This window comes from Bos indicus, chromosome 16 (genome assembly GCF_029378745.1).
Source record: "Bos indicus isolate NIAB-ARS_2022 breed Sahiwal x Tharparkar chromosome 16, NIAB-ARS_B.indTharparkar_mat_pri_1.0, whole genome shotgun sequence".
Classification (NCBI taxonomy): domain Eukaryota; kingdom Metazoa; phylum Chordata; class Mammalia; order Artiodactyla; family Bovidae; genus Bos; species Bos indicus.
In genome coordinates this window covers 42,769,209-42,908,294 of record NC_091775.1, presented here as the reverse complement: position 1 = coordinate 42,908,294, position 139,086 = coordinate 42,769,209, and the positions used below count along the sequence as shown (strand labels likewise).

Below are 139,086 nucleotides of genomic sequence, written 5' to 3'. Positions count from 1 at the left end.
GAAACTCTGGGCTCAGCATCCCTACATGCCCTGCAAAAAGCCTATTTGCATGGGAGTAGCCCCATGCTAGCCCCAATCCCCCTTCCCACAAGGTAATCCCATGCCTCTTGCCTCAGTGGTTGGTTTATTAATAGATAAACCAGGTCTGAGTCAAGCCATTCCTGTCATTCCTCTGGCCATAGGTATTGGCTCTGAAGTTGAGTCACCCAGCCCACTTGGCTGAGGACTTTGGCTGGATTTCTGGATAGAAGTCTCTCTCCTTCTGTACTAGGTGTGGCTAGAACTGTGCAGCCCTTCAGCCCCCACAAAGGAAGCCATACTCCAGTTAAAACTAATACCAAGAATGGAAAAGAGTGCAGAGTTGGGAGAAAAATTGGGCATCTGGTGAGACTTTTGAGCTTCTGAGTCAAACAACCCTAGAGGCTGACTTGCCAGTGGAGACCCAGAGAAGAGATGACACTGCAGCTCAAACCTGGAGGACTCCACCATAAGACTCCCCCTTGTTTGAGGGAAGTCATTCTTTTGTTCTATGCAGGCCTTCAGCTGATTGGATGAGGCCCACCCACATTATGAAGGGCAATCTGCTTTATTTAAGTTTACTCATTTAAATATTAATCTCATCCAAAAACACCCTCCCAGAAACATCCAGAATAATGTTTCACCACATATCTGGACACCACAGCCCAGCCAAACTGACACATAAAGCAAACCGTCAGAGCATTATTTCCAGATGCCTCTTTCTCACATACAGACAAGAAACAAGCCCTCCAGATATAGACAAGAAATAGAGGTCCAGAGAGGCCCAGAGGTCTGTCCAAAGTCACAGAGCAATGCAGCAGTGGAGCCTGGCTGCCTCCATCCTGACTCCCAGGCCAGTGCACTCCAGACAATCCCCTCACCCTGCCAATCCCCTCACTCCTGCCATGGCTCCTGGGAACCCAGGGATAAGATGAGAGCAGGAACCACAAGCAGGCCAACCACACTGTCATCCTGACGCACCTGAGTAATAGGCCCCAAGAAGAAATGCTAACTGGCATGGAATTTGCTTATCATTTGCATGCTGTTCCCTGAACTTCAAAACACACAGATATTCATCAGATCTTACTTGTCTCCCTACAGCCTCTTATCTTCAACCACACCCTCACAGAAGGACCTCAGAGAGCAATGCTTCTGCTGGTTGGTCACCTTTTATTCCTCGCATGTCTACTGACCCCCATCCTAGGGCCACATGGGCCATGGGTCTAGAAGCCCAGGTTTCCTGTCAGGTAGGTTTATTATTATTATTATTTTTTTTTTTTTGGTGTCTCTGGGTCTTCACTGCTACCTGCGGGCTTTCTCTAGTGGGGGCAAGTGGGGTGTACTCTGTTGCAGTACACAGGCTTCTTGTTGCGGTGACTTCTCTTGTTGTGGCTCACAGACTCTAGGGCAAATGGGCTTCAGTGGTTGCCATATGTGGGCTCAGTAATTGTGGCACACAGACTTAGTTGATCCGAGCATGCGAAATCTTCCCAGACCAGGGATTGAACCTGTGTCCCTGGAATTGGCAGGTGGATTCCAATCCACTCTACCACCAGGAAAGTCCCTGCCAAGTAGCTAATACACCCCTCCCCATGTGAAATTCACTTTAGGTGGTACCAAATGGACATTTAAAAATTTTAATATTCATGCATTCATTTTTGTGTTGCTTTGAATTTATGACTAGGGGATGCTGGTTTCCCATTTATGGTGATGATATAAAGTTTCCCTTTAAACTAAATTTAAGTGTGTTTTTTTTTAAGTGAGTCAATGGAAATAGAGTGAGTAAATAATATAACAGGCAGTATGTCCCTATGGCCCAAATAGAGATGAAATGACTGAGATTTTAGAAACACTGGACTGATAGAAATGTCTCCTGCCACCATGCTGATCTACCCCTACTTGACCTGTTCTCAGCAGAGATGAAGGCCAAGGGGACACAGTCCTGTGTGTTGGAAAGACATGTTCATTCCCCAACCTGAGTCTGTCTTGGAGACATCTGGCCTTGGAACCATGTCATGTCCAGACACCTGGCCCCAGAACCCGGGGAAAAGGTCCCAGAACAATTCTTGGGACCCAGTATCTACCCAGGACTCACTTCCTCTCATGCCTCTTAGAAGGGGAGACATTTTTTTCCCATCTAGACCACTCACCATCATGGAAATAAGTCATTTCCACAGAAAAATGCCTGCAAGGTAATTAATATCGCAGCCATTTAACTCAGCAGTAATACCCTCACCGTTAATAAGCTAGCTAAGAGTTCTGCTTGAAATTAATAACTTGCAAATGACCCAAGAGCCCTGGTTCCCTACCTTCTTTTTTTAAACCAAAAAAAACACACAGAGAATTTCAATAGAAAAGCAATTTTCATTTATGAGCCAGTATCATTATTCATAACTGGAGAATTTGGAGAATTGTATGGAGTAAAAGCCTTTTCCACTTAATTAGAATCTTGAACATCACAGGAAAAGGGGAGAGACCACATCTAGTACAGGAGACAAGGAGGCAGGAAATATGAATCAAAAGGAAGAAAATCTCTCCTGTGTAACTGCAGGTTCGCACAGCCAGGTGAGGAACAGGACTCAGCGTCTGCATCTATTGCAGCAAGAAAATCCAGGACTTGCTGTCACATCCAGGGCCAAGGCTGGCATGTCACAGCCATGTCCTCAAGACCCAAGCACTAAAGTCTAATCTTAAAAGCTACAAGGGAGGAACTTACCTGGTGGTCCAGTGGTTAAAACTCAGTGCTGCCAATGCAGGGGGCGTGGGTTTCATCTCTGGTTAGGGAAGTAAGATTCCACATGCTATGTGGCCAAAAAGATTAAAATATATATATATACAAGTGAAGCCGGAAGGGAGTGCACAGAGGCAGTGAATGGAGAAGAAGAGGTGAGAGTAGAGGTTTGGGGAGAGAGGCTTGGAGGCAGGAGGGGTGGAAGAGGAGAAAACTGTCCCGTCCTTCCCCCAAGACTGAGGTCCAGCCTGTGGCTCATCCCTCATGGCCACGTCATCTATGTTGCTGTGCACAGGCTTCCTCTAATTGCAGCGAGCAGGGGCTACTGTTGGTTGCGGTGTGTGCAGGTTTCTCGCTGCGGTGGTTTCTCTTGTTGCAGAGCACAGGCTCTAGGGACCACAGGCTTCAGTAGTTGTGGCACACAAGCTTTAGTTGCTCTGTGAATACTGCATATTTTTGTACAGGTGAGGAGGTGAGGCTCAGTGAGGTGAAGGGACCTGCTTCAGGGTCACCAAGCCAGCGAGTGGCTGGGCTGCAAAGAAAGTCAAGTCCCTTTGATTGCATGCAAGGCTGAGTCACCACGGTCAATGGCCCCTTCATTTGCACAGCAGTCCTGCTGGGTTCATCCTCCCCTCCACTCTCTCTAAAACCTCCCAGCCTGCTGATAAAGCAGGCATCATCATCACACTTCACAAATTTGGAAACGGAGGTTCAGACAAGCTGAGGGCAAGCCTGGCTGAGGCTAGGATTTCAATCCAGATCTTGGATTCAAACATCAGGAACGATGCTAGTTGAATCCAAACACATCAATTTCAACTGAACCCCTGGGAGCAGCGTCTGGGCCTTCAGCTGCCTGGAGGTCTCGGTCTCACCTCCACTCCATCCCCTAGAGCTTGGAGAAAACAAGTCAGAAATATCATTAACATAATCAACTCAGTCCAACTGGGTTCATGGCGCCAGCAATGAGTTGCTCTTTTTAGAGTGTTTCCATGAACTGTACTCTGCTCTAAAGCCTTCACCTCAGTTAACCCACTCTAGTGAGTAGACACCATTCTCCTCCCTTTAGAAGGAGGGAAATTGAGGCATGGAGAGGTCAGGCAACAAAGTCACATGGCCAGTCAGTGGCTCAACCTCCAGAGGCCTGGTCATAACCACTAGGGGACACTACCCTTGCACTGATATTAACACCAGTGAGGCCAACAATAGCTAAATGCTCATTTGTTGTTGTTTAGTCACTAAGTTGTGTCCAACTCTTCTGCAACTCCATGGACTATAGTCCGCCATGGTCCTCTGTCCACGGGATTTCCTAGGCAAAAATACTGGAGTGGGTTGCCATTTCCTTCTCCAGGGGATCTTCCTGACCCAGGAATCAAACTCATGACTCCTGCATCGGCAGGCACATTCTTCACCATTGAGACAGCAGGGAAGCCCAAATGCTCATTTAGCACTGTTCTAAGTGACCAGTCCTCATAAAGATCCCTAAGGAAGGTGCTATGGCCATCTCTCACTGTATCAGTAAGAAAATGAGGGCACAGAGAGGTAGAATGGCTTCCCCAATGTCACGCAGCTGGGAGGAGGCTGAATTGGGATTTGAACCCAGAAAGTAAAGTTCTGAGATCTGTGTTTTTAGCTCCCTCCCTCCTGTGACAGTGACAAGGGAACCCTGGAGTCATCCTGTAGCTTCACCCAGGCTGCCCATCATTTCTGGCCTCATCACCCCCTCCCTCCCCTCTGAGCTCTAGCTCCCCTGCCCCCACCCTGCCCAATGGGCTGGGGGACACAGCACCCATAGGATCCCACAGACGAGCCCTCCTCCTGCTCCCACAGGAGCCCCTTTGGCCACCACCCTCCCACTAACTGCCCTTGCTGTCCCATCTCCCAGTTTGAGCCCTAAGGGCTAGATTAGACTTGGAATGTCCCACCTCTAAAGATCTGGAAAGCCATCTCATCCACTCTTATACCCATTCTACAGGTGGGGAGACCAAGACGCCACAGGGGATGACCTGACATATTCAAGATCACAGGCACCTCCCTCCCTGCTGGACTCAGGCAGCCTGATTCATGGGCCTCTAGTGCCCACCCCAAGAGCCAGCACCCTCCTTTCATCTCCAGGCACTGGCTTAGAGTGACATGTCCTGATGAAGCTCCAGGAACAGCTCTCAGCTCCAAGATGCTCCATCAGCTGGTAGGCCCGGGTCCCTGTAGGGGTCACATACCACCCGTGGACGCAGGACAATCACCATAGCAGGCTGAGATGTGGCCTGGGCTTAGCAACTGCTGTCACTTCTGATTGCGTGTGAGACATGTCCCTCTGTCCCTCCAGTTATCAGGGGAGCAAACGGGGGTGCTGCAAACAGGAATCAGCTCCTTGTCCCTTTTTTAAAAAAAATTTTATTGGAGTATAATTGCTTTACAATGGTGTGTTATTTTCTGCTGTATAGCAAAGTGAATCAGCCATATGTTAATACATATCCCTCATTTTTTGTATTTCCTTGTCCCTTCTGAGGAACGATTTCTTAGGCAGTGGTTCCCAAATGTCAGCTTATGAATCAGCTACATCAGAATCACATCTCAAAAATAGAGCTTCTCAGGCCCCACTCACACATCAAGGAGAAGCCCCAGGAATTGGGATTTGAAAAGCCTCCTGTTCCCACTCAGCCTACTCTGGCCAGTGAGCTTGGGAACCACTGTTCAGGACACTTCATTCACAAAGGGTCTAACATGGGGGCATCTTAAGGACCCTCTAGTCCAGCCCACCCATTGTACAAATGGGAAAACTGAGGCTCACGGAGCTTGTCCTGAGTCACAGAGTGACTCAGTGATGGTGCTCTGACTCAGACCCAGGTGTCCTGCCTCCCAGACTGGGATGCTTGCCCTTCTAGGCTAGCTGCAGAAATAGCAGAAAAGTCCTTCTAGCTCAGGGCTGGAGGCCATGCTTGGTACGGAGCAAAACTGTCATAGAGAATTGTTGGATGGAAATTGAAGAGCGTTGAACTGGAGACAGACAGTGCCTGATTTTGCTCATCTGTCTCCCTTCTATGTGGTCCTGATGAAACTTATTCACAATGCTCTGTGAAGCACAAACACACATCACACACCACACACACACACATCACACCACACATGCACATCACACCACACACACACTGGAGGGTGTGTGACTGGACCAGGCTGCCCAGAGTTCTTATCCCCCTGGTCTCTGTGCCCCCTTCTCTTGGATCTGTGAGTAACAAACGATGTTTTCAATGGCAAATACCTCATGATCTCTTGGTCTCACCACACCTAAATAATGATACAACTATACTTTTAAAGGAAATCAACCTTGAATATTCATTGGAAGGACTGATGCTGAAGCTGAAGCGCCAGTACTTTGGCCACCTGATGTGAAGAGCTGGTTCACTGAAAAAGACCCTGATGCTGGGAAGGATTGAGGGCAGGAGGAGAAGGGGGCGACAGAGGATGAGATGGTTGGATGGCATCACTGACTCAGTGGACATGGCTTTGAGCAAATTCTGGGAGATGATGACGGACTGGGAAGCCTGGCATGCTGTAGTCTAATTTCCATCCAAAAATTCTCCATGGGGTCACAAAGAGTCAGACATGACTTAGCGACTGAATGACAAAATACTTTCAAATACTCTCTGAACCTCAGCTTCCCTGTTTATAAGCTGGGAATGCATCCATCCACCCTGCCTCACAGGATCTCAGCAGGAACCAGATGTGATAATGCTGTCAAGAGCCTGGAAACTATAGAGGGCTCAGCAGACAAGAGGAGGCAGATCCAAACCCAGAGACAGTCCTTTGAGGATGTACCAACAGCTTGTCTCTGCATGATACCTCTTTGAAACAGTTTGGGCCAGAATGATCAGCCCCCTCTCTGGATAGGTACACAGAGGCACCACAAGGTCAAGGACTCACCCAAGGACAGGCTGCTGGTTCTTCAAAGATTCAAGACTTGAAATTGAGAAAGGAGAGGAAGAGTAATCCAGGCCAGCTGGAGTTAACCAAGGAGAGGGTCTTGAAGGAGGTGGAGCATCATGTAAAGAGACACATGGTGCCCATGTGCACACGCATACACACACACAAGTATGCACACACATGTTCACACCTGCTCTTGCTGCCAGCCCAGGCAGAATTAAGAATGTAAGCAGTCTCTGTATGTGGACTTTAGAAAAATGGTACAGATGAACCTATTTGCAGGGCAGGAATAGAGACACAGATGTAAAGAATGAATGTGAAGACACAGTGGGGAAAGGGGAGGGTGGAACGAACTGGGAGATTAGGATTGACATATATATACTCCCATGTGTAAAAGAGACAGCAAGTGGAAACTTGCTATATAGCACAGGGAGCTCAGTTCAGCACTCTGTGATGACCTAGATGGGTGGAATTCAGAAGCTGGAGGGGGATCCAAGAGGGAGGGGATATATGTGCGCATAACTTTGGGCTTCCCGGGTAGAGCTAGGGGTAAAGAACACACCTACCAATGCAGGAGATGTAAGAGATGCAAGTTCAATCCCTGGGTTGGAAAGATCCCCTGGAGGAGGAAATGGCAACCCACTCGTGTTCTTGCCTGGAGAATCTCATGGACAGAGAAGCCTGGTGGGCTTCAGTCCATAGGGTTGAAAAGAGTTGGACATGAGTGAAGCGACTTAACACACATAGCTGATCCACTTCACTGTACAACAGAAACTAAGACAGCATTGTAAAGCAATTATACTTAGAAAAAAAAAAAAGAGAGAGAGAGAGTGTATACTTGAGGACTAGCTAGACAATTATCCTGTCAATCCCACTTCTAATGTCTTCCTCCTTGTCCTTGGACAAAACTAGAAATCTCTTTTATTTTTTATTTTTTGGGGAATCTCTTTTAGGTTCACAATTCAGCCCCCTCTCCAGCTGGCACTGTTTCCATGCCTCCTACATGGCCCCTCCTCACCCCACGAGTTTCCATCACGGCCCTCTCAGCCCAGTGAAGCCTGACAAATCCTTCTTGCAAACATGTATGTCTCAGGCTCAGCATAACCTCCCAAAATAAAATAAAAACAAGTTTGAAGTGCCTCCGGATAACTCAAAGTATTCCGCTCATAGCAGCGTTAACAGCATCTGCTTTCTCCCCAACAGTGCAAACATTTCTTGTCTGCAGTAACCATTCAGGCCAAGTCCAAGGACAGCCAGAGAAGCCTGTTGCCCCAAACACCCCAGATAACTGGACCACAATGAACAGATTCCCCCTACCTTCCCACCCAGAGAGTGTTGGGAGTCAGAAGAAGGAAGACAGCTGGTCTCTTGTGCAGACAGAGCATGATAAGAACAATCATAGGAATTGTCAGTGTCACTTACTATGGCCCAGGCACTGTTCTAAGCGCTTTGCCTACATTAGCTCATTTAGTCCTCATTCCAACTCTGTGACACAGATATTATTATTGTGCCATTTTACAGATGGGGACATTTGCAGAAACAGACCATCTAACAACCCAGGATCAGCATCCTCTCATGGCAATCATCGCTGGAGCATAAAAATGGCTGCCCCTCAAGGTGGGCGTGCACACTCCACTTTGCCACAATCCTCACCACCCCCTGTTGTATCACACTTTGTCTGCCTGGCTCATTTAAGTTACTTGCTCCACCCCTGCACGTGTCTGGGTTTCAACTCCGACACCGTACTGTCTCCTCCCCTGTGCTTCCTCCACCCTCATCCAAAGAGTCAGGATCTGAGACCTGAAAATCTGAAATAAGTTCCACCCTTCCCCTTCCTTTAGACTGACTCCTCCAGGAAACCTTCTTTGTTTAATCATCAATTCTGCAGGTACCTGAGGTGAAAGGATTCCTGCAGGTCATCTTTTCGCTTCTCTGGTGGCTCCATGGTAAATTATCCATCTGCCAATGCAGGAGACATGGGTTCAATCCCTGGGTCAGGGAGATCCCCTGGAGGAGGGCATGGAAACTCACTTCGGTATTCTTACCTGGGAAATCCCCTGGACAGAGGAGTCTGGTGGCCACAGTCCATGGGGTCACAAAGAGTCGGACACGACTTAGCAACTAAACAATGACAACCCATCAGTTATATGTGAGAGACTGGGTAGAAAAGAGCCATGAAACGCTGCTCCCTGCCTGTCCCATCACCCATCCCCAACCCACTAACATGGTCTCAACTCTCATTCCTCCCCATGGCAGGGGAAAAGGGCTGGTGCTGTTCACAGGCTTATTTTATAAATGAAGGAACTGAGGCAAGACTCTGAGTCCCTCTTTGCAACATATGAGGCAGCTCTCAGGTCCCAGGTCTCTCTTGCCACCCAGCAAAGGCTGTTTTTCCCCTCATTACTCTTCCCTTCTGACTCTTCTGTTAGTTCCTCAGCTCTAGGACCAAGTTTGGGTCCCCCTGGCATTCTCCTGGCTACAGGCCTCCAGGGGCCCAAGCCTGGAGCTCCCACTGAGCCTCCTCCCCTGATACTCAGGCCATCTATTCTGCCTCCCCCATTTACAGTCACCCCAGCCCCTCTTTTCCCATGTTCTCCTCTCCCCTTTGCACAGTCCTCCACAGGAGCCAAGGAGGGACTCTGGGACATCGCTGCAATCATTCCCCTGGCTGGCCCTCCCTCCCAGGGCCCCAACCACTTGAGAGACACCCCTTTTCTGGGGTTGGTGGTGGAGTCTCAGGCCCATCCAGGATCATCATTTCTTCAGAGCCTTTGAAGCACAAGCCCTGGCAGATCACTGATCTCCTGCTCTCTCTTCCTCCCCTGGATAGTGCCTGTCTCTGGAGCCCCCCAGCATCTCCCAGACAGCTGTGCAGGTTGCACACAGCACCCTCTGCCCCGAGCAGCCACATGCTGCAGTCCTAATTGTCACTCACTAGGCATCACGGCACGTCCCTCGCGTCCTGCCCTGTGCAGCTGCCAACTGGAGAGAGTGCCGCCGTGGTCTGTCACTCCTGCAGATGGGGGGGCGGGGCGGGGCGCGGTATGGGGGCCTCTCCCCACCCCCACTGAGCACCCCCACCACCATCACCAGGCCTCTAAATGCCCTCAAGCAACTGGGGGTGGACCTCAGGGACTGGGAGAAAAGGTCCCCCCAGCTGGGGAAATCTCACTTGGCTGTAATTAAACTCTGCCACCATGCTGGCAGCAGACAAAAAGGAACCCATAATGGGATTAGAATTGTCATAAATTAAAATCATAAATTCAATAAATGCCTTATCGGCCTCCCTCTGGAAACAGCTGGCCTACAGCGGCCGGCTCTGATAGGCATAATGGAGACGCTTCGGGAAGACGGGTCAGTGCAACCAGGCGGGCAGCAGGCGGGGAAAACTCTGGCCCAGCTGCCAGCCCAAGCTGATGGGGCCTGGCCAGGGGCCCTTCTCCAGAGAACCTCCCATGAGGGTAGGTCACAGCACCTGGTAGTGCTTCAGAACCAGCCGTGGCTCCCTTTTACCCCCACAACTTAATGCAGCCTGGCTCTTCACCAACTTCCCACTTTAAAATCTGCTGACACATGCTTCTGCCACCCACTGCATGGGCATCCATAAAATGACCTCTGGCCTCAAATGTGTGATGTGATAGAAGGACATGCTTTTTATGCTTTTTTACTGTGGTAAAAAGTTACCTAATGCAAAACATAGTATTTTAACCATATTTAACTGTGCAGTTCAGTAGCACTAAGAACACTCACAGTGTTGTGCAACTCTCACCATGGTCAACTCCTGAATTTTTCACCTTCCTAAACTGAAACTGTCCCCATTAAACACTAACCCCCATACCCCCAACCCCAGTCCCTGGCATCCACCAGTTCTCTTTCTGATTCTATGAATCTGACTATTAAAAGGGCATGCTTTGACACAGTCGAAGGACTTCCCTGGTGGCTCAGGGGTAAAGCGTCTGTCTACAATGCAGGAGACCTGGGTCTGATCCCTGGGTTGGGAAGATCCCCTGGAGAAGGAAATGACAATCCACTCCAGTACTATTGCCTGGAAAATCCCATGGACAGAGGAGCCTGGTAGGCTACAATCCATGGGGTCGCAAAGAGTCGGACACGACTGAGCGACTTCACTTGACACAGTCAAGTTCTGGGTTCTGAATCCCAGCTCCAGCACAGGCCAGTGGCATGCTCTCTGAAAGATATCTGCATTCAGGATCATCTAGCTGCAGGTAATTACAGAGTTCTGAATGAGCGCCAGCTTCTGTGCTCACCGATGGGGGAAACAGCAGTGAGCAAGACACACAGGTCACGGAGCTGGCATTCTAGTGGGAAAGACAGACACATGCAGGTTTCACGTGTGTTGATCATCAATTCTGCAGGTGCCTGAGGTGAAAGGATTCTGACATTACTATGATTGTCCTTGTCAACAATTTCAGGAATTGTTGTTTTGTCACTAAGTCGTGTCTGATTCTTTGACATCCCATGGACCTTAGCCCACCAGGCTCCTCTGTCCATGAGATTTCCAGGCAAGAATACTGGAGCGGGTTGCCATTTCCTTCTCCAGGGAATCTTCCCAACCCAAGGATCAAACCATGTCTCCTGCATTGCAGGCAGATTCTTTACCAACTAAGCTAGGAGGACCACCAAGGGGAAACCAAGGAGACCCAACCAAGTTGAGAAAGGGGACGTGCAGGGAGAGAAGGTCTTTGTGAAGAACTAAAGCTGGAGCTGAGATCTGAAGGATACCTCAAGGTGGGGGTTAATGTTAGTCACTCAGTTATGTCTGACTCTTGGCAAACCCATAGACTGTAGCCCACCAGGCTCCTCTGTCCATGGAATTCTCCAGGCAAGAATACTGGAGTGTATTGCCATTCCCTTCTTCAGAGGATCCTCCTGACCCAGGGATCAAACCCAGGTCTCCTGCACTGTAGGCAGATTCTTTACCATCTGAGCCACCAAGACTGCTAAGATGATGGGAAAGAGCTCTCAGTGCAAGGAAGAGTGTGTGCAGAGTAGCAGGGAATCCTAAATTTTCAGGATATGAAGTTTATACAACTTGGGTGGGAGGTGGGGAATTTTTACAAAATAATGCAAAATAACACTCTTCATTCAAAAGAATGCAAAATCAGGTGTGAAAGTTAATGTTTATTTAGAAAGAAATATAATGAAATAAAGTTAATGTTTATTTAGAATGAAAAAGTATAACTTACATGTTTTTAAAGCTGACACATACCACAAACATTCCAAAATCCAGGCGGGGGAATGTTTTTTTGTTAACTGCCTAGCACCTCTGTAACAGTTTCTTACATTTTGGCTACATACTGTTGGATTCCCCCTTCACATGTCAAGACTTTGGAATCTCATTTTCAAGAGAGAAGACAGAAAGATAATTCCTTCAGCATGGTTGAATAAAATGCACACACATGTATATATTAATCTATACACAGAAGAGAGTTTGTTCATATGGAATGCATAAAACACAAGCTTCACACACAGACACACTCATTGTCTGTAGAGCTGATACAGTTTATGTCCTACTGTTATCTACAAAAAACGTTTCCCCCAAAGATGTCTATGCCCTAATCCCCACAACCAATGAACGTTTGGTTACATGGAAATGGGAGCTAAGGTTGCAGATGGAATTAAGGTTGCTGATCAGCTGACCTAAAATAGGGAGACTGTCCTGTATTAACCAGATGGGCCCAATGTAATCCCAAGGGTCTTAGAGGTGGAAGAGGGAAACCGATGAGAGAACCAGAGAGATGGCAGCATGAGAAGAACTCGGCCCAGTGTAGCTGGAGGAAGGGGTCACAAGCTAAGGGATGCAGGCATTCCCTAGGAGCTGGAAAAGCAAGGAAACAGATGTTTCTCTGAAGCCATAAAGGAATGCAGCCCTACCCATACCTGGATTTTAGCCCTTGATTCAATCCCTGGTCCAGGAACTAAGATCCCATATGCTGCGTGGTGTAGCAAAAAAAAAAAGAATCCCAGGAAGAGGACATGGAGGCTGGGGAGTGGGGGAGGATGGGGAGGATGCTATATAAGTAGGACAGATTGAAGGTGGGGCTTGAGGAAGGGGCAATGTTAGGGAGACACCAAGCTTCTGGATCAAAGACTGGACGATTCAAAGAAGCAGTGGCGGGTGTGGGGGCTCCAGGAGAGAGATCCTGTGTGCCCACCTCCCCATCTCATACCCCCCCCCGCTCATAGGAGAGAGAAGGGAAATCACTCCTGACTTCCCCTGCAGCCCCCCAAACCCCACATTCAAGAGACTGAGAACTTCCCTCTGCATTAACGCTACCAAGCGACCCAGTGCCTCAGCCCAGGAGGCAGAGCAAAAGTCTTGCAGAAAGAGAAACGCAGCTCTCTCCTCATGAACGATGCAGCTTCTCAGGCTCACTCAGGAGCCCACCCATTCCTAAGCCCAGTGCTCACCCCCACCTCTCATGCCCCCGCCCCCTAACCCTCTTGGGGTCTCCATTCCCCAAACTCAACTCTCAAACCAAGCCCAGAGTCATTGCTAGTGCTTATTAAGCCACTAATTAATTGAATTTTTCCCCCTCATTGCATGCTGTTAATTAGTTTCTTGTAGTAACAGAGACTATTATTCTTGGAAGTAATAACTTGGTTCAGGAGGCAGTTTTAATGTTACTTATAATTGCTGGAGGGGGTGGGGTCTTGGGCCCAGGTGGGTGGGACTAATTCAGGAAAGGAAGGGAGTAAAGCAGACACAATTCTCTTGCCTAAAAGATGACTTTTTCATTTGTCTTAATAGTGTCCTGCCTTTTCCAGTTTTCTCCAAAGAAACACATTATTTTTATATCAAAAGAAAAAAACTTAAGGCAAGGAAGGCCTTAGAGTGTCTAGAAAAATCGTGCCTGGGAGAACGAAGCCACAGAGTGCTGGACTGGGGGCCCAGGGGGCAGTGGGCTCCCTTTGCTCCCACAGCTTCTGTTCCAGGCTGTCTTTTCTGTCCCCTCCCCATGAGCCCGCAGTGAGTCAGCCCCAAAACCAGGGTGCAAATTCACGGCTCTGCCTCGGAGCCCAAGGACCTAACACTGATTCAAGCTGAGCTACAAAGAGAAAATCAGTGGGAGCCATGTGTGCCCCAGATCAGGAATCATGAGGCCACAGTGAGGAGATGACAAATAAAAACAACCAAGAGGACTTCTCTGGTGGTCCAGGGGTTAAGGCTTTGCCTTCCAATGCAGGGGCCATGGGTTCAATCCCTGGTTGGGAACCAAGATCCCACATGCCACAGGGCAACTAAGCCTGTGCACCACAATAAGAGAAGTCTGAGCTTCTAGATAAAGATAACTAGATAAAGAAGCCCACGCGGCATAATGAAAAGCCTGCATGTGCTGCAGTGAAGACCCAGTGTAGCCAATTTTTTTAATAAAAAATTAAATAAATAAAAGCATCCAAAATTGCAAAGTCCCTCCATCTTCATGGAGCTTGCATTTTAGCAAAAGAAACAAAGAAAGAAGAAAAACAGAAAATAAAAGAGATCACGGGTGCAGAGAAACATACTGGAGATAGGATGGCCGGGGTCTCCTAGAGGAGATGCCATTTAAGCTGCAAACAGAAGGATGAGGTGGGGGGAAACCCAAACATAAAAAAAAAGGTTTTCTAGAGGACGAGTCTGTGTTTATCCCTGAGGAGGGGCCTCAGTGCACTCCCCCCACCACCAGATTCCTGCTTGTCCGCAGAGCCCTGCAAAAAGCTATCACTCACACCAATAAAAGCACCCGTTAACCTTGAGTCAGCCCTCAATTAGCCACAAGGTCTTAACTCCATCATTAGCCTGGAGGTTAGAGGGGAGGGCAGTGGGAACCGCATCTGATTTCCGAAATGACCTGTGATGTTGCGAAGCGGCCAAATAGAGGCTGACAACTCCTCACTCCTCAACAGGAATTCATTTTGCTCTTCCTCAGTTCTCCCAGGATGAAGAGGCCACTTACTGGCAGGAGGAACATCCTTGGCAGCTCCAATATGATGCCCATCCTTTGCTACTGCGGCAGGGGACAGTATTGGGCAAGGTGCCTAGGGGCACTGGTGTGCAGATAAATGCTTAACAACCAGCTCTCCAAAGGGGAAAAGCCCTGATTTGCAGCATCTGTCAATTTCCATGTTGTCAATACCCTAGCCAATTTCAAACTACCAAGCTGACGTCACTGAACAGAGATGGAGACTGGGGTGAGTCTGCCTGGCACACCACTGCCTTAGGCATGACCCCTCTGCAAGTCTCCCCATCTGCAAAATGAAGATTAAATGAGATCATGGTAAATAACCATCACCCTTGAGAAGCGTCAACAGAGGTTGGTGCTGATAAAGCAGGGGTTCCCTTCTTCCACCTAAGGAAAGCAGAAGACTCCTGGCACAAATTTGAGAAATATCACCTGAGCATTTAGGGATTGAATATCTTGTTGAACCATCTGGGTAGTGATGAGGTGGGGTAGGTTTGCAGGGGACGGGGCAGGAAAGAGAACATAGAATCAATTCCTACCCCCTGCCAAGCTCAGTGCAGAGTTTCACCAGCTGGGTGGTAGCAGAGGGAAGGAAAATGTAGCACAACTTAGGGTCCCCAGAACGGGGACCAGGCTTGGCTGGTTTATGCTCTATGCCCAGTCCCCAGCCCAGGGCATAGCAGGCAACACGGCTGTTCAATAAATGTTTGCCAGATGAGCTAATGAATGAATCCCAGCATTCTCTCCAAGTGGGGGATGGGAGCCTTTCCCCCCTCTCTCTCAGTCCACACACATGCACAGGAGGCAGCCTGAATTGTGGCTTGGGCTCTGGATCACCAGGCAAGCCCTCCACCCCTACCCAGGACCCTGAGGTCTGTGGATGGGCCTGTGGTGCTGCATGAGAGCAGGTTAGAGACAGCCTGTGATTCATTGCAGCAAATGCCCAGAAAATAAATATCACACTGCCCTAGCCCTTCCCATTGCAGCCTCTAATATCGTTTCCGCGGGAAGAGGCCTTATTATTCAGTGCCTGTGGTGACAGCCAACGAGTAAATCAGTGACCTGGAGATTGCTCCCTGGGGAAATTGGATGTGGCTTCTGGTGATGGCCGCTCTGCAGGTGCTGCGTGGGAGGAGGAGGGATCATTTCGGGGCAGGAGTCAGGGCGGGGTTTTCACATGGAGAGAAACTCCCTGCCCATCTTCCTGCTTCCCACGAAGCTCACCTGATTGGGAACTCCACCCCACCCTGTGAGGTCACTCCCCAGGTTCTCACTGGATTGGGAGTACCCCCACCACACCCCCATGGTGTCACTTGCCTTCCTGGGACAGAATCAGCTCACAGACAGAGGCACAACTCAAAGGCAACATCCTGTGGTCTTCTGGGCACTAGTCCTTCCCAGAGCCTGTCCCCCAAGCCCTAAACCCTATACCAGTATCCACTCTTCCAGGCTGGAGTGGGCGGGAACCCAATCCACCAGTTACAATGATGAGAGATCATATCTGTTTCCCCAGTGTTGACACCTAATTCTTTACTGTTTGCCTGGCACATAATAGCCCCTCAGTAAATATTTGTTGAATGAAGAGATGAATAAATGAAGGCCTAAAGAAATGGTTACAGAACAGAACAAGCATGTGTGTGCATTTTTCATCTATTTCTCTGCCTTGTTATGTTCCTAATCTTTTCAAGGACGCACCACCACTTTTCATCATAGCAGCTGTGTCTCTGGCTTTAAATTCTTCTTAGTTTTTCTTTCTTTCCTCCAACTATCATAATGATACTACTCTGCAGTCCTCTTCCCCCATCCAGATGGTGGGCATCATGAGCATGGGCCCTGTGTCCACTGACCTCCTCCAGCATCATGTCTTCCTACATCCCAGCAGGCCCCCACGGGACAGACTTCATGGTCAGTCAGATGCTAAGCTAGTCAAGGAACTACTTTGGGGGCAGAGGGCTTTCCTGTTGCCTTGACATTTCAGCGAAGTAAAAGTTCTCGGCACAGTACCCACAGAGCCACAAACTTGGTGAAGATTAAAGGCCCAGTTCCAAGCTCTCCCCAAGGTCAGCAGGATACAACAGCACCAGCTCCACTACCTGCTACTCTGGCAAATCTTTCTCCTAATTATACCTGAATTATGCAAATCAATACCAATGTCGATATAGGATTTCCTCTAACAAGTCAAGAACATGCAAGAAGTAAAGACGCAGGGAGACGGAAATCCATCTAATTAGGAGTGAGTTTCTCTCTTTCTCTTGGCTGTGCTAATAAATGGTTGCATGATAACCCCAGAGAAGCGGTCAGCGGGTAGAGCAAAGCAGGGCAGAGGGCAGACAGAATGTGAAGATGGGGTGTGAGCCAGAGGGGAGAAGACTGGAGACTGTGGTCACACTGAGAGCACGTTGGATGTAGCATCAGTCACAAACAAAAATGGGATTTTGGAGTCTCTCTTTCCATCAAGCAGTTTAAAATCTGCCAAAGCTGGAAGTTGGGGGCCCAGGAACACAGAGAAGGCATAGTCTCTTACCTCTGGAGACATGGACTAAGAAAGAAAGAAAGAGAGAGACAGAGGGAGGAAAGAAGGAGGCGGGGGAAAAGAAAGAAAGAGGGAGGGAGGGTTTTCATACAGTGAACTTTTGCTGTGTGCCTCTGAGAAGCATTGTACCTCCAGGCTCTCATTTAACCCTCAACACTTTGAGTTAGGTACTGTTATGACCCCATTTCAAAGATGCAGACACTGTGAGCTCAGAGAGGTGAAATGTCATGCCAAGTTTCCATGGCTGTAAGCAGAGTAATGAGTTTAAGTGCTCAGTTGTGTCCAACTCTGCGCAACCCCATGGACTGTAGCCCATCAGGCTCCTCTGTCTATGGGATTTTCCAGGCAAGAATACTAGAGTGGGTTGCTATTTCCTCCTCCAGGGGATCTTCCTGACCCAGAGATCGAACCCATGTCTCCTGCATTGCAGGTGGATTCTTTACCTGCTGAGACATTGGGGAAGCCTGTAAGCAAAAGGCTGGAGCATCAATTCTTCTAGTCCCATCACACTTATTGCTTCATTATATGCAACTGGGGCTCAAAGGCAGAATGTGGGCAGGTGGAGAGCTGCCTTTGGAGGGGTGGAAGAGAGGACAAGCACACCTACCTTGAAGCCGTAGGAGCCTTAGGCCTAGGTACCCCCTCCAGCAGACCCCTCTGGCAAGGAAGAAGCAACAGGGCCTGAGTTTATCATGAGGGCTGGCTTAACTCCCTTTGCACTTTATGCTCAATCCTTTTATTATAGCTTGTCTCCTCCAGGTAGACTGGAACACACCTGACAAGTAATTTATATACTCCATGATCAAACATCCTCCAAGCTGATGGCCCAGCATGAGGCACCATAGTATAGTGGCTAAGATCTTGGCCTCTGGAAGCAGACTGTGTCTATCCACTGGCTTATAACAAGTGACTCTCCATACCTCAGTTTTTCCACCTCTAAAGTGGGGCTGATGACAGTGCTTGATACATACTAGAAACTATGTTAGCTGTTGTTATTGCTCAAGGCAGGGCACAGGTCTCAAGATGATTGAGGCACCATCTCTATCCTTGAGGAGCTCATAATATAAGAAGAACAAGGAAAAGACAGTGCTGTGGTAAGTCAATTACAGCGGTAAACAAAGGGGCCGTGGGAGACCAGGAAGGAAGCCCTTAACTCTGCCTTTAGGGAGGCATGCTATAGTCAGGGAAGGCCTCCTGGGAGTGGTGACAGTAGGTGATGGTGGTTTAGTCACTACTTGCAACCAGTTTAGTCCAATTCTTACAACCCCATGGGTTGTAGCCTGCCAGTCTCCTCTGTCCATAGGATTTTCCAGGCAGGAATACTGGAGTGAGCTGCCATTTCCTTCTCCAGGGGATCTTCCCAACCCAGGGATCGAACCTGGGTCTGTTGCATTGCAGGTGGATTCTTTACTGACTGAGCTATGGTGTTTGCAAGCAGAGGGCTCAGCCTGTCCAAAGGCCTGGAGGCATTCAGAAAGTCTGCAGCAGGCAGCAGCAGGAGCTGAAGCTAGAGAAATGGGCAGGACCTTGCCTCCCAGAGATCATGACCACCCATCTAAGAGGTTGAGATTTCATCCCAAAGTGCCAGGGAGACCCTGAAGAGAGGCAGGATGAGCCTTGAACTTTGAAACTGTTGCTGTGCATTTGAGTGAAGGCTGGAGAAGAGGTGTAGAGGAGGCAAGGCAGGAAGCTGAATCCTAGCACCCAAGCCCCCAGCTCCTAGCTCCCAGCCAGACTTCCCTCTGGGGGGGCCCCTGTGGGAGCCTGAGCTCAGCGGGACTGGGAAGTTATTAATCGTTCCACGACGCCGCAGGCCATGGTCCATTTGCTGCTTTTCTCGGTCTGTTTTGAAACTGTGAAATGAGCCCCAGTCTTCAAGGCGGCCGTAATAACCATCCCGATTCTGACATTTAAATTACAGATGGCATTTTCAATTAAACAGGCGCTCTCAGCAGGTTTAATTTAGCTATCAGTTCTGGTCTGTTCTTTAAGTGCTTAAAAAAAAAAAAAAAAAAAAGCCAGCAGTGAATTCTAGGTCTCTTTCCAGGAGGAGGGAGGGTCTCTGAAATGTGACATAACTCTCATCTTCTGGCTCTCATGGGGACTCGTGAAGCCTCCTGTAAACAGTCACACTCCACTGAATTCACCCTTGTGCACTCCCAGAGGCACTCACAAAACTACACACACACACACAGACTCCCAGCTACAAATCCAGTGGCTTTGAGGGCATCGTTGAAACAATGAAAACAATAGGAGGGGCTTGTGGCCTCTCCTATCTGATTAAAAAAAAAAAAAAAGCAAGAGATTCAGGAACCAGACAAACTTGGACTGAGATCTTTGCTCTACCACTAATTTGCTGTGTGACCTGGAGCAACTTACTTAACTTTGCTGAGTCTCTATTTTCTCAGTTGTAAAACGAGAATAAAGATGAGACCAAGTTGGAATAAGTATTAAAGTGTCCAGCACTGGTGCTGGCTGATATAAGTGCCAATAATCCTTGTGCCTCTCCTTTCTTCTTCCCTTAGTTAGACTGTCACCCATAACTTGGAGCTCTCCCATTTAAGATTTCCATTCCTCGGGTCTTGGGTCCTAGATGGTGGCAGGTCACTGTCCGTGGTGCTGAACCACACCTATAGCTTACTTTCAGTTCCTCATGAGTTGTCTTCTCCCTCCTGCCTGGTTGGTCTGCTCTGAGAATCTCCCTCAACCCAGGTTGCTACTGCACGTGAGTTGGGAGGCAAAGGCCCAAATTTTCTCCTAAGGTTTTGCCTCCCCATATTTCAAAGTCACTAAAATCCAGGCTAGGGAGCAGTGGAACTCAAAGAAACAACATGCCTGGACCCTGTCCTCCAACCCTTATTGACACAGAAAATCCTCAGTTTCAGTCAAGAAACCACCAGCTGCTGGGCTCCATCAGGTCGTATCTGAGGTTTCTGTTGTCCTAGGTTGATCCCTGCTCTATTTTGGGGTTCTGAACAGGATGTAGACAGGCTGCCTTCTCTGGCCACAGCATGTGCTGGTTCAAGTACCAGGGAGAAGCTGGTTCTGGAGAAGCTGTAAGTGGCCAATTATAGCATATTTGCATGCACTGCCTGTCCCCTCACCCTAGAACACTTGTAATCAAGTGGAATTAGGGCTGAGGGAAGGACAAGACAGAGATTATCACCCTTACTTTACAGACCAGCTAACAAAGACCCAGAGAAAACCAGAAATCTACCCAGTGTGGGAGAAGGCAATGGCACCCCACTCCAGTACTCTTGCCTGGAAAATCCCATGGATGGAGGAGCCTGGTAGGCTGCAGTCCATGGGGTTGCTAGGAGTCGGACACTACTGAAGCGACTTAGCAGCAGTAGCAGCAGCTACCCAGTGTATCAGGTCAGATCTAATTTCCCAGTCAAGCCCAGTCAGCAGACCAAGTGAAGTTTCACCCAAAGAATTATAAATTGGGGGGTCAGGAGGCTGCAGCCCAGAATCTGGTTAAAACAGTGTTCCCATGGCTGTGTGTTTGGGGCATGGCTGGCTCTCCAAGGGAGAGTTTTATATGAGAGAAAGTTCTTTGGCTCTGGTAGAAACTTATTTGCAGTTCAGAAAGCACTATCTCAACCACTCACCTCCTTGGCTCTGGCAGCAGGCCTGTGCCCTAAGTACTGTTATCCCATTTCAAAGGGAAGGAAGCTGAGGTTCCCAGAAGTGAAGTAACTTGTCCAAGGCCATCCTGAGAGAAAGCAACAACATGTGGACTTGAACTCTGGACATGGGAAGCTCCATTCTCCTTGTTCTAATGCCCCAGGCCACTTTACTCAGAAGGGAAGGGGAAGTGGCAGGAGCCAGTGGGGCCAGATGCCCTCTTAGGGAAAAAATATGGGGACCTGAGATTGAAAGTACAGGTATTCAAACCAGACTCAAGAAGGTACACGGGTGCATATGTACCCATATGCTGCTCTCTTCCAGAGGCCTGGAGTTGCCTATATGTCTTAGGGGAAAAAAATAATAAAATCTGATATTTGTTTTGAGTACCAACTGTGCCCAGAGTTGCACTGAATGCTTTATGTACAGCATCCAATTTCATTCTTACGACTGCCCAACAAGCTGACCCAATATTTCTTCCTATCTGACAGATAAGTTCAGAGAGGGCCCAGCACCACACAGCCAAGAAGAGATGAGCTGGTCACTCTGCAGCAGGACCTGAGCTGGGAACCTTGTGCTCTGCCGTGTCTCAGAACCTGACACCAAGTCCATTGCTGTGCTTATCATCACCTACCTTCTGACGCCTGAGATCCCTTGTCCCTGGTGGACAGGGGCCAGGAAGTCAAATCAGGTACTTGAGGACCTCTAAAACCCAGGTCTCCGCCAGCTCTGCCCACTGTCCTCCTCATTTCCTTCCTGACTCCAGAACCTTCCCAATGTTTCCACACTTCCTCCCCAGCCTAGGTCCTCCTCCTCCAAGCCCTTCCTCTCCACCCAAAGGAAACCAGGGCAGGGATGCTGACCTCCCTCCCCACACCTGTGCACACAGCTGATCCCAGAACCAAGATCCGGAGTTGGCAGAATCAGACTGACCCTCAAGAGATGCACATCTATCCCCTCCCCCAACATGGCCTCAGTTTCCTCACCTGTTACTGGAAAGGTGTGGGGTCAGGGCCAGGGAGTGACTTGAGTGCATATCCCTTAGACAGAAAGAGCCAGCACTCAGGCAGGTGTGAAACAGGACTCTCCTCTCCATCCTCTTCCTCCTCCTCCTTCCTTGATCCCTGGGGGCAGCTGTTTGATTGACAGGGTAGATCTTTCTGGATGTGGTTGGGAGTGGGTAGTATAATATAAAAAGGCAGCTGCAATATTAAAACACGACTTTACATTGGGGGAAAATAAAACAGATACTCAGTGTTCTCACAATGCAGGATAGAGATAATCCAACTTGACAAAATTGTCTTGTCTGATCTTGGTGGATCAGACTGTGGTGGGGCAAGAAGTGGGCAGGATTAACTGAGAAGTCGGCAGAAATACTGTGGGGTGAGAGCCCCCATCGCCCCCCTCCCCAGATTCCCGCTCCTCTCTCCTTAGTCAGGCCTCCAACCCCTCGGGAACCCCAGCCTGGATGGGATATGCCCCCTCCTTCTCCCAGCAGCTCCCTTGGCCCCAGCTCATTAGCCCTGAAAAACCTGCTCAAATCCAGGGGGAGGGTTTTTCAGCTAAAATATCTCCATCTCAGGCTAGGTTTTTTCTCTCTTCCCCACATCATTAGTGAAAGTGCAGTCTCTGCAGCTCCTAGGCTGTGTGGTGAAGAATGCCCCCACCGACTGCTCCCTGGGGACCCCTGGCCAGACAGAGGGCTACATGCTGGGATCTGGCCTGGGGGTGGGCTGGGGGAGCAGATGGCTCTGGAGACCAAAAGGAAGGCAGAGGGAGTCCTGGCAGAGCCCCTTATATCCTGCCCAAGAGGATGCCGAGTCCCCAGAAAACTGGAAGCAACCCCAGAAAACTGGAAGCAACTGCTGTCAGCAGGGTGGTGGCCAACTGAATGCTTGTCCTGCACCAAACACTGAGCCAAACACCCATTCGTCCCTGCCTGAGGCTGTGTGGGGTGGGACTCTACGTTAAACTTCCATTGCACTGCCCAGCCTCCTCCTCTCAGCCCTGTGGTTCTCAGTGACTCCATTCCAAGCCTTTCCCATTAGAATGCCACTCCTCTCACCATGATAATTAGCTCAGAAGTGGGCGTATGAACCCCCTGGACTTGATGCCAGAAATACATGGGTCTGGGGGTGCTCAAGTCCCTTCTGGGTGGGTCTGCCTGGGATGAAGCCACACAGAACTGAGAGACAAAGAGAAAAACCCAAGCTCTGAATATACTGTTGGAGTTCCTGGATCCAGCTTTACCTGAAAGAGAGCTATACTGGACTTTTCTGTTATGAGAGCCCCCAAATCTACTTTTTACTTAAACCACTTTGAATTGCATTTCTGTCATTCATAGCTGACAGACTCGCAACCAACACAAGTGTTTTAGCACACCTCGATTTTTCCATCAGGAAACTGAGGCCCAGAGAGGTTACACTACTTGCCCCAGGTCACACAGCTATCAATCTGTGTGTATCGAGCCAGTGATCCAGAGCTGGAGCCGGGGAGAGGGGGAACTCCCAACTGGAACTTGTTCCCCCTGAGGTTCTGAGAGGAAGAGGGAAGGGGGCTGGGGGAGGCTCTGAAGCCATTTTCAGCAGGACAAGGGACAAAAAGGTAACAGGTTGCCATGGTTACCAGCTCACTGTGTGGTTCCAGACAAGCAACCTCACCTCTCTGAACCTCAGGCTGGCAACAAAATGTCTCACCCTGCAGAGTGCAGGTGGCCCTCAGGCAGGTGGGATGACTGCTCTTGTCCCCCACCTCAGAGGTCTGTGAGCAGGTGGCTTCCCCAGCCAGGCAACGGAGGTTCCCCCCACCCTGAGGTCAGGCACTCCCAACCATACACACACTCCACCTGGTTTTAAATGTCTCTCAAATACCAAATTCAATTTTGTATAACTCCACCAGCTCTGCAGTGCAGAATTCATCGGATGAGGAGCCTGCTTTTCGGGGAATAATTCATTTTTCCGGTGTTGGAGAGGAGAGTAATTGATCCAGGGGGCTGACGCCTCCCTCCCTTTCTCCCTCCTCGGGACCATCTGATTCCAAATGCAGCTCTGAGACTGCTAGGTCAGAGTCAGGGGGCTTCTGCTTTAATATATTGGATTATTCCACTCGGCGGTGACGAAAAACAAGATTTAATTCCCCGAGAAACGCCAGCAGAGAAAATCATCTCCCTGCCTGCTTCTGCCTCCTTTTTTTATTCTTTTTATTTTTTTTCAGAGACATCTTTGTCTTTGTGCAGGCTTTACAGCCTTGCTACAACCCTACACCACCAGAGACTTCCTGAACCTGCCTATCCCATCTAGAGTCCTCTTTCCCTGTCTTGAAGAAGATTCAAAACCCTCCCTGCCCACCCCTCCTCAATCAAGGGTCCCTGAGGACAGATGTTTCTATTCAAATTTGGATGACATTATGGTGCTTGTTCAGTCCATGTTGTTCAGTCTCTAAGCCATGTCCGACTCTTCGCGACTTCATGGACTGCAGCACGCCAAGCTCCCCTGTCCTTCACTGTGTCCCAGAGTTTGCTCAGATTTCTGTCCGTTGACATGATGCTTAGCACATTGATAAATTACAACAAGCCCAGGGAAAAGACCACTTAGTACCACAGCTCTGACTGATGGGACAGGAAGCTAAAAGCTGGCCAAGGAAGTAATTTACTTTCCTACCACCTCTCAGATCAAGAGTCCACTCACTGCCTCCTCCAGGAAGCCTCCCCTGATTAAGGTCCAAGTTAGCTATCCACCTTGGGGCTCCCAAAATACAACAGGCTCCCCACTCACAGCCCTTTTACTATCTAATGGTACTTGCCAGACTTTTATGTATGTAACAAACTAGTCATAGCACTTGCTATGTGCAGGCCCAGATCCACATGCTTTCCAAATATTAATTCATTTGAATCCTCCTAATAACCAGGAACTATGATCAGCCCCATTTTACACACAAGGAAACTAAAGCACCGACTGGTTATGTGACTTGGCCAAGGTCACACAGGTAGGGATGGCGAGAACTGGAAATCCAGGTGTGTCCTCCTTTAGTCTGTGAGCTCCCAAGGGACAGGGACCCTGTCAGTTCGTGAAACACAGAGGCCCCCATCCTCCAACAATCCCACCACTTACAGGACAGAAAACCCCGTAAAAGTTGCATGGGAAAGCCCCTTGATGTGGAGCAAATTCCAGCTCTGGAGTGAGACAGTCATCAGCTAGATTCCAACTGTGCGTCCTTGGGTGGGACTGTGCTGCTCTGAGCCTTAATTCCGTCACAGTCTCTCAAACAGGAATGAAAATGGCACACAGGCGCACTAGGAGGATGAGATAAAGCCATGCACCAATGGGCTTCAAACACACCTGGCATGTAGTGAGCACTCAGTAGGTGTGAAAGATCGTGGACTCGAAAATGGAGGCTTTGGGGATACACTTGACACACTCAGAAAAATAACAAAACCTTATCAATCCAAGTCAATGAAGCAAGCTCTGAAATCTGAGTGGAAGGGTGGATTTTTCTTAATAGTGGTAGTAAGATGGGTGAGTTGCCAAGAACTACCAAAAAGAATTTTGCAAAGCACATGCAATCTATTTACTTCTGGGAGTTACTGAGATGTGGGAGAGTCTGAAACAGGGGCTCACTGGACCAGAAACAGCACCTGATGGGTGTTTCAGTCATTCAGCAAGTGTGTATCCAGTGCCTTGGAGTCATGTGGAGGTGAGAGGGGCATGAGCGTTGGGGGCCCTTTGGACCCAGCTAGCTCTGTTGCTGACTGCTTTGTGACCTTGACCGTGAGACCCATCCCCAGAACCGCAGCTTCCTCGGCCATAAATTGGGATGATAAAATGAAGCCTCCCCAGGGACTGCTGTGGGGGGCCAATCATGTAACCAGGGTAGCAGATCGAGAGGGAGTCATTCCTTCCCATTTCTCAATAACAGCAGCAGCAGTCAGCCCAATCCCATCAACCTCCCATCTTGTGCAGAAAACCTCAGAGGCACTGGGAGCTGGACCTGGAACCTGACTCCTTGGAGCAGCAAAGCACGTGGGCAGGTGGGGTCACAGGTCCCATTTTATAAATAAGGGGCAAAGGGCTTCCCACGTGGCACTAGTGGTAAAGAACCCGCCTACCATTGCAGGAGACATAAGAGATGCAGGCTTGATTCCTGGGTCAGGAAGATACCTTGGAGGAGGGCATGGCAACCCACTCCAGTATTCTTGCCTGGAGAATCCCCATGGACATAGGAGCTTGGCGGGTTCCAGTCCTTGGGGTTGCAAAAAGTTGGACATGACTGAAGCAATTGAGCATGCACGCATGTATAAGGGGCAAAGCCAAGTGAAATCCAAGTGTTTCTGTCTCCAAATCCATGCACTTGACCCTGGACAAGCAGCCTCCCTGATTCCTGGGAGAAGAAGGGAAGAGGGAGACCAGGGCTGGGAGGAGGCTGGGGACCCCTGTGTACAGGTTCATTTATCAAAGGTGACCCCAGAATGGAGTCCATGAGGCTGAGACAGGTCACAGAGATATCCCCTATAGGAGGAAAAGTAGAGGAGGGTGCCAGGTGGCCTGGGATGGAGATGGGTGAGTGACCAGAGAGCACTGGAGTCTAAGAGAGAAAATGCCTGGTGGGTGCAGGGGTCCCTGGATTCCCATGGAGACTCCCTCTGTGTCTTACAAACATCACCTGGGTGGCTGAGTCCATGCTCTTCATCTCCCTTCTTTGGCTCCAGCCCCTCCCCTAATCCAGGCAGTTCTTCCTTATATCTAACTGAAACCTTTCATGCTACATCACCAACAGACCCTCGCTGAAGCACCAGAAGATGTCCCCAGCCCTGCCTATGCCATCTGCGAGCTGGTGGCACTCCTGGCTCAGGGCGGTTATCTTGCTGACAATTAATAGGCTTTTGTTAGAGGAGAATGAATACCATCTCATCTTAATCTTCCTCATTATTCTCCTTGTTCAGCAGAGTCAACACAAGATTAGGTTTAATTTATGGGGGAAAAAATAGCAAAGTCATTACTCACCAGGAGATCAGGATTGGATCTGCCTGGGTATTCTGTGTTCATTGTAAGCGAGGGGCCACAAGGAAGGCCTGGAGTTCTGCTGAGGCAGGGACAGGCTGGGAGGACCTTGGCCCCCAGATCCGTTTGGGGCTGGATCCCTGGAGACCATCAGCCCTTTCCAGTCTTACAGGACTCAGGCCTCAGAGGACCCAGCCTCCTACATGTTTCTCAGGAGCCTTTGCCATAAGACCAGTTCCAACGGAGATGAGGGAGCTCAGCCTCTGAGGACCCAGATTCAATCCGAGTCCACGGAAAGAAATCAGGATTTGGATTCAGATTCTGACTTCGAAGACCACTTCCTCTGCAGATAACTGGCCAGAACCGACCCCGCCTGGGGACTCCCTTGACAATGCTGACACCTAGCGGTGCTTAGAGGAACTGGCGCTTCCTTCCATCCTCCCTCTACATCCCCAAGCAAACCCATACCACGTACAAAAAAAAAAAAAAAAAAAATCCAGATTTACAAAGTAAATCAGAAAGGGAAAGAGGGACTTTTAGCCATTTCAAAATGGTTAAATAGATTTCCACCAAGAAGTCTAAAAGAAAATTCATCTTATCTTCCCTGACCCCTTAACCAAAATGGCCCAGGCCCCTTAGTACCCCCTCTTTCTGCCTGGGGCGATAATAAGCAGAGAAGCCCAGAGGCCTCACAGTCCTTGTCATTTCCAACTCTTTCCACTTCCCCTTCCCCAACTCTGTCCTCTGGCACATACTCATCTTGGACCCTGTACCACAGTGGAGTAGCTAGGACCAGCTCAACTACTTACTCGTCATATGACCCTAGGCTAGTTACCCAACATATGAGTCTTATCTCTTTCATTAATAAAATGGGAGTGCCTGTATCTACCAGAGAGGGCCATTGAGCAGATTAAACAAGGCTGTGTGCTTAGCACAGGAACTGGCAGCAGAAAGTCCTCAGCAAATGCCTATAACCCTCACCACCATCATCACTATCATCCTCTTCATCCTGTTTCTCTGAAAATTTGGTTTCATCCACTAGACTGTAAATTTCTAAAGGTGGCTCAGTGGTAAATAATTCCCCTGACAGTGCAGGAGATACAGGTTCAATCCCTAGGTTGGGAAGATCCCCTGGAGGAGGAAATGGCAACCCACTCCAGTATTCTGGCCTGGGAAATCCCCTGGACAGAGGAGCCTGGCAGGCTACAGTCCATGGGGTCATCAAAGAGTTGGACACAACTGAGCACACATGCTCACACCTCTAACTCCTCATCCCCAGCTCCTGCTAGACAGAAGAGATTTTTTCCCTTAAAGGACACTGATAGTATCTCTGCTTCTTGCAGCATTTATAGCTTTTTAGACAGATCACGCGGTAGATGCTCTGGAAACTCTCAGGATCATCTGCCAACGTCTCCAACTTCATGTCAAACCACTTCCCCACTTGTTCACTCAGCTCCAGTCACGCTGGTTGCCTTTCTAATCTGTGAGTAAGTTCATTCCCAACCCTGGGGCTTTGAATTTACAACTCCTGCAATGTTCTTCCCCCAGATATCTGGTTTCTCATCACCATTCGAATATCACTTTCTCAGAGACATCCTCCCTGATCACCTTGACCGTGCACAGCAGCACTCCCATGCTCACTCTCGACTTTGTTCACTATGCTATAGAGGTCAAGTGCCTAAGTGGCTGGGTAGAACTCCAGTTCTACCGCTTACTAGCTGTGTGGCTCAGACAACTTGCTTTACCTCTCTGTGCTTCAGTTCTCATATGTAAAAATGGAAATATTAATAATAATGGTTCCTACTTCATAAAGTTATTATGATGAATCAATATATGTAAATCTCTTGTAGTAGTGCCTGTTGTCTCTAAGTGTTATATCACGTTTGTAATTATCCTATTTATTTAACTGCATGTGTTTATGTTTCTCCATCTAGACTAGCAGAGAGCAAGTGCTTAAAAATATCAGTTGATTAGACAGAAATCTTAGGGCCAGGCAGGCCTCTCCTTAATCACGTTCAGGTGCCTTTGAGCTAAGTGGCCAACCAGTCCACTATCTCTGGCTTTCACACTCTCAGGGCCCTCGGGCTCCCCCTGCTGGACAGCGAGTAGGTTTTGTTTTCTTGCCTTGAGGCTGATCGCAGCCTGCGGTAGCGGTCAAATTTCCACGCCCGCGTAGGGGACAATAAACCTGGCTCTTTGGAGTCAGACGCACCTGGATCAGAACTTATGCTTCTCCAGTTATTCTTCACGTCATACGGCAGGAAAGTCTCTCATTCGAGCCTCCTTATGGGCAGAAGGGGGGTAATGATGCCCTTGCCCCCTCCCCCACATCTAACTGGGTTTTAGGCAGTGTGGTGTGAGGGTACCCCGTACACAGGGAGACCTGCAGGCCCCCATACCCCCATTGTCAGCCCTTGGATGATGCACGAGAAGCCGTCTTTTCTTCCAAAGGTAACCACCACCAGGTATCCGCTGTTCCTCCAGGGACAGACACGCAGGGACAGTCTGGAGCACCCCATTATCTGAGCCCCTTGGGTCTCCTCTGTGGGCCCTGTGCCCTGGGGAAAGAATCTGGCCTCTGTCCCTCTGGCTCCTTCCTCTGAGAGCTGGCAGTTGGCTGGAGAGGGCCTTCCTGAGCTTGCATTCTCCTATTCACTTGACCCCCACCTCCCTGGCTGCTGTCTCCCCCATCGTGGCCTCAGAGGCCAAGGGTTCCCTGCCTCATTCCACACTTGTTTCCAGATCTCACAGTGCCCTTGGCTTTGGCTGAAGACCACAGACACTGCAACTCCTGTATCTCCAGCCCAGACTCCTTATGGCCCTCTTTCCCGAACACCCCCTGTAGGTAGGGGAGTTCTCCCTACCTACAGCACCTTTCATGCCTCCCATACTCATGCCCTAACACCGAGTCCTTGTGGACCCCTGGACTCAGATTCCTGGCCTCTCGTACCCACTGCAACTCTCTGTCTAATCTCTTCCCAAACCCCCAGGTGGTCTCTGGTCCTGACTCATCCCCATCTGGCTCCCCATGTGCCCATCCTATTCCCTCACTCCCAAAGTATCACCTTGCCCTTTACTCTTTTACTTAAAGCTGGGAGCTCAAGGGGCTACCCTCTTCCTTCATGGCTCCTCAGCAAACTGGGCCGCCAAGGTAAGGTATTGCTTACCCTGTCTGATTGACAACTCAGGTACGTGTGAGCAACACCTTTCCCACTGGACTGTGAAATCCTCTAGAAAGGGCCAAGGGTGCTCATGGGACAGAGGGCTACGGCTGCACCTTCAGACTCGGAGTTTTCAGGGATGTGTCTTCCCTGACTGAGGATGCTCCCAGAGCAGGGAGCATATCTCCACCATTAGACAGGATATAGCCCTTCCCCATATGCCCATCCTCGATGTGGCCAGGAAGTTGACTTTTCCAGGGACAAGGACTGTCTTTCTCCACCTTGTAACCTTAGGACCCTGCACTAGGCCTGGCCCCAGGTTGGGACTTTAGGAATCATGGGTGAATAAATGAACCAAAGAACAAATGCAGGCAGGCTGCTGTTTAAACTCTGCAAGCCCACTGGCCAGCAGGTGGCATCAAGGAAAGCTGGAGGGGCAAGGAGATTTTATTGGTCATCCTTTTGGAGAGAACAGATTTCTCAAGACCCTCAACCACCCCCAAGACCAGCAGCTGAGAGTCCTGGGGAGGAGGCTGGGTTTGAGAGCTACTGGGGAGGCCAGAAAAAGAGTTCCTGTCCCAGAGCCTGGTACACATCCTTCCCTCCACCTCTCCCTTTGAACTAGTGCCAGGGGCTGGCCTTGGGCAGGGCTTGGAAAATGACCCATGAGACTAGATGCTAATGACTCCTGTTCAATCCGATACTAGGCCAAGGAAGACAGCATGAAGTGGGTATGAACTGAAGAGAGACACCAAGCTGACTTTTCTTGTGCCTCCCACCTGGTCACCCTCCCCCCAGTCTCCCACCTTGAGCCACTAGCACTAATCGTGGGCCCAAGAGAACTGGTACCGTAGACTAGGTGCTGCCTCACTCACCATCCTGCCTTCAGAAAGGAACAGGGCAGGGGATCAAGACAGGCCAGGAAGGGAGCCCCCACACACGCCCTGTTCTGGCTTCTGGGCAGTTTGGGTGTCAGTCAGGCGCCAGGCTCAGCTCCCCATCCTTGGCCTCACAATCCCAGCCTTTGTCCCGCAGGTCCAGGCCCGGCTGGCTCTGCACCCGCCCAAGGGCCCCTGGAAACCAGAGCAGCTGGAACCCCACCAAGTATTTTTCCAGCCTGGGCCAGAGGCCCTCAAGAGATAGAGACTAAGCAAAGGGAGGGCGGTTCATTCATCCATTTGTTCATTCATTCCTTCCTCCGACAAATAATATTTATTGAACGCCCACAGTGGCAGGCACTGTGCTAGAGGACAAGTGCTAGGGGATTTAGTGGTCCGCCCAGTGCAGACCCACACCCTCACCCATCTGATTTTCTGGATGCAAATATATACCAGCAAAACCTCTCTCTTCCTGTGTGGGGGCTGGGCTTAGAGTATGGGACAGAGAGGAGTGCGAGGGGGTGGGGAGGGTGAGGATGCTACTAAGGCCTATCTAATCCCGGGCCTCTGCCCTTCCAAGGCAGCTGGGAGAGGCTAGAGGACAGGTCACTCAGGGCTCCACCCACACGCTGCTGTTGGTCACCCGGGCCCCAAACCAGCCCTTCCAGTAGACGCAGTCCTGTCCCCCGTGCTCGAAGCGGACGAAGCGGACGCCGGGCCCATAGTCGGTGAAGGTGTGGGAGATCTGGGGATGGGGAGTTAGGAGAGGGTCAGACTCAGAGCCCTGGGGCCTCCCCCAGCCACCCCTACCCCGGCGCCCTGACTCTCCTCTAGTCCCCTGGACTTTTCAGCGCAGCATCCCTGCTCCGGGTCTCTCCTACTGTCAAGGCTAGCCCCGCCCACAAGCCCCGCCCCTCGCCTCCAGGCCCCGCCCGCCACCCTCCGGACTCCGAGCTCACCTCAATCCAGCCACCGTCGTCGCTATCCGCCGGCACTGCCACCTGCCCGCTGTTGAACTCGGCCAGCACGTCCTCGTGCTCCGACAGCAGCTTCACGGTGAGCTCGTACAGGCAGCCGGCGTCTCTGCGACCAGAGTACCTACCCCGAGGGAGAGAGCGAGCGCCCCGGGCAGGCTTCAGCCCTGCAGAGCAGGTACTCTGGGGCCAGCTCTTAACGGAAATTAATCCTGCCGGCCGGTACTACCAATGACCCCATTTTACAGATAAGGCAACCGAGGACGGAGAGAGAAAATGACTCGCTCAAGGTCCGAACCCAATAACTAAATCCCAGACGGGCCAGACCGAACTTTGGGACCAAAACCAAACCTGCCGAGAAACTTCTTGTTTGGATCGCAGATGGATATTGAAAAACAAAACCAAAAAAGCTTGTCAACCTTTAAAACTCAAGAGGGGAGGCAGATTTCCACCTTCTCCTGAAAACCCGTGGCCCATGTTGTCGCAGCCTCTAGAGTTGGGAGGCAGGGGTCCCTGAAGCGGGGTAGCCGGTTCCAGTTGGCCCTCGACCCCACTCCCCTAGCCCCCCGGCCGCTCACCAGTCCTTCACCACGATCGCCGGCTGAGTGGTGTCCAGTAGCTCCTCCCAGTAGCCCTCAGCCTGCAGATCAATTATCTGCGCTTTGCGACACCACCTGGGAGACTGGGGGTTAGGATGGAGTGGAGGCTCCTCCCCTCCCCTTCCCATCCGTCCCCCTTCTTACTCGAAGGAGGAGGCGAAGTACTTCTTGACGCTCTCATCATGGATGAATTCCACCCCACAGTCTCCCGGCAGCTCCTCCACCCTCCAGCCGTCCCCACCGTGCTCCACGTCGCACCAGCCCTCCAGGTCCTCTGTAGGAACACGACAGCCCCATGCTGGCCACCCAGTCCCTGCGAGGGTGTGGGGAGACTGGCTCTTGCCCCCATCGTGGAGGGAGGGCAAATGTGGTCCTTGAACGTTGGGCAGAGGGAGGTGGGAACGGTGAGCACTTCTGGTTTTCCCCCGGATTTTCTCACGCTCTCGGGAGGGTCTTCCGCGGAACCTGTCTTGCCCCAGGTCCCCGGGGATGGAAGGATCCCCAAGGAAAGAGGACCCCCCCAAACCTAACCCAGGGAGCAAGACAGAAAGATAATACTACAGTATGTATTGGGGATACTCTGTGCTGGGCACAGCGCCAAGCACTTTATCTCATCTACCGCTCAAAGCAAGCTGGCCTTGTTACGGCCCATTGTATAGAAGGGGAAGCTGAGCTCCCAAGGCCAGGGTGACAGGGCGCGACCCCTCACCTTCCCCACACGGGTTGCGCAGCAGGTTGCGCCGCCTCTTGCTGAGGAAGTAGAACTGCTGCCAGTGGTCGCGCTCGTCCTCGGGGCCGTCCTGGGGCACTAGACCCTCCTGCTGGCATTTGAGCAGCCACAGGGGGGCGCCGTCCACCAGCTCCTTCCAGCGCAGGCACACCAAGCGGCAGGCCTGCACCAGCTGGGCAGCCGGCAACTCGGCCAGCACACGCAGCAGCAGCGGCTCGGGCAGCTCGTCCAGGTATGCCGCCTCTTCCTCACCGTCGTCCTCGGGTCGCTCCTCCCCGCCGTTCGCCTCCTCCGCGCACGCCTCCTCCTGCTGCTCTTCCGGGCTTGCCTCCTCCGGCTGGCCCACGCTCTCTGAGGGTGGGCGGGGCGGGGGTGCGGCTGAGACTCCCCACGACTGTCCCCCGCCGGGCCCCACAACCTCTATGTGAAGGGCATCGCCTCCACCCACGCTCCGACAGTCCGCAACTGGGGCCGGATTCCGTGACCCGAGAGTAGGGCCTTGTGGAGGAAGCCCAGGGGACCAGGGCCACCGACCAGCCCCAGGTCTGAAGAGTGGCCTCAGAGGACTGTTTCCCTTGCAGGGCCAGTACACCACATACATACCTGAGCCGAGAGCAATAACTGATGATATTTCTGACACATGGAAGTCCCTTATCCCTCCGAACAGCTCTCTGAGATCTCTGCTCCAGTCACCTCCTCAAAGGAGCCCTCCTGGACCTCCCCTATTACAAAGTCCTCTCACCTCACCGTTGGAAGTTCCGCCCTTCCTAGCTTTTATCTAACCCCTCCTGGGTTAGGAAGATCCCCTGGAGAAAGGAATGGCTACCTATTCCAGTATTCTTGCTTGGAGAATTCCATGGACTGAGGAGCCTTGAGGGCCTACAGTCCATGGGGTTGCAGAGTTGGACGTGACTGAGCGACTAACACTACCAACAGTTAGGCCCTATTTCATTCTAAGCATTTAAATTGCATTTACTCTTTAAATCATCACAGCATCTCTTCAAGGTTGTCGGTATTATCGTCCCATTCCATTGATGAGGAAACTGAGGCACTGAAAGGTGAAACCACCCAGGATCACACAGCAAATGAGTGACTGGAACCTGAATTTGAACCCAGGCAATGGGGCTTCCAAGGTGATGCTAGTGGTAAAGAACCCGCCTGCCAATGCAGGAGATACAAGAGATGTGAGTTCCATCCGTGGGTCAGGAAGATCCCCTGGAGAAGGGCATGGCAACCCACTCCAGTATTCTTGCCTGAAGAATCCCATGGACAGAGGAGCCTGGTCACATGGGGTCAAAAAGAATCAGACATCACTGAGGCAACTGAGCACATCGTCAGGCTCCAGCGCTACCTTTAACCACCAGAGCCTTGAGAAAATGATTCGTGGAGGTGGGAGTTATAATTTTGATTTCACAGGTGAAAATGCTCAGGCTCAGAGGTGTGGAATGACTTGTCAAAGGTCACAATGCTGGTATTCAGGCAGGGGACACAGGGACCTGAGGCCTGAAGGGAAGAAGAAACAGGGGCTTGGGGATGGGGGAGAGAGGCTCCTTAAAAGACAGTGTGTGTGTCAAACAGGGAGATGTAATACGTACTTGGGAAGGAGGGTTTCTTCACTCCTTTTCCTATCCCTGGTCCTCAGCTCCCTTGTCTATAAAATAGGAATAATCCCTGTGCCAAGGCATTCAGATGGTACTGATGATCACCTCCACTGAGGAGTGGGCAAGGGCATTCTAAATTATGATAGGGACCCATGTCAGGAGCTGTGGGCTGAACTGTCTCTTGGATCCTGGCTGGCCTCAGCTGGGCCATTCACGCCTTGAATAAGCAGATACTGTGTGCCCAGTGTCCCTGGAGACGGTGGGGAGGAGATGGAGCCACTCTGAGTGATAGGGGAGGCCATTGCTCCAGACGTAGGAAGGGGTGGGGAGGGTTCCTTAAGGGCTGGGCCCTGGAAAGCCAGGGCAGTGGTGAAAACAGGCCAGGCACCATGGGAGGAACAGGTAGGGCCCAGACCCAAGGCTAGGGGTTGCCAGGACCTGGCCAGGTCCTTCACCTCCTCACATGCAGCATTCCCCACCCCTAAACCCCAGTCAGACCCCTGAGAGCCGAATCAGGGATTACCTCTTCAGAGCCCAGAGTACACAGAGAGTCCTCAGTATATCTTATTCAGTGGATCTTATTAGTTAGCACAGTTCCCTTCATTATTAGCTTTTTTTTTTTTCTTTTTTGCCACATCTTTATGATATGGTGCTTTACCCACCCCTCTGGCCAGGAGGAAACTGAGGCCCAGAGAGGCTTACTGGCCTCTCCCAAGTCACACCATAGAACTGTGGGGATGGCGGAGAGGAAAATGCCTGCCCTGAAGCCATGTCACCTGCCTGCCCTGCTGCCCATGGCTCTCCAGGGAGCTGGGCCCAGTGTCCTCACCTCTCTACCCCTCCCCCTGCCCTGCCCTGCCCTGGCCCTGGTGGACACCTGATGCTCCCCAGAAAGGTGCACCTCGCCCAGTCCCCTCTCCTGGCCCCAGGCCTGGCACTCAAGGCCTCAGATCTGATTACAGGCCCCCCACCCCCTCTGGAGCAAATACAACTCCCCACATTGTTGCCTTCGGAAAGTTATCTGGGTCCTGGAAACTGCCTCCGAGGCTTATTCACTCACTTGGATTGGGCCCTTGAGTCCGGGGAATAGCTGGGCCCTGGGAAAAAGCAGGAACCCATTCTGGGTCCTATGAAAGGTGTGGCAAGGGGGCCATGGATTGGGAGCAAGAGCTGAAGGAGGTAGGATTTTCAGGGCTAGAGGCAACTCAGGCTAGAGGCTAGGGGGCAGGGCAACTCAGCCAGCCTAGTGAGCATCACTGTTACCCATTGTCTCCCCCAAGCAATGGCCTCTCAGATGGGCCTGATGACAAAGGGGTGAGGGAATCTGGGAATGGGCAGGTCTTGTTTCTACCCTGACTCAGCAAGCACCCCCTCCAGGCCCAGCGGGAAGTCCTAGAGATGAGGAGGGGGTCTTTGGTGCCAGACAAGATGACTGGGCAGTCTCAAAGGACTCTAAGCATCAGCTAGAGCTGATGCCTGAACTCTCTCACCACTGGCCTGGTGCCCACTGGGCATCCAGCCAACCAAATGAGGATAGCCCCTCCAGACAAGGGATCCCAGGAGGAAGGCTTGGATAAGGTAGGGAGAGGCCAGTAACCCCAAGAAATTCGTGGGGATTCAGACAACTCACGGCCCAGAGTTGGCAAATGCAAAAAGCTGATGGAATAAAAAGGCTTGTGGCCTCTTCCATGGCAGATGGGTCCCAGACCCCGGTCCAATTAGACCCTCAAGAAACCAGGAGGAGGAAGGAACATGGATCACTCCTATGATATCTGCGGATTAAATGGGACCCAGGAGTCCTCCCTTTGCCTGTCATCTCTCAAGGCCTCTGTACATCAAGATATCAGACAGAAGGCTGTGCTCCTTAGAGACTGTCTCAAGGGCTCCGCTTGGGTGAAAGTTTGCCGCTCTGGGTCTGGGGGGCCCCCTCGCTCTCTGATGCCCCCTCTCCGTAGCATTCGCCCGCCTGCCCCGGTCACCCCTCCTGGACTGAGAGAGTGGATCCAGTGGCGGCGGCTACCTGGGTCACCGTCTCCGTCCATCGTTGCGGAGGGCGTTCGCGAGAGGAGGAGGACCCGGAGCGCTGCGGGGCTGTCCGAGTCCCGCGGCGGCGGCGAGTCAAGGCGCTGCCCGCGTCTGAGTCCGGTCCCGGCGGACTGAGCCTTTTAAAGGCCCCCGCCTCCGCCCCCGCCCAGCGTTTGGCCCCGCGCCGGGACGCCCTGCAGTCCGGAGCGATCGGCTAGAGGCCGGAGGCTCTCGGTTCCTTGGCGGACCCAGGAGGCCTGGAAAGGTCGGGTTTTGTTTTTGTTTTTTAATGTAGGAGGAGGGGGAGCCCATTCCGGGCGTCTCCCAGCGCCCTCCTGGGGTGACTGCTCGGAGGAGGCGGTGCGGGGGCGGGTAGAGTCTGGCTCACGCGGAGGGTGCGGGGTGCGCGGCCCAGGCGGAGGAAGAGAACAGAAGCTCCTCCTGGCACCGCCCGCCCCCCCCGCCGACCAGCGCCACCCCAGGTAATTTTCCTACATCGGTGAGGGGCGCGTCCCAAGCCTGACGCTCCCCAAGCGGCAGGGCCCGGAGCGGGCTGCGGGGGCGGGGCCAGGGCGGGGCTTGGTCGGCCGCGGAGGCGAGGCCGCACCAACCGCTACTGCAGGTCCAGGCAGGCTCAGCCCCGGCGGCCAAGCGGGATCGCACAGCGGCGGCCGAGCGCAGGTGACCGGTGGGAGTTGGCGCGGGGAGCGCCGGGGCGAGGATGCGGGTTCCGGGAGCCGGGGACCTCGGCGGTTCCGAGCCCCGCCTCAGTGTGCCGAGAGAGGCCCAGCGCGAACAAGGCCCAGGCGGCTGGGTTGCGCGGCGCGGCCTCGAGCGGCGGCGCGGGCGAAAGCCCCAAGTGGGGTCGCCATCGATGCGCAGGGGTCCAAGCCTAGACTTTGAAAGCCACAAGGAGAGATGGGAAGTCGAAGACGCGCGAGGGCACCTGGGCCTGGAGCCCAGCCACGGGTATGGGGGTGGGGGTATAGGAAAGGCGGCTCGCCCTCGCCTACCGCTTCTTCAGTCTCACCCAGGCAGGTCATTTCCTCCGTGGTCTCGGAAAAGTGGCTTGAGCCCTTTGGACGTCGGTCGAAGACAATGACAATTATGCTTTCCCCTCCTCTGTTTTGCCAGACAGGCTGCGGGGCTTTGCGTTCATATTTCCAGGCGAAAGACTGGCCTATTGAAAAAGGCTGGCTCTAGACTCAGAAAGGGCTCAGGCTCCTTTCCGCTGCTCCTGTCCGTTTGGCCTCGGGCAGACACCACCTCTTCTGCCTCCTTCGCCTCCCCTAGGGGCTATTGTGAGGTGACAGTTAAAAAAAAAAACAAACAAACAAACCAGAGCTCACCTTTTACTGAGCTTCTCCTGAGAGGGGTCCTTGAACCCTTTCCAGGAGGTAAGTACTGTTCCTAGCCCCATTTTACAGAGCAGGAAACTGAGGCTCAGAGAAGCCCGGTGACTTTCCTGAGACAATCAGTGGCAGAGCTGGGAGGAGAACCTCCACCACAGGGTGCTGCGAGTACCTGGTTTCGGGAGGAGGCCAGGTCTGCAGTGTAGCTTGTCAACGCCCACAGGAGAGCTATGGCGGTGGGGAACATCAACGAGCTGCCTGAGAATATCCTGCTCGAGTTGTTCACACACGTGCCCGCCCGCCAGCTGCTCCTGCGCTGCCGCCTGGTCTGCAGCCTCTGGCGCGACCTCATCGACCTCGTGACCCTCTGGAAGCGCAAGTGCCTGCGCGAGGGCTTCATCACTGAGGACTGGGACCAGCCCGTGGCCGACTGGAAGGTCTTCTACTTCCTCCGCAGCCTCCGCAGGAACCTCCTGCATAATCCATGTGCCGAAGGTGGTATGCTGACTGGCTCTGACATGCCCCCAAACACACACACTGTTGTGATGTCAGCTAACATTCATTAAGCACTTACTATGAGCCAGCCAGGCACTTTAGGGGGCTTAATGCCTTTCATCCTCTCACCGTAATCCTAAGAGGTAGGTGCTGTTAGGCACCCATCTTTCAGATGGGAAAACTGAGGCCAACAGTGGCATTTCCTATTCCACTCTATTACTCAGTGACCTTTCTGAGGAGAAGGAATGTTGGCCAGTTGGAACTAATTGTGCCCAGGACACAAGACCCAGAAGTCAGAACCATATTTTCTTGGCCTGGTTCCCAGACTCCAGGATTAAGCCTACTAGGAGTGTCCCAGAGGACAAAGGGGACTTTGCTCATGAAAGAGGGAGAGATCCAATCTTCTTTCCAACACATTCCAACCGCAGGCGAAACATGACTTCTGTGGTCATCCAGAGGCCCCCCTTTCTGTTGCTGTGTTGTAACTGATTAATTAGACACTGGGATGGGATGAGAACCTCATTCTCCATTATGTGGTCAAATTCTGGAGTGAAATAATAAAACCACCCAAAGCTGTCCAGAACTTTCAGATGCCTCCTCACTTGACTCCCCAACAGCTATGTTCTTGACCAGCAGTTGACATACCATGGTCCATAGGCCAAATCTGGCCCAGGAGCTAAGAAGAATTTCTAAGGTTTTATGTGATAGTCAATATGTAGCCCACAAAACCTGACACTTTGTGGAAAGACTTTTCCAGTCTCTGACCTGACCCCAGTTTACAGAGGATGAAACCAAGGCTCAGAGAAAGCAGCTTGCAGAAGGTCATAGAATCCAGTATTGGTAGAGCTGGGACTAGATCCAGATCTGCCTGGCGTCAGAGCATTCCCTAACAGAAGTCATCTGGTCATTCCCACTGTCAGGATTCCCAGTAGAAGTCAGTCATGGTGGCGCCTGGCACACTGGATATGCAGGGTTCCCCAGCTGTGGGCTTGAGGGCAGCTGCTGAAATCCAGGGAGAAATGCTGGAAGCAAGGGGCCCTTGGGCGCTGACCACTAGGGGGCCTCCCTTTGATGTGAACTCTGCTTTTACGCCAGAGGGGTTTGAATTCTGGAGCCTGGACGTGAATGGAGGTGACGAGTGGAAGGTGGAAGATCTCTCCAAAGACCAGAGGAAGGAATTCCCCAATGACCAGGTCAAGAAATACTTCGTGACTTCTTATTAGTAAGATCCATGGGGTCTCGGGGAGGCGGGGGAAGCCCAAGTCACTGCACCTTGAGGACTCCTGCTCTGGGAAGGGCAGGCCTAGCCCTAGAGGGCCCTGGTAGCGAGCCCCAGCCCCTCCCACCCCTCCACCCACCCCCAGCACCTGCCTCAAGTCCCAGGTGGTGGATCTCAAGGCCGAAGGGTACTGGGAGGAGCTGATGGACACCACACGGCCAGATATCGAGGTCAAAGACTGGTGAGTGCCTGGGGCGGGGCCTTGGGCGGGGAGCCTGCCACTCAGGTGCCCCACCCCCACCCTGCCCTCCATTTCCAAGGCCCTAATGGGGCCTCCCTCTGCCTGCAGGTTCGCAGCCAGGCCAGACTGCGGGTCCAAGTACCAGCTGTGTGTTCAGCTCCTGTCGTCAGCACACGCACCTCTGGGGACCTTCCAGCCAGACCCAGCAATGATCCAGCAGAAGAGCGATGCCAAGTGGAGGGAGGTGTGTGAGTCGGGAAGGGGACAGGAGCACACTGTCCAAGGCTGAGACCGCAGTCACACAGGCCTGGGTTCAGATCCCAGTTCCACTGCTTCTGACCTAGGCTTTGGCTGCTCTGACCTTTAAAAGACTTCAATGAAATGATGCTGGTAAAGATATGTTCAAAAAGGTTGACTACTACTAATTACTACCAGTTATAACTATTATCTAGGTCAGGGTTCAGTGATCTTTTTCTTAAAAGGCCAGATACAAATAGTTTAAGCTTTGCAGGCTGTATTGTCTCTGTCTCAACTACTCAGCTCATCAGCTCTGCCATTGTCATGAAAGCAGCTTTAGCAAATGGGCATGGCTGTGTTCCAATAAAACTTTATTTATAAAACCAGGTAGTGGGCCCCTAGACCAGTTTCCTAACTCCTGATCTAGACCAGTGATCTCCAGTAGAACTTTCTGCAGTGACAGAAACGGTCTGTCTGCCCTGTCCAGTTTGATAGCCCAGAGCCACACGCAACAACTTAAAGCTTAGTAAGAGCCAGTTTGTAGTGTAGCTGAGGAACTGAATTTTTAATTTTATCTAACACTAATTAATTTTAACTTAAATAGCCACATGTGCTCAGTGATGACTGGACATCTTTTGGCAGCTTGCAAAGTTTCCTTCAGTTCCTTTGAGCTGCACTTACATAATCCCATGGAGTGGATCTGGCAAGATTCTGCTTCATTTTACAGATGAGGAAATTGAGACATAGACAAGGGAGGCAGTCTGCCCAAAATCAGAGTAAGGACTCAAATTCCATTCTCCTGACTCTGGGTCAAGCACTAAGCCCTCAGCCCATCCTGGCCCCATCATCCCCTCAGGCAGTACCACCCTCGGGGTCAACTCTCCTGACCACTCTCCTTACCTCCCCTGCCGCCCCCCTCACCAGGTCTCCCACACTTTCTCCAACTATCCGCCTGGCGTCCGCTATATCTGGTTTCAGCACGGCGGCGTGGACACTCACTACTGGGCCGGCTGGTACGGCCCGAGGGTCACCAACAGCAGCATCACCATTGGGCCCCCACTGCCATGACACCCCCGAGCCCCCAGCCACCTAATCCCAACTGAAAAACTGCTGTCAGAGAAGGGCTGGGCTTGGGAAAGGGAGGTGGAGGCCAGGCTCCCCCAGACTTCCTAGTTTATCTTTGCCCCCAACTCCCCAGTTGCCACTTTGTGGAGCCTCTTTGTGCAGCCTTCATATGTTATGGGTAGCTAGTTCTCTGCCAGGGGTCTCAGTCTGAATGATGGGGCCCCTGAAGTTAGGGAGGTACAGGTCATTCCCCCAGGCTCCTCCCCCTGTCACCTCTGAGGGAGGGTCTCCAAGCTCTGCTGGTAACCCAGATCTGTGTGTCTACCTTCTCTCCCTGGGCCATTTTCTCACTATCTTCTTTGAGAGCCCTCAGAGCAGGGTCAGGATTTCCAGAAAGCCTGTGACTGCCCTATGTAGTACAGATGCTGGGAGGTGACCGTGTAGCTCAGACAGGTCTAGGAGTGGAAAGAGGGTTCTGCTGGCCCATCCTCTGCCCCCTTCTCTACCACCCTCAAACTCTCTCACTCTGTGCCCCTACTCAGGGAGGTGGCTTTGGCCCAGAGGCTCAGGCCTGGTCTGAGATAGTCAGGCCCAGTGGGGTGGGGTCCTGGCCAGGTCTAGATAGTCTTCACTGTCAGGGAAGCCCCAGAAGCCACATAGGTATTAAGTGGGGGCAGGGCTCTCCAAAAGACCCCCCTGGAATTCTGTGCAGGGTAAGCCAGGGCAGGGGGGTGGTGGGTGCCAGGACTGGTCCCTGAGAACTGGGATATGTGAACCCTGAATGAGTAGGATAGGGGTTTTCCAGAACCACCTGTCCACCTCCATGCCTAGACCATGCTTTCTGTAGCTTGGAGAGCATTCCAGGCCCCCACCCTACCCTCAGAACTACCATTCCCAGGACCTCCCCACCCTGTCTGCCCACATTCCCACCTCTCCCTCATGCTGGAAAGAGAGCTGTGCTCTGGTCTTACCCCTGCTGCATGTGGCCAAATAAAAGGTATTCCCAGCCCAACATGTGCCCTGTGTTTTCTGGGGGAAAATGGCAAACTTCATGGGAGGTCCTGCCTCTGACCTGCAGAAGGTACAACTTGTATGGCTCTGTCCAAGGTACAGAGAGGGGTTGACATTTCAGGAGCCAGACTTCGAAGAATGAGGGTCCTTGGACAGACCGTTGGAAGAGCTGCTGACCCCCACACTCCAGCAGCCCTCCAGTACTACTGGCTTCTTCTGGAGGCCTGGCCACCAGCTGGGGAGTGAGGCATGCAGGTTTCTTGGGCAGCTCTTGCCTACACCTCTTGCTGGGTCAGCAGTGCCACCACAGGCAGTACTTACTGCTGTTTTTCCCACTGCCCAGAGCTTTACTGACATTGGATAAAGCCTAAGAATTTATAGTGGCTCAGCTGGTCAAGAATCCGCCTGCAATGCAAAAGACCTGGGTTCGAACCCTGGGTTGGGAAGATTGCCTTGGAGAATCGAAAGTCTACCCACTCCAGTATTCTGGCCTGGAGAATTCCACGGACTGTATAGTCCATGGGGTCGCAGAGTCAGACACGACTGAGTGACTTTCACTTTCAAGAATTTATAAGGGTGCCTGGCACACAGTAGATGCTCAATAAGTACTGTTAGGTTGCATTATCTTCACTCAACAGTTAGCTAAATTAGGGCCTCAACCAGGGCAGGGACTGTTACTGACCAGGGTTTTCACTCTCCTTATCAACAGAAATTGATAAGATGCCAGATAAGAAGTTCAAATAAGCCTTTATTGGGACCTCCACTAGAGTTGGAGGGAAAGAAATCAAATAACAGGTTTCCTTGCTCCCTGGCTAGCTCCAGGAGTGCAGGGGTGGGAGCAGGTGTGGGGGTGGGGGGACTCAGCTCGGTGAGCTGGTTCCTTACATAGGGTGACGGTAGGGTTGTTAGGGGTGTGTCCAGGGCTTGGGCTGGAGGGGTGGCCTAGGTAGTTTGCCCACCCCTTCGGTGATGTGTGCGAGGGGGCATCTGTAGTATTTGCTTTTGCTCCCAGCTTTTCAGAAGTGACAACTGGATTTTTGGTCTTTTGTATCTAGTCCATAATTTCCCCGAACTTAGTGTGCAGGCAGTTATTTTCAGTGTCTTATAGTTTCTTTGTATTTTGTTGCTCAAGGGGACTTCTGAGCAGGTGCAAGCCCTGCAGCAAAGAGTCCCTGGTCCCACCCAGCCTGTCTCAGAACCACCACCCACTTAACTGTAGGGCAAGTCAGCAAAGGACACTCTGTCTTGGAGGAGACACAGCCCTGAGTTAACAGCCTAGCCTGGATCAGGCACCCCTGGGCAGTGCGGGCCTTTATGACCCTTTGTGATTGCCTGAAGTGTTGTTCTTCAGTTGCTCAGTCATGTCCGACTCTTGAGACCCTATGCACTGCAGCCCCTGGGCTCCTCTGTCCATGGGATTTCCCAGGCAAGAATACTGGAGTGGGCTGCCATGCCCTCCTTCAGGGGATCTTCCCAACCCAGGGATTTAACCCAGGTCTCCAGTTCGGCAGGAGGATTCCTTACCACTGAGCCACATGGGAAGCCCCTGAAGTAGGTGCTAATTATTTATTGAATAGAGAAAGTGAAAGTTGCTCAGTCGTGACCGACTCTTTGCGACCCCATGAACTATACAGTCCATGGAATTCTCTAGACCAGAATACTGGAGTGGCTAGCCTTTCCCTTCTCCAGGGGATCTTCCCAACCCAGGGATCAAACCCAGGTCTCCCACATTACAGGCGGATTCTTTACCAGCTGAGCCACAAGGGAAGCCCTGAATAGAGAAAAGAATTAACTTAATCTTAACAAAAAAACACAGAGTGGATTACCTTTGAGTTAATTGAGGGCTACCCGAGAGATGGTAGGAGCCAAGCTCAAGGCCAGAGTTTCAGCAGTCTCCCTCCAGACCCACTTCGCTCCCGGAGTCCAGGGATCCCGGGTAGTTGTCTAAGGAGTGGCCCCAGAGGGGAGGAGCTGGGTCAGGAGGCTTCCCCGGAAGGAGGAGAGAAGGTCAGTCCCCGCCGCTGAGCCGCCCGCCGCCTAGAAGGGAACGCTTGAGGCCTGGAGCTCCCCTGACGCGGCCCCAGACTCCCTGGCACACGGTGGGTGAAGGGGTTCCGGCGCTGGGTTGACGAGGTCTAGGAGCGGCCCAGAGGGAGGCGGCCGGAGCGCGGCGCGGTGACGCAGGCGCGGGGCGGGGCGAGGGCGCACGGCACCTAGGAGGCCGCAGGCTCCAGGCCGATACCGAGCTCCGGTCCCGCGGAGCGCTCCTTCCCGTGCCCAGGTCTCAGCCCAGCCGGGGGACGGGTAGGGGGGCGACAGGCGCGGGATGGGGCTTGGATGTCAGGCGCTGCGGGTCTCTGGTTCTCCCAATGTTGACCGAACCCGAGAACAACGTCACTTGCGGGCCGACACCCGCGGCAGGCGGAGAGAGACGGAGGGAGCCACTTCCGGGCGTGGCGGGGGCGGAGCCAATCGCCGGGGTCTGGTCGCCGTGGCGCGTAATCCCTCGCCTCCCCACCTGGCTGTCCCGGAGCATCCTAGGCTTCCGGGGCCATTGCCGCCTCACCTCCAGAGCAGCACCCTGGCCAGGAGACAGTCTAGGGACTCTGGTCACCGTCACGCCCGCGGGGCCTGGGACGAGGCCAAACTTACCCAAGCCTCAGCTTCCGCTCTCCGAAATGGACTTAGTAACAGGGTCTGAAGGGGTTCTGGGGAGAGTCAATGGAGAAAAGGCTAGTGCGTGGCTTCTGGACTGGTACGCAGGAAGCCCAGTAGGTGCGAGAGGCTGCCTCCTAGCGCTGATGTAGACGTTTCCACTTAAAGAGTGCCCCAGGATGACCTTCACCCACCCCCCACCCCACCCCCGCTACCCCCTCTGCAGTCAGGCTTTGGGAATGGGGTTCAGTAATAACATGGGTTGCCATGCCCTCCCTCAGGGGATCTTCTCGACCCAGGGATCGAACCCGCGTCTTTTATGTCTCCTGCTTTGGCAGGCAGGTTCTTTACCGCTAATGCCACCTGATGTTAGTCGCTCAGTCATGTCCAACTCTTTGCAACGCCACGGACTGTAGCCCACCAGTCTCCTCTGTCCATGGGATTCTCCAGGCAAGAATACTGGAGTGGGTTGCCATTTCCTTCTTCAGGGATCTTCCTGACCCAGGAATGAAACCTGGGTCTCCTACATTGCAGGCAGATTCTTTACTGTCTGAGCCACCTGGGAAGCCCAATATCATGGGACCAGACTTTGGACAACAGGTTAAGACACTTCTAACTTGGAGATACAACCAGTCCATCCTAAAGGAGATCAGTCCTGGATGTTCATTGGAAGGACTGATGTTGAAGCTGAAACTCCAATACTTTGGCCACCTGATGCGAAGAGCTGACTGATTTGAAAAGACCCTGATGCTGGGAAAGATTGAGGGCGGGAGCAGAAGGGGACAACAGAGGATGAGATGGTTGGATGGCATCACTGACTCAATGGACATGAGTCTGAGTAAACTCCAGGAATTGGTGATGGACAGGGAGGCCTGGCATGCTGTGGTTCATGGGGTTGCAAAGAGTCGGACACGACTGAGCGACTGAACTGAACTTTAAGCCCAGGGACTTTTATTTGGCCTAGACAATGCTTTTAGAAGTTACCAACTTTTAAAAATCGACAGATTTCATGTTTAAAAAAAAAATGTTTAAAATTTCTCCTGAAAAATGGGAAGACCTGGCCACAAGGAGTATTTTTCCATCATTGCCCAAAGGACCAGGGGACCATAGGAGCCAGGCTCGAGGCCAGAGTCTCAACAGGAAACTAGGGTAGAGGTCTAGGGAGTGGCCCCGCAGGACAGGGGCTAGGTCAGGAGGACTCTTTGCCTTCCCAGAGGGAGGAGGAAGCAGAGAGAAGGTGAGTCCTTGCAGGAGCTACATGTACCTTGTGGTGGTGGTGGTGGTGGTGGTTTAGTCACTAAGTTATGTCCACCTCTTTGCGACCCCATGGACTATAGCCCACCAGGCTCCTGTCCATGGGATTTACCAAGCAAGAATACTGGAGTGGGTTGCCATTTCCTACTCCAGGGGATCTTCTCGACCCGGGGAAAAGTACTTTATTTATCTGTTTATTTTTTTCTCTGCTGCTGCTAAGTCCCTCTAGTTGTGTCCGACTGTGCAACCCCATAGACGGCAGCCCACCAGGCTCCCCTGTCCCTGGGATTCTCCAGGCAAGAACACTGGAGTGGGTTGCCATTTCCTTCTCCAATGCATGAAAGTGAAAAGTGAAAGTGAAGTCGATCAGCCATGTCCGACTCTCAGGGACCCCATGGACTGTAGCCCACCAGGCTCCTCCGCCCATGGGATTTTCCAGCCAAGAGTACTGGAGTGGGGTGCCATCACCTTTTCCGATTTTTTTTTTTTCCTCTAAGATTAGTAAAATGCTTCTTCCTGGGCAGGTGCCAGTGTGCCCACCCTCGTTTTTTATGGGATGAATGTGTTGAGAAGACTGTGAACAGTGTGAAAATTAATAAAGGGAAACTGATAGTACAATCCCAGCATCAAGAGGCATACTGGGCATTTCTGGCAGAAAGTGACAATACTGCTGCAAACAGAAAGCAAAAAAGATCTTCTCCTTGTTTGGCAACAGCTCAGCCAGTGAGAGACTAACAACTCAACCAATGGCAAGCCATTATGCTTCCAACTCCTAGTATCTTCCAGTGAATTTTTTTGTTTATAACAGCCCCACCCAACTTTCCCTTCTCCTCTATAAAAAGAGTCCCTTCTCCTTTACCGGAGTACGACTTGTAAATAGCTTGCTGAAGTTGCATAGCCTGAATTGCAGTTCTTTGCTGCTCCAAAATAAACCGGTTTTGCTAGTAAAAAAAGTGACCATTTTACTGTTTTAGGTTAACTTACACGGAGGTTTCACGGAGATCCAGAGAAGATCTTCCAACAACTCCAAGGCTGGTGAGCAAACAAGTGCCGCAACTCAAGGAACCCACTGGGCTCACTACTTTCTTGCCAGCCTGGCAGTTTGAGGGTAAGTTTTCCTCCTGGATCCGAGCTCCGCTCTTTCTGCAGCTCTCCAGGCTTTATTTGGGGGCTTCCCTAGTAGTTTCAGACGGTAAAGCATCCGCCTGTAATGCAGGATCCCCGGGTTCGATCCCCAGGTCAGGAAGACCCCCTGGAGAAGAAAATGGCAACCCACTCCAGTATTCTTGCCTGGAAAATCCCTATGGACAGAGGAGTGTGGCGGGCTACAGTCCATGCGGTAGCAGAGTTGGACACAACTGAGCGACTAACACACAGGCTTTATTTGGAATCAGTTTGAAGGCGCCATCCTTTTTTATTAAGGCCTTGTTTGTCTGTGCATACTTAGTTAGCCCTTAGGCCTCACTCCATGTTGAAATCAGACTGTTCCTAACTGTGCTAGCTTCCAGTCCAACTACTTTTAGAACCAGGCTTTTCCTATTGAAACTGTGCTGATATTTGGCCTGGGGGCTGTTTAAGAATGATTCTTTTGCTCCAGAGAAAAAGCCCTGAAAAATGGGATCCTAGTTATACAAAAATGTTTTGACGGTGCTCCCATTTTCAGGGACCTGAGGCAATTTTATGTTAAAAGAAAAAAAAAACCTACTGTCTCTCCTTGTAAGCATTTTTAACTAAATGGACCAACTGAAACAGATGTAATTTAGAACATCAGTGACCAACGTAGGAAACTTTTGAACTCCCCAGATTTCCTTTCTTAAAATTGTTCAAAGTAACTGAGGCAAACATTAAAGACAAAACAGTTTCTGAGGCCTTTTTTCCCCTGCCCTCTCTTCTTCGTCTGTGGATGCTGGCTCCCCAATGCTCCCTTGCTCTGAACCTATCGGAACATGCTCCTTAAAGTCAATCTTCTGAGGATTGAAATAAATCCCAGATTACCTATGTTCCCTGGACCAATTGTGAGCCATAGTTAAAGCGTTTCCTAAAGTAACTGAGGATCCCCCATAGGTTTGCTGGAGATTTTAATACAGTTTTTCAAACCTGCCAGTCTGGTTGCTCAGATTGATATCAATCCATGTGCTTGTTGGTGAGTGTCAAGTAAGCACTGGATGAAAGTAGCCCCATGGGAACATTCTGGAAGGGTTTTAGTAGAGCAAAACCCTACCTTTTGGCAAGAGGCTAGAACACTCATTGAAAACCTCCACTGAGCAATGACAGTAGCTTTTCCTAAGCCTGTTGACTGGAACGAGATGCAGCCTTACACACAAAAATCTGATGATTATTCTGTTCATGATTAGTCTAACCGACTTAAGGTTAATTTTTAAAAATATATGTATTTTATTGACATATAGTTGACTTACAGTGTTTCAGGTGCACAACAAGGTTGTTCAGTGATACAAATACACATATTATTTTTGAAATTATTTTCCATCATGTGTTATTACAAGATATTGACTATAGTTCACTATGCTACATAGTAAACCTTTGTTGCATATCTATTTTTTAATTAAAAATCTAGCATTCTATTCATACTAAGTCAAACAAGTGGAATCAAAATGTCATAAATTTTTCAGTTAGGCAAAAATGTGTAAGTTTTCTAAAGTATATATAATACATATTTGTATATGTATACAAAAGCTTTTCTACTACACTTGATAAAGGCTTGAGAAAGAACGTCAAAAAAAAAGAGATGGAGATATTGGAGAACATAAACTAGATGAAATGGGAACACTGAATATGAAATAGAAAAAGTGAAACAAACTAGATACAAGTAAAAGATCATCATATAGCCCAGTTGTTTTTAAACAGTGACTGCCCATTAGAAGCATTTCTGGTGCTCTGGAGGGAAAAAGCAATCTCTGAGCATTTGTATGATTTCAGGTTATTTTTAAAGAAATATTCAACTTCCTTCGGATGTTGAGTCCCCTTGGGTAACTGTTACTTCCATGTTTATTAATGGACTGGACTGGGATCTTTTTATTTTAGTTAAAAGCATGAGAATGGAATGGGAAACTGTGTCCACTCTTAGATTCATTTGGTAAATCAGATTACTTGCTTCCTAAATGAGCCACCAGAAAGAAAGGCCTCTAAAATTCTTAATCTTCAGCTCCAGCAAGTGAAGGTCCCTAAACAGATCCAAAACCTTCTAGTTTCTGGTATTGCAGAGAATCAGGGTATCAGAAAAAAGATTTTTACCCATTTAAGCATTTCAGGAGCTTTCAGTCTTCTCATCACGTCTCTCATCAGCCTTTCCAGTATCCTTCTAATGCCCAGTGAGAGGGCTCCAAGAACTACAGGGGCTTTTCCCAATCCTCCCTGTTGATCAGCTCGACAATCCCACTGCTGGGCATACACACCGAGGAAACCAGAATTGAAAGAGACACGTGTACCCCAATGTTCATCACAGCACTGTTTATAATAGCCAGGACATGGAAGCAACCTAGATGTCCATCAGCAGATGAATGGATAAGAAAGCTGTGGTACATATACACAATGGAGTATTACTCAGCCATTAAAAAGAATACATTTGAATCAGTTCTAATGAATCAGTTCTAATGAGGTGGATGAAACTGGAGCCTATTATACAGAGTGAAGTAAGCCAGAAAGAAAAACACCAATACAGTATGCTAACACATATATATGGAATTTAGAAAGATGGTAACGATAACCCTGTATGCGAGACAGCAAAATGCGAGACACAGATGTATAGAACAGTCTTTTGGACTCTGTGGGAGAGGGAGAGGGTGGGTTGATTTGGGAGAATGGCATTGAAACATGTATAATATCATATAAGAAACGAATCGCCAGTCCAGGTTCAATGCAGGATACAGGATGCTTGGGGCTGGTGCACTGGGATGACCCAGAGGGATGGTATGGGGAGGGAGGTGGGAGTGGGGTTCAGGATTGGGAACACATGTACACCCGTGGCGGATTCATGTTGATGTATGGCAAAACCAATACAATATTGTAAAGTAATTAGCCTCCAATTAAATAAATCTAAATTAAAAAAAAAAAAAAGAAAGAAACATCTCTCCAGATTAGGAAGGAATTTCTGTCCTTACTGAGAGCAGAGCCACACTCTTGGAGCTCAGCCCCACTGCAGAGAACTAATACAGTTCAGATAGGGGATCTCTAATAACCTTCATCAGGCTCCTGTCTCCAAGCCTTCTCCCTTTTGTTTGGGCCTTTTGAGAGATACACACCCATTCTCTTAGCTCCTCCAACTCCATTCATTATTAGGTTAAGGCTTCTTGGAAGAGTATTATACCAGAATTTCTTCCTCCCAAAAGGTGGAAATAATTCTAGAATTTGACACTAGCCATCAAAATAGCCAGCCAGGTAAATGAAAAGACCTTTTGACATCTTTTATTTGTTCTGTGTCTAACACTACAGGGGCTGATTCTGGAAATACCAATTGTTTGTCCCTGATCAATCAACTACCACCCTCCTTAAGGGCCAAATCTCAAACTGATACTGGCAAAATTCACAGTGTACCTCCATTAAGATTCAAATAGATCCCTCTAAACTCTCCAGAATTAATCAATAGTCTATAAGTAAAAAAGCCCTTCAAGGTGTAAAGCCCATAATAGAAGATTTCAAGGCTCATGGTCTCATTATCCATTGCAATAGTCCCTGTAATACCCCTATTTTACCCGAGGGGTAAAACCCAGGTGCTGAAGATGGCTTGTCCAGGACCTCCAAGCATCAAACACTGCTATCTCTCAACACCCAGTTATTCCTAACCCCCACATGCTACTGACGTCTGTTCCCTGTGGAAGCAAGTTTTTCACTGCGATTGATCTATGCATGTATTTTTCAGTACTCCAGTTGATAAAACTAACCAGTAATCTTTTTGCCTTCACCTGGAATGGACAACAGTACACCTGTACAGTGATGCCCCAGGGTTTCACAGAAAGTCCTTACTTTTCACATTTCTTCAAAGCTGATTTAGATGATATAAAGTTTTCTACAGATTCTCCTTTGTTAAAATACATAGATGACTTGCTCTTGTGCTCTCCTTCTCAAACCTCCTCACAGGAAGACAGCATTCACTTGCTAAAACTTTGAAACATAAAGTCTCCAAAGAAAAACTGCACTTTGCTCAATTTCAGCTTTGATATCTAGATCACTTGATCTCAGAACAGGGACTATGTTTAGATCCAGAAAGGCTCCATAATGGCTTCCTAGGTGGCACTGCTGATAAAGAACCCACCTGCAAATGCAGGAGATGGAAGAGATGTGAAGTTCCATCCCTGGGTTGAGAAGGTCCCCTGGAGGAGGGCATGGCAACCCACTCCAGTATTCTTCCCATGGACAGAGGACCTTGGCAGGCTACAGCCCATAGAGTTGCGAAGAGTCAAACAAGACTGAAGTGACTTACACTTGCACAACAGGCTCCATGACATCCTAAACTTCCCCAAATCAAAAACTAAGCACCAGTTATGAGGCTTTCTCAGCTCTCTAGTTACTATTGAAATCAGATTCCAAATTTCTCTCTATGGCTCAGCCCTTACGTGATTTATTAAAAACCGGTAAAGTTGACTCCGTTAATTGGACAGGTCAAGATGATACAGCTTTTGAAGACTTAAAGAAAATCTTAATGAGACCACCTGCACTTGAACATCCTAATCACCAGCTTCCCATTTTCCTCTTTGTGTATGAGAAGGCAGGGACTGTCCTCAGACCACTCACCCAAAAACATGGGGACCATCATCGACCTGCAGGGTTTTGTAGCCAACAGCTGGACCCTGCGGTGCAGGAATACCTCCCCCCGACCTCCACCCATGTCTCAGCCATTCCTGCCACTGCCCTCTGCTTAAGGCCACTGAAGAGATAACCATGGGATTCCATTCAACCACGTTTGTACCCCAGGTAGTGGAAGCCCTCTTGAATTCTCATCCACTCAACACTTTTCAGTCAGTTGCCTCACCTCGTATGAAATCCTTTTGCTGACTGCTCCCCACATAACCCTTTCACATTTACTAACTTCAGCCCAGCTGCTCTTCTCCCCTCCTTCACCACGAAACCCCTGCACTACCTGACCCTCACAGGTCACTCTTTGACTCCACATAATCATTTAGAGGAGATACCTCTAATCACTGCACATTTTTCATGGTTTACTGATGGTCCTTATTTAAAGGGAGAAAATGGTAAATACTGTGCTGTATATGCTATTACAACTCCTTTTGATATTGTTGAAGCAACACCTTTGTTCATTGTTCACTGGCTAAATCCTGTCTGACTTTTTGTCACCCCATGGACTACAGTATGCCAGGCTTCCCTGTCTTTCACTGTCTCCCAGAGTTTGCTCAAACACATGTCCATTGAGTCAGTGATGCGATCCAACCATCTCATCCTCTCTTGCCCTCTTCTCCTCCTGCCCCCAATCTTTCCCAGCAACAGGGTCTTTGCATTAGGTGGCCAAAGTACTGGAGCTTCAGCATCAGTCCTTCCAGGGAATATTCAGGGTTGATTTCCTTTAGGATTGACTGGTTTGATCCCCTTGGAACATCTTTACCTATGGCTTAATTACCCTACAGGTTGAACTATATGTTCTCATGGAGGCTTCAAAGTTTAGCCAAGGCAAAACTGCTTACATTTATACTGACAGTATGCCTTTGGAGCAGCCTATGACTTTGAGATAACATGTGACCCCCTGGAGTATAGCCTGCCAGGTTCTCCTGTCCTTAGGATTTTCCAGGCAAGAATCCTGGAGTGGGTTGCCATTCCCTCCTCCAGGGGATCTTCCCAACCCAGGGATCAATCCTCCATCTCCCATTTACCACTGAGTCACTGCGCAAGTCCCCACAGCTGATAAAAAGAGATATATTTTAATATTGTGTGTGTTAGTCACTCAGTTGTGTCCGACTCTTTGCAACCCCATCAACTACAGCTCGATAGGCTCCTCTGTCCATGGGATTCTCCAGGCAAGAATACTAGAGTGGGTTGCCATTTCCTTCTCCAGGGGATCTTCCCGACCCAAGGATCAAATGCAGGTCTCCTGCACTGAAGGCAGATTCTTTACCATTTGAGCTGCCCGAGGAGCTCAGAAAAACAAAAATCTAAGTACATCAGCTACTGGAATACTGGAGTGGGTTGCCATGCCTTCATTGAGGGGATCTTCCCAACTCAGGGATCAAACCCAGGTCCCCTGCACTGCAGGCAGATTCTTTAGCAGCTGAGCCACCAGGGAATCCCAAGAATACTGGAGTGGGTAGCCTATCCCTTCTTCAGGGGATCTTCTCAACCCAGGAATCAAACCAGGGTCTCCTGCATTGCCTGCAGATTCTTTACCAGCTGAGCTACTATGAAGAACATTGCTCTACCAGAGCATTGTTATTTTTAATGGAAGCAATTAAGCCTTTATTATAAAATCTTCTTCATAGTGTGCTCTTGGGAGATGAAGACCTTAAGTATCACACCTTTCAACCTAGAGATTTCATCTATTGGAAAAGACACCTCAAGAAGGACTCTCTTCAGCCTCCCTGGAAAGGCCCCAGCTGCTGCTAACCTCCCCTTGTGCTGCCAGACTCCAGAGAAGAGACTCTTGGATTCATGTGACGCATCTAAAGAAAGCACCAGACCCTGACTGGACCTGCACACCATCTGGTGACCTGAAGGTAAAGATTTCCTGGAATTGAAGCAGATGACATGCAATGAGGCGGCTTGCCCCAGATGTCTAGACAAGGCCTGTTAGAAGGTTCAATATTCACAGATGTGACTGTCTTTCATCTAGACTATAAAACTGACCCTGGATTCTTAGCCAGTTGAGTCTCTACATTTGCAACCTATAATCTGTACCACTGATGAAACATCTGATTCCAAAGATTTTCTTGGAGATAACAATACTGTCTAATTACTCCATGTTTATTCCTACACTGTGTCATTCCAAAGTTCTTGTTAATTCCTTCAGTTTTGAGCATAACTTTGCTTCCCAGTTGGCACTAGTGATAAAGAACTCACCTGCCAATGCAGGAGACAAAAGAGATTCGGGTTCAGTCCCTGGGTGGGGAGGATCCCCTGGAGGAGGGCAGGGCAACCCACTCTAGTATTCTTGCCAGGAGAATCCCATGATCAGAGGAGCCTTGTGGGCTACAGTCCATAGGATCACAAGAGTTGGACACAACTGAAGTGACATAGCAACAAATTGCTATATTCACTCTTATAAGATACAGACTTTTAGATAGGAAATTCCTGAGAGGTCTCCTCCTGGCCACCCATCCCCCTTGATACTTAAATGTGACCACAGTGGGTATCCAATATGTGCACTTTCCCTCTGACATAGGACAAGACACTCAGGAAAGGTCCTTCCTGGCATCCAGGGACAAAAGGTGATTGAATGCTAGTTAAAAAAACAAAAAACCCTGAGTCTTGATCAGGGATGCTCTTGGAGAAAGATCTTGATCAAAAGGGAGAAATGTGAAAATTAATCAAGGGAAACCTTATTAAAATGGACTGGGGAGGACAGAAAGGGGAGTACTTGACAGTCAATACACATCCCAACAGGAAGAATCAATACAGATCTCCAGCAGGAAGTAACGCTACTAGCGCCAGCAGAGGGAAGAAAATTTTTCTCCTTTCCTGGCAACAGCTTAGCCGATGGGAGACTGTCACAACTCAGCCATTGAAAAGTCACCATATTTGGAACTCCCAGTTTCCTCCAGCAAGCTTTATAACTGTCCCTCCTGACTTCCATGTCTCTTCTATAAAAGAATTCCCTCTTCTTTGCTTGGGCTTCCCTTGTGGCTCAGCTGGTAAAGAATCTGCCTGCAATGCAGGAGATCTGGGTTCTGGGTTGGGACGATGCCCTGGAGAAGGGAATGGCTATCCACTCCAGTATTCTGGCCTGGAGAATTCCATGGACTGTATAGTCCATGAGGTCACAGTCTGACACGACTGAGGGACTTTCACTTCACTTTCTCCTTTGCTTAAGAAAATTTACAAGTGTTTCACCAGTTGTATGTCCCAAATTGCAATTCTTTGCCAGTGTTAGTGTTAGTCTCTCAGTTGTGTCTGACTCTTTGTGACTCCATGGACTGTACCCCACCAGGCTCCTCTGTCCATGGACTGTTCCAGGCAAGAATACTGGAGTGGGTTGCCATGCCCTCCTCCAGAGGATCTTCCCGACCAAGGGATCGAACTTGGGTCTCCCACATTGCAGGCAAATTGTTTACTGTCCAAGCCACCAGAGAAGCAGTTCCTTGCCACTCCCAAATAAATCTCTTCTGCTGGTAAAATATCCGGCTGTTTTATTGTTTTACGTTAACAACTGCTTTTTTGGCCAAAGTCACAGTGGAAAATGAGAAGTCTCCCCAGTGTCCCTACATGTGGGAGGAGACTATTCCCTCCCCCCACCGTAAGCAGATAAGGCCTGAGTGATAGTGGCTACAGGCCCACCCCACCCCACACTCTGAGGGAATCCCCTTAGACAGCTGGATAACCACGACCCCCCCAGGCAAGATTCAGGCCAAGGTGGTGACACCACTCTAATTTTCCCAAACCCCTGTGCAATTCAGGGCTTCCTTGGTGACTCATTGGTAAAGAATCTGCAATGCAGGAGATCTGGGTTCGATTCTTGGGTCGGAAAGATCCTCTGGAGAAGGAAATGGCTACCCACTCCAATATTCTTGAGTGGAGAATCCCATGGACAGAACCTGGCAGGCTATAGTCCACGGGGTCACAAAGGAGAGTCAGACATGACTAAGCAACTAAACTAGAACAAAAGGGCTAATGATGCTGTGGAGCACTTCTCGACCAGCCTTGTGCTCAATGCTTTACTTGTGCCCACTCAGTCCTCCCAGCCCTTTTGAGGTCAGGACAGCTACTACCTCCATTTGGGGCAGTGAGAGGGATTACTTTCCCAGGACAGGGAAGCCTGGTGCGCTGCAGTCCATGGGGTCACAAAGAGTTGGACATGACTTAGCAATTAGACAACAATCTTCCCAGATAATCATTGAAGACCACAACTAAAACACAAGCAATCTTATATCTTCACCCTCAATCTGCTTTTCAGTTTCTGGGCATTTCAGAGTGATCTGAAGCCCAAGCCAGAACTGTCTGGGGGTGGGGGTGGGGTGGGGAACCTCCTTAAGGGGATATTTATCACATTCGTTTTCCAGGCTAAAGTGAACAATTTGGGGAGAGGAAGTTTGTTATCTCGGGACTAGCCCATTACTTAAGTTGTGAGCTAGTCTGTGGATGCAATAAAGATTTTATATTCTAACGGTGAATTCACAGCATTAAAATATCACTGAAACCTTTTGCAGAGCTTACAGACAACAGCATGGTCTTGGCAAAATCTTACAGTTCATCAGGCCCACCAACTAAAAATTAAGCCATTAATTTTTAATGGGGGGATGGAGCCTCTTAAAAAATTAGTCCCTGAAGACTTTATCAATATTTTTGCACTCTTTCAAATGTGCATAACATGTGACCACTTTATTGTGAGGGTCTACCGTATACTAATGTGTGTGCTGCTAAGTCATTTCCGTGGTATCCGACTCTGTGCGACCCCATAGACGGCAGCCCACCAGGCTCCCCCATCCCTGGGATTCTCCAGGCAAGAACGCTGGAGTGGGTTGCCATTTCCTTCTCCAATGCATGAAAGTGAAAAAATAAAGTGAAGTTGCTCAGTCGTGTCCGACTCCTAGCGACCCCATGGACTGCAGCCCACCAGGCCCCTCCGTCCATGGGATTTTCCAGGCAAGAGTACTGGAGTGGGTTGCCATTGCCTTCTCCGCTAATGTGTGTACTCAATCGCTAAGTCGTGTCCGTTTGCAACCCCATAGACTGTAGCCCGTCAGACTCCTCTGTCCCTGGGATTTCCCAGGCAAGAATATTGGAGTGGGTTGCCATTTCCTTCTCTGGGGGATCTTCCTGACCCAAATCCATGTCTCCTGCGTTTCCTGCATTGGCAGGTGGATTCTTTACCACTGAGCCACCTGGGAAGCCCACCGTGTACTAGAAGGGGGCTCAGATGTTTCCTGGCCTGGGTTCCTGGGGATCTGTGGGGTCCACCTTCCTGGTCAGAGCTCATGACCAGTGTTGCTCCCCACAGGCCTGTGTGTGCACCTCACCCCCCGCAACCATGGCCCTGGTCAGCATCAACCAGCTGCCCGAGAACATCCTGCTGGAGGTGTTCATGCACGTGCCCGCCCGCCAGCTGCTGCGGAACTGCCGCCCCGTATGCTGCCTCTGGCGTGACCTCATTGACCTCGTGTCCCTCTGGAAGCGCAAGTGCCTGCGGGAGGGCTACGTCACCGAGGACTGGGACCAGCCTGTGTCCGACTGGAAGGTCTTCTACTTTCTGTGCAGTCTCCGCAGGAACCTGCTGCGCAACCCGTGTGCCGAAGGTGAGCAGGGGCTGCTTCCCTCCCTTTCCTGAACCTCAGGACCTTTGCACTTGCTGTTCCCACACTACCTGGACTGTTCCCTCACCCCCCTGCCCCAACACTCACGCTCCCTTGGTCCTTCTCATCCATCAGATCTCAGTTCAGAGATGTGCCCTGATCCTGCATCTGAAAACAGTGTCCCCCACCTCTGTCACATCGCCCCATTTCCTTCCTTCATTGCACTGATCATAACCTAGAATTAACTCAATCTCTCGTTTTTTTTTTTCCCCTCTGCTACAAATTTCAAGTTCCTGGGGCCTGACAGATCTTGCCACTTGGCACCCTGTGCCCACATAGCAAGTGCTCAGGACACATTGGTTGAATGAATGAGCATACACCCGGCCCCCCTTCCCATCTAGTTCAGTCTTTGCTGCCTAAGGGCTATGTGCAAGCTGGCTATGTACCTGGTCTGAGTCATTATCTTCCTGTCACCTCATGATACAGAGGACGAATTTTGAGAGGTGACTACGATCACGTGGTTTGAGGCTCCAGTTTTGCTTATGTTCTCTTATATTTGCCAGGGTTTGTTTATTTTTTTCCCCTTTGTTAGCACCTTCATTTCATATCAGGCATCATGCTTCCTGCTGGGATATAGCAGCAACTGATTAAGAGGCCTAGTCTGTATGCTTAGAACCCTTTTCATGCTTGTTTTCTCTCTCTGTTCTCACGAGCATCATGTAGGTTAGCCAAAGAAAAAAGGCAGGGTCCATTTTATAGATGGGGAGTATGAGGCCCCCCCAAGATGAGTGTCTTGCCCAAAGATCTAGAACTGCCCAGCTTCTGGAGTCTGGTCCTGACTACTAAAGTTCCTCAGCCCCATAGACAGCGCCCCACTCAGTCTCCTGGCCTGCCCCCAATTCTGCTCAGAAGCTGCCCAGCAGGTCCAGGCCACCAGCTTGGCTCATCCAGCCCTGCAGAGCTGGCCACCCAGCCTTGCTCAGCTCTCCCAGTGGGCCTGCCCTGGGTAGTAGCCCAGCTCCTGGATTTCTGAATTCTTCCGGTTCTCTGCCGGGGGGCCCCCAGGGAACCTGGGGAATAGATGTGGGCTCCTAGTAGAGGGAGTAGTGTAGTAGTGTTAGTCGCTCAGTCGTGTCCAACTCTTTGCGACCCTGTGGACTATAGCTCCCCAGGCTCCTCTGTCCATGGGATTCTCCAGGCAAGAATACTGGAGTGGGTTGCCATTCCCTTCTCCAGAGAATCTTCCTGACCCAGGGATTGAACCCAGGTCTCCTGCACTGTAGGCAGATTCTTTACCATATGAGCTCCAGGGAAGTCCTAGTAGAGGGAACAAAGGAATAATTTGGAAAAGCTCCCCTGGTGATTGTTCTGGAAAGCCTGGAGAGGAATCACTGTTTCGGGGGAGACAGAAAGGACAGCCTTATGCCTCCAAACCTACTCTGCCAACCTGGTGGGGAACCTGTCCACAAATACACAGTTACTACACAGCACCAACCCAGAGGATGCCCGGACCCCGAGTCCTCCGTCCTGCCCAGGGCAGCAGGTTCCCACCACCCACCAGCAAACCCCCCTTGGATCTCAGTTCCGTAGTTGACCTCCCAGACGTTGACTTCAGGGGGACTGCCAGAAAGTGGTCTGAGGTGGGATGAACTCACCTCTAACCGTTCAGAACAGAATTACCCTCACGGGCCCTGCGTCATTCAGTGGTTTGAGAACTGAAACTTGGGTATTTCCCAGAGCCCCGCCGGCAATATGGAAGTGAGGAAAGTTTGGTTTAGAATTTCTGCTTATACTGTTTTTTTATTTTTTGCCACCAGCTTCACGTCAGGAATTTAGCCGGTCAGAAACAAAATGGGAAAGTGGGAGGGGAGGGTCCCAGATCAGAGCTGATGTGATGAGCACAGGTCGGAATGTGGAGCAGTGGGGGGTGGGTCTTTGCAGGGTGGCTTCAAAGTGGCGTGGGGGGCATGCCTTGAGATCTGAGCCTCCCCAACTCCTGCCCCGCCTCCCAAGACCAAGTGGAGAGGGCCAGACTGAGCATTCACACAAGGGATCTCCCTGGGGCTTCTGTTTTTTCCTAGAGGATATGAAATCCTGGAAAATCGACTCCAATGGAGGGGACCAGTGGAAGGTGGAGAGCCTCCCCGGAGCACACGGCACAGGCTTTCCTGACTCCAAAGTCAAGAAGTACTTTGTCACGTCCTATGAGTAAGACAGAATGAGTCGAGAAGCTGTGTGGAAGGAGGAGGGTCCAGACACCTGCCAAATCCCAAGGCCTAAGTGAGGGCCTGCCCATGAAGCTCCAGGGAGAGGGTTCCCAAAACCAGCTCAGGGTCTACTGCTGCCTAGAGCAGGAGTCAACTCAGCAGCCACGTTAAGAGACAGCAGGGGTGGAGAGCAGATTGAGGAGGCAGGGAGCCTGTTTTGGTGGTGAGGCTAAGTCAAGGGAGATACAGGCTGTCCCCAGTCTAGGGACCTGAGTTTACAGGTGCCCTCCTTAGGGTGCTGGGAGACTGGGCCTAAGGACTGGGATGGATGCAGCCCAACACAAGTGGGTCAGGCTCCCCGCATGTTCCCCACGGGGCTGCCAGGAAGCAGGAGCCAGAGTCCACAGCAGCAGTGACTGGCCCGCAGTGATCGAGCGGGGACTGCTGGGTCCCTTGAACTACCCCCCTGGGTCCAGGCCATGCCTGCAAACACATGCCTTTCCCTTTGCTCCCCAGCATGTGTCTCAAGTCCCAGATAATAGACCTCAAAGCTGAGGGCTACTGGGAGGAGCTACTGGACAAGTTCCGGCCGGACATCGTGGTTAAGGACTGGTGAGTGGGGGCCCCCACCTGAGTCCCACACTCCGCAGCCCTCCCTCTTTTCTTCCTGAGATCCCCTGTAGGGAGTGCCTGCTGAACCCGGCAGTGTCCTGGGGCACGGGCTGCCCTCCTTCCTGCTGACAGAGCCAGCACTTACTCATTCAACACCTGCCTCCCACCACCACCACTGCCCTGCACCAGTAGATTTTAACCCCAGTTTACAGATGGGGAGACTGAGGCCTACAGATGTGTTGTCACAAACAGGCATGGGAGCAAAAGATACCAGAACCCAGCCTCCTTGGACCTCACAGATACTTACATGCCTCCTTGCCTGTCTGCTACCCCTGCCCCTTTAACCGTTCATCCCACGACTCTATCCCAAGCTCCTGTTCTGTGCCCAGTGCTTTGCAACACTCTGGCCTGGCTCAGGGCAGAAGCTGAGCCCCAGTGCCAACCAGGCCCACCACTCTGAGGGTAGAGGGTGGGGTTTGAGGTGTGCAGAGCTACAGAGGTTTCGGAGGATACAGTGGGGCTGACCAGAGGCTGAGCTCTGTGTCAGCCCCATCACACAAGCCCTCCCTCCCAAACCTCCATTAAAATGTACAGGTGACACACATCTGACAGCCCAGGCCTTTATCTCTGTAGAGAGCCTGTTGCTTTTTAGGTTGAAAAAAAAAAGATTACATTGAAATCTCCACTGGAACACCCAAGAAGGTTGTTGCCCCTTTTCTCAGATGGGCTCATTGAGGCCCAGAGCAGACTGTACTCCAACGGGCACAGTGGGGCACAGGGAGCACTGCAGCCACCTGGGCCTCATGGGCAGAGCAGGGCAATGAAACTCGGGGCCCCAGTTAATGGGCCTGCTGGTTGCCTACTTCCAGGGCCGCCTGTCTTGGGGTCCCTAGTCCTGAGCCCCGCCCTCCCACAGGTTCGCCCCTAGAGCAGATTGTGGCTGCACCTACCAGATCCGAGTACAATTGGCCTCGGCCGACTACCTCGTCCTGGCCTCCTTCGAGCCCCCGCCCGTGACCATCCACCAGTGGAACGATGCCAAGTGGACAGAGGTGAGGCCTCACCTGCTTGCCCCTCGCCACCTGCTTCTCCCAAGGCCAGGATGGCAGGAAATCAGGGGCAGCCCCAGGGCCCAGAATGCCCCAGTCCACTGCCTGGAGTTCCTGCCTTCTGGCCGGGAGGCTCTCCCTTGCAGGACCTGGCTCCACCCTTCCCTTCCTCAGCTCAGCCATCATCACTTCTCCAGTCCTAGTGATTGCTCTCTCTCCCCTCCCCCCAGGTTTCCCACACCTTCTCGGATTACCCTCCAGGAGTCCGCCACATCTTCTTTCAGCACGGGGGCAAGGACACCCAGTTCTGGGCAGGCTGGTATGGGCCCCGTGTCACCAACAGCAGCGTTGTCATCAGCCACAGGGTGACCAGGAACCCGCCCCACGCCATGGCGCAGCCCTAGACCTTGCCGGGGCCAGAGGAGGCACCCCACCTTCCCTCCACACTCCATCTCCATAAGCCATCTCTGACTGTCCTCTGACAGCCATCCATCCGTCCTCTGCCTGGGCTAGCCGAGTGCCAAAGGTCCCTTGCAGGCAAGAGCTGAGCCTGTAGGGGGCAGCCCCAGCCCTGACCTGGGCTTACTGTCACATAGCTCTGACTTTTTGTTGTAATAAACGTTTTCAGCAGAACTCGCCTGGGACTGGGGCCAGGGGTGGGGCTACAAGGTCCTTGGCACTTGGGCAGAGAAGCAGCCCCTTCCCTCCAGATAGTGACAGTGCAGCTCAGCCCTGGGAGCGCTTTATTGAAACAACTCACAGCACAGTGTTTGAGACAGACAGCATTGGCCGGCCAAATCCCAGAAGGCTGAGAAACTGAGGTCCCAGCATTCTTCCCTGCCCTCCTGGCGGAGAAGGGAGCGATTCCTCCACGAAGGCAACCAGGCCTGAGCAGCCCAGGGCTGGAGGCAGGGGTGGTCCATACACAGAGACAATAAGAGCACTTGGAATCAGGGTGGCCCTGCAGCACGGCCCAAGGCTGGGCCCCCAAAGTCCGACAGTCGTGGCTTTCCTGGGGGGTACTGGGGAGGGCAGGTGCACCCTCAGCTGCTTTTATGCGCCCGCTCTTCTACGTAGAGCTGCATCTGATAGACAGGAATAGACACCATAGTCAGACAGACAACCAGGGCACCTCCTTTGGGGAACCCATGGGGTCTCTGTCCAGGGTGGGGCTGTGTGGCCACTGCCAGGGGTTAAGAGAAGAAAGGATTGGGAGCCTTATGCCAGGCATGCCCTGTCGTTTCCCCTGAGCCTTTGTCCACAAGCCATCTGGTGAGGCCTCAGCACAGGGGCCCCAAGCGGCTCACCTTTAAGATGTCTGATGTCATGGTCTTTAGAGGTATCAGTCGGGGGTCGTGCATGTGGACATCCTGCTCGTCTGCCAGGATCCAGGGGAAGTCCTGGGGAGGGGACCAAGGGAAGGGTAGCAGGGGGCTGGCTCATTGCCCATCTTCACTTTGCTCCCCACTCCCCTTCCAGAACTGGCATCCTCAGACATCAGGAAGCATCAGAGCCACCAGAGAATTGCTGTGGTGCAGAGTCCCAGGTTCCCCCACCAGAAAGGCCTAGTCTGTAGATCTGAGCTGGCCTGGGAGCCCCAGTGACTCAACATGCCCCAAACACCAGTTTGGAAACTGGATCAAGGCTCCCCTCCTCTCAGCGCTGAGTGCCCAGGTGGGGCACTGACAAGGTGGTGACCACAGAGCTGATGCAGGAGAGCTACTGATGCCGGGCGCTGCCATAAGCAGTGTGATGAGTACCCGGCCAAGGCAACACCCCTTCTCACACAGAACTCTGATTCTCAGCGCCTCCCGACTGTCTCCTGCCCACCATCCTACACCAGTCCCATCTCTCACCTTGATGACCTGGATCTTCTCCATGTTGCGAGTGGCGGCTTCTCTCGTGTGCACTAAGACAGTGAAGGTACAGCCTAAAAAGGCCAGAGTTCGGTCAAGCCTCGGCCACCCCATGCCTGCCACTGGACACAGCCTTTTCCCACACAGCCTAACTGGCACGGCAGCCCCACAGAGTGTGAACCCAGTGCTCAGACAAGACACTCAACAGGGAGACTTAACCCCAGGTGGAGTCAATCAGGGAGGCCTCCTCAAGTAGGAGGGTTCTTAAGAGGCGTTCTACAAGGCAGGAAGGAAGAGAGGAGGCTTGGTGCAGCCAAGCAGGGACCCAAGGACACAGGCCAACACGGAGCCATGGAAATGCCCAGGGAAGGGGTGGGGACGAGCACACCTGGGGGGTTGTGGTCCAGAACAGCATCACACACACTGATCTTCAGGATGAAGGCTCGGAGCAGCTGTTCCACGTGAGACAGCAGGGAGTCGGAGCTGGGAAGGAGAGAGGAGGAGGTTCTCCCAGCACATGGGCATCCCCCCTCCCTCTGGCAGGCAATCAACCCTGGAAGCAGCCCTGGGGGTAGAGGGCCTGGCGCTTCTGAGGGCCTGCCTACTTGATTCCACATGGTTAAAATCCTCTGGGGAGTTTAAAACCAAAGCCTTGTCCCATCCCAGGCTAATTAAGTCAGAACCGGTTGGTGGTGAGCATAAGGAACCCTAGTAGGTGGTTCTAATGTGCAACCCAGTCTAAGAACCAGGACACCAGGCCAGGAAGGGACAGGGCTTGCTTGAGGCCACACAGCAAGTAGGGACAGATTCTAGTGCCCTGACTTTACCACAGGAAGCTGGCAGCTGACCAGCCCAACACAGCCACCCAAGGTCAACTTCTAGTTGACTATGGACTGGATGCTTGACTGGGAAGTCAGGAAACTGGGTCTGTGTCCTGGCTCTGGGTGACCAGGTCAAGATCATCTGAGAACCAGGACACAGTTGATTGATTTCTGCATCTATAAAATGAGGTTGGGACCAGCCATTTGCCAATGCCGTGATTTTCCAGGTGTGATACAGGAGGGATTTCTGTGTAACCTGTGTGACGTCCACAGAGACTGCTGGGTGGCCAGCTGTGCCTCGGCCACTAACAGGCCTCATTAGGGTGGCACACCTCACCACGTGTCCTCGTGGGCCTTTAGCAAGGCATTCAGGGGTTGCCTTAAAGGGGTTAGAGTAGGGGTATTGCTAGGGAGCCTGTGGATGGGGAGCAAGGCAGCGCACCTGATGGACAGCAGCGGGGGCTGGGTGATTTCAAAGACGAATTTCTCCACTGGGCGGTGCTCCTTGTCCAAAATTACTACCACCACTTTCTCCACGTCATTCTGCAAGGACAAGAACCCCCTCCTCCAGAGCTGGGTCCCTGCCTCCCCTTTCCCCCGCCCACTCCACTCCCTGCCACCTGCTCCCTGCCCAGGGAAGGTTGGGAAAGACACTCTCAGTCCTGCTCAGCTTCCAGGCCCAGAGTCCCTGGGATCCCAGAAAGAGGTTTGAGAAGTTGAGCAGGCACCCCAGTGGTACCCACGGAGAGGAAAGGATGCTGGGTCCCATTGTGATGCTAGGATGTCTCAGGGAGCAGAACAGATAGAGGGAGGAATCCCTGAAGGGCCAAGCCCAGACAGAACTTGGGGCAGAGGGAGAGAAAGGAACTTGGGAGAACGACCCAAAACCCTCAAGGCAGGTCCCACTCAGCGAATTCCAGGAACCAAGGCTCCAGGCCCAGCATGCCTTGAACATACCCACATGCCCTGGGGCCTGTCCCTGGGCAAGGGTGGTCTCCAGAGAGCAGGGAATAGGCTTCTGGGTGTTATTAGTCATATGGACCCGAAAGTGTCCCAGCATTGCCCCATCCTGGAGCATGGAGGGGCACTGGAGGCAGGGTAGGCTGGGGGCCTGGTGTTCTCACCTTCTCCAGGAGTGGCTTGACGCAGTGCAATGTGTCCTGGATATACTGGTTCAGCTCCGGGTGACAGGACATCTACACACAACCCCCACGATGGCTGGTGAGGTTGCAGCACTGATGGGGGGACCCCTGACACCCTCTCCAGCTGCCCAAGGCCCTGCCTGCCTTTGGAGAAAGGCCCAGCTCTTCCCTAGGGCTCCCCGCTAAGAAACAGACTACCCAGCATGAGGCTAAGAACTGAACTATCCACAGAGGAGAAGAAGTTAGAAGATCCTAAGAATTCAGTCCCAACATCAGCATTTAATACAGCATTAGGAGTTCCTAATGTGAGGCCACTGAGCTCCTCCAGAGTCTAAGATGTCTCTAAATTGTGGAGGTTTGGGTATACGGGCATTTTTCCAGAGAAGGGATTCAGGAATTTAATCCATTTCAAACATTAAGAATCTGGAACTAAGGACCTGAGTGGCCTCAGGCTTAACTCCTCTTTGCTTACTTCATCTGTGGAAGATCTCATTTAAAAAGAAAAAGGGAGGATTAAGTGAGACAAGTACCTAGTATACAGTGTTGTTTAGTTGTTAAGTTGGGTCTGACTCTTGCAACCCCATGGGCTGGAGCCCACCAGGATCCTCTATCCATGCACTTCTCCAAGCAAGAATATTGGAGTGGGTTCCCATTTCCTTCTCCGGGGATTTTCTGGACCCAGGGATTGAACCCCGATCTCCTGCATTGGCAGGTGGATTCTTTACCACTGAGCCACCAGGGAAGCATGCTACGCAGTGGGTACTCAGTCAGTGCTGATTCTTGTTTTTCATTCTCCCTATATATCTTTTTGTTGTTTTTTGTTCCCCACCCCCACCCATATCTTTTAAGCTTCCACCACCTTCCAGTGTTCAGTCACTGCTACTGCTGCTGCTAAGTCGCTTCAGTCGTGTCCGACTCTGTGCGACCCCATAGACGGCAGCCCACCAGGCTTCCCCGTCCCTGGGATTCTCCAGGCAAGAACACTGGAGTGGGTTGCCATTTCCCTCTTCAATGCATGAAAGTGAAAAGTGAAAGTGAAGTCGCTCAGTTGTGTCCGACTCTAGCGACCCCATGGACTGCAGCCTACCAGGCTCCTCCGTCCGTGGGATTTTCTAGGCAAAAGTACTGGAGTTGGGTGCCATTGCCATCTCAGAGTGTTCAGTCATTTGTTCTAATATTTACTGAGTGCTTTCTAAGGGGCAAGAACTTCTAGAGGCTGATGATATAGTCACATGTATTTACTGCTTCCTGTGCCTTTTAACCTAAAACAAACTGTTACAATTAGGGTAAACGAGAGGAGAGAGAAGGTGCCTGAGTTTATAGGAATCCCCTCCAAACTAACCATTCATCAGCTTCAGGAGACCTTTAAAAATCAAAGATGGCGGGGCAGGGGGACTCTAATCAGAGGAGCTGGTCCCTAACTTCTGGCAAGGGGAATTCCCAGTTCAGAGAGGAGGGAAGGAGATGCCATGGCAGTGAGGGATGGGAGGTTGTGGAGCTATTAGCTGCTTCTGTGAACTAGAAGGCAAGGTCAGGCCGCTGAGGAATGAGGGCGCTGAGCCTGAAGGTGGAAGAGAGTTAAAAATCCCCTCTCCATCCGCTCTGTGATTCGGCGGTGACCCAGTGCACCCAACCTGGCTGTGGGGGCTCACCTGGACAGGCACGTTGTACTTCTTACGCTTCTGGAAGATGCCCACCGGGTAGACCTCACGCACGTAGAGGATCAGGTGCACCGCCACCTCCAGGAACTCGCAGAGCACATCGGCCACCACTGAGAGGGGGACAGAACCCGGTGCGCTCGTGGAGGGCGGGGGAGCCCGCTAGCCCTGGCCCTCCCTCGCCCCCTGCCCCAGGTCCAGCCTCCCTACCTTGACCAAAGTTGAGGTCCTGTCGCGTGAGCGTGGTCATCCTTCCAGACACCTGGGGGGTGGGGCAGGAGCTAGTTCCAGAGGCCCAGGCAGCCGCAGGGCCCGCCCACTCCCACGACCCCTCCCCTCGACCTGGGAGGGAAACCCGGTAGGGCTGCCCGTCCCTTCTCATAGAACCAGAGCAGCTGGGAAAGCGCCCCCCACCACCCCCGCCCCACGCAGGTGTTAGAGCTGGGAGGCAGCCTAACGCCTGCGATCAGCCTCTGTGCACTGGCCGCTTCGGCCTGCAGTCTTGTGGCGCTAGGAAAGGCCAGAGTTGTGCCCGCATAAAAGGGCACGGCAGCGGCCTCAGAGGGAACAACTGGATGCGCAGGGCCGGGAACGTAGAACTGGACACGCGGAAAGCGAAACTAGGCTGGAATTAGGACTTCACCCTCTGCGAGGCTAGATTCCTCCCCTGCGAGAATCCCGCCCCTCCCCTCTCTCCCCGTACCGGCTCCGGCCTCGATTCCCGGCTAGGGGCCCGGCCCCCAGCGAGGGAGACCACCGATCGGGTTAATTCCGCGCGCCTCCCGCTCAACCCGCGGCCAGGGCGCCGCTCCGTGACGTCCGCGGCGCCCCGCCGGGTCCTAACGCCGGCTTCTAGCCACGCCCACTCCCCGCTCAGCCAACCACGGGTGCGGGAGGGAGGGGCTGTCACAGGGGTGGGCCCTGTCCGGGCGCCAAAATGATCCCAAGTCTGCTGATGCTGCGCCACGCCGCTTCCTTTCAATTAAAGGTGAGCGCAAAAAAAACCCACACAACTTTGGTCTCCACTTCGGATCGCAACATATTTTCCTCCTCAGGGCATTTCTCTCGCTTTAGGACGTAAAGGACGAGGGCGGGTAGGTGTTGCTGGTGAGAGCCACTGTAGGTCACAGACGGGCACTCTGGACAGCGACATCTACCGCTAGCTCCAAAGTCACCATCCCCGGAATCTCAGCTGCCCAACCGAAAGTGAATCCGCCGGCTCCGGGGCGGGGATAGGGGAGGGCCGGCGAGCACCTGGGACGTCCCCGTTCCCACCGTCATCTGGAGCCTAAATGCAGCCAGTCTTTACCTCCCAAGAAGAAAAAACCTCCCGGGATATGCATCGTAACAACAGCTGACATTTATAGAGCCGTTTCCCAGGTGGCTCAGCGGTAAAGAATCCGCCTGCCTGTGCTGGAGACGCAGGAGACAGGGGTTCCATCCCTGGGTGAGAAAGATCCACTGCAGGAGGAAATGGCAACTCACTCCAATGTTCTTGCCTGGATAAGCCCATGGACAGAGGAGCCTGGCAGGCTACAATCCATGGGATGGGGTCTCAAAGAGTCGAACACGACTGAGCATGTACACAAAGCACAAGAACAAGCCAAGTGCCAGAGACTGAGCTAAGTGTGTCCGTGAACCAGCTCACTAAATTCTCAAAACAATTCCACTGCAACAGTTGCTATTATTGTCCCCGTTTTACAGATGAGCCAAACAAGGGTCAGAGGGGTGAAGTAACCCGCCCGAGTTACACAGCTACTGGCGGAGGGTGTGGACACAGATGTCTTCTGCCACTTCAATTTATAGCCCGAATGTTCCCCAGAGGCATGGACTCTGGAAGGGCTGAGAGGATCCTGAGAAATAATATTAATATTAAAAATAATTCCTAACATGAACACCCACTATGTTTCAAGTATTGATTTCTTTAATTTTTTCATTAACAATAACAGCCAAGCCTCCATTTTACAGTCCTACTTCATAGATGGTAAAACTGACTCAGAGATGTTTCCTAATTTGCCCAAATCACACAGCTGGAATACAAACCCAGTTCTGACTTCTATTCTAACTCCAGGGCTTCAACTTATTTTCAACTCCTTTATTTTACAGGTGGAAAAACTAAGGTCAGGGTAGTGGCTGTGGAGTATAGACAACAGACCAGGGACAGAAATCTGGGGATCTTGTCTCTGACCTCCAGGGACACAAAAGCTTGTTAGAAATCATGCCCATCTGTTGGTACACAGATCTAGCCAAGAAAGTTTACTGTTTACTGCTTAGTATCAGCAACCTGCACCCCTTTCACCCCAGATGCTTTCAAACCTGCATTCACACACTTCATATGGCAGTGGTGATGGGGGAGAGAATAAGTAACCTGGCCCATTAAGCCAAAAATGCCAACAGAGCATTTCTCAGAAGCAGTCCCAGGAAATCTGCATCAAAATCCCCGGGGAGCCCGTTAAACACTTGGAACCTGGGCTTCCCAGACCTATGAGATCAGTCGGGGTGCACAATAGGGCACTGGCCCTTTAACAAGCTCCCAGGGGGCTGATGCCAAAGAAAGTATGGGAATTGCAACCACCCTAATTGCTTAGGGAAAGTCTGCATTTCATAAAATTGCAATGTTTAACCCAATAGAATGAAGGATTTAATTTAGAAATGGATGTGCCTGGCAGCACAGCAATCCTTCCCAAGATCTGGAGACCCTGCCCACATCACATAGGAGAGGACCATTTCCACATGGAGCCAGCTGAGCAGCTCACTTGTTTGTAGGCAGGTGTCCCCTGGCTCCTTGAGACTTAATCACTGTGGATGCTTGGGAAACTGGGGGAAATGAGTGTCCCTCTTTGCCCCTCCCTGGAGGTTGCTCATGCAGCATTTTCATTGGTAACAGAAAGTGGCAGTCTTAAGGGGGCAATTCCTTGTGAAAAGTCCCTTAGGATGGAGCTCTAGGTAGCAGAAGCTCAGAGCCCAGTTACTGTTTCGGAGTAGCCTCCAAGGCACAATGCAAGTGACCTGGGGACTCATGCCAGTGTTCCTTCCATTGACCCTAAGCTCCAGCCCCCTGCCCTAAGAAGACATAGTGCAAGCCACTCAGAGGTCTCCTGCCACACACAGCTGAAGAACTTCAGAGAAACCTTGGTAGACAAACACCCCAAAACTCACATTTTTCCAGTGAGGACACTGAGGTCCAAACAGCTTTGTCTGACCCTGGGGTACCTACCTTGTCAACTAGAAACTGGATAAAAATACCTGTTTGGGGCTTTGGATTCAGAGCTAGCGATTAACAGAGGACGGGGGGCTAGGAGACAGATGAGGAGGGATCAAACTAATCTGACTCCACCCCCCAAAAGGCCTCCATCTCATTTGTGAAATGAACAGGCTGGACAGATGTTCCCTAAACCTCTGATGACCTTGGGTTCCAAAGGGGCCAAGAAGCTGGGGATAGGCAGGGGCAGGGGGCTGAATCAGCATGGGACCATGAGAGAGTTCTGTGAGAGTCATCTGTCACTTCTGTCCACACGGCATCTGATTTTTCGTATCGTAATCACATCAGCATGATGGATGGTCATGGGACCTAGATTACATTATGGAGTTAATTTATTACATTTTTGAATACCCATTTGCTGGGAGTCTGTTTTTCAAAGTTATTTGCATATTCTTCACCATAACAACAATATGTAGGAGGGTACCTGGGAAGGAAGGGTAGATGTTTAGGAGGAGAAAGAGCTTATTTGCTAACTGCAGCAGGTTCCTGAGGGTCTTCAATAGGAACAGAAAGAAACTCAGTCCCTAGAGACATTTAAATTGAAACTGAGAGAAGATGAGATGTAAGAATTTTGCCAAGACTGCACAGACAAAGGAAGATTCCTGGGGTTCACTGAACAACACACAATGAATGAACAGGGTGTAACAACAAGAAATGAAGTGTCCAGACCCCTAAGATATTTCCTTTTGTTCCCAGGATGATCACAGGACATAGCATCCATCCCATCCCTGCCTAAGGTTCCCAGGACACCAGACACAGGAAGGCGGGAGGAGCCACAAGAAAGTCAGCCAAGTTTAGCCTGGTGACAATCCCACTGTCACCAGTGGACAGTGCTGACAGTGGGATTCACCGCAATGCTCAGGAACCCAGCCAGCTGGGACACCCCCTGAGCAGAGGCCCAGCCTCATTCATTCTCTGGGTTCAGCACCTCCCCAATGCCTGGCCAGATCCAGGTTCTAAATGAATGTGTGTCCAATGAGCGAATGAAAGAATCTGAAGGAATGAAATGATGGTGGATAGTGACTCACTGACACTTGCCTGACATGAGTCCTTATTGAGTCTGGATGAAGAGCAAAGACCTCTTTGCTTTTCAGTGGGCGGGCTCTAGGTGGTGGTGTGCAGAGAAGAGCTGCTTTCACAAACAAGCAAGAGCTGCAGAATGCACTCCCCACGGTGCCCTTCACACCCTGCTGTGAGAGGCTGCTGCTTCTCTCCCTACCACTGCCCCTTAACCAGATGAATCTCAATGTCTTCATCTGTAAAATGGGATCGTGGTAGCACCAATTGCATAGAGTTGAGCAAGGAATACGTGTGATAATGTTTGTAAAGACACAAAGTATACAATGTCTGGCATGTAAATACCCAATTAATGGCTGTGATGATGATGATATTAAGGTTGACACACACACACACCACCTAAGCCCCTAGAGCAAACACTCTGGACCAGCTATCACACCTTTCAAAACCCCATCCAAAACATTCATAGCTGTGCCCCTCTTGCTATTTCCATTTCCCCAGGCAGCAGGAAACCCCCCCCCCAAATGCCCTGAAGGGGAACGTACATCCTCATGGCCCAATATGCCTAAAGATAAGGGGCTACAGCTGAAATCAGCACCTCTCCCTGCTCATCTGGCCTTCTGATGTGAGGCCGGACCTATACAGCTGCCCCAGATCCTGGGGTCCACTGCTGGCCTCAGACTCAGGTCACAGCCCTGGCCTTACTACCCCAGTAACACTGGACAGCCTCCAATATATCATCAACGAGGGCAGAGCCCCCATGCCATTTCCTCCCCAAGGTTCTGCTGACTTTCTAGTGTCATTGACCCCCTTGTTGGTCAGGGGGACCTTACAGATCATTTCTTCTTGAACTTTGAAACTTTATCCACAGAAGTGCACAGAAACACTAACTGTTATTCACATTTTAGGGGTTGCCGGGCCCTCTGAAGTCATCCTGGACCACAGGGTAAGAGACCTTGATCCAGCTCAACTGCCAATTTTTAAAAATAACTGCTTTACTGAGATATAATTAAATAAATAATAAATATAATTCAATAAAGAATCCTTTTTAAAGCATGCAATTCGGTGGTTTTTAATATAGTCACAAAATTGTGCATCCATTGCCAATATCTAATTCTAGAACATTTTCTTTGCTCCAAAAAGAAAAACCCACACACATATTGGCAGCCACTTTCCTACTCTCGCCTTCTCCCAACCCCTGGCAACCATCCCCTAGAAAACTTTCTGTCTCTATGGATTTGCCTATTCTGAACATTTTATGTAAATCACACAATACACAGCCTTTTATGTCTGGTTTGTTTCACATAGCATACTGTATTCAAGGTTCATCCAGAATGTGGCATGTATTGGTACTTCATTCCTTTCTGTGGTCAATATTCCACCACATGCATATACCACATTTTGTTTATTCACTCATCAGGCTATGGGTATTTGAGTTGTTTCCGCTTTGGCCATTCAAACATGGAGAAACTGAGGCCCAGAGTCACCAAAACCTGGATGGGACAGGATTCCAGACTTCTCCTAACATCTACTTTTCTCCACAGCATCACTCTGGGAGGCCCCAGAGAACAGAATCCAAAAGATCACCCTACCGATGAATATCCATCACAACAGCATTGGAACCAGAGGAGCCAATAATTCACTTCTGGTTCAGTAAATGCTGGGCCACAGCTTCATCCTGGACAGGGGGAATCATGCCCACTGTCGTCCTCCCAGGCCCAAGCTACCACTGCCTCTTTTCTGCCGCAGTTTCCAGCTGGTCTCCCTGCTTTTGTCCTTGCCAAATGCAGTCTATTCTTAACTTTGGGAATCAGAGCCCGTTAGTTAAAACCTGAATCAAATCATGCAGGGTTTCCTTGGTGGCTCAGCGGTAAAGAATCCGCCTACCAATGCAGATTGAATTCGGGTTCAATCCCAGGGTCAGGAAGATTCCCCTGGAGAAGGAAATGGCAACCTGCTCCAGTATTCTTGCCTGGGAAATCCCATGGACAGAGGAGCCTGGCAGGCTATACAGTCCATGGGGTCACAAAAGAGTAGAATATGACTTACCAACTAAACAACAAATCAGATCATGTCTCTGCTCAGCTCATAACCCAATCCATACTGGAGCCCCACAGGCTGATAATATTCCTATTACAATAACAATAGTTGATAATTTTTCTAGATCATATGCTGTGGGGCCAGGACCTGAGGAACATTATCTCCTTACACAGCCGTTGCACTTAATCCTTGATGCCTGAGAGTTAGGGCTAGCGGTGAGCTCAGAGAGGTTAGGCCACTTGAAGGAGAAGGGGAATGGCATCAGAAAAGGAGACCAGGCATCTAGCCTGACTACAGAGCGGAGCTCTTAAACCTCTGAGCCATAATTTGCCACCCTCTGGAGAAAGAAGACAGTCGAAATGGAAGCCGCTGGGACAGCTCTGGGGGCCAGGCAAGACTGATGCTTCGCGCAAACCCGGCCCGCCCCACCGCTCTTTGATCTTTGCTGTGCTGGTGGCCCCACTGACCCCGCCGTGAGTTATGGGGGCCGCGGGACCCATACATAGCATTCCTGGACTCCCAGGGTCGGCACTCTGCGAGTGATGAATGAGCCGGCCCCGAGCGCTGGCTTTGTCCTGCCTGGACCGGGTTTTGGAGCGTCAGACCTATTTTGGACGGGGCGTGGCGAGAAGCGGACTGTGTGTGTGTGTGTGTGTGTGTGTGTGTGTGTTAGGTAGGGGGACTGTCTTTTTCCCCTTCCCTCAGGCGGACTGTGTGTGTGTGTGTGTGTGTGTTAGGTAGGGGGACTGTCTTTTTCCCCTTCCCTCCCAGGGTGTGAGAGTGGGGAGGGGGCTCTAGTGCAGCCGTCAGTGCGCCCGAGTCTCACCTGATAGAGCTTTAAAGACCCCCTAGAATCCCACATGGAAGAGCGACCCCTCCCAGAACCTCGCCCCCAACTCCGCTCACTTTCCGAAGCTGCAAAAGCCCCGCGGTGCGCGGTCCCGCCTTCCTCGTACCGGGCGTTTCTTCCGTCCCATTTGACAGCCTAGGCGGAATAATCCTTTTGGAGAACCGCCGGCCCCTGCTCGGCCAGACTAGCCGCAGCTAAGCGCTCAGCCCCGATCCATTGTTGGGGTCCGCCAGGGACCCCCTGCCGCGGCCCTTTGTCGCCCGCTCCCGAACGGGCCGCTCTAGAGGCGCCACCGCTGCCCGCGCCCCGCCCGTCCCACGCGCTCCAGGCCGCGCCGAGGCGGCTCTTGCACCGGGAGGAGTGGGCCCGCCTCTCCCGGTGCCCGCAAGGCCGCCCGGCTGCGCCCGCCTTTGTCTACCTTCTTTGTCTGCCCCGCGCCCTCGCGGCGGCGGCGGCGGCTAGGCCTCTGGGGAGCCGGACCGGAACGCCGAGCGCAGCTGGCAAGGGCGCGCTGGCCGGGAGCGCGCTGGGCCCGGCTCGGCCCAGGGCTGCCCCTCGGCTGGGGGCAGCGGAGCCCTCTCCCCGCCACCCCTCCCTCTCCCCTCCCGGTGTTCCCGCCCCCTTCCCTCCCGCCCGTCCCCCTCCCCCTTCCCTCCAGCCCCGCTCAGCCTCGGCACATCCTCCTGCCGCCCGCGCACCTCTCCGCGAGGTCCTGGCTTCGAGGCTCTGCCCTCTGCTGCGCTCGGCTCCCGCAGGCGCTCGGCCCCGAGCCCCTCGGCCCCCGCCCCGCCGGTCAGACAGGTAAGGCATGGCCTTGGCCCGCCCCCGGCCCCGCCCTCCTGCCTCACCTGGTTGCGCGCCCGGACAAAGGTGGGCTACCTGGAGCGCTCAGGAGCCAGGCGCGCTGGGGACCGAGGCTGGAAGTGAGGATGCTGCTTTCTTCCCTGTCCTCCCGGCCCTCGGACACGTCGGTCGGTGGGTCCGCCGCCTCCCCTCCTCGACGCGTCTCCCCTCAGCTCCTGGCTCTGCTCCTGGGCTCCTCGTCTGCCCACCTTCCTCCGGGCACCGACTTTTCCACGTTCTGACACTGCCTCGCGTGCGTCCTCGCCTCGCTCTCCCGGACTCATTTCTCGCCCACTCTCCTCCTCCGCACTAGCCTTCTCCCTGTGGAATCCTGTCTCTTTGTCTCTCTGTCTCTGAGTCTCCGGGTGGTCTCTCGGGCTGAGGATCCCAGTCTGACGTCGTTTGAAGAAGCTCGAAAGACTCCCCGAGCCCCGGGCAGAGCTGGCAGGAGTGTCCTCGGCTTTTAGCGAGGCTACCTACCGGGCTGGAGTGTGTACAGGGAGAGGGAGGCTCTAGGTGCGCCCCCACCCCGGCCAGCACTGCGGGTGGTCCCGCGCCTTCCCATCCTGACCCGGACCAGTTCCGCGCCCTAGTGATCCCGACGGCTCTGGGCTAGCTCTTCTGGCCCCGGTTCAGGCCCTCTCCCGGCCCACTGCCTGCTTTTCTCCAACCGCGCACCGGGGTCTCAGGCGCCTGAGGGAACCAGGTTTGAGACGTGAGGCCTCTTGGGTTTCCCGCTAAGTCCTCCCTTGCTCCTCTGGGTGCTCCCTCAGCCCTCGCCTCGGTCTGCTCTCTTGCTCAGAGCACTCTTCCACGCTGCCCACCTCCCAGCCTGGTGGCATGGAAGAAGTGCCCTAGTGTTGGTTCAGTACCCCTCCGGAGTCAGGCAGACGGCGGCTGAGGGACAGATCCTGGACAAAGGAACGTACTTCTCTGAGCCTCAGTGTCTCCTTGATAACTCGGGGATAATAGCACCCACCTACAGGGATGTGTGTGGAAACGGTTTTTTACCATATCGAATGTCGGTGCAGCAGGCACTCGGTGGCCATGGGTGATTCTACAGTCTCTGGGTAGGTGGGGACGAGGCTCCACAGAAAGGGGGAAATGGATCCAAAATTCAAGGCTTAGAGACCCTGAAAAGAAACCTGACTATGGCCCCTCCCTTATCACAATCACCTCCCTCTACACACTCTTCCAAGCTCTCTTCTCTCTTTCTCTCCCTCCTCTTCTCTCCTTGTCCTAAAATCAGAGCTTAAAAATCAGAATAAAAGGGGCCTCTGCTTTCAAAATGAGATCAATGTGGCTGTTGATGTTGTCAATAGCTGGTCATTGATTGTGAGACATCCGTGTGCCTCATTGCCAATTCCAAATCTCCATCTTGTACCCATTTCTTTTTGTTTGTTTGTTTTTTAAAAATATGTATTTATTTGGCTGCACCAGGTTGTAGTTGCAGCATGTGGGACCGAGTTCCCTGACGAGGGATGGAACCTGAACCCCCTCCATTGGGAGTGCAGAGTCTTAGCCACTGGACCACCAGGGAAGTCCCTCTGTTTCTTTTTCAATGTCTCTCACTTACAAGCCACTTCCTTTCCTCTGGGGGGATTGTCTTTTGGACCCTGAACCTGCTGGGGAATCACTCAAACCCTCTGACCATCTGTGTCATCACGACAGGTGGCACACGACTCCAGGAGTTAGGCAGTGATGTGGACTTAGTGGCATAATGCGGGCAACTTTATAACATCGCCTGACTGGCAGGTTCTGGATTCTCCTAGCTGGGTTTTTCAGCCCCAGCCAGGACTGGCAGCCAGAGCCTTTCTCTTTAGAGAGGCAAGAATGGGACTGAGAACACACACACCCACGCGTACACCGTCCAGACTCCTGTGCACACCCTTCCTGCCACTTTCACTGCCTTCCTCACCGTTCAGTCCACCGCTCTCCCTATCCCTAAACCCCTCAATGGCTCCTTGTTTCCACTAAATTAACGACCTTGCCTGCCTCCCACCATGCCCCCATCAGCATCAGAGTTTTCAGCCATGATAGAAGGCTGGTCATCTCCATGCCCTGATGGACTCTGAACTCTTCCTTCTATTTGAAATGTCTCCCCTTGCAGGCCAAGGTCAGATGGCCCATCCTGTGGGAAGCCCTCCTGCTTCCCCTTTGCCTCCCTGTCTCTCCTGGGCTGCACTTCCCTGGGCGGGGTGGGTCTTGTTCCACTTACGGTCCCAGTGCCTGAGACACAGCAGGTGCTCTGTCCATATTTGTTCTGATGAATGGAATCCTTGGCTAAGGGGACAGGGATGAAAATTGCAAACCATAGGTTATCCCTGGGTTCCACTCGATCCTGCTGGCCAGGCCAGGGGCAGAGTGGGCTCCAGAGCAAAGGACCAGAGCTGGGGCAGTTGGAGAGGGAGCAATTCTCCTGGAAAGTCCCTGTGGCATCAGGGCCTCTGTGTGCCTCCAGAAGTTGAGGATGATTTCTGTGCCTGATTGTAACAGAGGAAATAGACCAGACAGGGAAGCAGCTGCCTGAATTCAGCAGACTAGCTTAGCAGTTGTGTGGCCCACACCTTCACTTGTTTCAGCCAGAAATGTGACAGAGAGAGATTTTGCATCCTGGCCTCCCTGATTCCGTATTCTAGGGTGAGCAAGAGCTGGGCATGTTCCTGGGGTGGGGAGGAGTCATCGGGCATCACTCCACTCGCTCCTTCAGGTGAGATTCCCTTCTCTTGCTGCACCATGCCCTCTGTTTGTCCAACCCCAGCCCTTCCTCTCAAGGGGGCCCGTGGAGCACATGTCTCCTCAGGAAAGACCCTGCCCCCACGCCAGTTCCCAGCTTTGGCAGCCACCCGCCCCCCCCCCCCCCCCCACTACAACACCATGGCCTGGCATTGACTGTCTGAGATATCTTCCTGAGTGGGTGTAGGGGCACAAGTACTAGAATCCAGAGCAGCTGGGATGACATAATTGCAGAACCTCAAGTTTTTAGGACCCCCCTCTGTGCCAGCCTATGGGTTAAGGCCCCCATTTTGTCATATCTAAAAGTCACAGCATCAGCACTGGTATTAGTTACTGAGTAAGGAGAAGGCAGTGGCACCCCACTCCAGTACTCTTGCCTGGAGAATCCCATGGACGGAGGAGCCTGGTAGGCTGCAGTCCATGGGGTCGCTGAGAGTCGGACATGACTGAGTGACTTCACTTTCACTTTTCACTTTGATGCATTGGAGAAGGAAATGGCAACCCACTCTAGTATTCTTGCCTGGAGAATCCCAGGGACGGGGGAGCCTGGTGGGCTGCCGTCTATGAGGTCGCACAGAGTCAGACACGACTGAAGCGACTTAGCAGTAGCAGCAGCAAGCATAAGATGACATGGTCAAAATGTGGCCTTTGAAGTCAGGTGGCCACAAGTTCAAATCCCCACTCTCCCATTCACTCTACTGTGTGACCTTGAGCAAATCCTTCAAATCTTTGTCCCGATGTTGATCCACTGTTACTGTCATTATTACCTGAAAAATATTGTCCACTTCAAGGGGCTAAATTAGATAATACACATAAAGCCCTAAGTCTTAAGAATAGTCGATGCCCTGTAAATAATACCCAAACACTGACTTTTCAGATGTGGGACTGAAGCCCAGAAAGGTTAGTTGGCTTGCCCAGGGTCACACAGCTATTAAATGCTGGGGCCAGGATGCACAGCCAGGCTTGCCTGACTCCAGGTGTCTTTCTGCCCCACACTGGCCTCTTCCAGAACTGACAGCAGGCATTTTATCACTTGATGATTAAGTGATGGGTCCAACAAAATTGTCTGGGAACCAAGATAATAACATTTGGGGGATGAGGGCACCAAGGGGATGGCTTAGGAGAGGAGGAGGAGGGCTGGCCAGTACCTGTAATGTAGCAGGAGGTAGGACTCCACCCACCTTCCCCCCAAAATAATACCCTTACATAGATTTTTGTGAGGTGTGAGGCCTTGGGAGGGTGGGAATTCCCAAGGCTGCTGATGGAAAAAATAAAAGCAGATGGAGCTGCCCCTGTGGGGAAGCCAAACCTCATTTGCCAAGACAATGGTCCCCTCCAGGCGGGCCTGGGCCTGTGCTGACCCGCCCCACCAAAGCCATCAATCACCCCACTGAGGACTGAGGACGGGGCTACCTGTGTCCACCCCCTGCACATGCAGGCACAGATGCACGAACACTTCCAGGAACCCACCCCCAAGCCCCACGCCCGCTCTTTCCCCTCCTCATAATAACAGCAGCTACTGTTTATTGCAGCCTTACTGGGTACCACTCACTGTATATCTTTACCTCCCTTCATTCTCGAAACCTCCAGCATTTTATAGGAGAGGAAACTGAGGCTCAGAGGGGTTAAATGATTCGACCGGGGTCACATAGCTCTTTTCGGTCTGTTCAGGGGGCTCTCCCGTGGCTCAGAAAATGGGTTTGGATTGACATGTGTGTGTTTGAATCAGTAATAATTATATCTGTGCCTCCCTCTGTCACTGGGCCTGCGGCCTCCCTGCCGGGTCAGAGTGGGGACCTCTAGATGGCAAAGACTGTGTTTTTACCCACAGATTAGAAGCTCCCTCCAGCAAAGTTTTCCCCATGCCCTGGGAACATCCGAGGCCAGAGTTGTGGGTCCCCTTGCAGACTGGGAAATCCTTAAGGGAAGCAGTCAGATCTCCCCCATTAGACTAGAGGCTTCCTGGGATGGGGGCTGCTTTTCTTACTCAAACAAGAGCTCCCTGAGGACAGCAGCTGTTTCTCATCAGTCTTAGAGTCCTCCAAGGTGAGACCTAGACCTTCCCTGTTAACCATGAGAGCTCCCCAGGGCAGGGTTTCTGTCCCAGTCAGAGTTTACTGGCAGTTTCCAGAAGCAGGGACCAGGTGTTCAGACTGGAGCATCTTCCCTTGCATGGCACCCAGGCTCTGCACCCAGAGGGGATCAGCAAGTGCTGACTACCTGATGTCACTCTCCATCCTGGTGCTGCATGGTCAAGAAGCAGAATTCTCTGTGTGAAGCCGGGTTGGCAGACCTGTGCAGGATGGGTGGGGTCTGGCTGTTCTGAAGCCTGGGGAGGGGCTGAGAGGCCCCTTCCTGTTGAACAGGTGTCACTTTAAGGGTGCAGAGCCTCAGAGAGGCAGGATAGATGGATAGGGACTAGCTCAGGACTGTCAGGGTCAACCTGCCAACAAGCACCCTCCACCCAAGGCAGCTGTTTCAAGTCTCACCCCCAACACCCCCCAGTAAGCTCATCTTTGCTACCTTCCCACCCACCTACACTGCCTGAGTTCCTTCCGTACCTAGAAATGTCCCCTCCTCCAAACACACAGAAGTTCTAATTTCCTAAATAGTCAAATCTCATGACAGGTTAATAATCCCATTTCACAGACAGGGAAATTATGACTTATGATGAGGTGTGATGGTGGGAGGGATTGTGGGAGGGGCTAGAGAGGCAAAATCTGGTCCCAAATTGCCTTAGGAGGAGCCCAGCTGGTGAAATTAAGATCCAGCTCCCCCTCCCCCACCCTCATTGAGGACAGAACTATTTTGTGATTATTTTTTTATTTGTTTATCTTTGGCTATGCTGGTTCTTTGTTGCTGCACAAACTTTTCTCTAGTTGCGGCAAGCGGGGGCTACTCTCCAGCTGTGTTGTGTGGCCTTTTCATTGCCGTGACTTCTCTTCCTACGGAGCATGAACTCTAGGGCAAGCGGGCTTCAGTAGTTGTGGCTCCGGGCATTAGAGCACAGGCTCGATAGCTGTGACACACAGGCTTAGTTACCCCAAGGCATGTGGGATCTTCCTGGACCAGGGATCGAACCCATGTCTCCTGCATTGGCAGGCAGATTCTTTACCACTGAGCTACCAAGGAAGCCTGACATAACTATTTTGATTGAACAATTACAACTTCTCATTTTCCAGCCCTGGGGGAATCAGCTCCCCTTAAAGAAGATAGGAATCTGCTCCTAGGGAACCAGGACCTCTAAGACCCCCACCCCCAACTGGAATTCCAGATTTGTGGAGCTGACTGCCAGGTGGCCCCACTGTTCTAAGAGCAGAAGGGGGGACCTGGGGATGGCCATCTCCACTGTTCAATTCCAACCATTCCAGAAAGTGTGTGACTGAGCCATGAGGCATCAGAGGGAAGAGTCTGGCAGATCAGTTCCAAGTTAGAGCATTCCTTCTAACAAAGTCTGTCCTGAGCACTACTGAGTTGGGGTTCTGGGCATACAAACGCTGCCCCTGGGGCTCCCAGGTGTGAAAGTGAGGTGAAAGTTCTTTGTGTGTAAAGGAGCTGATCTCTGTCTGCTGTATGTGTTGTGGAAATGTCCCCTGAAGAGTTTTAAGCTGGAAAGCTAGTGATCCTATTTGTCCTTCTGATCACAAAGCTGCAAATGTTTTGGTGATAAGCCAGGGCCAGGGCAGACAGCAGCACCGGAAGTTGTCTGGGTTATCGGAAACATGGCAGGGAACGTGGCATGGCAGGGAACATGGGACCCACTTGGAGGCCAGTCTGACCTGAGACTGCTGCTCTGGACAGAATTCCACCCCTTAGTGTCAGGGTCCCCAGAAGGGAATGGTGAGATGCCCAGAAGGCCACAAAACCCCAGACCCACTTCTCCCATGAGCTGGGAGGGCTCAACACCTGAGCCCAAGAATACTGACTTCCAGACTACCCCAGAGTAAGGCTGGGTTCTCTAAAGGGAACAAGATCCCCATGGAGATGTTTCTTGACTTCCCAAGGGTAGAGGTCTCTTCTAGTCTAGGTTTAGCAGAAGGCAGCTACCTTCCAGTTTCTTTCTTTATTTTGTTTATTTTATTTAATCTTGGCTGCACTGGGTCTTTGTTGCTGTGTGCAAGCTTTTTCTAGTTGCTGCGAGCCGGGGCTTCTCTCTAGTAGCAGTGCTCGGGCTTCTCATTGCAGTGGCTTCTCTTGTTGCAGGGTGTGGGCTCTAGGGTAGGTGGGCTTCAGTAGTTGCACCTCGTGGGCTCTCTAGTTGTGGCACACAGGCTTAGTTGCCCTGCAGTGTGTTGGAACTTTGTTCCCCGACCAGGGATCAAACCTGTGTCCCCTGCCTTGGCAGATGGATTCCTAACTCAACCACCAAGGAAGTCCCGACCTTCCAGTTTCTTATGAGTTAAAGAGGGTTAGAATGTTTCTGTGTGGAGCATCATTTTAAGACCTGGGCTGTGGCCAGGGATGTGGCAGGAATTAGAACCCTTCTCTCTCCAGCTGCCTGACACCTCAGCACTGTGCACCCCTTTCTGAGGAGCCCTTGAAAGATAGGTGTGCCCCAGTCATCCCAGAGACCTCAGTGCTGGTCTCAGGATGCCCATCCCTGCAGCTCGGTGGGTTAGGATCTCACCTGTGCTGGAGGTCAGGCATGACTGGAGAGGTGGCCAGAGCAAGGCAGAGCTCCTCTGAAATCGAGTGAGAGGGAGGGCTGGCCCAGGAGTGAACTTCTTATCATCACACATGATTGTGTTTTATTTTGTGTCTCTCTCTCTCTCTTTTTTTTGGCAAGGAGCTTGCGGGAGCTTAGTCCCTGACCAGGGATTGGACCCATGCTCTCCAAAATGAAAGTGCAGTGTCCTAACCACTGGACCATCAGGGAAGTCCCACATATTGTCTTTGAACATTCACAAATATGTCCTGTCCCTGCCACCTGTCCCTGGCCCCTGGGGGCTCGCTCCAGAACCAGGAGGATATGAGATGTCATCCCTCCCCACAGGGCGCTGTCAGTTGGATGGACAAACAGATGGAGGATCTTGTCACCATGGATCATAAATTCCCAGGCTCCCTTGTCAGAGGGCCCTGGAGACCATTTAATCTAACTCAGTGATCCAGTAGTCTGCTTCCATTATGCTTCCCATCTGTTTTATTTATTTATTTATTGAGCAGGGCCAGTCATTTCCCATGAAATCTTATCCATAATCCCAGATGTTCAGTTGCTGAGTTGTGCCCAACTCTTTGTGACCCCATGGACTGCAGCATGCCAGGCTTCCTTGTCCTTTACGATCTCCCAGAGTTTGTTCAAACTCATGTCCACTGAGTCGGTGGTGCCATTCAATCATCTCTTCCCCTGTTGCCCTCTTCTCCTCCTGCTCTCAATCTTTCCCAGCATCAGGGTCTTTTCTAGTGGGTCAGCTCTTCACATCAAGTATCCAAAGTATTGGAGCTTCAGCATCAGTCCTTCCAATGAATATTCAGGGTTGATTACCTTTAGGATTGACTGGTTTGATCTCTTTGTAGTCCAAAGGACTCTCAAGAGTCTATTCTAGCACCACAGTTCAAAAACATCAATTCTTTTGTGCTCAGCCTTCTTTATGGTCCAGTTCTCACATCCATACATGACTTTTAGAAAACCATAGCTTTGACTATATGGACTTTTGTCAGCAAAGTGATGTCTCTGCTTTTTAATATGCTGTCTAGTTTTGTCATAGCTTTTCTTTGTCTTTTAATTTCATGACTACAGTCACCATCCAAAGTGATTTTGGGGCACAAGAAAATAAAGTCTGTCACTGTTTCCATTTTTTCCCTATCTATTTGCCATGAAGTGATGGGACCAGATGCCATGATCTTAGTTTTTTGAATATTGAGTTTTAAGTCAGCTTTTTCCCTCTCCTCTTTTACCTTCAACAAGAGGCTCTTTAATCTCAGTACTAAGACCAAAAAAGGCGTGATTTTAAGAGCAGTGTGGCACCCCACCACCACCACTAATTTCTTCCCCAAATCAAAATTTTTTCCATCTCATGAAGATACAACTTCAAGCCCTACTTTCACCAGGCTGTCTTCAGCCTCTCCTCCTTGGAGGTGCTATGCAACCTCTGTTACGCCCAATGTACCATATTGCCTACTTTAAAGTAAATCAGTGACAAAAAGAGAAGCTATCCTCAATGGTCTAAAAGAAGACAGTGGATGTCAGTTGCATTTGTCAATATGAAGTGGAGCCTCTAACTGGCTCTTGGTCATTGGTGCTCAGAAAATCCTGGAGAGTGTAAATAAGTCATAGCAGATGTCAATAGTTCTTTTAAACTGCTCACATTTCATCCCTGGAACACTCTTCACTGACCCAAGAGAAGCCCAAGTTATGGTGGGGCTGTGCAAGAGTTAAAATTGGGTAGAGAATGCATTTGAGAGTGGCTGTTGCTTCCCAGGTGATGCTAGTGGTAAAGAACCTGCCTGCCAATGCGGGAGACATGAGAGACGTGGATTGGATCCCTGGATTGGGATGATCCCCTAGAGGAGGCATGGCAACCCACTCCAGTATTCTTGCCTGGCGAATCCCATGGTCAGAGGAGCCTGGCAGGCTACAGACCACAGGGTCATAAAGAGATAGACACGATTGAAGTTTACCTACAGTATGGGCTTCCCTAATAGCTCAGTTGGTAAAGAATCCACCCGCAATGCAGGAGATCCTGGTTTGATTCCTGGGTCAGGAAGATGCCCTGGAGAAGGAGTAGGCTACTCACTCCAGTATTCTTGGGCTTCCCTTGTGGCTCAGCTGGTAAAGAGTCCACCTGCAATGTGGGAGACCTGGGTTGGGAAGATCCTCTAGAGAAGGTAAAGGGTGCCCACTCCAATATTCTGGCCTAGAGAATTCCATAGACTGTATAGTCCCTGGGGTCGCAAAGAGTTGGACATGACTGAGCGACTTGCAGCTTGCAAAATAGTTTTAAAACATTTAAAAATTAAGGCTAGAATCAAATGTTTAGAGAATCCCTGAAACATGTCTACCAAATATGGTCGCTCAGATGTGTCACTTTCACACTCAAGATGGAGATCCAGGGTGAAAGGGTGGGGGTTGATAGCTAAGTTCTCCCAGTGGGTGGTTGTCTGGCTCACAGCCTGGACTGAGTGTCATAACCCCTCAGCTCCATTAGAGCCTCACTGATATCCCTGGCCTGGGATTCCCATCTAACCCTTTTCAGCCAGCCCTGCTCCCACCTCCCACCCCCCAACTGCCCCCCTCTCCCCTCCAACCCATCAAGCATCGGGTGAGCTGATCAGTAAAGGAGGAATTCAGGCCCCACAGTTGTCTGCCAGGCGGGTAGGCAGGAGCCTCCGCCTAGTCTCCTGGCCCCTAAATGCAAGGCTGTTGTGGGGAGAGGGGGTGGGGGCTCAGGAGTCAAAGCAGGCTCCAGACTCCATTAACTGCCTTCATTTGCATGTGACACTGCATCCCTGCAGGCTTCTGGATGGAGACCTCTCTGGCAGTTTAACTTCACACAGTATGGGGACAGGATGAGGGCTTGAAACAAACCCCTTCCTCCTCCTTTGTCAGTTTCCTCTTAGCTGCCAGAGCCTGGCCTGGCTTCTGGGCCCTGACTACACTCACAGCAATGGTAGGAGATTACATGGGAGAGGCAAACAACCCCCAACTGAAGCTCAGAGGATGGGTGAGGGGGTGCAAGGACCTGACTGTCCGTGTGTGCTGGGTGCAGAGAAAACCCAGACCCCGAGGGGGGCTCTGTCACTCGCCAGCGCTGTCACCTTGTGCTTGTGGCTCACTTTCCCAGAGCCCGGCTTTTCTCATTTTAAAACTATGGAGAACAACCTGCCGTATGCAGGGCAGTTGAGAGGATGCAATAAAAAATGGATGAAATAAGCTTTTCAGAGCCTGGCTTCCCAGCCGCTCAGGGAATGGCAGCTCCTATGGTGACAATTGCTCTAGCTTAGTTTAGTTTTTAAGGAGCCACTATTAGATCTCTGTTGTGAGAGAGCTATCTCTGGGTGTGGATGGTCCTTCTGTCCCTCAAGTGCTGCTGAGTGTCCCTAGTCCTAAGTAAACCAGACCCAGGCCCAGAAGAGTAGGTTTTGTGTGCAAACCACACGCAGAACCATCCAGGGTTGATGGGGACCCCGGGAAGACGGGGCACCTGCTGCCGCTTCTCTCCTGGCTGCTTGGTGCCTTGGGAGGCAGCCTCCAATTGGCTTCCTGAGCGGCAGAAATGGATCAGAGCCCTCATCGCTGTGGATCCTTGGCACGACTCCTGTAGCAGCCCGCGTTTCCTAAGCAGCTCTTTGCCAGATTGGCATCTTGGCTGCTGCACTGTGCCAAGATTCAAGTACAAATCCTGTGGGCTTGGAAAGAGGACTCCATGCTGTCTTCAGGGCAAAGAGGCTCCGGGATCCCCAGCTTTCAGTCCAGCATGCTCTCTCTCTCTCATCCTCTCTCTGTCACACACACACACACTCAGACACACACACACACACTCAGACACACACACACACTCAGAAACACACATACTCAGACACACACACACACACTCAGACACACACACACACACACACTCAGACACACACACATACTCAGACACAGGAACAGACACACACACACTCAGACACACACACACTCACACACACACACACACACACACTCACACATACATACCCAGACACACACACACATACACCCTCCCTGGGAATTTATGTATGATCTTGGGCTCAGGTATCAGTTTGATTCCATTCTGATCCATAGTTGTTGTTTAGTCTCTTAGCGTGTCCAACTCTTTGTGTCTCCATAGCTCGCCAGGCTCCTCTGTCCATGGGATTTCCCAGGCAGGAATATTGGAGTGGGTTGCCATTTCCTTCTCCAGGGGATCTTCCTGACCTAAGGGTCAAACCCGCATCTCCTGCATTGGCAGGTGGGTTCTTTACCACTGAGCCACCAGGGAAGCCCAAAGTTATAAGTGCCTATTATTTGCAGAGCCTTGTAAATGTGACAGGAACAGAGGGAAAAGGGGGACAGAACTTCCTGTCTAGTCGGGGGTCTGATTGGCCCAGCAGGAAATGATCTGGGCAGAGCTGTGTGGGATCCCTGAGGAGGGAACTGTATCTCAGTGGGGAACTAGAAAAGGCTTTCTGTCAGAGGGGACATTTGGGACAAGTCCCAGAGGACAGGAAGGATTTCCATAGAGTAGCATCAGCGAGAGTAGAGAGACAAGAAAGATGCGGGGTGGGGGTGTTCGAGGCCCAGGGAATAATCTCTATTGGCTGTGATGGGGAGGAAATAGAAGGCAGGGCTGCACAATTAGGTTGGGGCCATGTTACACAAGATCTTGAGTGCCAGGGTGAGGAGTCTGTGGTTAAATGGGAAGGGAATAGGGAGCCAGGGACAGTTGTAAGCAAGATCAGAGTAGTTTGGCAGCAGTATGGGCTATGGCCAGGGGCAGGATGGTACCAATAAAAGTCTGAGGAAGGGGATGGCCGGCATGCTGAAATCCTCCCTTTCCTGCTTCAGGTTGGCCCCATACATGATTTGTGGGGTGCAAAGCGGGCAGGGAACAAAGATGGCACTGAAGTTGGGGTTCCTGGGTACAGTGAACAGACCCATGGTCACCAGCAAGGGCTTGGTATCAGGACTTCATTGGGAGAGATGGCAAGTGTGGATGGGATTGTGATGCAGGAGGTTGTCTAAAGTTGGGGTGGGGCTGGGCTTCAGCTCCTGGCTCTGCAGGGGAGATGCTGTCCTCTGGGACTAGTGCCAGGGCTGGTCACCGAGCTCAGAGGCCAGTTCTGAGTCATTGATTGGTCTCATGTGTGTCCACAGGGACAGCAAGCTGCCCCTACACGACATGGGGCTGCTCACCCCTAACCAAGACTAATCTGGTCTCTTGCCTGCACTTTTTGGGTGACTCACCTTGCTTCTCTCTACCCTCAAGATGGAGGGATTCTACTCCCTGCTCAAGGCCCCAAAGGTTCCCTGTCGATGGAGGCGCTCTGTGGGTTTCTCCCAGGCTGTCCATGTGATGTCCCTGCAGGACAGAAGTGGGGGCTGGGTGGGGAACAGCATCCAACACAGACTCCACCTCCCTCAGTCACAGGGAGAGGAAGGTGGAGTCTGGTAAATGCAGCTTGGCATCTGCCTGAGGCTTGGAAATAGGGTTTGAAGTGTCCCCCGGAGCAGAACAATGCTTGACTGACAAGCCCCTCAAAGGGCCCCTCCTCCTCCCACCTGGCTGCCTCTGGAGTGCAGGCCCGCCTGAGCACCGGCCTCCAGGGCTCTCATTATGGAAAGGCTGGGGGTGAGGCTGGCAGGGCAGAGCCCAGGGAGGTGGAGGCCAGGGCCCGAGCCTCCCCGGGGACTAGGACATGCCAGGCGGGAATGAAGGGAAGAAAGGGAGGCCAGTGACCAGGCAAGGTGGGGGAGGAGCTGTTTCTCTCCCTCTGCTTCACCCCACCCCCCCGACTCCTCCCCAAGTGGGTCAGCCTGCCCTCCCTGCCCGCTTCAAGGGCCCCTCACTTGGGGTTAACTAACGGTGAACCTGGGGCAGGATGGCCATGGCGGAGGCTGCAGGAACTGACGGGGCTGGAGGGAGAGCTGCTGGCCAAGGTCCCCAGGCCATCAACCTTTCCTCAGCCTTGGGCAGTTATAAGGCCACAAATCACAAGGAGACGGTTGTGTAAGCACCTTTGCGAGCTTAATGGAATACGCAGGGGACCCAGGGAGGCTGTAAAAATTCAATCAGCCCAGCTAACCTGGTGCCCAACTCGCCTGGGACATGGTGAGGTTGGTGGGGTCAAGGGGAGAGGGGAGGACTGTGAGGGAGGGGAGGGGACATCCCCACTGTCCCCCAACCACACTTTTCCTGAGCCTTAACTCCAAGTTCTTCTGGAACATTCGGGAATGTTGACTCTTCCTCCAGTGCAAAGAGGGGAGCAGTGAGGTCCCATGAGATGCCCCAAGTTCCAGTGCAGAAGGACAGGCTGTCCCCAGGGGAGGTCAGAGGTAGTTCATCCCACCCTGCAGGGTCAGAGTCCAGCCTCCAAAGCGCCCCCCATCCCCCGGCCCCAGGAGGGACAGTGCCGGCCCTGTCAGAACCTGCCTGGAACTTGGAGGAAGAGAGAAAGCAAGGCTGGGCTGTCCGGGAACAGCACGTGGGGGCTCAGGGCACAGGCTTAGCAATGACTAAATGCCACTTACTCCATGTGACTCAGCCTCTCTGAGCCTTAATTTCCACTTCAGAAAATAATAGGCGCCACTTCAGAGAGTCAGCGAAAGGACCAAGCACGGAACACGATTCTTTCTTACAGCACGTGCTCAAATGCTTTTATTTCATTTGTTTGATTTTAGGCTTTGAGTCAAGTCTCTGGGACTATAAGCCTATTTCTGAGCTTGGAGGGACTCAGCTCATTCCTGGGAACTTAGCCCAAGGCAGAGGTTTGCACAGAAGAAAGGAATCTAGACTGGAACCTGGGTGTTTCTTAAAGAAACTATTGAAACCCAGGGATTCTCAGCTTCGGCACTGTGGTCTTTCTGGGCCGGGACAGTCCTGTGCATTGGAGGGTGTTTAGCAGCATCTCTGGCCTCCACCCAGTAAAGTCAGTAGTGCTAGTTTGGGCCACCTAAAATGTTTCCATATGTTGCCAAATGTCCCCTGGGTGGGGGGAAGATCAAAGTCCCCCTCCATCCCTGTTGAAACAGACGGGGCTATAACAGTGTAAGTTAGCGGGGGACGGCCCTGGTGGTCCAGTGGTTAAGATTGCATGCTTCCATTGCAGTGGGCATGGGTTCGATCCCTGGTTGGGAAACCAGGATCCCGTATGCCTTGTGGCATGGCTAACAGATAAATAAATAAAAATAAATGTAAGTAAGCAACTTATAAAAGAAGAGTGTGAATGAGAGGACTGTGGATGTGGAGGAGGAGGGCTGCAGAGCTGCCCCCTCATGGTCCTACTTTTCTTGCAGGAAGAAGCCCTCAGCTGAGCCCACCACCCACGCTGCCCCCATGCTGCTCCTCGCCCTCCTCCTGCTCCTGGAGCTGAGCCTGGCAGGCTCCCTGGGACCCGGAAGCTCTGCTCAGAACCTCCCGGAGAATCACATCGACCTCTCGGGACCAGCACTGTGGACACCTCAGGCCAGCCACCACCGTCGGCGGGGCCTGGGCAAGAAAGAGCGGGGCCCAGGCACACCTGGCTGGACCCAGGATGGGGCTGTGGTCACTGCCACCAGGCAGGCCTCCAGGCTCCCAGGGGCAGAGGGGCTGCTGCATGGGTCGAGTCCTGCAGGTCTGCTGCAGGACAAAGGTCTGCTCCGGGGGCTGACTCGGCCCTACCCCGAGAAAGAGACCCAGGCTCCAGGGTCAGAGAGGGTGAAGAAACGAGGCAGGGAGCACAAGAGACGGAAGGAGAGATTGAGGCTGCACAGAGGTAGCTGGAGGTCTGCGAGGGGGTGGGGCCCTACAATGGGGGGAGGGGGGCAGTGGGGGAAAGGGGTCAGACCCAAATGACCAAGGGGACGGACTTCAGGTGACGGACATGGAGGCTGGGGGTGGGGTCAATGGCAGGAGCTTCCTGGGAGGACAACTGGATGCCCCAAAGAGGGCAGATTGTGAACCCTCAGAGGAAGAGAGGGGTCTCACTAGATTCAGAGGGATCTGGTAAGAAGAGACGCTGTGAAAGGCCGGAGTCAGGGTGGAGCAGGGGAGGAAGAGAAGGATATGTAGCCATAGGAGCTCAGTCTTATCCATAGATCCTCCTGATTCAGGAAGTTCTACCTTGTGTCTGGCCTAAATCCATCCCATTGTAAGTCCTGAGCAGAGATGGGACAATTCAGTGCCTCCCAAGCACATCATTTAATCAGCGCTGAAACACAGAGCAGAGGCCAAGAGCTTAGACTCTGAAGCCAGATCTGCTCCAATTCAGATTCTGGCTCCATGACTTCCTGGCAAGTCACCTTTCTGTGCCTTGGTTTCTGCAAAATGAAGGCAAGACCCCCTCTTATCCTCACGGTAGACTCAGAGAAATCTTGCTATCCGGAGTACCTAAAACAGTGCCTGTCATTTGGCAGGGGCAGCAGCAGTGGTTGTTTCTATTCAGTAGTTAATTCTCAACTTTCTCTCAATGCTGAATCCACCCATGTCCTCTGACCTGGACATGGCTGACCCAAGGAGAGCGGTCACGTCCTTATTTCTCCTGCCTCTGCCCTGTTTGTTGATGGAGTTTCCTCCCCATCCTTATTTGTTGTTGTTCAGTCACTCAGTCGTGTCCGACTCTTTGTGACCCCATGGACTGCAGCATGCCAGGCTTCCCTGTCCTTCACTATCTCCCAGACTTCTCAAACTCATGTCCATTGAGCTAGTGATGCCATCCAACCATCTCATCTTCTGTCATCCCCTTCTCCTCTTGCTCTCAATTTTTCCCAGCATCAGGGTCTTTTCCAATGAGTCGGCTCTTTGCATCAGGTGGCCAAAGTATTGGAGCTTCAGCTTCAGCATCAGTCCTTCCAATGAATATTCAGGGTTGATTTCCTTCAGGATTGACTGGATTTGATCTCCTTGCTGTCCAAGAGACTCTCAAGAGTCCAACCTCCTTACCTTCCTTCACGTTCCCAAATGCCCTGTGAGCTACAGACTCCCCGGAACAACATGTTTCAGCATCTCCACCCAGCTGACCCCTCCCCAGTCTCCCCTGGCGAGAGTCCAGGCAGGTAGCCTCAGCTTCAAGTCTCTTTGTGTGACAAGACTGCCTTTAGGGGTGGGCCAAGAGCCGCAGGCATAGATGGGGACGGGGTTCTGCAGGAAGTGGGTGATGGAGGCTCAGCCCCCTTTTCTCCTGCAAACAATTGAGGCTTGTTTCCTTGCCAGGCCCACTGAAACCCCTCAGGTGGACAAAACACAGTCAGAAGAGGGGAGCCCAGCTTAGATTCTCAGCCTCCCACCCCCGGGGATCATGTGTCAGGTTGGTGTGAGGGTGGTGACATCCTTGATGTCAAACTGGAAGGCATACACCCTGCATGGACTCAGCCCAGCCCAGCTCCAGTCCCAGCTCCAGTGGACCAATGGGGCCCTCCCACAAGAGTGAGTGAGTGGAGGAGGGGACAGTGGGCATCTAGAGCTCAGGCTGGATTCATCTCAGAAGGGTGGGGTGGCCCCACCAATGGACCCAACCAACCTTAAAGTCAGCTCTTGTCTGAGAAAAAGAGGCAAGCATAAGCGTGGGCCCTCTAGCTTTTCTTGAAGCCTCCTGGCTCCTGTGTGCGTGTGTGTGTTAGTCACTCAGTCATGCCCTGCTCTTTGTGACCCCATGGACTGTAGCCCATCAGGCTTCTCTGTCCATGCAATTTTCCAGGCAAGAATCCTGGAATGGGTTGCCATTTTCTTCTCCAGGAAATCCTCCTGACCCAGGGATTGAACCCAGGTCTCCCGCATTGCAGGCAGACTCTACCGACTGAACCACCAGGGAAGCTGCTTCCTGACCACTTCCCAACCCTGCACTTTCCCCCTCACACTCATCCTACCCCATGCCTGTGTATCTTGGAAGGGCGGCATCAGTGGTTAAAAGTATTGATTCTGCATTAGATGGACCTGGGTTCAAATTCAGATTTCAATACTCGCTGGCTGTGCACCCTCAGGCAAGTCACCTAACCTCCTTGTGCTTTAGTTTCCTTCCCTGTAGATGAGACTGAAAGAGTACCTTCCTCCTACAGCTCCTGCAAAGGTTAGGTGAAATAATGCTTGTAAAGCAGGACCCAGCATGCAGCATGGTCCCAGCTGCAGCATGTGCTCAGCAAGCAGGGTCATCATCACCACGTAGGGAGTTCTCACTTCCCAGCCTTCTCAAAGGCCTCTCCCCTCTGCAATGCTTCTCAGCCTCATCACCTTACTCCCCTACTCAAACTTCACCTCCTCCAGGAAGCCGTCCATGGTTAATCCTACAAACTTCACCTCCTCCAGGAAACCTTCCATGGTTAATCTTACTGGTTTCCATTTGTTGCACTTACATCCCTGGCTGCACTCCATCAAGCTGGACTTGGACTTGCTGGAATGTTGTTTTAGAGGGAGAATCCCCAGCAACACTGCAAGTTCATCCTAGACATTCCCCCTTATCATGCCCCCAGCCTCCTGTTTCCAGCCCCCTCCCCAGGAGGGTGGGCAACGGGGATGCTGGTTGAGCCAATAACTTGTCCTATGGTTCCTGCTGCCCCCTAACTAGCAGCAAAAAATGCGGGTCCTGCTGTGGGCTGATAGGGGGTGATGAGCAGATAAAGTCGCTGTGTTCCCTGCTCCTTGTCTCAGGCCGAGCCTTGGTCAGAGGCCCCAGCTCCCTGATGAAGAAGGCGGAGCTCTCAGAAGACCAGTCCCCAGATGCTTTGATGGAGGAATCCTCCACCAGCCTGGCCCCCACCATACTCTACCTCACCACCTTTGAGGCACCTGCCACTGAAGAGTCCCTGATCCTGCCGGTCACATCCCTGTGGCCCCAGGTAAGGGGCTGGGAGGGTCCTTGGGATGACCTCATGCAAACCCTTCCTAGTACCTTTAGGGAGACTGAGGCACAGGGGCAGGAGGGAGTTGGTCCAGGCTCATGAGGCTGGTGGAAGCCGGTTCTCCTGATGCCCATCTAGCCCAGCTATGGCCAGCTGGCCCACTGTCCAGGGAGTGCTGCCACTGTCCAGGCAGTGGTCCAGGGGCTCATTCTATGGAATGCCAAGGAATCAAGTGCCAGCTCAGCACACTGGTCTCTGAACCTAGAAAAGTCAGGCTTTGGGGGAAGAATTTTGTACATCCCACAAAGGTCAGAGAATAACAATGTCTAAAACCATGTCCCCACAATCCAGAATTAACAAGCTTTAGTTAACACTTTGACGCATCTGCTTCAGACCTTTAAAAAGAGAGGGAGCAAGCAAGCAAATGTGGCAAACACACCAACCATTGGTGAGTCTATGGTAGTTTAGTCGCAAAGTCGTATCCAACTCTTTGCAACCCCACGGACTATAGTCCACCAGGGTCCTCCATCCATGGGATCTTCCAGGCAAGACTACTGGAGTGGGTTGCCATTTATTTCTCCAAGGGATCATCTCAACCCAGGGATGGAACCTAGGTCTCTTGCATTGCAGGTGAATTCTTTACCAAGTGAGCCACCAGGGAAAACCCCTTGGTGAGTCTAGACAAAGGGTATTTATTCTTGCAATTAACACAAAGTGTGTCATTGCACCTCTTCTGTGGCTTTGAACATTTTTTCAAAATAAAATCATTAAACATAACCAATAAAATAATATATGTAGAAGAAGTAAAACTTTTTTAGCAGGAGATCTTCCTTATTCTCTTTTTGGGTCTTGCACTCCCTTGAGATCCTGATAAACCATTTCCAACAAATCCACTGTTATCCATGCCATTGAAGGGCTCCCTGAAGCCCATCTGTTGAGAATCCAGCCCTATGGCATGCTTACATGCTCAATCACTTCAATCATGTCCCACTTTTTGTGACCCTATGGGCTGTAGCCTGCCAGGCTCCTCTGTCCATGGTGTTCTCCAGGCAAGAATACTGGAGTGGGTTGCCATGCCCTCCTCCAGGGGATCTTCCTGACCCAGGGATCGAACCCAGGTCTCCGTGGCTCTCATGACAGGCGAATTCTTTACCGCTGAGCCATTATTGCCCATGTTCTACTGTGCACAGATCCAGCCCCGAAACCACAAAGGGTGGGGCCGAGGGGGTCTAGAGTAGAACTGAGCTATGGGCATGGCCTCAACAGTGCCATGCCATGGAGAACTGAGGACATCTGTAGGGGAGAGAAGGGACAGGGGAGCCAGCAGCTGGGCTTCCTCCCCAGCGGACATGGCTGCCTCCCCAGCCCCAGCCCGCAGAGAGCCTGGGGACTGCAGCAGCTGCCTATAGGTGCTGTCCTGCCTGGGGGTGGCTGCTCTGAGAAGACACTGCCCAGGTAGCTGCTGGAGCCCAAGTCCTGGAGGCCATCTCGAATTCCCCAGGCTGAGATTGCAGGCTGTCCAACACGCCATGAGCTGGCCTAGGAGGAGCCCCTCCTTTGCCCTCTGATCCTGGGACCCCACATTTCTTCTTCCACCTTTTGGGATCTTCAGGCTCCCTCTTCTCCACCCTCCTCTGCAGGCTCACCCCAGGCCTGACGGGGAGGTGATGCCCACACTGGACATGGCTTTGTTCGACTGGACTGACTATGAAGACTTAAAGCCTGAGGTCTGGCCATCCACAAGGAAGAAAGGTACGTCTGCCCACCCCTCCATGCCCCTGCTGGGCTCTTCCCCTCCCCCACCATGCCATGGGATAGGGGCCTGGTTACCCCAGCCTGACCTACAGATGTCCAAGTTGGGGAGAGGGGCATGGAGCCTATAAGGGAACAGATACCTGAAATAGACATGTTGCTTTCAAGTGCTCATCACACACCAGACGGATTCCAACTAGCTACTCCTTTAACCTGAAGAAAAAACAAAACAAAACAGGTCTGTTCTGCTGTTGATCCCCTCTGCCTTTTTTAAAAGTATTTAAAATTTTTGTTTGTATTTATTTATTTTGGCTGAGTCTTTGCTGCTGCTGGGCTCTTCTCTAGTTGCAGAGAGCGGGGGCTACTCGCTAGTTGAGTTGAGGGGCAGGGACTGCTCACTGCGGTGGCTTCTCTTGTTGGGGAGCACCGGCTCTAGGGCAGGTGGGCTCCAGTAGATGTGGCTCCCCAGGCTCTAGAGCACAGGCTCAGGAGTTGTAGCACACCAGTTTAGCTGCTCCGAGGCATGTGGGATCTTCCTCACCAGGGGATTGAATCCATGTCTCCTACTTTGGTAGGTGGATTCTTTACCACTGAACCACGAGGGAGTGTGTGTTAGTAGCTTAGTCGTGTCTGACTCTTTGGGACCCCATGACCCTCCAGACTCCTCCGTCCAAGGAATTCTCTAGGCAAGAATACTGGAGTTTGTTGCCATTCTCTTCTCCAGGGGATCTTCCTGATCTAGGTATCGAACCCAGGCCTCCTTCATTGTAGGCAGATTCTTTACCATCTGAGCTACCAGAGAACCACCAGGGAAGTCCCCCCTTTTTTTTGTCCACTCCATGTGGCATATGGGATCCTAGTTCCTCAACCAGGGATAGAACCCGTGCCCCTTGCATTAGGAGCACAGAGTCTTAACCAGTGGACTGCCAGGGAAGTCCCCTGATCCCATTTTAGAGAAGATAAAACTAAGGCAGAGAGGCTTCATGTCTTACCCAAGCCACACTGTGGAAGTGGTGGTGTGAGCACTCTGACCCTGGCATCCAGTGCTTAATCTCTGCTCTGATGAGCCTCAGCCTCTAACCACAGGTCCTGTTTTCCCCAGAGAAACACCGCGGCAAACTCTCCAGTGATGGGAACGAAACATCGCCGGCTAAAGGGGAGCCCTGTGACCATCACCAGGACTGCCTGCCAGGTACCGAACCAGCATCGTGTTCCAGGCAGTAGACAGGGCACTGGGGGAACCGTTGTGGGGGGTGGGAGTGGGTGGGTCTTCCCAGACACCTGAGAAGGATCCTTTAGGGGTAGTAAATAATAACAACCACTTTGATGAGAGTTGCTGCCATACTTTATTCTATTTCATCCTCACAGCAACCCAGACAGAGAGGGACCCTGTCATTCCCAATTTTCAGGCAAGGAAATTGAGGCTCAGAGAGGCCAAGTGTTTCAGCTGTGATCACAGAACTCGGAAGTGGCTCAAACCTGAGTCTGCTGGTTCTAACCACTGCCCCACACTGCTTCAATTCAGGATGACCCTTCTCCCGACTTCTCCCTAACGTCTTGTCGGGCTTCATTCTGTCCTCATCCTGTTGTGACACTGCTGGGCTCCTGTGGGTGCTTTGATAACATCCTGACCTGTTCAGCAGCTAAGCCCATCAAGACAGTCTGAGAACAGGGACCTGGGGTTTGGATGGATGGTCTAAACCGCTAGCCCTCGACTGGGTCACTCAGGACTTCTGGGAAGCCGAAACCGAGATGGAGTTAGAAGGCCAGGAGGTTTCTGGGGATGGTGGGGGATAAGGCCTGTGAACAATGAAAGCGGGAGGAAGGAGGAATGGACAGGAGTCTGATACAATCTCAGCCAGCCCAATGGGCAGCTCCAGAACAAAGACTCCCTGTTAGAAGAGGCCCCCACTGTGCAGAAATAGCCAGGCCCTGGCAGCCAGTCACTGCCTGGGATGTTCTGCTCAGGCCCAGTGTGACATCATCAGCCCAGGAGGCTCCTGCAGGTGTTAACAGCGGGGGCTGGTGGCTAACCGCTCTCTTGGCCAGTGGATTGCAAGGGCAGAGACTCGAGTGGCACACCTTGGCTCCTGTTAATTCAGTAACCAGAATATTCTACAAAACAGCAACCAAACCATTTGGCATTGTGTAAGCCAGACCACCAGCTCCCTGACAAGCTGTTTCCCTTCCAAATGGTTTTTCCACCCAGAGCAGGAAGAAAAGGCTCAAGTTTGGGCCAACTGGACAGCGGCTCTGAGAGCTGGCTCTGTGGTGGGCGAGGTCATGCCTGGGGCTGTGTCTCAGGGGCTTCTGTTTCCCCATCTGTCAAAAGAGGACGTTGGCGTCCATGATCCCTGCAGCCCCTCCCAGCTCCACACTGACTCCACACCTGGCGGCCCCCTAGCCTTTCCACCCAGTGGGGAATCAACAGTGCCTTTCCTCCTCCCATGATCAATCAATTGCCCATCTGGGGCGTCTACGGTCTCAGCCGCCCGCCCTCTGGGGACCTCAGCCAGGACATCCGTTGGTGGTTCCGGCTGGGAGGCTTGTGCAACATATGGTCCACCCAGCCAGGGGCAGCCCCGCCATGGAGATGATGGATCTCCTGTCCAGCGGGAGCGTGTATGGGGCGGCAGGGGGGGTCTGCTCGGCACGGCTGACCGCGTGTGCTTGCCATGTGGGCAGGGACCTGCTGCGACCTCCGGGAGCATCTCTGCACGCCCCACAACCGAGGCCTGAACAACAAATGCTTTGACGACTGCATGTGCGTGGAAGGTGAGGCCAGATGCCGGGGGCTCCCTCGGCACCGAGAACCTTACCACCTCCCATTCTCCTCGAGGCAGGGGTGGGCAGAGAAGGAGGTGAAAGAATCCCTGGGGAACTGAAGACACCAGCAGGAACAGCTTTGCTCGGTGCTTTCCCAATCTGTGAATTCATTTAGTCTCCATTGCTGGCATCGCTGCTCAGATTTGCTTTTCTCACTTCCTGAAATACAAGCTGGTATGATCTCCCATGATCTGGAGACGGGAGAAGGGAGGAGAGAGAAGCGTATCTTTTAAAAGAAGATCAAACCTGAGAAGGCTGGTGCTTTCACACCAGAATTCTATTCCAGGGGAGACATTCCAAGTGTGATAACAAGGGGTGGGGAGTGAATTTCCCAGCACTTTCCCAAGGAAGGAGGCTCTTACCCAGCTGGCTCCCTCTTTACCTCCTCTGAGCCCCCACCTGGAACAGTGTGTGCCCTTCTGCCCCGGTGTGCCTCGATGAACCCAGCTCTGTGCTAAGCACTCTACCTGTTAGCTCCTCAATCCTCACAACCATCTCAGAAGGGAGCTATCATTCTCCCCATTTCACACAAAAGTAAACTGAGGCACAGAAAGGTTAAGTCACTTGCACAAACCTATGTAGCTAGAAAAGTGGGGGAAATGTTTTAAATTGTGTATTCTGAAAATTTTCAAATACATTATTAAAGTCATCGGAATAGTATAAAGAACTCCCATTTCCTATCATCTAGTTTCAGTAATTCTCACTCGCGGCCAATCTGTGCTGTCCCCACCCCCTCCAGTTCCCCCACTGCAATAGGATTTTTTTTGGGGGGGCAATAGGATTTTGAAGCAACTCCTAAGAATTTAGGTATTTTACCTGTGAATATTTCCATATATACATCTAAGAGATAAGTATTCTTTTAAAACCAAAATACCGAAAATGCACAATAATTACTGGATGTCATCCCACCTCCAAGGTTCACTTCTCTGGGGGTGAGGGGTTTGACCTTTGTCCCTTTGTGAACCGTCCTGAGGTACACGCCCTATTTTTGCTCACATTAGCCTCAAAAGTTATCTCCTGTGAAAGCAATAAAGCTGCTTCAGTCCAATTATTCATTTGTCCAGTTGGTCAAGACATATTTCCGGAGTGCCTACTATGCACCAAGTTCTGATCAAGACATTGGGGATTCAGGGGTGAAGAGAACCAACAAGTTCTCCACCCATGGATTCCATTCTAATGAGATGAGTGACAGTTAGCAAATAACTGGGCTTCCCTAGTAGCTCAGATGGTAAAGCATACACCTGCAATGCAGGAGACCCTGGTTCAATGCCTGGCTTGGGAAGATCCCCTGGAGAAAAGGAAATGGCAACCCCCTCCAGTATACTTGCCTAGAAAATTCTTTGGACAGAGGAGCGTGTCAGCCTACAGTCCATGGGACTGTACTCTACAGTCTCAAAGAATCAGACACAACTGAGCGACTAACACACACACACACACAAGCAAATATTTAGATGTCTGTAAAAAGGAGTAGAACTGTAAAGACAGTAATTCAGGCTGGCCTGGGAATTATTTTAGAAAGGATGGACAGGAGCGGACAGCAGAACTAGCCACCTGAAGATGAGAAGTGGGGTGGGAAGGGAGAGTCCCAGACAAGCAGCAGGGCAAAGGCAAGGACCTCAGACAGGAGCAAGGCTGGCATGTTCGAGTGCGCCTGGCACACAGCAGCCACACAGTGGCACAAGAGGAGATGGGAGAAGCTGGGGGGTAGGATCAGGACTTCATTTACATTGTCATGGGAAGATGTCGGCAGCTTTTTTTTTTTTTTCTTTTTTTTAGTATTTATTATTTGGCTGCGTCGGGTCTTAGTTGCTCCGCCACAGGTGGGATCCTTGTTTGCCCACCAGGGATCGAACCCATGTCTCCTGTATTGCAGGCGGATTCTTAACCTCTGGACCATCAGGGAAGTCTCTCAGCAGGTTTTAAGAAAGGGAATGACCTGGTCTGACTTTTGAGTATATCATCTCACTCTGGCTGCAGGACTGTGCAGGGCAGGACTGGAGATGCAGGGACGAGCTAGGAGGTGAGGGGATGGAGGCCGGCAGGGGTGGAGATGCTGAGAAGCCGCCTTCTGTTGCCTGTGTGCAAGGTGGGGGCTCATTTGTCGAAGGAGGAGACTGAAGTGCATAGCAGGCTGGAAGGCACTCCAGTCCAGGGAGCCTGGAATTAGCACCAGGACCTCCAGGTCCAGCCTGCCCAGGTGAGCAGGATGCGGCCCTACTGCTGCACATGCCCAGCTGGTGCCCTGCTGGATGCTCAGTGGGCAGCCCTCTGCCAGGGAAACCATGCTTCCTTCCTCCCCTGGGCCTCAGTTAGGAGGGGGCAGCGTTTCAGGCCTTCAAAAGATAACTGTGCAGTCAAAGCCCCATCTGCTCATTTCTCTGGTCCCTCCCATCCTGGTCAGTCCCGCCAAAACTCTCATTTCCTCCCTGGAGACTCAGACTCTGGGAAAAAAAAAAAAAAAAGAAATTGAGTGGAAATGACAGCTCCTTAAAGATGGTTCTGGAAGAGATTGTCGCCCAGATGCTACAGCAGAGGGATCCAAGTGATGCCAGGAACCCTCATGAGGACCAAGAGTCCTGAGGTACTTCTGAGAAATTCTGAAATGTTGGATTCATGTCCCAGAGCTGAAGTCCAGCAGTCTAGGCCAGCCTGGAGGGTTCCAGAAGGGCTTCTATGGCTACCATCCACTCCTATTCATGATCCCCTGCCCCTCCCAAGTGTCACTCGTGTGGCCACAGATCTGAAGGCTCAGTGATCCATGTGTTGGTTCTAGACCCCTAAGCACAAACTTCACAGCAATTTCTGTATTCTCTTGACAGTGACATAAGCAGATCTTAAACTGGTGATGGCCCCTCTCCCTGTGGCCACTCCTAACCGGAAATGTAGAGATTGCTCTGACCACACTGACCTCTCCTTCCCTAACCCCCTACCCCGAATCAGGAGGATATGGCCTTTTTTTTTTTTTTGGCTGCATTGATGTCTTAGTTGCAGCACCCATGATCTTCATTGCGGCATATGGACTGTCTAATTGTGGCTCTTAGACTCAGTAGTTGTGTCGAGAGCTTAGTTGCTCCATGGCATGTGGAATCTTAGTTCCCCAATCAGGGATCAAACCCACATCCCTTGAACTGCAAGGTGAATTCTTAACCACTGGACCACCAGGGAAGTCCCGTGAGGATGTGGCCTGAAATGAAAAACCTGCCTACCCATGTATGCCAGGGGATGTCTATCATGGGCCATGAGTTAGCCCCAGCAGGAACCCCTCCCACTGGTGAGCCAAGAGGGCCACGCCTACTCTAATTAAGGTGGTCAGGGAGGGTCCCTTTGAGAAGGGACTGTGAAGGAGCAGCTATGCCAAGAGCTTCAGGAAGGGATTTCTGGCTGTGAGAACAGCAAAGGCCCTGAGGCTGGAAATGGTGGGGTGTATGAGGAAAAGTGCTAAGACTAGGTGTGGCTGGAGTTAGAGTGAGGAGGAGTGGGAGGTAAAGAGAGCCGACTGGGGGCAGGGCAGGTCCCAGAGAGTCCTGCAAGCCAGGGGAAGCAGTTTAGATCTCCTTTGGAGTGCAGTGGGAGCCACGGGAGGTTTTATAGGGAAGGGCAGAATCTGAATCTCTTTTATTTATTATTATTATTATTTGCTGTGCTGCATGGCATGTGGGATCTTAGTTCCCTGACCAGGGATCAAACCCAAGCTCCCTGCATTGGGAACACAGAATCTTTACCATTGCACTACCAGGGAAGCCCTGCATTCCTTTTAAAAATAATTTTAATAGACTATTTTTAAAGTCGTTTTAGGTTTACAGGAAGATTAGACAGAAAATACAGCAGTCTCATATGCCTCCCCCAGCAGTTTCCCCTGTTATCTCACATTAGTGTGGTGCACTTTCTAAGATTGGTGAGCCAATAGTGGTACATTCTTAAGTCCACAATTACATTAGTGTACACTCTTTGTGTTGCACATTCCTTGGGTTTTGACAAAGACTAGACATGTACCCAGCATTATAGATAGTATCGCACAAAATAGTTTCCTGGTCCTAAATATCTCCTGTGCTCCATCTGTTCACTCTTCTCCGTCTGTGATTCTCTTTTTTAAACCCATTCAGGCTGCTGTGCGGGAGATGGATTGGTTGTAGGGCAGAAAAAAGGAAGGCAGTGATAGTGAAACGGTGCGAGGCCGGGCGGGGGCGGGGAACTGGCTGGTCTCACGTCTGACCCCCCTTGCCTCTCTTCACTCAGGGCTGCGCTGCTACGCCAAATTCCACCGGAACCGCAGGGTCACCCGGAGAAAGGGGCGCTGCGTGGAGCCCGAAACGGCCAACGGCGACCAGGGGTCTTTCATCAACGTCTAGCTGCCCGCGCGCGGCGCCTCCGCACGGGCCTGGGGACTGAGCTCCGGAAGTCTGGAGAAGCCGGGCAGTCTGTTTATAACTAGCGGTGGCAGATCAAATGCGGGACCAGCTGACTGAGGCTGCAGGCTCAGATCCAGGACGCTCCGTCCCGAGCACTGGACGAACTGCCCCTCCCCAGGAGCCGAGCAGCAGCACACCTGCACCATCCCCAGGGCGGACGGGAGACCCACACTGCCTGGCGCATCCCGGTGTCCGTATTCTCCTCGTTGGCAATGTCGAGAGTGCCCTCTATCGTCCGACAGCAGCACTGCAACGGTTTCAAGTTTCCAAAGGAAGAGGCTTTTGAGCTGGAAAAGAATGGAAACTTCTGGAGAGACTGGGGAACCAAAAGGCGGGAGATGAATACCGAAGCACCTCCTATGTACCAGGCACTGTGCTAAACGCGGGCCATACGTTATCTCGTTTATCACATGACCTTTTAAAGTAGGCATAATCACCATTTTACAAGTGAGGAAACTGAGGCAGGCTTAAATGATCTTGTCCAGGGTCCCAGGTCAATGCTCTTCAAACCTTCACCTTGTGTAGGAATCCCCACGGATCTGGTTAAAATGCAGATTCCAATTCAGTCGATTCTGCATTTCTAACAAGGTTCAGGGATTGCTGATGCTCCTGGTGACCGGGGACCCCACTGAAAGCACCAGGTCCCAGGGAGTCAGGAGTGGAGCCGGCATCTGAACCTGGGTCTGCCCAGCTCCAAGGTTCACATCCTTGCTCTTCCACAACCAAGGACTCATTCCAAGTTCTCCACGGCTTTTGGTGAGAGACACGTGTTCCCTGGTGGTTCCTTTTGCTGTGGTGAAGGCTGGAATAACAGACAATTCTCTTCCTTCTCTGGACAAAAGTGTATCGTTTAAAAGAAAAAGAAAAAAGAAAATGTGCATTAAGCACCTGCTTGCTTACAAGGCAGGATTTGGGCAGATTGGCGAACTGGTGTTCTGAGACCGGAAGTGTTTAAGGGAAACGGTAAAGCTGTTCCTTATGTCTATGGCCCTGCTCACCCCATCCTGGGATGTGTACTTTGGAGGGGCCTGAAAGCTGCCACCCCAGGAGTTCTTTGGCTTTTGGAGTTCATGACCTTTGAGAATCTAATGCAAGCATGGACTCAAAAACACACATTGCCAGTTGGCACCCACTTTGTATACGTCTTAGTGGTTCTAGGTCCCCCAGAGACCATCCCAGGTCTATAGGTCTACACTTCTTCAACAGTCTACTGAGGAGTTGGGGACATCTAACTGCATCCATCACAGACCAGACCCATGATGCCCACCTAAACACCTTTCTGAGCTGATGTGACTCTATAGTGGCCACCTCAGGAGAGTCACTTAAATCCCTCCACCTGGCATCTCACTCCTGATCAACCCTCAGGTCCAAGGCAAACAAGGTTGCAAACCTTCCCTCTCCAGGTGCCTCGCTGGCCTGGACCGCAGCCGGAAGGACCACACCCACAGGATGCCAAGGCTGTTTACTCCATTGGGAAAATCAGTTGGGGTCAGGGGTATGGCACCGAGGAAGGCAAACAGATCTAGAAGAAACCAAATACACCGGCTCTTTTCTCCTTATTCAAGTTCAGAGGCATGGGAATCTTAGGGAGGGGAGGACCGCAAGAGATCAAAGCCGGCTATTTGAAAATTGAATCCACCTGCAGTCTTGTCTGTTTGAGACCAGACAAGGCCAGTGCTGTGTGCCTCATACGGGGTGGCCGATTTGAGGTCATGATAGAACCCTAGCAGGGGTGGCTGCAGGCAGAGAACCCACAATTGCTTTTGTCTGGTGGTGGTGGGGAGGTGTGTGGTGGGCAGTGGTAAGGGTGGCCCTGGCCATCAATGATGGAAACACAGAAAATTAGGACAAAGCTGGAAGGCTCAGTGGAGCTATCAGTGCCTACCAAGGGAGCTCCATGGCTAGAAATTCAGGGCCTATGGCTTTGCCCTAGCTACTTCCATTTTGCATTTGCAAAGGCAAAGTAAGTGGAATTCTCTTAACTCCAGAGTTAGGGGTCCCAAGGCCCTCTCTGTGTTTAACAAACCTCTCTGCCAGAAGTTCTTCCTTAGGTCTGCCTTAAATTTCTTTTGCTGGTGCATAAGCCAATATCCTTGAATCCAGGGTTCAACAAACTTATCATAAAGGGCCAGATAAATATTAATATTATAGGCTGTGTTCCAATGAAGCTATTTATGAACCTAGAATTTCAGATAATATCACTTGTCACAGATGGTTATTCTTTTGATTTTCATTTTAAAATGTGAAAACCTCTTCACTTGCAGACTACACAGAAACATGCAGTGGGTTGTACTTGGACCCCAGGCCATGGTTTGCCAATCTCTGCTTTAATCTGCTGGTCTCAGCCTTGGCTGCACATTAGGACAGTTTGGGGAACTTTCAAAGGTGCCTGAGCCCACCTGCGAAGATTCTGGTTTAATCGCTCTGGGTTGTGTCTGGGCATTGTACTTTTGCAAGGCATCCGGGTGGCTCTAACGTGTCACCCGAGCCTGGGTCTGGGACCCCTGCCCTCATCCTCCTATGGGAGTGTAGCTGCTGACAAATGGCTTGCTCCACCACTCACTACTTTGGTGACCCTGGGAGACTTCATTAAGGTCTCTGTGCCTGGATTTCTTTATCTGTAAAATGGGGCTAATCATTCTTCCTTCATAGGGGTGTAGTGAGATGTAAATACAAAATCCTAGCAACATGCTTGCTACAGTGCCTGGCACATAAAAAGCCCTCAGTTAATTTATTTTCTAGGATGATTTTAGCAGCTGTTCTGTTTTTTGGCAGTGATCCATCATGTACTCAGAAATCAGTTCAAAGTCACCATTCAGGATCTTTCCTCAAAGCATGTTCCCTGGAACACTGTGAGATGCTCCCTTAGGAAAGAGGGGATGGGGTTCTGTGGTCAAAGAGGTTTGGAAAACTGTTCTGGACTCAGCCCGAAGCAACATGTACAGTTTCTGTCCACTAAGGCAGAGCTGTGGATGTCAGTGGCTGTGCAACAACAGGATCAGGAGTTTCTAAATATATCCCCCTCCTCACCCTGAGGCTGGGAAGAGCTGAGCAGGAGGCCACGTGGAAACCAATAGCTACTGGGATGGTCACCTGTGCCCCCTGCATTCCTCCTGAGGGAGCTTTCCAGCCATTCCCCAGAGATACTCACTGTTCCCACGGGGCTGCCTTTCCGTGACTTGTCTGGTGATGCCAAGAGTGGCTCCTGAGCCTGCCAGAGATGGGCGAAGGGTCAGAGGACACGAGAACCATGCCACATGGGAATGTGACAGCTTCACCTGCCCCTTGAGGAGTCACCGAGCCATACATCATGTCCTGAAGCCAAGACCCCTTCCACCACCTAGAAGCTACAGGTGGAGCCTTTGTTGCTAAGTCACTCAATCGTGTCTGACTCTTTGGCACCCCATGGACTACAGCACACCAGGCTTCCCTGTCCTTCACCATCGCCTGGAGTTTGCTCAGATTCATGTCCGTTGAGTTGGTGATGCCATCCATCTTGTCCCCTTCTCCTCCTGCCTTCAATCTTTTCCAGCATCAGGGTCTGCCTCTTCAAGCCATATTCAACACATCCAATATGATCTGATGTCAAGATGACGGGCGTCAGCTTCCTGGAAGGGATCCGCTTTGCAGCTGGAGAGACATCTATGTAACCTGCAAGGAACATGTTTATAAAACAACAGAACAGCAAGAAAAAATGGGTGCTGGGAGAGACAGCAGGAGAGGCCAACTATTTAGGCTCCTCACTGGGGCTTGCATGCAGTTGACAGGGACACCATGACCTTCATGATGATCTTCACTCCTATGGGAGATGGGAGGGCATGTGCTGGGGAGGGCATGGTAGGACTTGCCAATCTGAAGAACCAGGGGCTTCCATCACAGGGAGTATATTTACTGAATCCTAAATCAGGATGGTGGTCTGGTGGAGGATAAGCAGCCTCTTCTAGATGCAAAAGGCTTTCTGGTCCCTCCGTCTTTTTTTTGTTATTGTTGGGACAAGGAATAGCGACTTTATTCGGAAAGCCAGCCAACCCCATCTTGCCTGAATTAGAATTCAGGCTTCTTTTATATTTAAAGGAGAAACTCAAACACTTTCTGGTTCCCATCAGCCTTCATCTCTTCCTCCCTGCAGTCAATCATTCACAGGTGGACCTGATCAGGATGTTCCTTGTGTGCTAAACAAAGATATTTTAGCTTAATGCTCATTATCTGGGAAGCAGGGTTCCCAGTAATGGGCCATTATGTGTAATTTAAGTTTATAGGCAATGTCCCTGTAGTGATTAATTTGTAATAGGATACAAAAGGTCTTCCCTGTCACAATTCCCACTGTCAATGTCCGTTCCACAGTCTTGTGGGGGAAAGACCTGGGAACTTGGCAGAGATGCGGGATCCCGGCCCCACTGGGACCTACCTGCTGAATCAGTATCTCTAGGGGTGGGTTTTCACAAGTTCTCCAGGCTGTCCTAGTGCACAGTAAAGGTTCAGAGACACAGTAGATGCAGAGGGGGAGACAGGATGGTCAGACGGCCAGGGACATTTGGATGATTCGGAGGCATTTGCATATGGGTGTGAGGGTGACCAATCTGAGATCCACTTTGCCTGGTTAACAACCAGAGTGACCAACTTGCAGGCTCCAAGGCCCTGCCTCCTGGGCTGGAACTGGCCTTTATTTTTAGAGGAAATGAAGGGGAGCATCTGAGCCTGGGGCCTCAGTCGTTGGGTTTTCTGGCTTTTGGGCACTTCCCTGGGGGACTGTGGTTCCTGTTTATAAAGTATGGGGGCAACAGGGAAACGGGGAGGTGCTACATCCTCGAGTCCCATGATGGCGTGTTGCATGCACTCTCTTGAGCTGTAAATAAAGAGATGATGGTTAATAAGCTTCCCTGTTGTCTCTCTCTGCCCCTCCAGATGGTCTGTCTTGCAGACAGGGAACACTGTCAGGGTGTTTCGGGGGAACTCAGCCTGGTATTTCTCCAGCTACTTATTCATTCACTCTGCACCGTGGATTAAGCATTTGCTCTGAGCTAAGCAGAAGAGAGTGGCAGAGGATGAGATGGTTGGAAAGCATCACCTATTCAATGGACATGAACTTGGGAGAACTCCGGGAGACAGTGAGGGACAGGGAGGCCTGGCGTGCTGCAGTCCATGGGGTCGCAAAGAGTCTGACATGACTTAGCGACTACACAACAACAAAGCGTACACAGGCAGGTAGGGTCTCAGCCCTCACCTGGACTGCATCCTGGTCCTTTAACCAGACCATTGTCGGGGGGACATTTCATATCTTTATCTTCTCCCACTTTAGGGTTGGGGCAGCTAAGGTCCCAAAGAGATTACAAGGCTGGCCATATACAAGGCTGGCAGGCACATTGCAGGCAGAGAGTGCTGAGAAAAGCAGGTACCCGCTTGGGCAGAATGAGGAAAACAAAGCACCGCCACCTAAGACCAGGCCTGGGCAGGCTCAGATGCCGTCTTGGGAAAGGGCGTGAACTGGCTGAGGGTGGACTGTCTTAGCACCAGGAAGGACATCTGTTATCTCAGTGGCAGCTCCAGCCAGCACCACCCAGCTGTGCAGACCAGACCCCCTCCAAGCCCAGCCGATCACAGCAAGGCTATGTTATGGCTCTCAGTGGCTCTGTGTCCTAAAGCCAAGGGAGGGTCCAGACCCCCCTGGGAGCCAGAGTAACCACAGATGTGGGAAGCTCCTAAAGGCCTAGGGTCCTGGGCTTTCCCTGCCCAGGCACCACTGAGGGACTGGCTCCTGCAGCCTGGACAGGGAAAGCCCCCTAACCCAGGGTTTCTATAACACAGGCCTGGGGTGCCAGTGTCAGGATCCTATGAGGGGCAGACCCACAGTTCTGAGCCTACCCAGGCCCCTGACTCAATCTCTAGGGGTGGGCTTGGGAATCTGCATGTTGATAAGTAACCCCTCACCCCACCCCCAGTCCTGAGAACTACTGCACCAAACCTTCCTGAGAACTCACGTTCTTCCCTGCTAAGGCCCCAGGTAGCTAGCAAACCTCCCACTGAGGGTGGATCCCAGGAATCAAGCCCAGGAGGTCCCCCTTCATATAAGCAACTGCTCAACTCAGCCATTGTAGTGCAAAAGGCTACAGAGACAACACAGAAATGAGCACAAATGCATGAACATGGTTGTGTTCCAATAAAACTTTATTGACACCAAAGGGCAGCAGGCTGGATCTGCCCTTGGTCTGTAGTTTGCCAGGCTCTAGTTGTTACTGCTGACCCCGGGGTCAATGGTTATAGAAAGGCATGCTGGGCTTCTAAAATCTCCCTTTGTTGTGGAATGTCAACTCAAACCCATTTCTGCTAAGGAGGGTCTGAGCAGTCTGAAGTGAAGGGTCAATACCAGTTGAACCTGAGGCCATGGGGACTTCGATGCTCTGTGCTGGCAGCATGCATGCAGCCCTCAGCGGATCAGGTGGCTGGATTGGCAGTGTCTCAGGGTTCTCCAGAGAAACAGAACCAACTGAGCATTTGTATTTATGTATCTTTAAGTGTCTACGTGTTTACTTCTTCTTTATATGCGTATTTATATAAAGAGATTTAAGGAATTGGTCTACACTATTGTAGGAGTCATCAAGTCTGAAATTTGCTGGGCCAGCCAGCAGGTGGGAAACTCAGGCTGGGCTCAGTGTTACAGGCTTGAGGCCATGTTTCTTGTTCCCCAAGACCTCAGTTTTTGCTCTCAAGGCCTTCACCTGATCAGGTGAGGCGCACCCACATTCCTGCAGGTCATCTCCTTTATATGAAGTCAGCTGCTTGTTGATGTTGACCATATCTGCAAAATGCCTTCACAGCAGCACCTGGAGCAGTGTGTGATTAAATCTTTGGGTACAACAGCCTGGCCAAGTTAATACAAAAATATAATCACAGGGGCGGAGGCGGGGGGAGCTCCTGGAGCTGGGCTCCCGCACTCCAGATCCAGATCACAACACTTGGGTGTGTGGTAGAATTGTCTATGATGTGTCGTGAAGCTCTGGGCCTCCTTGCTCCATTTGCCATCAGGTGGCAGCAGCAGCGGTTACCACCTGTTATGTATGTGGGCATGGGTGCTTTGGTGTGCCCAGAGGAGTGTCTGGACCTGAAATTCCACTTGGGGTAGATAGGGTGCAAGGGTGCTGTCAGTGGACCATGTAGGCAAGTGGCTAACAGGGGTGCCCCTTCCTTTCATCGCACCCCCACCCCCAGTGCTGTATCCTGAAACCCACCTGTTTGTGCTGGGAGGCCAGCCTCAGGACAACTGGGCTCCTTCCACACTGGTGCTTGGTCAGTGCGGGGGCTGGGTAGTCAATTCTGCACATTGTGGTCCCAAAATGTCCCACTGTGTTCCCACCCTTGACCTTGCGTCAGCTCCCCGCACATGGTGAAATCCAGGGTTAGCGAAGAAACGCATTCATCTGAACGCTACCCTGAGCTCTGTTTACTGAGCTGACTCCACTGCACGAGGCACATACCCTCTGGTGTAGCTGCAAGTTGTTAGAGCCCGTTCTGCAGAGCAGGAGAACTAAGGCACTAAGAAACAAAGGCCACTTGTCCAAACCGATGTAGTTACTTAGTGGCAGAGCTAGGGACACTACCCAAGTGTCTTGAGTCTAAAACCTAACTGTGGGTAATAATTCCCTGGCATTCTAGTCATTAAGACTCCACACTCCCCTGCTATACAGCACAGGGAGCCCAGTCTGGTGCTATGTGACCACCAAGAAGGGTGGGATGGGGGTGGGTGGGAGGCAGGCTCAGGAGGGAGGAGATATATATATATATATATTTATGGCTGATTCGAGTTGTACAGCAGAAACCAACACAAAAGCATTTTGTAAAGCAGTTATCCTCCAATCAAAGGAAAAAAAAAGAAAGATTCTATGCTTCCAATGCAGAGGGTGTGAGTTTGGTCCCTGGTCAGGGAACTAAGATCCCACATGCTGTGCAGTGCTACGAAAAATTAAAATAAAACCTGATTGTGTCCACCAGCCTCATGTTCCTCTCAAAGGCCACAAGTTCACTGAGCACCTACTAGGAGTCAGTCACCAATCCTCACCCTCAGGCCCATCCACTTGGCAGATCACAGGACTCTGAGCTCACCCGGGGCCATTAAAGCTACTGTCGGGGCCAGCGGGGGTGGGGAGTGGGACAAGAGCTCTGCCCTCAGGTCCCAGCCCCAGGCTGCCTGAGCCAAAGGTCACCCACTCACCTTCAGGCTGCCTCCTGGAGGGCTCCTCAGAGAGAAAAGGGGTTGAGATTCCTCCCACGGGCTTTCCAGTCCCACCACTGCTTCTTCATTCTTCTCTTATCTCTCTGCCAGCTCCTTAGTGACCCCCAGCATGTGAGCTGAGACCTCGTGGAGCCTGCAGCGGAGACTGAGAGTCGGTGAGCAGGCAGCAGTGAGTGAAAGTAAACACCAAGATAAACCCCACCTCAGATAGGCATCCAGGGCGCCGCAGGGCTCAGCAGCATAACCGACCTTGTTTGTGTTTCTGAGCGATCACTGAGGAGCAGCCAGAGCTCTCACATGCCTCCTTGGACTCCAACCCCATTCACGTGGAGAGATGGGAGGCCACACAGAGAAAAGGAGGCAGCAGCCTGAACTCAGGACAGAACTGGGACAGGCGGTGGAGGCAAGAGGCAGTCAGCATGTTTAGAAAGGAGCCTGTGAGATCAATCCGCCTGCCAGTGCGGGAGACATAGGTTCGATCCCTGGGTCAGGAAGATCCCTTGGAGAAGGAAATGGCAACCCACTCCAGTATTCTTGCCTGGAGAATTCCATGGACAGAAGAGCCTGGTGGGCTACAGTCCATGAGGTCACAAAAGAGATGGACAACAATAACAATCTCAAACTCCCAATCCAGCAATCCTCTTTATGTCACCAGGTGTATGCATCCATGTGTGTGTGTGTGTGTGTGTGAGCACATGTGATCTCACAGTTGTTCAGTTGCTAAGTTGCGTCCAACTCTTTGCAACCCCGTGGACTGTAGCATGCCCAGCTTCCCTGTCCTTCACCATCTCCCGGAGTTTGCTCAGATTCATGTCCATTGAGTCAGTGATGCTATCTAACCATCTCATCCTCTGCTGCCTTTCTCCTTTTGCCTTCAGTCTCTGGGATTAGCAGATGCAAATCACTATACACACACACACACACACACACACATACAATGGATAAATAGCAAGGTCCTACTGTATAGCACAGGGAACTTTTTTCAATATCCTGTAATAAACCATAATGGAAAAGAATATGATAAAGAATGTATAGATACATATTGTTGGTATTTAGTTGCTAAATCATGTCTGTCTCTTTTGCAACCACATGGACCGTGTGGCCATGTAGGCAACCATGCTCTTCTGTCCATGGGATTCTCTAGGCAAGAATATTGGAGTGGGTTGCCATTTCCTTCTCCAAGGGATCTTCCTGACTCAGGGATCAAACTTATGTCTCCTGCATTGGTGGGCAGATTCTTTACAACAGAGCCAATGGGGAAGTGCACATATATTATATATATATACATACAATTGAATCACTTTGCTGTTCAGCAGAAATTAATACAATGTTGTAAATCAACTATACTTCAATAAAAATAAAGAGGATTGCTGGAGAATAGATGAGGGGAATGAAGAAAATGCCATGAGACTGAGAGTTAGAGTGCAGCTGAGGGGCTGGACTTGTATTGGGCGACGGCCAGTTACATTGCTTTCTTTCTGGCTGACATCTCACATGACCACTGGGACACCTCAGGGCACAGGCAGTTTCCTTTCTGCCTTCTCCACACTCACCATGGGGTCCACAGGGCGTTGTGATGAGTTCTCTGATAGCTGACTTGAGCACTCGGGTGTCTGGAGGCATGGGGAAATATTGCTAAGAGTTCAGTGAGGCTGTCCCAGGATGGGGCCCACCCAGCAGTGATTTTCTTAGGGCCCCGAGGAGCTGGCAAAGCAACTGGAACATTAGAAATTATTGGCTGCATTTTAGGGCTCAAGAAGGAGTATTCAAGGAGACTGACTGGGGCCTATAAAAGTTAGTGATGGATGCTGCCCTAAGTCTCAATTCTGTGCCATTGGGATAATTGTTTCAGAATAAGTCTCCCAAAACGAAAGGCATTATTATAATAAAACTCCTCGCATTTGCACCTACCTTTATATATATATATGTATGTGTATATATATAGGAATAAAATTGTTAAATTGTCTCTATTAATGAAAAATGTTCATCTATGTATATATGAACTAATTTAATTAAAAAAAAAAAAAGAACCAGGCTCCCTTTCTTATGACTAGTGATACAAACAGATGCCTCCCTGGAGAGGAGGCTCTCACACCTCCTGGCAATGTCCAGGCTCCTTTAGAAAACCCAGGAAGAAAAGAGGAGAGTCACCCACCCTAACATGCCCCCCCAACCCCTGGGGCATGTGCTTCCCCAGGAACCATCCCTTGCCTGGCTCTGAGTGAGTGATACCATGAACACAAATGATCTTATTGACAAGTCACAATGACCTTTGATACTTTCAGAAACTTGGTATCAACCAGAAACCAGGCCAAAGGATCTGGGAGCTCAAGAAAGCCATACTGACTCCAACCCTACAGGGTTCTCTATTCAAGTTTCATCACTTCTCCTGCCCGTCTCCCACTGTCTTTGCTCAGAAAGAAAGAGATCACATCCTCAGATACAAAGAACAACCCTGACTGATCTGGAGTGGCCTCAGCCTGCAGCAGCTTGAAGCGGGACTTTGGTTCCTGGCCAGAGATTGAGGTCAGGTCTCAGCAGTGAGAGCACCAAATCCTAACCACTAAAAAAGATCCTGGTGCTGGGAAAGATTGAGGGCAGGAGGAGAAGGGGGCAAGAGAGGATAAGATGGTTGGATGGCATCATCAACTCAATGGACATAATCTGAGCAAACTCTAGGAGATAGTGAAGGATAGGTATGCTCAGTCCAGGGGTGGCAAAGAGTTGGATTGAACAACAAGACCAGTGGTCAGTGACAAGGCCCTGACCCTTTGGCTTTGCAGAAAAGAATTCCCACAAAGACAGAAAATAGTGAAACAAAGTATTTGTTAGGAGGAAAAACGGAGTACAGTAAGTGTGGATATACACAAGGGCGAGTTCAGAGGGAGAGTGTCCTCGTGATAGTTTGAATCACTTTTATGGGGCATTTCTTCTGGGTTTCCTTTGCCTGGTTCTGAGGCTGCGCTGGTTTAGTTCGGGGTCCTCCCTCATGTGCATGCCCATCACTTAGCCAAGATGGATTTTAGTGCAGATGACAGTAGGTAGGTAGACATCACTTACTATGAGATGATGCCTCCTCCTTTTTTGACCTCCAAGGAGCCTTTCTGCGCATGTGTAGTTAGGGAGGTCTCCTTAACTTTGAGTATGAGAACGATGTGGTCTTTTATCTCTTATCTGGCAGGGCCCAGCTTCCTCCATTATCTTCCTTGTAGGGAGTTTCTGCTATTATAACAGGGTCCCCTGTGGCTCAGAGGTAAAGAATCCATCTGCAAGTCAGGAGCCACAGGAGACATGGATTTGATCCCTGGAGAGGGATCTTGCCTGGAGAGTCCTATGGAAAGAGGAGCCTGGTGGGCTACAGTTCAAGGGTTGCAGAGAGTCGGACACGACTGAAGCAACTTAGCACACGTGCACAAACTGTTATGAAGTCTCTGTCCACGGGGGAGAAACTGTTCAGCCGGGGGCCCATCTATCTCCTGCCTCATGACCAGCGAAACACCTCGGCCTTCCCCTAGCCTGCCAGACCTTAGGCCAAGAAACACAGAGCTGGTGTGTTTCTCAACTTCTCACAAGCTGAGAAGCAGCACTGGGGCAGAGGTCTCCAGATCGAATCTGGATCCAGCACGAATCCTGGTGGCACCCAGGGGCCACAGCTCTGCCTTTTGGGCCCTCCCTAATGAGCTTCCTGGGGAGGGCCTGCTCTCTCACAGGTGCCTGTGACTTTCAGACAATATTTGGTTACTTTCTCTGTTTTGTTTCTTTCTGTTGATGTCACGCAGTTGTGGAAGGAAGTGGTCGGATCACAGCAGAACTGTTGAGTGTCCAGTACACTGTGGCCCAGAGGACAGTTAAAAATAATTTCAAAGCCTTATTCAGTGCCTCCCATCACCTGGGGCCTGTTTATCACTCTCTCCATTTTCGAGATGCAGAAAGAAATTCAAAGAGATTAAACAACTAACCCAAGGTCACACAGATATAGATTGGCAGCACTGGGCGGGGACGGGTGAAGGGGGGGGTACAGTAAAAGCTGGGGAGGCGACAGCATGCTGAAACACTGAGGTCCATCTCCAAGGCTTTGCTAGTGGGAAAGAGGTATAAGCATCTCCCAGTCCAAGGGGCCTTTCCCTGATGCTTCAACAGACATGTATCAGGGGCCAGGAGCTGCTGAGAGATGCCAGAATATGCTGTGGTTTTTTCATAGCAGTATAGCAGTGATTTGCTTATTGAGCACCTACAAAGTGCCAGAAGTTATGTCAAGCATGCATCACCCTGAGGTTTAAGATCACTCTGCTAGGAGGCAGGCCAGGGATCCAAATAATATCTTTAAAGAACACAAGTGACCATGGGGAAGAAATGGCTGTGACTGCTTCATTGGGCATTTGTATAACTAGCAGCACTGAGTGGCTTCCTAACAGAATCTGGATTATTCTGAGGACAAGTGGGTGGCAGGTTTTCCTCCATGCCCATGATGGAAGTGGTGCCAACACACTGGTTCAGCTGGTGTATTCCCTGAACAGTATGTGCCAGGCAAGTGTGGAGATGGCAAGATCCTCCCAGGGCTTGCAGTCTAGATTGAGGAGGGTGAGGGGGGACAGACAATAAACATGTCAACAAATGAATGGAGAGGTCAATACCTTCAAGTACTGATAAGTGCTATGAAGGAAAAAAACCTGGATGCTTACTACCATCTTTGAAAACAGTTTGACAATTTCTTAACAGCTTAAGTATACACACGCCATGTGGTCCAGCCATTCCATTCTAAGATAGTCATCCAAGTAGGCATTCAATAACTATTCCCTTAATGAATAAACGAATGCATCTATTCTGCATGACAGTCTTTTGGGTTTTGTTTTGTTTTCAATTGTGGTAAAAAGAAAGAAAGTTTACCGTCCTAACCATTTTTAAGTGTACAGTTCCAGTAATGTTAAGTACAGGCTTCCCTAATGACTCACACGGTAAAGAATGCCTGCAATGCGGGAGACCCAAGTTTGATCCCTGGGTCAGGAAGATCCTCTGGAGAAGGGAATGGCAACCCACTCCAGTGTTCCTGCCTGGAGAATCCCATAGACAGAGGCTACAATCCATGAGGTCGCAATGAGTCAGACATGACTGAGCAAGCAACACACACACACAATGTCAAGTACATCCACCTTGCTGTGCCATGTTATTTACTTTTCATCCTGAAGGTACTGAGGATAAGACTTAGCTGAGACAGACAGAATTGGTGAGGGACATGAAAATTTAAACTTGACTTCCAGAAGTGTACTCCCTAAAAAATATGGCCCAAAGCCTGTGCTTTGTGAAGGTCCACTTGTCCTTCCATAGTCAGGGTGAGTGGCTCCTTTGAGAACAGTTTCACTTTCCTTTGTCCCTTTGGGCTCCCTCCCCACCCCTGCTGGGTCTGCCCCACCTCCACCTTGGCCCAGAGTGCCTCTGGCCCCAGCTGGTCAGATGAAGGCAGTGTCACTGCAGGGACATTCCACAGATCCAGCCTTGTGCTTCATCTGGCTCCAATCTGTCTTCCCCGCCTTGCCTCACTCCATCTTTGAATCTCAGCCCAGGCTGTATTTTCCTGTGATGTGGGCAGTGGAGCTGAGTGGCTACGTCACAGTCCTGAAACCAGACCTCTTTGGTCCCCAGCCCAGTTTCACACCAACTAGGGATATGCCTTTGGGAAAGCCCCTTAACTCCTCTTAACCTCAGGGATCTTATGGTAAATCAGGATAAGAAGGGCACCCACACCATGGCGGGTGTTATGAATATTTATTATGAGCACTTTTCACATTGTCTGCCACAAAACTACTTAATAAATGTCAGCTCAAATCCCAGGAATTGTTTGTTTTGCATTTTCTCCTTACAAGGTGATCAGTTTTATTATATACCTACATGCTTGGATTAAACACCTCTAGGATCTAGGGTTTATAGGAGATATCTCTTAGAAGGAAACAATATAATAATAATGTTATAATATCCACTAGTTATTGAGGAATTCCTCTCTTCTAGGTACTATGCCAGTAACAATAATTAATGATAATTAACTAATAATGAATATCAAAACAGTAGCAAGTCCTGATTGAGTGCTGTCTGCCAGGCAATGTTCTAAACATTTTTATATATTAACAAATCCTTATTAACAAATTCAAAATAATCATCCTTCAAGGAAGATACTATTATTTCTCTCATTTTACAGATCAGAAAACTGTAAGCACAGAGAGGCAAAGTGACTTGCTCAAGTAGAACCAGTAAGTGGACAAAGTTAGGACTCAAACTCTTTTCTCTGGTCCAGCTAGTCCTCTGGGCTCTGAATCCCAACAATCGTGCCCAGTGTAGCATATCTGTCCGGTCTCTCTCTGAAGCTTACCGGCTCTCTGTTACTCTGGCAGATGTGCTGTTCTGCTTAGGGGGCTGGACAGCTGTGTCTCCAAAAGGGACATTCAAATAGGCCAGCAGACTCCAGGGCCCTGCAGAAGACCCCACATCCACCTGGAAAACTCCATTCTTTGTATCTGGAGAGAGTCTGTGTCTTGATAGGATCTTAGGACCCACCCAGACAGTTTTGCAGGTTTCCACATGGTCTCTCCCCTCCTGGAAATAAGAATAAGCATTCAGAGGGAAGGACCCAAGGGGATCCCAACAGTCTTGAATAAGTCTTCCTTTCCTTTAAAGCAAGTGTCAGATTCATTTTTTCGTCAAACATGAATTAGTTCATTCATCCTCACAAGGATTCTATGAGATAGGTAACCGTCTTTACTTTCACTGGGGAAGGAGGGAGGACAGACTGTGCCCTCAGGGATGAGACACCAGCTGTTACCACATCTGCAGGTTGTACTTGGAGGTTCCCCCAAGTTCTCCTGGCTGCAGGTGGTCCCGTCGGCCCACATGCTGGGATTTTAACTCGGCGAGATATTGCGCCCTTTGCGACACAAATCTGGACATTCTCCAGCCGCCCCCCGCCCCGGCCCCGTAACTACCTGGGCAGTGGCGCGGTGATGGCTCGAGCGGCAAGACGCCGTCTCCTAGCTACCGGGCAGCCGTCACATGACCTACTCACGTGGCCCCCCAGCCCAGCTGGGGTTGGAGCGTGGGCAGAGGGCAGTCGGCGGGGCGGGGCCGGCAAGTTTGCTTCCCGAGTTCGGAGTCCAGGAGCCCCCGCGGTTGTGGCGCAGGTGCTGTCCGGCTGGGTCGCGATGGAGCTGCCAGCCGTGAACCTGAAGGTGGCGATGGGCGGGGCGGGGGTGGCGCGGGGCGGGTCTCCCGGAGCGTGTTGGGTATTTGCGCTTTTAAAGTAGGATTTTAGAGGTGAAAGGACCGAGAGTCTGGGGAAAGTGGAGTGGTGGGGAGAAAGAGAAGCAACAGAGGCCAGGTGGAAGGAGGTGGGGGGATAGACCATACCAGGGAGACTGATCCAGAAGGCCGGCAGGAAAGACCGAGAGGGAGCTGGAGGAGGGAAGCGGCCGTCTCTTCCCGGAGTCAGACCGGTTCTGCTGGGAGCGCTGAGCCCCTGAGGCTCGCTTTGGCCTGCGCGCCCAGAATTTCTCTGGAGAAAGGGGAAGGCGTGTCGGGGAGGGACCCACGGAGAGCCCGAGGCTGGACTTGGAGGCAGGACACTTCCCCTCCACCGAGAGAGGGGTAAAGCTTTCACCTGGACCCCCAACACTGCCCTTACCGCCTCTTTTGTTGGGAAGATCAAGTTAAGGAAATCAGATGATCCCAGACAGATGGTTTTTCAGAGTTGATAGATTCAACGTCTTTATTTCTTAAGCAACACAGACACCAATAGAATTTACTCAAAAGCAGAAACCCCCAACTTTGCACATTTAGGAAAACACTGTAGCTCGCTGGGGTGTCTTCATTTCCTGAGCTGTAAGAATGCCAAAGGCTGTTCTTCTTTTTCTCCCCGCCCTCCCCCAGCCCAGTGCTTCTTGGCCGGGTTTGCCACTGAGAGGCTGAAGCCTTTAGCTTTGGTCTAGCTAAGCTAGGTTGCTTCAGTCGTGTCCGACTCTTTGCGACCCTATGGACTGTAGCCCACCAGGCTTCTCTGTCCATGGGATTTTCCAGGCAAGAATACTGGAATGGGTTGCCGTGGCCTCCTCCAGGGGATCTTCCTGATCCAGGGATTGAACCTGCGTCTCCTGTGGCTCCTGCATTGCGGGCAGATTCTTTACCAGTGAGGCACTGGGGAAAGGTGTTAACCTTGGACCAGACCTGCCATCTGTGGCCTGGGTACAGTTTCCTTTGAGACTGTATGCAGGAGTACCCTCTTACTCACCCTTGACAAAGCATTATGCACCCATGGTGTCTGGTACTAAAGTAATGTAAGAGATAGATGACTACAGAACAATACATCATCCATATTTGGATTATTAGATACGGTCTGTGCTGTGACTTAACGTGGGCACATTTCCTTAATATTGAACACTTGCTTCAGCAGACCTCTCTGAGGCTTCCAGTCAGCCGCTGCAGGGGGAGAGATGGCTGTGACAAGGGAATGGGCTTGGATTGAAGGTTTAGCAGGGAAGAAATTTACACGAGGGCAATTGAGGTTCGTTGGTATCAACATTCACTCTGTTCCAGGCTGTGTGCGGTTGATGCCAACTACCTTTGCTCTGATTAGAGATTTGCCTGAAATAATTATTAAGGGGGAAGGAGGAAAGGGACAGAGGGGCAGGAACTGACAAGGGAGTGAGCCCTCATTCTTGGGGCGTCTGTGGTGTGCCAGGTTATTAAATCGCATCAACCTTCTGAGATTTTTGTAGTTGAGCCAACTTCAGCTCAGACCAGATAGGTAACTTGTCAAGGCCCCACAGAGATTAAGTGACAGTCAGAATTTGAACCCATCAGGGTCAAACTTCAAAGCTGTGTCCTTTCCTGGCCACCATTAGGGCCCACTTCTGCTTTGACAGTTAATGCCCAGTGGGAGGGCTTAGTCTGTTTGTGGCCTTTTTTTTTTTTTTTTTTTGGAGAAACTTTATGGGCTCACAGGCCACACGTGACCACAGATGTGAGCTTTGCTGGCTTTCAGTGCCCACAGTGAAACCGCTGGTCCTTTCTTTGACTTGAGAAATAAAACACCATATCTCCAAGGGTCTTAGCTGCTACCAATCAGAGACAAGTAAGTGCCGAGAGGTCGTGAACAGCTAGGGTTGCCAGGTAACATTGAGGACATCCAGTTGAGTTTGAATTTAAGATCAACAATGAATAAATTTCTTAATCTAAGTATGAAAAGTGAAAGTCATTCAGTCATGTCCAACTCTTTGTGACCCCAGGGACTCTACAGTCCATGGAATTCTCCAGGCCAGAATACTGGAGTGAGTAGCCTTTCCCTTCTGCAGTGGATCTTCCCAACCCAGGGATTGAACCCAGATCTCCCACATTGCAGGTGGATTCTTTACAACTGAGCCACCAGGGAAGCCCCAGAATACTGGAGTGGGTATCCTATCCCTTCTCCAGTGGATCTTATATCCCAGGCAATATTTGGAACAGTCTAGAAAATTATTCATTATCTGAAATTAAAGATTAACTGGGGGTTCTGTTTTTGTTGTTGTCTTTTCTGGCCTCCCACAGGAGTCTAAGTGGGATATTCTGAGATCAGAACCCCTTGGGAGCTCAGAAAATGCCCAATCCCCCTGACCCTGCACTTACCCATGCCCTCCTTTCACACATTCCTGGGGCATTGGCTCAATGCCTGCTTGTGCCCAGCCCACCCACAGTAGGCAGTGGTGCCAGGTGAATAGAAGCAGCTGCCCCGGGCCCTCCAGGTAGTTCCTAACCCAACGCCACACATGAGGCAAGTCCTGAGCTGAAGGAACGTCATTGTGAGAGTTTAGAAAGTTCTAGACTTGGGTTCATGAGGGCTTGTGAGAAAAGGCCCTTGGGAGGAGGGTGCAAGGGGGTAGTATAGCACGAGGGTTAAGAATTCCGGAACCTGACTGCACAATAGTCATGGACGGCCTTGTCTCGGGGCTTCCCAGGTGGCTTAGTGGTAAAGAACGCACCTGTGATGCAGGAGACATGGGTTCAGTCCCTGGGTGGAGAAGATCCCCTGGAGTAGGAAACGGCAACCCACTCCAGTATTGCTTGTCCATGGACAGAGGAACCTGGCAGATTACAGTCCATGGGGTCACAAAGAGTTGGACACGACTGAAGGAACTGAGCACATGCATAGCCGTGTCCCGGAGGCTGACTACCTAGGAGGCAGTGTGTTGAATGTTTCACAGACCCCTCCACCTCTACATAGCCACACAACACCCCCATGGAGCATTATTGTCCTCACTTTAGAAGAGCAAGCGGCAGTTGTGAGAGCTCAGGTGATGGCCCGGAGTCACACAGCTCTAAGTCATGGAGCTGGGGTCTGATCCACATACTTGGCTCCAGCAGCCACACAGTCAACCACTGCCTGCCTCTGCCTCCCGTCTCTGGCAGCCCTGACTACCGCCCCCTGGGCTCAGCCCTTGGGGCTCCTTGGGGATCTTGCTGCCTCATTCAATAGGCCACTGAATGTTTGCACAGGACTAAGAAATATATTCTGGGTTTTTTGTTTATTTTTTGTTTTGGCCACACCACATGGCTAGTGGGATCTTAGTTCCTCGACCATGGATTGAACCTGCCCCCTTGGCAGTGAAAGCACAGAGTCCTAACCACTGCCCCTAACAGGAAATTCCCAGGAAAAATATATTCTGTATATTAATCTGTATGGAGGGGGATTCCCTGGTGGTCCAGGGGTTTGGACTCCGTGGTTTCACAGCTTGGGGCCCAGGTACAATCCCTGGTCAGGGAACTAAGATCCTGCAAGCCTATATGGTATGGGCAAAGAAAAAAAACATTCTTTATGGTGACCTCAAGTCTGTCGACCACCTGGCTAGGCAGTCCCAGCCCCACTGCCATGAGGCCTTCAGTGACAAATGAAGGGTCTGAATCCTGGTCCAAGGACCCCTCGGTTTCCCCTTAGCCTTCCTTCCTCCTGGTCAGACATACTCATTTCCATCCACTCTTCCCTTGCTCTTCCAGATCCTAGCACTGTAGTACAGTGGGTAGAGCACAGGCTTTGGGGCCAGTCAGATCTCCCTCCAAGGCCAGGCTTTGCTGCTTACCAGCTGTGTGACCTGAAGCAGGTTTCTTAACCTCTCTGAATATCAGTTTCTTCACAATAAAAAGAGCATAAAAATAGACCCTACCTTCTAGGATGCTAAGAGGAGGATCCAGTGGTCCAGGAGGTGATGTAGCTTCACAGTTTTGTTGTTTTTTTATTTTATCTTTATTTTATGTGTTTATTTTTGGCTGTACTGTGTCTTTGTTGCTGTGCAGGTTTTCTCTAGTTGCAATCAGCGGGGCCCAGCCTCTAGTTGTGGAGCATGGGCTTCTCGCGGCAGTGGCTTCTCTTGTTGCAGAGCACGGGCTCTAGGGCACACAGGCTTCAGTAGTTGAAGCACATGGGCTCAGTAGTTGTGGCCCATGAGCTCGGTTGCCCTGCAGCATGTGGGATCTTTCTGGATCAAGGATCAAACCAGTGTCTCCTACATCGGCAGGCGGATTCTTTACCACTGAGCCACCAGGGAAACCCACATCATGTTTTTATTAGCAGAAAAACTCAGACCCAAGCGACTGATTCTGCGATTTGCATCTGGGCTCTCTTGTCATACATAACTGTTTGGGCCAACGAATCTCTCACAGCCTCAGTGTCTTCATAAGTGAAACATAAAGGTTAAAACTCTACCCCAGACAGTCACAAGGATGACATGGGCCAAGTGTTCAGGGCAGTGTAGATATGCGGCAGGTACATCTGCATCAGTAGCAGGGGTTGCTGTAGGTGACATGGTTTCAGGATGACTGTCTGCAGAGGTTGTGGTTGTTGTTGTTCAGTCGCTCAGTCATGTCCAACTCTCTGTGACCCCATGGACTGTAGCCCACCAGGCTCCTCTCTCCATGGGATTCTCCAGGCAAGAATACTGGGGCAGGTTGCCACTTCCTTCTCCAGGGGATCTTCCTGACCCAGGGATTGAACTCGGATCTCCTGCATTGGCAGGCGGATTCTTTACCACTGAGCCCCCAGGGAGGTGCTTACAGTTATTTCATGGAAACATCCAGTGACTGACTGTCAGATGCCTGTCTCTTTCTGGTTGAGGCGCCCCTTTGGGACACGAGGGTGATAGATGCTGCCTTCATGTCACCAGGGAGGAACCCAGGGCTCCAACACAAAAGGAGGTGGCTCCTGGACCAGAACTCAGGTCTCCTACCCCTAGTCCAGCATCTTACAAGCCCCTGCTGCCATGGCCGGTCTCTCTCTCCCTTGGTCTTCTGACGCATTGAACACTGGCTGGGAAAGGGCCAGGCAGCCTGCCAGGCCAGGCGCTACATGAAGAGTCCAGGAGCTCAAGTCTCTCCTCTTGCCCAGCCGGGAGCAGTCAGGCCTCCGGGGCACATGCTGGGCACATGCACCCCTCTCTGCCCCATCTCTGTGGCCGTATCTGAGACTCCCCAGTATTCTCTTGGTAACCAGAAACCTCCCCCAGAGCCAGCAGACAGTTCTTTTGTGCTGAGATAAGGGCTGTGGGAGAGGGCAGGGCTGGTTTGGCTGGGTTCCTTTTTCTTTTTTAATTTCTATTGAAATGTGTTGTTGTTTAATCGCTAAGTCATGTCTCTTTGTGAGCCCATGGACGGCAGCACACCAGACTCCCCTGTCCTTCGCTGTCTCCTAGAATTTGCTAAGATTCATGCCCATTGAGTCAGTGATGCTATTTAGCCATCTCATCCTCTGCCACCCTCTTCTCCTTTTGTCTTCAATGTTTCCCAGCATCAGGGCCTTTTCCAATGAGTCGACTCTTCACCTGGCCAAAGTATTGTAGCTTCAGCTTCAGCATCAGTCCTCCCAGTGAATATTCAGGGTTGATTTCCTTTAGGATTGACTGGTATGATCTCCTTGCAGTCCAAGGGACTCTCAAGAGTCTTCTCTGATACCACAATGCAAAAAGCTTCAATTCTTCAGCACTCAGCTTTCTTTATGGTCCAATTCTCACATCCATACGTGACTACTAGAAAAACCATAGCTTTGACTATACGGACCTTTGGTGGCAAAAAGATGTCTCTTCTTTTTAATACACTGTCTAGGTTGGTCATAGCTTTCCTTCCAAGGAACAAGTGTCTTTTCGTTTCATGGCTGCAGTTATTGAGTATGGTTGATTTACAATGTTGTGTTAGTGTCAGGTGTACAGAAGAGTGAATCAGTTAAACATATACCTGTATTCACTCTTTTTTAGATTCTTGGCTAGGTTTTTTGTTGGAGCTTTCCTGCACATTCAACCCCTCTGGGCCCGAGTGGGTGTGCCCTCCCATTACAAAGATGGGGAAACTAGCCGACGAGGCTTAGTCTTCATGGGTTTATTTTCCCACGGCTGAAGAGACGTACTCCACTGGTGCTAAGTTTCCTAAATATTGAGCAAACAAAAGTGATGTTGCACTGAGGGGAGGTGTGTCTGCTAAAGGCCCACAGGATTTCCAGGTCATACTGTTTTCTTCTCCAAAGAGAGGGCCTAGTTTGGGGGCTTAGCCAGGTGCTCACTCCATATTACAGGCTTTTCCGGCTCCAGGAAGTACTTTATCCCACAGATTATAGAATGGTTTCCTCACAGGCTTTCCTGCGTGTCGCTGCCTTTCCTTTTCTGGGATCCGCAGGCCAGGCCTGGAAAATCACATGGATGGAGGAGCCTGGTAGGCTGCAGTCCATGGGGTTGCTAAGAGTCGGACACGACTGAGTGACTTCACTTTCACTTTTCACTTTCATGCATTGGAGAAGGAAATGGCAACCCACTCCGGTGTTCTTGCCTGGAGAATCCCAGGGACGGGGTAGCCTGGTAGGTGTGAGCAAGGAGTTAACCAGGGACGGGGGAGCCTGGTAGGCTGCCGTCTATGGGGTCGCACAGAGTCGGACACGACTGAAGCGACTTAGCAGCAGCAGGCCAGGAGCATCCGTTTATTAAAGACCTGCTGTGTGCCCAGTCTAGAGGTGGGAACCAGAGCATTTGGGAATGAAGACTGTTTCTGAGATAGAAGTTGAGGGAGGGAAGGACTCAGTGTTGATGTTGGGGAGTGGAGAAGTGATATATATGACTGTGACTCCTTCCTTGGTTTCTTGTCTTAGTTAAAAACCCAACACCGGGACCACCTGGCTGGCCGCGTGTGGCAGGTCCCTTCCCCTCTGTGGGCAGGACTTCCTGTCAGAGAGGACCGTGTTTTGCTCTCAAGATAAAGATCAGAATTCTCTCCCACACCTCCCAGGCTCAGCCCTGCCCCCCAGCCCCACCCCAGCTTCCTGTCCCTCCTCTACTCTCCTCTTCCACTCCAGCCACATGGGCCTCTTTTCAGTCTCCAGAAGGTTCCATGCTACCTTCCGTCACAGAGCCTTTGCAGGTGCTGTCCCTTTGGCTCGAAATGCTCTTCTTTCCCCCTCTGTCCCTGGTTAACTCCTTGCTCACCCACTTCATCTCCCCTGAAACATCATCCTTCAGAGAAGCCTCCAGTGCTCCCCTCCTCTGATCCAGAATGAGGGTCCTTTTCTTCGCCATTACTTCCTTCCAACAGACTGTCTGTTCGGACCCCATACTCCTTAGGTAATTTTTTGGTTAGCAGGTGTTCCCCCCCACCCCACCCGGACTGCCAGGTGTCAGTTCTGGAAGGGCAGCCTAAGACTGCATCTGCCCGACTTACCTTTGAATCTGCAGGGTGGAGGCCAAGCAGGTGTCAGCGATGCCAACTTAACCTGTAAATGATTAAGTAACCTGGCACAGTTTGATCACCCTTCTTCAGTCCCTGCAGCATCCTGGATGTCTCAAGTGGTAAAGAATCCACCTGCAATGCAGGAGTCATAGGAGGCATGGGTTTGATCCCTGGGTTGGGAAGACCCTCTGGTGGAGGACATGATAACCCACTCTGGTATTCTTGCCTAGACAATCCCATGGACAGAGGAGCCTGGCAGGCTACAGTTCATGGGATCTCAAGGAGTCGGACATGACCGAGCACACATGCACTCATTCTTCCATGTGCTTAGTCAGTCGTGTCTGACTCTTTGCAACCCCATGGACTGTAGCCCACCAGGCTTCTCTGTCAGTGGGATTCTCCAGGTAAGAATACTGGCATGGGTTGCCATGCTCTCCTCCAGGGGACCGTCCCAACCCAGGGATGGAACCCAGGTCTCCCGCATTGCAGGCAGATTCTTTACCATCTGAACGACAAGGGAAGCCCAAGAATACTGGAGTGGATATAGTTCAGTTGAATCGCTCAGCCGTGTCCAACTCTTTGTGACCCCATGGACTACAGCACACCAGGCTTCCCTGTCCATCACCAACTCCCAGAGCTTGCTCAAATTCATGTACATTGAATCGGTGATGCCATCCAACCATCTCATCCTCTGTTGTCCCCTTCTCCTCCTGCCCTCAATCTTTCCCAGCATCAGAGTCTTCTCTAATGAGTCAGCTCTTCGCATAAGATGGCCAAAATATTGGAGCTTCAGCTTGGGCTTCCCTGGTCACTCAGCTGGTAAAGAATCTGCCTGCAATGTGGGAGACCTGAGTTCCATCCCTGGGTTAGGAAGATCACTGGGAAGGGAACAGCTACCCACTCCAGTATTCTGGCCTGGAGAATTCCATGGATTGTATAGTCCATGGGGGTCACAAAAAGTTGGAAATGACTGAGCAACTTGGATTTTCACTTTCTTTCAGCTTCAGCACCAATCCTTCCAATGAATATTCAGAACTGATTTCTTTTAGGATTGACTAGTTTGATCTTGCAGTCCAAGGGACTCTCAAGAGTCTTTTCCAACGCCACAATTCAAAAGCATCAGTTCTTTGGTGCTCAACTTTATTCATGGTGCAACTCTGACATCCATACATGACTACCGGAGAAGCCATAGCTTTGACTATATGGACCTTTGTCCAAAAATGTAATGTCTCTGCTTTTTTACATGCTGTCTAGGTTTGTCATAGATTTTCTTCCAAGGAGCAAGTGTCTTTTAATTTCATGGCTGCAGTCACCATCTACAGTGATTTTGGAGCCCAAGAAAATAAACTCTGTCACTGTTTCCATTGTTTCCCCATCTATTTGCTATGAAGTGATGGGACTGGATGCCATGATCTTTGTTTTTTGGATGTTGAGTTTTAAGCCAGATTTTTCACTCTCCTCTTTCACCTTAATTGCTTTCTGCCATAAGGGTGGTATCATCTGCATATCTGAGGTTATTGATATTTCTTTCCGAATTCTTGATTCTAGCTTGTGCTTCTTCCAGCCCGGCATTTCACATGAAGTACTCTGCATATAAGTTAAATAAACAGGGTGACGATTTACAACCTGGACATACTCCTTTCCCAATTTGGAACCAGTAAATTGTTCCATGTTCGGTTCTAACTGTTGCGTCTTGACCTGCATACAGATTTCTCAGGAGGCAAATAAGGTTGTCTGGTATGCCCATCTTTAAGAATTTTCCAGTTTGTTGTGGTCCACACAGTCAAAGGCTTAAGTGTAGTCAATGAAGCAGAAGTAGATGTTTTTCTGGAATTCTCTTGCTTTTTCTATGATCCAACAGATGTTGGCAACTTGATCTCTGGTTCCTCTCCCTTTTCTAAATCCATTTTGAAGATCTGGAAGTTCTCAGTTCACATACTGTTGAAGCCTAGCTTGGAGAATTTTGAGCATTACTTTGCTAGTGTGTGAGATGAGTGCAATTGTGCAATAGTTTGAACATTATTTGGCACTGCCTTTCTTTGGGATTGGAATGAAAACTGACCTTTTCCAGTCCTGTGGCCATTGCTGAGTTTTCCACATTTGCTGGCATATTGAGTGCAGCACTTTCACAGCATCATCTTTTAGGATTTGAAGTAGCTCAGCTTGAATTCCATCACCTCCACTAGTTTTGTTTATAGTGACGCTTCCTAAGGCCACTTGACTGCACACTCCAGGATGTCTGGCTCTAGGTGAGTGATCACACCATCGTGGTTTTCTGGGTCATTATGATCTTTTTTGTGTAGTTCTTTTATGTATTCTTGTCACCTCTTCTTAATATCTTCTGCTTCTGTTAGATCCATACCATTTCTGTCTTTTATTATGCCTATCTTTGCATGAAATATTTCCTTGGTATCTCTAGTTTTCTTGAAGAGATCTCTAGTCTTTCCCATTCTATTGTACTCCGCTGTTTCTTTGCACTGGAATGGGTAGCCTATCCCTTTTCCTGGAGATCTTCCCAACCCAGGAATTGAACTGGGGTCTCCTGCATTGCAGGCAGGTTCTTTACCAACTGAACTACCAGGGAAATCCACTCACTCCTCAGTCCCTGGGGAAAACCTCAGAAGACTAGTTCTACTCTGCCTTGGTTTCCACATCTTTGTAATAGGAGGGCACATACACTCAGGCCCTGGGTGGAACAACACCTGGCTAAGTCGGGATTGAATCCTGGCTCTGCTCTGTGACCTGGAGCAGATTACTTACCGTTGAGCCTTGGTTTTCTCAACTGTAAAATGGGGGAAATTGTGCTTCAGAGGATTGTAAGGATGAAACGCGTCCACAGGCAGAAAAATCTTATCTTGGTGCCTGACACATAGGAAGCACTCATTAATAAAGGTAGGTAGTGACCAAAATTCCTTCCAGAGCTAGCCTTCTGTCATATTGTTCTTGTTCGGTTGCTGAGTTGTGTCCAGCTCTTTGCAACCCCATGGACTGCAGCACGCCAGGTTTCCCTGTCCTTCACCAACCCCTGGAGTTTGCTCAAACTCATGTCCATTAAGTCGGTGATGCCATCCAACCATCTCACCCTTTGTCTTTTCCTCCTGACTTCAGTCTTTCCCAGCATCAGGGTCTTTTCTAAGGAGCTCTTCACATCATGTGGCCAAAGTATTGGAGCTTCAGCTTCAGCATCAATCCTTCCAGTGAATATTCAGGATTGATTTCCTTTAAGATTGACTAATTTTATCTCCTTGCCGTTCAGGGGACTCTCAAGAGTCTTCTCCAACACCACAGTTCAAAAGCATCAATTCTTCAGCACTCAGCCTTATTTATGGTCCAACTCTCAGTCATGTAGGCTCAGCTTTTTTGGTGTCTTGAGACCTCTGTACAGTCAGGTGTGTTGGTCCTTAAAGAGCCATTCTCCTAGTCCTTTGTAGCTGGAAGAGGAGTTCTTTAGGGGTTGGGCACCACAGTCTGGACTTGGTTCACTTAACCTGAGCACTGGGGGCAAGTTGGGGTATCCTGGCCATCTGCCCCAGATGTCATCTGCCCCCCACCCCGTGTGGAAAACATCCATGTGTGTCCAAGCCCAAAGAGCTTCTCTCTCTAGCACAAAGGTTAGGAGCCCTAGTTTTGGAGTCAGACTTCCCATTTAATTACAGTTTTGCCATCAGTGGAGTCATGATCAACTTAATTTACCTCTGAGCCTGGTTTTCTTGACTGTAAAATGGGAATGATTCTAGTATCTGCTTCAGAAGCTCAGAGAAGGTCATGTGAGACATTGGGCCCAGGCCTGGCACGTTGCAGATGTGCAATAAATAATAACTCTTTTTTTTTTTTTGTCTGTACTGGGTCTTCATTGCTGCGTGCAGGCTTTCTCTACTTGTGGTGAGCTGGGGATACTCTCTAGTTGCCACACTCAGCCTTCTTGTTGCTGTGGCTTCTCTTGCTGCACAGGCTCTAGGTTTGAGGCTCAGTAGCTGTAGCACGCAGCACCTAGTTGCCTCATGGCATGTGGGATCTTCCCAGACCAGAGATCGAACCCGTGTCCACTACATTGGCAGGTGGATTCTTAACCACTGGACCACCAAGGAAGTCCAATAGTGATTCTTCTAGAAATGCAGCCAGAGTTCCTTGCTGCAGGTGGCATCCTCTCCTTAACACTCCCCACCCCCTTGAGCACAAGACTAGAAACCTGGGCCTTTCACTGCAGTCCTTGCTGTGTCCACCCTTGCTCTCTGGGCCCAGCATGCCGCCGCTGCCTCAGGCTCTTGGCATCCTTGAACCCTTGGTGCCTGGAGCAAACTCCCTTAAAGGTCCTTGTCCACCACTGGACCCTACTCCTGCCGTCTCGCCACCACCCCCGACCTCAGCCCCATCCTGGCCCTACCCCTCCTCGGGGCTCTGGGTGTTGTGTCCTTGCCTATGCTTCTGGGACACCTGAACACCCTGGAACACCCCACTCTCCCTCCCCTGTGCCTGGCTGGTCCCCAAGTCCCCTTTAGCACCAGCTCCGAGTTTCCCGCTTCTTCTCCCTGCCTTCCCTATAGCATCCATCTGCTTCTTCCTTCCTTCTTCTCTTTCTTTTTAAAAAATATTTATTTGGGACTTCCCTGGCGGTCCAGTGGTTTAAGAATCCACCTGGCAATGCAAGGGACGTGTGTTCGATCCCTGATCCAGGAACTAAGACCCCACATGCTGAGTGAGCCACTAAGCCCTCGCGCCGCAACTAGAGAGCCTGCATAACACAATGAAGATCCCACGTGCTGCAGGTAAGACCCGACGTAGCTAAAGAAACAAATGAATAAATATTTACTGACAGAGATCTTTAGTTGCAGCATATGGTATCTAGTTCCCCTCATCAGGGATGAAGCCCTGGACCCCCTGCATTGGGAGCACAGAGTTTTAGCCACTGGACCACCGGGAAAGTCTAATACTGTCTTCTTTACTTGCTTTGCAATCAGGACTCTCTTGATTTCTGGGAATAGAGACCAGTTCCAGTAAAGAGGGCTGTCTCTGAAGGACATATGTGTCAATAAAAAGGGTGGGACAGTGCACGGACTCTTAGTATAAATCCTAACATGTTACCTTCCTGCAGAAAAGCTCCTGGTGACTTCTTCAGCGCCCTTGAGATGAAGTCCATGCTCCTTGCCGAGGTCCTCCAGGCCCACCTTTCCCCTCTGGTCTCCTGCCCCCGGGCTGCTCTCCCATTCCTTGGATGCACTGGGCATCTGCTCAGCCCCACACGGCACCCCAGCTCCAGTGTACTGAAATCAGCCTCATTTGAGCCCCTTCCAGCCATCGAGGCCTCCTCTGGTTTCAGAAGAGATTCCCAGGTTCCCCAAAGGAGCTTCCAGCTTTAGAAACAGGAAGGGGTGTGGGTGTCAGCTGCCCCAAGGGACCGGGGAGGGGTGACCTGGCAGTGTCCTCTGGCCTGACCTGTGCTCTTCCTCCTTTTCTGCCACTGTTGGGGGCCACTCTCTTGCTGGTGTTTGAGCAGACATCCTGAAGCCCTCTTAGGTCCTAGGCAGGGGCTTCTGGTGTTTTTTGGTTCCAGAAGCTTTGCTGCCCATTCATCCTACCACCATGGTAGTCACAGTCGCAGTTCTCTTCTTTACCTCACCCCCTCTTTTTTTGTGCCACAGGCAATCCTCCTGGTTCACTGGCTGCTGACAACCTGGTGAGTGAGTGTGGGTGTCCAGTTCTGTGTCCCCCTGGTCTCCCGAGATCTGGGTCCACATGTCTCTCTGGGGTCTTGTCCACGTGTATCCTGGGTCCTGTCCACATGTATTCCTGGGGTCTTGTCCATGTCTCCCGACCCGTTCCAAGACTAAATAGCTCATCTGTCAAGATCATCATTAGCAAGCTCCTGTGTCTCAAGGATGTTGGAGGGGCAGGTGGTACACAGAGGCCTTTGCCATCACTGACCCTAGGAGCTTCTAGCCCTCATCCTCAGGAAGACAGCAGCCCAGGGGGCAGTACTGACAGCTCAGACCTTTCTCCAGACACTACCTAAGCCCTTTGGGGCTTGGCATCCCTCTGGTTCCTCCACTAGGGCCTTTGCATCTGGGGCTGTAAGGTGCTGAAGCCTAGGGGCTGGCCTCTCATACCTTGCTGGGGTGGATGTCCGGTGGAGCTCTGTGTGTCTGTGACCTTGGGTGAGCCACTCAAACCCCCTGAGTCATTTTCTCAGCTATAATGTGAGAGTATTACTGACCTTCCCACTTATCCTCTTAAGTCATCTAAAGGTGAAAACACAATTTCTGAAACCATAATAATTGCTGACATTTATTGAGGGTGCCTTTGGAGGTTAACTCAGCAGCTCAGCAAGTAGACACATGATGAATCTGAGTACGAGGGTGAGGTCACTCACTTAGGCGTGGACCCTCACCCATTTCATACCCCCTGCCCAGAGACAGTAGACTCAGGATTTAGACTGACCCTGGTCATGTCCTTAGCCCTGCCGTGTTCCAGCCGGGTCACCTTCATCAAGTGACTCCACTTCTCAGTACCTTGGTTTCCATCTGTAAAATGGGTGCAAGGATGCACGGCCCTCAGGAGCTGTGAGGAAGAAGCATGGCCTTGCTCTGCTCACCAGACACTGCCCAGGCCTACACAAGGGAGGCCCGGGGACTTCAGGGTGATTTTCATCATTACCTTCTGCTTTATCTGCTTTATCTGTTGAGTTTCTGGGGAGATTTTTCTGCCCGACCAAGACTGGAAACCATTGAGCTCACGTGTGCATTTTGCAGACGTGGAAGTGCAGTGTACGTGTTCGTGGGTATGAATAACAGGAGCAGTGATCATCATGGTTAATGGCCTTGGAGAGCAGAGTGAAAATCCAGATTTCTCAGGCACACTCCCCAAGACTCTGAGTTAATGAGTCCAGGCTGGGGCCCCAGCACTTGCTTTCTCAAAACCAAAAAATGAGATGACTGATTTCCAAGTAAGCCCTATGGTGCTCTGCACTTAACTGCTTTGCACATGTTTCCCATATGGTATACTTCAGGGAATGTCATTTATATTTATGAAGCACCCCACTCTGTGCTTGGGCCGTCCACGTGGGTAAGAGCATGGCCTCTTGAGCCAGACTGCCTGGATTTAAATCTCAGCTCTGCCACTTAGCAGCTGTGTGACCTTGGGCAAGTTCCTTGACCTCTCTGGGCCTCAGTCTCCTCATCTGTAAAATGAAGATGACCGTAGTGCCTCTTTACAAGGATTGTTAACGCATATGCACATAAATGAACCCATTTCAAGCACTCGTGACTGTGCCAGATACTAGTAAGGGGTCTGGGTTAACTATTCTTTTCTTTGAATGGACAAACAGTTTAGTTAGTAGCGATGCCCTACAAGATAAGAGAGTGGGCATTGTGTTAGAAGGTGGTCCTTACAGTGGGGCAGTCAGGGAAAGAGTCTCAGAGTTAACATATGAGCCGAGGCTAAAATGACAAGAACGGACCAAGTGTTCAGGTAGAGGGAACGGCAAGGCAGTGGATGGGAGCCATAGGCTGGGCTGTGTCATCAGACCCCACAGGGCCCTGTAGACCATGATCAAGGGTCTGAATTTTATTCCAAGAAAGTGTTGGAGGACTTTTAGCAGAGAAATGACATCCCCTGATTTACCTTACTGGTTGCTGTTTATGGAGGAGTTAATAAGTGTCTCTAGTGGTGAAGAATTTGCCTGCCAGTGCAGGAACGTAGAGACACAGGTTTGATCCCTGGGTCTGGAAGATCCCCTGGAGGAGGGCATGGCAACCCGCTCCACTATTCTTGCCTGGAGAATCCCATGGACAGAGGACGCTGGCAGGCTACAGTCCATGGGGTCGCAAAGAGTCGGAAACGACAGAAGTGACTTAGTATGCATGCAAGCGCATTTATGGAATGACCAGGATGGGGCAGGAGTGGAAGTTAGGGGAACAATGGGGAGAGGCTACAGCGAAATGCTCAATCCCAGTAGGAGAAGATGGTGGTTTGGACTTGGATGGATATGGCCAGATTCCGGATCCATTTGGGAAGCAGAGCCGATGGGATGTGCTGACATTTTTGGCACATGGGTGTGAAGTAGGGGAATGGAGAGGGGAACGAGGCCGACTGTGGCCTCTACTCATGGGGGCCCTGAGACAGCGCCCCAGGAGGTGACCTGTAGGAGGGGTGGGCACCTAGAGGGCACCTCCTGACTTGACTCAGGTGCCTCCTCCCGCAGGGGCTGCATCGTGTTCCAGGGCCCCTATGCCTGGACCAACTTCCCCATCCTGGCCTTGGGCGTGTGGGCCATGGCGCAGAGGGACTCTGTTGACGCCATAAGTATGGTAAGCTGGGGGAGCAGCCAGGGAACCGGCTTCAGGGTGGTTGTAGGCCCAGCTCCGTCTTCCCCTTTCCCTGTCCTGTCTTCTCTGCCTTCTTTTTTCCCCATTTTCCATTTTTTAGAGTCCAGGCTCCCAGCCCACATGTATCTTCACTAGCCTGGCCTGCTGCTCTGCCTGCCTGGCTCAGAGAGTCTCCTCATTGTTTTCCCAAAAGGGGCATGGGGTGGACTCCCACCAGTGCCCCATGAGATTGGCCGTTCCTGGAGGGCAGTAGGGCATGCGCCAGTAACCCTCCTTGAGGGCCCCCCTAATAGGGAGGGCCTCCCATGAAGAGGGAGCTCAACCACTTTGTGAGGTCAGAGTGGACACAGTCTGGCTAAACTGTCCTACCAGGAGCCCCCGGACACCCGCTCAGACCCCGTGGCTGTGAGCACCAGCACTGGCCTCTCAGGATGGTTAGAGACGGATTTCTTCGGTGGTGGAGATGGAACCAGTGAATTCCAAGGGACCTTCTATCTTAGAGGTTCTGAGCCCACGTCTTGTGCCTCATCATGGCCTCAAGGATGAGAAGAGTTGGGGGAGAGGACTCTGTCAGAGCCTGCAGGCTGGGTCCCAATAGGGACCCCATCCCTGCTCTCAGCCCTGCAGTCCTCAGTCAGGCATCTAGTCTGCAGAGTCCCACCTGCTGTCTTGGTCTGTCTTCCAGCAAACCCCAAGGACACAGTAGGGCACAAATGGAGCTTCCAGTCTGGTATATATGGTGGGGGGATGGGGTGACAGGGCAGCAGCACGCTCACCACCCTAATGACACTGTGGTCACCCCTCGGCACTGTGCCTGGCTGTCTTGCAGTTTCTGGGTGGCTTGGTGGCTACCATCTTCCTGGATGTGATCTACATTGGCATCTTCTACCCGAGGTCCAACCTCTCGGACACAGTGCGCTTCAGTGCAGGCATGGCCATCCTCAACCTGATCCTCAAGCCGATCTCCTGCTTCTTCGTCTACCACATGTACCGGGAGCGTGGGGGTGAGCTCCTGGTCCACGTTGGTGAGGCTACCACCTCCAGCCAGCTCCCCAGTTCCCCTCCCACCAGCCCCGGTGCTGGCACTGCTGTCTCCTCTCCTCTCCTCGGTCTCTGCCTTGCCCGCCCCCCAGCCCCTGTCCCAGGGAGCCAACCTTGCCCCCTGAGACAGGGATTCAAGGTGCAGGGTGGGGCCTGGTATGGGCTCTGGGCACTAGGCTGAAAGGTATGCAAGTTTCTGGTCTCCTAGAGGAACCCGGGGGTCCCCTGGCCATCCCTGCCTGGCTATGGTGCCATGTCCTTCTCTCAGCTTAAACATGGGTGCGACTGGGGGCCTGATCCCATAGGCACCTGCAGGGCCAGCTTTCCCTCTCAGCTCCCTCTAGCCCCATCGCTGGAACCCCCTTTCCTGCCACCTAGGGGTCTGGGCAACCAGGGGAGAGCCAGTGCTGGCCTGGGTCCTGGGGGCCCCAGCCAAAGCCAGCCCTGAGCTGGACCCCTGCTTGTTGCAGCCCTTCCCCAGCCCCCTGTGACACCGTTCTCATGTCCTTTTTGAGAGAAGTGGGGAGACCTGTGGTCTTCTGCCTTTCACTCTTGAGAAAAGTGGCCTGAGACCTGCTGGGGGAGCAGCTGGGTTGAGGACGGGAATGGCCCAGGGCTGCCCACCCTTGGCAAACCACCAGGCTGCCCGGACCTGCCCCGGGGTAGGGAGGAGCCAGCACTGTCCCTCCATTAGACAGATGAGGAGACAGAGGCCTGGGGTGCTGGGGGCTTGTTCAGGAGCACAGGACAGATGTAGGGAGTGAGGATGGGAGTGAAGGGTATGGCACCCAGAAGCCAACAGCCTGCCTGGCACCATCTGGGCTCTGCAGCTGCGCCAGCCCGGGGGCCTTCTGGAGGCTGTACAACGATGTCCACTGTCCGGGAGAGGAGCTGGAGGGGAGCCCGTGGGTCCGGGGCTGGGCATCCCTCGGCCAGATTCCTGAGCACGCGCTCCCAGGGAAGCACCGAGGCACAGTGGCTGAGCCCTGTCTTTAGCACCGTGCTGCATCAGTTGGAATCCTAGTGTCCTCTGCTTCAAGCTTTATAATCTCAAGCAAGGCAGTTTATCTTTTTAACACTCGGTTTCCTCGTCTGTAAAGTAGGGACAAAAAAATACCCTGCTCTATAGGGTTACAGGAGGACTGAATAAGTGATACATGCTAAAGGCTTGGTGCCTGGGGCTGCTGCCACTGTCTGTCCTGGGTACCTGGATGCCCAGCTCTGGCTTTTCTTGTTGGGGTGGGATTGGTGGTGGGGAGTAGGGGGACCTTGGTTTGGCCTCGTGGAATTTCCTAAGTCTTAACCCTTCATTTTTTTCTTTCTCTCCAACCCCCCAGGTTTCCTTGGGCCCTCAGAGGAGCGCAGTTCCTACCAGCCAATCGACTCCTCAGAGGTGCCTGCCGACCCTGAGAGCAAGGCTCACGTGACCCGGGGATACTGAAGCCCAGCCCAGGGGCCAGTCTGACAAACTGTGGAGCCGGCAGAGAGGAGGCCTCATCACCTTCTTTGTGCCTTGGACATCATCCTAGGGGGTGCTCCTGATCGCCCCCTGCTTTCTCAGAACTAACTTGTGTCCTCCAGTTCCCCATCTCAGGGATTGCCTGAGTCACGTGCCCTAAAAGGCCCAGAGCGCCAGTGCACATCTGTCCCCAATTCCTCGAGCCCTCTCCTCCCTTCCGGGTAGCCCACTGGTCCCAGGCTGGGAACTCTGGTTGCTTTTGTCCCCTCCACCCTTAGCTGCTCCGTGCAGGCCCCAGGCCGAGCCATGCCCGAGCCTGGCAAGATCAGGCCTCTAGGGGCCAGTGGTGCCCCCCCACCTCAGCCTCTCCTGAGGTTGGCCATGCCCTCCCGCAGGAGCTCTGAGAGCCTTGGGTCCTGCTCACTGCCAGGAGCACAGGGGTAAGGACCCCTGGCTTCTCACTACCTGGTCGCTTGGTGCCTGAGGACCCCAGGGCTGGAGGCAGGAGGGGTCTGCAGCCCCTCAGACCCCCATCAACCTCCAGCTGCAGGCCACAGCATTAAAGGGAATTCTGCAGCCAAGTGTGTTTTGAGCTGTGTTTCCTCTCCTCTCAGAGCTGGGGCCTGGACTTGCCATTCCCAGGAAGATTTCTGCTGTGAATCTCCAGGGTGCCAGGGCTTAGGTGCTTGTTTCCTTGTGACAGGAGGAAACGGGGGCTTGTGACCAGCTGGGCCTGCCGGGTGCTCAGCTCTGGCCTAGCCGAGGCCGCAGGAGAGGGGGCACTGTCCAGTGTGTCAATAGGCATCCATGTCTCTGAATTAAGTGACAGGTATTGGTTTGAATCCTGCTCTGCCACTGACTGTGTGCCCTTGGGCATCTCAACCTTTGGAGCCCGTGTCTGCTGGAAGAGGGCTAATAACCTGCCCAGAGAGAAAGAGACGACGCAGGCGAAATGTACAGTGCCTGACCCTCGGGAGGGCTTCCTAAATAACAGCAAGGTTTTTGGTGGGGCTGCTCCCTAAGGCCATGCTGATGTTGGTCAGTAGTCCAGGGCTGGCCTCCCCTGGCAGACCTGGTATCTTGGACTCAGAGCAAACTGGGACCACTGTTCAGAAGCTCCAGGGGTTTCGTGGCCAGGACCCTACCCCACCCTTACTGGGATGGGTATTGACCACTGGGCCCCAGGCATCTGGGCTTTGTCAGGCCATCCTGGCTTGCTTGTCCCTGGCACAGAGAGGTTAAGGCTAGGTGCACAGCCCCCACCGCCCCATTCTTCCGTATCCATCCATCCAAAGAGGCTGAGTGCCTGCCAGTGCTGGGCATGGGCCTGGGGCTACAGGGGTGAACTCAGGTCCTGCCCTCAGGATAACAGACACTGGGAGTCCTCTGTCAGGAGGCCTAAGCCCTGAAAAAAGGAACATGGGCCTCTGAAGAAGGGACCCAGGAATGCAGAGCAGCTGCAGCTGCAGCAAACCAGAAACAGTCTTTTAGTCAGATGAAGGCAAACAAATAAGCCGTGGTTCATTCATTCTAAGGAATACTGTTCAGCAGTTCAGATGAATAAACCAGACATTTCTATCAATGGAGGTCCCCCCAAACATTGGTTGCAGAGTGGCACGTGCAATATGAGAGCGTTAGTGTGAATTTTAAAAGCTCATAGAAATACTTTGTATTGTTCATGGGTGTGTATGTAGTTAAGGCATAAAAGCGTTGACTAGAAGGACCTGTCTCAAGTTCATGATTGTGGCCTTGGGTGGGAGAGAGGGTCCAATTCTCTCCCCTACCCTGCCACCCCGCCCTCTAAAAAATTTTTTTTGGCTGCACTGGGTCTTCATTGCTGCACACAGATTTCCTCCAGTTGCAAAGTGGAGGTTACTCTAGTTGCAGTGCGTGAGCTTCTCGTTGTAGTGGCCTCTCTGGTTGCAGGGCACAGGCTCCAGGTACATGGGCTGCAGCAGTTCTGAAGTGGTGTGCTAGGTACACTACTTTCAGTGGTGCATGGGCTTAGTTGCGGCATGTGGAGTCTTCTGGGACCAGGGGTCAAACCTGTGTTTCCTCCACTGGCGGGTGGATTCCTACCCACTGTACCACCAGGGAGGTCCCCAGTTCTCTTTTTTATACCAGTTCCTGGCACATGGGAGGCTGGCAGTATATGTGCTCCTTGAACATATCAGGAGGCCACCATGGCTGCAAATGAGGACAGGAAGAAGGAATGAGGTCAGGGAGGCAGCGGGGGCCAGATGATGCAGAGTCAGAAGGTCATTTCAAGAACTTTGAATAAGACGGGAGCTGCTGGAGGGCTTTGGGCAGAGTTGGGCATGGTCTGATTTATAGTCTAGAAGGACAGTGTTGGACAGAGAGGTGGGGGTGGTGACAAAGAGCACCAGGCATGAGCTATATCAATCTAGAGTTCTTCAGGTACTTCTGCCTGATAGGGATAGAACAGGTCAGGAATAGGTCGGAAAGATCCCTTGGAGAGGGAAATGGCAACCCACTCCAGTATTCTTGCCTGGGAAATCTCATGGACAGAGAAGCCTGGTGAGCTACAGTCCATAGGATCACAAAATAGTCGGACATGACAGCATAACAACAGGTAGCTGTAGAAGTTCTAGTAGGGCACTGTAGATACGGAAACCTAGGAAACGTTGGAAGACCACTGTAAGTTAATGATCACTCAAGAAAGCTATTGGAAGGTAGTGGAATTGTAGCCTTGCTAAACTATAAAGTCATAAATAAAGGCACAAGATATTCCCCAGGCCATTGTGTGTGTGTGTGGTAAGTCGCTTCAGGTGTGTCTGACTCTTTGGGGCCCCATCAACTATAACCCACCAGGCTCCTCTGTCCATGGGATTCTCCAGGCAAGAATACTAGAGTGGGTTGCCGTGCCCCTCCAGGGATCTTCCCTGACCCAGGGGTTGAACCCACATCTTTTATTTTTCCTGCATTGGCAGGCAGGTTCTTTACCACTAGCATCACCTGGGAAGCCCCAAGGCCATTAGGTGAAAGAAAAATGTCACCTCTTTTCTTTTGATATAATAATCCTAAGAGATCAAGAAGAGATGGCAAGAATACATAGAACTGTACAAAA

General features: G+C 51.4%; 6 protein-coding genes across 19 annotated transcripts; 4 read left to right on the top strand and 2 right to left on the bottom strand.

Annotated features, from left to right (window-relative positions):
- Window positions 1-31,137: 31,137 nt before the first annotated feature.
- Window positions 31,138-36,878, bottom strand: FBXO2 (F-box protein 2). Its single transcript, XM_019976579.2, has 6 exons — window positions 36,751-36,878; window positions 33,109-33,480; window positions 32,544-32,673; window positions 32,379-32,474; window positions 31,786-31,924; window positions 31,138-31,571 (listed from the first exon to the last, which is right to left on the bottom strand). The coding sequence occupies exons 1-6, from the start codon at window positions 36,770-36,772 to the stop codon at window positions 31,437-31,439; spliced, it is 894 nt and encodes a 297-aa protein (XP_019832138.2). The 5' UTR covers window positions 36,773-36,878; the 3' UTR covers window positions 31,138-31,436.
- A 53-nt stretch (window positions 36,879-36,931) lies between these two features.
- Window positions 36,932-42,376, top strand: LOC109570549 (F-box only protein 44). 7 transcript variants are annotated; one of them, XM_070768223.1, is made up of 6 exons: window positions 36,932-37,020; window positions 38,331-38,605; window positions 39,698-39,795; window positions 39,967-40,062; window positions 40,171-40,306; window positions 41,224-42,376. In XM_070768223.1, the coding sequence occupies exons 2-6, from the start codon at window positions 38,338-38,340 to the stop codon at window positions 41,400-41,402; spliced, it is 777 nt and encodes a 258-aa protein (XP_070624324.1). In that variant the 5' UTR covers window positions 36,932-37,020; window positions 38,331-38,337; the 3' UTR covers window positions 41,403-42,376. The 7 variants fall into 7 exon arrangements, with proteins under 7 accessions (XP_070624324.1, XP_070624325.1, XP_019832148.2 ...); XM_070768224.1 differs by lacking the exon at window positions 36,932-37,020 and adding an exon at window positions 37,120-37,237; XM_019976589.2 differs by lacking the exon at window positions 36,932-37,020 and adding an exon at window positions 37,348-37,436 and having other exon boundaries at window positions 38,331-38,602.
- A 1,970-nt stretch (window positions 42,377-44,346) lies between these two features.
- Window positions 44,347-62,190, top strand: FBXO6 (F-box protein 6). 6 transcript variants are annotated; one of them, XM_019976582.2, is made up of 8 exons: window positions 44,347-44,474; window positions 47,259-47,392; window positions 53,775-53,960; window positions 57,398-57,692; window positions 59,771-59,897; window positions 60,413-60,508; window positions 61,425-61,560; window positions 61,788-62,190. In XM_019976582.2, exons 4-8 carry the CDS (start codon window positions 57,428-57,430, stop codon window positions 61,959-61,961), a joined length of 798 nt encoding a protein of 265 aa, XP_019832141.1. In that variant the 5' UTR covers window positions 44,347-44,474; window positions 47,259-47,392; window positions 53,775-53,960; window positions 57,398-57,427; the 3' UTR covers window positions 61,962-62,190. The 6 variants fall into 6 exon arrangements, with proteins under 6 accessions (XP_019832141.1, XP_019832139.1, XP_019832140.1 ...); XM_019976580.2 differs by lacking the exon at window positions 44,347-44,474 and adding an exon at window positions 44,550-44,656; XM_019976581.2 differs by lacking the exon at window positions 44,347-44,474 and adding an exon at window positions 44,550-44,656 and having other exon boundaries at window positions 53,727-53,960.
- A 93-nt stretch (window positions 62,191-62,283) lies between these two features.
- MAD2L2 (mitotic arrest deficient 2 like 2) lies at window positions 62,284-67,867 on the bottom strand. 2 transcript variants are annotated; one of them, XM_019976592.2, is made up of 9 exons: window positions 67,738-67,867; window positions 67,245-67,296; window positions 67,029-67,147; window positions 65,359-65,430; window positions 64,677-64,777; window positions 63,802-63,896; window positions 63,414-63,487; window positions 62,865-62,957; window positions 62,284-62,642 (listed from the first exon to the last, which is right to left on the bottom strand). In XM_019976592.2, exons 2-9 carry the CDS (start codon window positions 67,282-67,284, stop codon window positions 62,601-62,603), a joined length of 636 nt encoding a protein of 211 aa, XP_019832151.1. In that variant the 5' UTR covers window positions 67,285-67,296; window positions 67,738-67,867; the 3' UTR covers window positions 62,284-62,600. The 2 variants fall into 2 exon arrangements, with proteins under 2 accessions (XP_019832151.1, XP_019832152.1); XM_019976593.2 differs by lacking the exon at window positions 65,359-65,430.
- Window positions 67,868-88,327: 20,460 nt separating this feature from the next.
- On the top strand, window positions 88,328-109,355 carry DRAXIN (dorsal inhibitory axon guidance protein). Its single transcript, XM_070767674.1, has 7 exons — window positions 88,328-88,449; window positions 89,736-90,196; window positions 93,064-93,251; window positions 94,895-95,006; window positions 96,109-96,198; window positions 97,692-97,781; window positions 102,069-109,355. Exons 1-7 carry the CDS (start codon window positions 88,328-88,330, stop codon window positions 102,179-102,181), a joined length of 1,176 nt encoding a protein of 391 aa, XP_070623775.1. The 3' UTR covers window positions 102,182-109,355.
- An 8,190-nt stretch (window positions 109,356-117,545) lies between these two features.
- AGTRAP (angiotensin II receptor associated protein) lies at window positions 117,546-136,579 on the top strand. 2 transcript variants are annotated; one of them, XM_019976746.2, is made up of 5 exons: window positions 117,546-117,682; window positions 130,817-130,851; window positions 133,375-133,480; window positions 134,328-134,502; window positions 135,877-136,579. In XM_019976746.2, exons 1-5 carry the CDS (start codon window positions 117,656-117,658, stop codon window positions 135,978-135,980), a joined length of 447 nt encoding a protein of 148 aa, XP_019832305.2. In that variant the 5' UTR covers window positions 117,546-117,655; the 3' UTR covers window positions 135,981-136,579. The 2 variants fall into 2 exon arrangements, with proteins under 2 accessions (XP_019832305.2, XP_019832304.2); XM_019976745.2 differs by having other exon boundaries at window positions 134,328-134,523.
- The last annotated feature ends 2,507 nt before the right edge of the window (window positions 136,580-139,086 follow it).

What these genes read in the sequence shown, in the direction of transcription:
- FBXO2 (XM_019976579.2), bottom strand. Translation starts at nt 36,772, where the DNA reads ATGGACGGAGACGGTGACCCAG. An exon ending in TACTTCGCCTCCTCCTTCGA is followed by an intron (nt 32,475 to 32,543) that starts GTAAGAAGGGGG and finishes CCAGTCTCCCAG; the next exon opens with GTGGTGTCGCAAAGCGCAGA. An exon ending in ACGACGGTGGCTGGATTGAG is followed by an intron (nt 31,572 to 31,785) that starts GTGAGCTCGGAG and finishes CCCCATCCCCAG; the next exon opens with ATCTCCCACACCTTCACCGA.
- FBXO6 (XM_019976582.2), top strand. Translation starts at nt 57,428, where the DNA reads ATGGCCCTGGTCAGCATCAACCAGCTGCCCGAGAACATCCTGCTGGAG. An exon ending in TACTTTGTCACGTCCTATGA is followed by an intron (nt 59,898 to 60,412) that starts GTAAGACAGAAT and finishes TTTGCTCCCCAG; the next exon opens with CATGTGTCTCAAGTCCCAGA. An exon ending in ACGATGCCAAGTGGACAGAG is followed by an intron (nt 61,561 to 61,787) that starts GTGAGGCCTCAC and finishes CCCTCCCCCCAG; the next exon opens with GTTTCCCACACCTTCTCGGA.
- MAD2L2 (XM_019976592.2), bottom strand. Translation starts at nt 67,284, where the DNA reads ATGACCACGCTCACGCGACAGGACCTCAACTTTGGTCAAG. An exon ending in TCAAGCCACTCCTGGAGAAG is followed by an intron (nt 64,778 to 65,358) that starts GTGAGAACACCA and finishes TTGTCCTTGCAG; the next exon opens with AATGACGTGGAGAAAGTGGT. An exon ending in AGAAGATCCAGGTCATCAAG is followed by an intron (nt 62,958 to 63,413) that starts GTGAGAGATGGG and finishes TCCCCTCCCCAG; the next exon opens with GACTTCCCCTGGATCCTGGC.
- DRAXIN (XM_070767674.1), top strand. Translation starts at nt 88,328, where the DNA reads ATGGCGGAGGCTGCAGGAACTGACGGGGCTGGAGGGAGAGCTGCTGGC. An exon ending in TCACATCCCTGTGGCCCCAG is followed by an intron (nt 93,252 to 94,894) that starts GTAAGGGGCTGG and finishes CCTCCTCTGCAG; the next exon opens with GCTCACCCCAGGCCTGACGG. An exon ending in TCACCAGGACTGCCTGCCAG is followed by an intron (nt 96,199 to 97,691) that starts GTACCGAACCAG and finishes CCATGTGGGCAG; the next exon opens with GGACCTGCTGCGACCTCCGG.
- AGTRAP (XM_019976745.2), top strand. Translation starts at nt 117,656, where the DNA reads ATGGAGCTGCCAGCCGTGAACCTGAAG. An exon ending in CTGTTGACGCCATAAGTATG is followed by an intron (nt 133,481 to 134,327) that starts GTAAGCTGGGGG and finishes GCTGTCTTGCAG; the next exon opens with TTTCTGGGTGGCTTGGTGGC. An exon ending in TGAGCTCCTGGTCCACGTTG is followed by an intron (nt 134,524 to 135,876) that starts GTGAGGCTACCA and finishes CCAACCCCCCAG; the next exon opens with GTTTCCTTGGGCCCTCAGAG.
- LOC109570549 (XM_070768223.1), top strand. Translation starts at nt 38,338, where the DNA reads ATGGCGGTGGGGAACATCAACGAGCTGCCTGAGAATATCCTGCTCGAG. An exon ending in TAATCCATGTGCCGAAGGTG is followed by an intron (nt 38,606 to 39,697) that starts GTATGCTGACTG and finishes CTTTTACGCCAG; the next exon opens with AGGGGTTTGAATTCTGGAGC. An exon ending in GATATCGAGGTCAAAGACTG is followed by an intron (nt 40,063 to 40,170) that starts GTGAGTGCCTGG and finishes CTCTGCCTGCAG; the next exon opens with GTTCGCAGCCAGGCCAGACT.